We start from the raw sequence: 144,179 nt of genomic DNA, 5'->3' as shown, positions 1-144,179 counted from the left end.
GGCTTCGGTGAGTTGGCTACCCCTCTCACTAATCTCCTAAAGGGAGGGAGGACTCGGAAATTCGCCTGGACCGCTGAAGAGGAACGAGCGTTCTCACTCCTTAAGAAAGCATTCACGTCGGCCCCCGTACTACACCTTCCTGACCCCCAACTCCAGTTCATCGTAGAGGTCGACGCTTCGGAGGTGGGAGTGGGCGCTGTTCTTTCTCAGAGGCAGGGAAACCCGCCGAAACTGTATCCCTGCGCCTACTTCTCCAAAAAACTGACAACCGCTGAAATGAACTATGACGTCGGAGATCGGGAACTCCTGGCCATCAAACTCGCGCTCGAGCAGTGGCGTCATTGGTTGGAGGGAGCGGAGCACCCATTCATTGTATATACCGATCACAAGAACCTCGAATACCTGAAGTCAGCCAGACGCCTGAACCCGCGACAAGCCAGATGGGCACTGTTTTTCTCCCGGTTTCGTTTCACTGTCTCTTACAGACCCGGGTCAAAGAACATCAAAGCCGATGCCCTATCACGGATCCACGAAAAGGACGAAGCAACCCACGAACCTGGACATATTCTGCCGGAGTCCTGCTTCCTCGCGGCTATCCGATGGGACGTACAAAAGGAATTGGACGAGGCTTTGCTCAACGATCCCAGTCCAGTAGAATGCCCGGAGGGGAAACAATACGTACCCGTATCCCTTCGGGGGCGTATCCTACAGCTTGCACACGACACAGCGGGTACAGGTCACCCCGGTATTACACGCACACGACATCTCGTTTCGCAACGTTACTGGTGGCCATCCTGGGAGGACGATATTCGTGATTATGTTCTAGCATGTTCCGTTTGTGCCCAGTCACGTACTCCCCGGACGCTACCAGCAGGAGAGCTCCTTCCCTTACCTGTTCCTCTTCGGCCATGGACGCACCTCGCGATCGACTTCGTCACGGATTTGCCCACATCTGGAGGGAATACTGTTGTTACAGTAATAGTGGATCGGTTCTCGAAAATGTGCCGTCTCATTCCTCGCCCCAAGCTACCCACTGCCATGGAGACAGCTCTTGACCTCTTCCAGTACGTATTCCGGATTTATGGCTTGCCCGAAGAAATCGTCTCCGATAGGGGGACGCAGTTTACATCTCGGGTTTGGAAACAATTCTGCAAACTTCTTGGTATTACTGTCAGCCTGACGTCAGGCTACCACCCCCAGTCTAACGGAGAGGTTGAGCGTTACAATCAGGAGTTAGGGAGGTTTCTCCGACAATATTGCGTTTCTCAGCACGACTGGCACAAATACCTCCCGTGGGCAGAGTATGCTCGGAATTCTATTGTACACACCGCTACCAAACTCACGCCCTTTCAATGTGTATATGGTTACCAACCTGCGTTTTTCCCGTGGGACAAAACACCAGCTGATGTCCCAGCCCTAGACGAGTGGTTTAAACACAGTGCCCGCACCTGGGAACTAGCACATGTACATTTGCGACGCGCTCTACATACACGCAGGCTCAACGCGAACCGTCGTCGTCTCCCAGCGTTGATTTACCACCCAGGACAAAGAGTATGGCTGTCGACACAGAATCTCAACCTAAAGCAACGGAGCAAAAAACTTAGTCCACGATATATTGGTCCATTTAAAGTCCTCAGCAGAGTTAATGCAGTTACCTATAAACTCCTTTTACCATCACATTACCGTATTAACCCTGTCTTCCACGTCTCTCTCCTGAAGCCGGTTCACTACAGCCCGTTCACCGTACCCCCTGTGTCTGCTAAACCTCCTGACCCTCTGGAGATCGACGGTCGTCCGGCGTACATCGTCCGAGAGCTCTTGGAGTCCCGACGCCGGCGAGGTGGTCTCCAATATCTGGTGGATTGGGAAGGATATGGGCCCGAGGAACGGGCCTGGATTCCAGCGAGGGATGTTCTCTGCCCCACTATGATCGCTGATTTCCATGCAACGCACCCCAACTTTCCTGCCCCCCGGCGTCGCGGTCGCCCCCCGGCACGTCGTAGAGCGTCGGGTGCCGCTCCTTTGAGGGGGGGTACTGTAAGGAATGCCACCTGATCTTCCCTAACCAGCCTCACCTGCCCCTCATTACCACGCCCCCTTTTCAGTCACACATATACACCTTCCCCAGCACGTCTCAGTCGCGAAGTATTGCCGACTCATGCCGCATACCAAGCCGTTCTACTACCTGTCTGCTTTCCTGTGTTCTGACCCTCGCTTACGTCCCCGACCTTGTCTCCTGCCTAGTCCCTCTGTACCTCCTGACTTCTGCTCCCCCGGTATGACCCTGGACCGTCCTGACCACGCCAAGAACACGCTGTTACTTATCCTAGTACTCGTGATTCCCCTGCCTGTTTCTGTACCAGCTTCTCATTTCAATAAAAGCGGTGTTCTTCCGCATTTGGATCCCTCTCTGCCTGGACAATTCGTAACAGTTGCATGTTCTTCAAGAGGCTGTGCCTCTTGCCAGGCTGCCATTGCAAATAAGAAAGCTGTTCTTAATGATTTGCCTGGTTAAATAAAGGTTAAATAAAAAAATATAATATATAAAATAAAAAATAAATAAATGTGGAATTATGGGAATATATATATATATATATATATATATATATATATATATATATATATATATATATATATATATATATATATATGTTACGGAACAGCTCCGGACCCTTCCCTGTGGGCGTGCCGCTATGTTGTCTGCGTGTCGTTATGTCCATGTTTGTACTTCCGTGGGTGTGGGTTGTTTGTGAGCGTGTTCGTGGTTACACCTGTGCCTTGTCTCGAGGTCACGTGGGTCTGTGTAATTCACCTATTTAATGTGCGTTAACGCGGTGTCTTGTGCTCGTCTTTGTCTAAAGTTTCGTGTCTGCGTGAGTGTGTCTGTCGTGCTGCTCGCGCTCCACCCGGAGCTTCACATTGTGCAAATAAAACGTTGTATGTTCACCGTCAACGGCGTGGTGCCTGCCTCCTTCATCTCGCCGTCACAATATATATATATATATATATATATATTTTATTGAAGTAAAAAAATAATCAATTACAATAAAAATGGCATCAAGATAAAGTACTTTTACCAGTTTGAACGTAGACCACAACAGGTTATTACAATATATTAAAATATAGAATATAAACAAATATTTTTAATATAAATAAACAAAAAAAACCCACAAGAGATATAACTTGTGGACGAGGGATCATCTGAAAGTTTTAGTTCATTAATAGTATGATACAGTTCTATTGCCTGTTTATTATCCATCAACTTCACAGATGCTAAAAAGTGAGCTCTTTTTGAAATGTGAGAAAGGATTGGCAAATCTTTTTAAAATGACATTTGTCACAGTCCTCAGTTTGACTGTGGGGACAGTTAGCGTGTGGGAGCTAGCGGAGAACAATACTGATAGCAGCATCGGAAGACCACTTCAAAAACACCGACGTACAACTCGACCGAAGTATTTCATCATGTTTGAGTCCATGGGCGGTTTGTTAATTAATCACCCTAATTAACAAACCGCCACTTTCTACAACTACCATGGTGGGCGCAGAGGAGCGGACAGGAGAGAGAGAGATGGATAAATCTCTGGTTAATATCACCTACGGTAATGATTTAACAGTCTTATCTCTTCTGTGAACGAGTGAATACAGCACGTACTCGTTTCAGCTGCAGCTCGGTCACTTAGGCTCATATATTCGGCGGATATTTGCGTTTCGCCGCGAAAGAAGGAAATAAAAAAACATTAAACAGGGCTCTCAAGTCTCACGCATTGAGCGTGTGACACACGCATTTGACCGTCTTCACACGCTCACACGCCACACTTCCGATTTCACACGGCGAGAAAAAAAAATCTAGTTTATTTACCTCCGATCCATATCTATCTACCTACATAAGTCATGTGACTGCCACACCATTTTAAGGTGAAATATTAGCAAGCTTCATGCTTTAGTTGTGGGAATATAAGCAAAGACGGGTGCGAGTTTCAAGTCATTTGTTGATGTGTTTAATTTGTGTTGTGCTTTAACCTTTTCTTACCTTAGCGCAGCGTGTTCGTTGATTGCAAAAGAAAACATTACCAGTCTTGTCTTTAGCCTTTTATTAAAAAATACACATATGCCTATTAATTAATTTAATACAGAGATCTCTGGAGAGCTCACATACCCTAATCATGTCACCCCATGTGCAGCTCTGAAGCTGTCTGCTCTCTTCACCATTATATATGCTTTCCTCTAAACATAGGAGCTGCACATTCCATAGTTCAACCTACAGCTGTCTCTATTCTGGAAGCGAGGTCTTACTACCTGGCCTCACCACATAAGGCCACAGTGAGCCTTCTCTTAGGGCGTACTCACACTAGGCTCTGTGATCCGGGCCCGGGCACGGTTGCCTGCCGAAGCACGGTTCGTTTGGCTAGTGTGAGCGCTCCAACCGTGCCCGGGCCCGGATCAGTTAACCGTGCTCGGGCCCGCTTTGAAGAGGTGGGCCAGGGCACGATTCATGTGGACTCGGGCACGGTTCGCTTCTAGTGTGAGCGCTATCCGTGCCCGGGCCCGCTTGGTGCCTCGTCTGATTGGTTCATTTCGCTGGAACTCAAACATGACGTCAGTGATGCGACGCTCACGTTAAACAGTCATAGCGGCAAAGCGATTAGCAGACAATCGTTGTGTTAAATTATCGATAAATCTGTGCTTGCACCGTGTTTCTGCACTCCCAAAACGACTCCAAAAATACAATAAAAAGAGAATCGTGAACTCTATAGTGTTGTGCGAGCGCGCTTTTTTCCAAATAAAGCGGCGTTGTGATGACGTAAGCGTGCTCGGGCCGGGTTGCTGAAGCCAGTGTGAGTGCAGGCCAGAGGGGGAGTGGGGAGGGGGGATAACCGGGCCCCAGCACGGAACGAGCAAACCGTGCCTAGTGTGAGTACGCCCTTACACACATCCCATTTTAGCCTACTGCAAACGCATGGAGTATTGGAAGTGGCACACAAGCGCTTACACCGTCATTCTAGCAACTTGATCCTTAATATAATGTAAGCAAAACATATAGTGATTAATAATAGAGATTTGATTAATACTTTATGACTATTCAAAATATATAAATTATGATAAGCTGTTGATTCATTACTGTAATGTAAACAAACTATGAAGGGATTAAGATGACAATCACAACATTTGCCACCATTATTGTCATGCTAGTGTAGTTTGTCTTTTGCATGGATGCAGTTTACAACTTTACGCCCAAAATTGTTTGCTGGTTATTGGTCAGATTTATCTAGCGTTCATGGCTAGATCTACCAATAGCATTAGAATAACCTTTTTTCTGTGCTTTTCTGGCCATTTGGCTGAAGTTGAGATTTAGTTCATTACCCCTTGCACCTGTAAAAGTTAGGTTTTCTCTGTTATATTGTACTTATCAGAGTGTACAACACTCTTATATTGTACTTATCGTACAATACATAGACATATCCTCAATAATATTTGATAACCGTGACATTGTATATTGTGTTTATTTGTATGTTTGTTCACATAGTATATAACTGAACAGTATTTTTGACACTGGAGCAAAGACCAGTGCTTCAATAACTGACTACATACACAGTGTGGACTGAAGTAGGTGAATAAAAATATATATATTTCCCAAACTATGATGAATTAAAATGTAGTTTGTTATGCTATTGTATTATCATTGTCACTGGCATTTAATTCCCTAAGTCACATTATCACATTAATAATGGCACTGCCAACATTAGTAACCAGAAGCCAGGGAGCTACTTGCTAGGGGTGTGGCGAGCCATGGTATTGGGTTAACGAGATGAAATTTTTCTTTAATATATTAATTTCAAAATTGAAATACATGATTGAAAATATTTTATTTGACTAAAACTCACAAAATGCAAAACAGCAGGTGAATTTTGTAAGTAACAACAGACATCTTGCAACAGATGTCAATAAATGTTTACTCTGGTTATGAATTATGTATGGTTCCAATTAACCATATGCAGTAAATACAGAACATTATGCAGGTACTGCAGTCGGTTTTACCATAAACTGAACAACTTCTCTCTTAAGACCTTTCCCTAATCTGAATTCTCTTTTTTTCCATTGGAACTTTGGCTTTATATTTAAAAATGCATAGGATGTGCCATTTTGCGACTGGAGCTTTTAGTGTTCAAGGTGCATGGATTTGACTGTATACTAATGTTTAGTTTTGAACCTGGTACAGGCTTGTCATCCTGTGTCTTGTTGCTCTTCCTATAGTCAAAAACAAGTTTGGGATTCCCAGTGCATCTGAACTGTACATTTTTGATGAAAGTGACACGGCAGTGGAGGAAGACATCCTTCTTGAACTGATGGAGGCCAATCCTGACTTATGCCTGACAGTACGTGACAGTGAGTCTGATGAAGGTAGGTTTTGTTAGAATTTGCATTGTAGTCAGTATAATCATGCTACCAGCATTAGTTTGCAAATGTACGTTTGATTATAAGCATCCCATTCTTGCTATACAAAGCCACAGCTTGCTATGTCAAAGTTGTATATATTTTTCTGAAAAAAATTAACTTTGCAGTTTAGATTATTTTTCTTTCACTCCATGACCCAAAAGTGCATATTTGGTGTACTGTATTTTAACTGTAAATTACTGTTCATAAAATAATGACCAGTATTGTCACGTATGTGTCAGAGTACAAGAGGACATGTTTATTTATTTTTTTAAATTGCTTTTTCTTTAAAGGAGGATTCCGTCCCGTAAACAGAAGGAGAAGTATGCCCTGGGGATCATTACACTTTTTCCTTCACTGAAGGATCCTTTTTCTCCAAAGGGCTATGTACGTTTAAAGTACTTATTTTCAGAAATTATACCAGTTTTACATAGAGACAGAACTCTTAAGTGTCATTAGGGGAAAACATTGTGCTCAGTTTGAATAGAAGTGAATAGGGAAATTGACTTGTAATGTAACAATAGCTCATTGAGACACCAGGCAGGCTAAGCTAGTTAACATAGCAAGCTCTGTAAAGTTTATCAGATTTTAATCTGTGATAAAAGATCAATGAATGATGGAACTATGTCATTTTTTTTTATTAACAGGAGCATTTCTATGATTGCGAAAAGAGCACAGGATATTTAGCATGGCGCCTGAAGACGATGTCCAGGAATAAATCTCAACAATCAGTTAAGGCAACCACAGTGTCACAAGCACAAGGAACAAATCACAGAAGATCAGTAGCATCAGTGCCTGAGCACCTTGATGGAGATGCCTGCCAGGAAGCTCTATCATTTCTTGTTCATTGTCATGATGAACCAAAAGTGTTGAAGATGAAGATGTCCTTTGAACATCACCAGAACCTAGTGCATGACTCACAGAGAACGACAGATGTCCTAAAAACATTCCCACGTTTTTTAGATGTCAAAGGACTAGTGAGTTGTGCATTGGTTTTTAAAATCCAGGCTTTCATTTGGTTTGGCTGTTTACAGTGCATTGACCACTGATACATTTGTATGTGTATTTGATCAACAGCTGAATCAAGATTTTGTGCTGCTGTTTGGTGAGGAAACGTCCTCCAGGTTGCTTGAGAAGTGGGACACAACCTTCAAGCCGAAGGTTATCGAAGAGTCCAAACACCTGACTAAGTCAACCGAGCTGCACCGACTTCTAAATGCTGCTGAGAAACATGACACCAGTAAGTAAGATAGTCTTGGTATCTAGTCAGTTGGCTAGTGTTATGTATTTTTTATGTCTAACTGATGGCGAGTTATTGTTTGTGTCTCCCGCCTCATGCAGGCTTTAGAAGAGCTGGACTATCTAACGGCTCTGGATAATGATGGGAACCTGTCTGAGATTGCAGTGATTATGTCTGAGTTGCCTCTGGAACCGCAGATGGCTAAGAGTCTGCTGGCCTCCTGCGAGTTTGACTGTGCGAGTGAGGTGCTAACCATTGCTGCCATGTTAACAGGTAATGTCATTCATTCTAACAGGCAAGAATAATGTGTAAGCCATGTATTTTCACCCCACTGTCTATCCATCCATACATGAACCATTTTGACAAACCACCTTATTATTGTTTTGTTTTTCTATACATCTGCATATCAGTGACTACATCTTTCATTATAGTGAAACTAATTCATCTGTTTAGTTAGGAGAAAAGATTCTGGTACTGTTTAGTTTTCGTGTTTGGTTGTGTCAGCATCTTTTTAAACTAGACTCACACCTCAACAGGTAGTACAGGTAGGGCAAGCTAGGACAACACCTAGCAATGTCAGGGGTTTGATTCCTAGAGATATACAGCGTATGTTTGTACTGATATATGTAATTCATGTAAGTTGCTCTGAAAAAAGCATCTGCCAAATACGGAAAACTTAAATCACATTTTGCTATAACATACATTCTATTCTGTGGAGCGGTAGTAGGGCTGCCAGATATGAACATTGAGGTTACCTTCATTAGGACCGGCATTTTGACACCTTATTGAACATGTTGGTTCATGATAAAAAGACACATTTTTCACCCTGCTGTATAAACTGTTTCATCCAGATACTTCTCACTCTATGTAGCTCATGTCAGTGTTGCAGACATGATAAATTAAACTGACTGAATTGACTGAATCCATGGTTTATGAAGTGTCCTATCCTCTTGCAGCTCCATCTTGCTTCCTGGCCCCTCCTCCTTATCAATGTGTACAACGCCTACAAACACAGCCAGCACAGCTCACGTGAGTCACGTGAGAATTAAAACACACCAGACTCATTAACATATCAAACCCAGAATGTGAACTAAATGTGTATTGTTAGTAAACATATTCACTTCCATTTACTAAGACCTATTTTATATTTGACTCTTTCAGTGTGTTTATTGAACGTTCTAAGCACCCCAAACATTTATTATATCAAATGTAGTGGTGGGACTTTAACGCGTTAATTTCGATTAATTAATTACAGGAAAACTAACAAACTAAAAAAATTAATGCATTTTAACACATTTAACGCATGAGACACTTTTGCACCATGGAATGTTTCTCAGTGCACGAGTTCCAGACATACAGATTATATGGACGCACAATAAGATGAGCATGATGGAGATGACTAAAGAGGCTACGCTGGTGGATGGGAAATTTAAATATAAGAAACTTCCAGATGGAAGTACAAACACAAATAGTGTTATTTGCACTTTATGTAGGAAGGAGTTCGCTTATCACAGGAGCACTTCCACCCTTCATTACCACCTCAACGCAAAACATGTTGGGGCTAACACGCAGGTCAGTAATGATAACTTGGCTGATAAATGTATTCCTAGTACGAGCAAACAGTGTCGCCAGTCAACACTCGACCACATGTCGGGGTTCAAATTAAGAAACAAAATTGACCAATTCACTGGCGAGATGGATTGCTGTGGACTGTAGAGCGCTCTCTGTGGTCGAAGGCTTAAGTAAGACGCGGCAAGTATGAATGTTTCCGCCGTTCGCGGAGGTTGGACCTCTATTAGCAACAAGAATTATCTTGGTGTGACAGCTTATATTATAGATGATGAATGTGAAGTCGGTTCACATAAGGGTCACTTTGAATGTTATGTCACCATACCATATCAGTTCTGGCCAAATTTGATGATGTGACGGGCAGGGTGAGCGAAAATAAATGGAAGCGATCACGCCAAGTCTCAGGGAAATAGGATGGTTTAATATGTAAAGTGCGCAAACCAAAACCCGTGAACTGATCCGAATTAAGGATATAATAACCAGCAGTCAACTGGTACAAAGACAAGACATATATAGACGAACAAACGACCCTCAGGTGAGACGGATCGCGGGCTCCGCCCACCTGAGGGACGAACACAACGCCACACCCACATGACAAGCTGCTGCTGTAGACGGGGGCGACCAGTAGGGGGCCGCCGTACCGTGACAGATCCCCCCTCCAAGCCGCACTCCCCTCCACCGGCTGTGCGGCCTACAGCAGCAGCACACAAAACAAAGGGGCAGGCAGGCAGGGACAAGGGACACACCCCCTGTAGTCCCGGAGCTGAAACACAAAACACAAACAGGTTAGCTCGCCTACCTGGGTGGGACCCTGGACCGACTGGGCCGTCAACAAGACAAAACCACGCCCCGGTCGGTCACAGGGCCCTCACGCCCTAACCGGCCTTAAGCCGCATAGCCCCACAGGTGCGAGGACGGCGGGCCACGGCTCCGTGTCCGTCCGGGGTGTATGTGTGCAGGTTACCTCCCTGGGGCGTGGCTAAGTCACCTCCTGGACCTACCTCCTCCCGGAGCTGGCCCCTGCCTTCTGCTAGGGGCCACCCCAGCCTCCTGGGGAGTCAGCCCCAGCCGGAGCCTGACTTTACGAGGTGGACTCCTCCACCAAACCCAGGAGCGCCAGAGACCGAGGCCCAGAGCACCCTTATCGCGGGCTGGGGAACAGCCCCCAAGGGCCTCCTGGTCACCCCGAGCAGGAGGGAGGATCTCCATCCTCAGCAGGAGCTCTTCGGACCAGAGCCCTATCGTCCCCAAACATCCGGGGGCCCCAGCCCTCTAGGGAGGGGCTCTTTCCGACCGGGCTCCGGTCACCCTACAACATAAGGGGGCTCCTGCCAGCTGGAGACCCCCACAAGGTCCAGGACTGCCACGATCCACCGCCAGGGAGAAGCACCTGCACATAAAACACAAAAAGCACACACACACCCACACACACCAACACAAAACACATACGCGCACTTACCCTGACCATCTCGGCACCCCGCATCCGGGGGGAGGGGTCTCCATCTCAGCAGGAGGGGACACCAAACAACTCACCTGATGCATCAGGAGAGGGGCCCCTACCGGCTCCGGAGAACACCCTCGACTCCCTGGTCAGGGCCTCCCTTAGGAGCGACGCCCTCCGTGCCACTCCCCGTGGCACGGGACCATCACTGGTCCACCCCCACACACACACTCAAGGGGGAGGAGCATGTGTGGAATTACACACAACAGTTCACAAGCACGCTAGGACAAAAACACACAAAGACTAGACAAAAGCACGGTGGAAAACGGCAAACGGACAGGACACACACATGCGCGCTCTACACAGACAGTGGTGACGCGCCGCTCAAGTTCGCAGTCGCTCCCCACATAAAACACTAGACACACGGGGGAGCGAGGCGACCGTGACGAGCGGCGACCGCGTCACACACAACACATTCAACAATTAACACACGCGAGCGCCGCACAACGTTCCATGCATCCGTTCACTGACACACACACACAAGCACACACAAGTGACCACACAACACGAAGAGCCCGACCGGGGACGGTTGCCCTGGTCACCGCCGTGCTGCACACACACACAACGTTTCAGCACGGCGGGGCTCTTCAACAACAAACAAAACACCACGCAGACAAACACTTACCACGAGACACGACCACGAACGAAGGAAAAAGCAAAGGAGACTGGCGGCTTCCGAAGGTGGCTGGTTATTCTGTGACGGGCAGGGTGAGCGAAAATAAATGGAAGCGATCACGCCAAGTCTCAGGGAAATAGGATGGTTTAATATGTAAAGTGCGCAAACCAAAACCAGCAGTCAACTGGTACAAAGACAAGACATATATAGACGAACAAACGACCCTCAGGTGAGACGGATCGCGGGCTCCGCCCACCTGAGGGACGAACACAACGCCACACCCACATGACAAGCTGCTGCTGTAGACGGGGGCGACCAGTAGGGGGCCGCCGTACCGTGACAGATGATGTGTTTCTTGTATCTATAATTTTTACAAAGTTTAGTTTCTTAATAGAAATTTTAGATTTTTCTTAGTTTCTTCCATAACCAATACTGATGCATCTTATGTTGCTGTTTGTTGACCAAGCTGACTAGCACTAATAACTAAAACATACCGCAAGCAAGTGTGTTGTGCTACTACAATTCTCTATTTTTAAACCATTCAAAAACTGGAGCAGTTTGTCCTGACAAAGCAACCTGAAACTTCAAACTACAAAGAAAACAGACCAAATCATAATGAACATACATTGACCATTGTAACAAAAAATATGTCTTTTGATATTAATTGTCTTATTTTCTTAAAATAAAGGGAACACATCCAAATAACACATCCTAGATCTGAATGAATGAAATATTCTCATTGAATACTTTGTTCTGTACAAAGTTGAATGTGCTGACAACAAAATCACACAAAAATCATCAATGGAAATCAAATTTATTAACCAATGGAGGCCTGGATTTGGAGCCACACACAAAATTAAAGTGGAAAAACACACTACAGGCTGATCCAACTTTGATGTAATGTCCTTAAAACAAGTCAAAATGAGGCTCAGTATTGTGTGTGGCCTCCACGTGCCTGTATGACCTCCCTACAACGCCTGGGCATGCTCCTGATGAGGTGGCGGATGGTCTCCTGAGGGATCTCCTCCCAGACCTGGACTAAAGCATCCGCCAACTCCTGGACAGTCTGTGGTGCAATGTGACGTTGGTGGATGGAGCATGATATCCCAGATGTGCTCAATCGGATTCAGGTCTGGGGAACGGGCGGGCCAGTCCATAGCTTCAATGCCTTCATCTTGCAGGAACTGCTGACACACTCCAGCCACATGAGGTCTAGCATTGTCCTGCATTAGGAGGAACCCAGGGCCAACCGCACCAGCATATGGTCTGACAAGGGGTCTGAGGATCTCATCTTGGTACCTAATGGCAGTCAGGCTACCTCTGGTGAGCACATGGAGGGCTGTGCGGGCCTCCAAAGAAATGCCACCCCACACCATTACTGACCCACTGCCAAACCGGTCATGCTGAAGGATGTTGCAGGCAGCAGATCGCTCTCCACGGCGTCTCCAGACTCTGTCACGTCTGCCACGTGCTCAGTGTGAACCTGCTTTCATCTGTGAAGAGCACAAGGCGCCAGTGGCGAATTTGCCAATCCTGGTGTTCTCTGGCAAATGCCAAGCGTCCTGCACGGTGTTGCGCTGTGAGCACAACCCCCATCTGTGGACGTCGGGCCCACATACCGTCCTCATGGAGTCGGTTTCTAACCGTTTGTGCAGACACATGCACATTTGTGGCGTGCTGGAGGTCATTTTGCAGGGCTCTGGCAGTGCTCCTCCTGTTCCTTCTTGCACAAAGGCGGAGTTAGCGGTCCTGCTGCTGGGTTGTTGCCCTCCTACGGCCTCCTCCACTTCTCCTGGTGTACTGGCCTGTCTCCTGGTAGCGTCTCCAGCCTCTGGACACTACGCTGACAGACACATCAAACCTTCTTGCCACAGCTCGTATTGATGTGCCATCCTGGATGAGCGGCACTACCTGAGCCACTTGTGTGGGTTGTAGAGTCCGTCTCATGCTACCACGAGTGTGAAAGGACCACCAACATTCAAAAGTGACCAAAACATCAGCCAGAAAGCATAGGTACTGGGAAGTGGTCTGTGGTCCCCACCTGCAGAACCACTCCTTTATAGGGGGGGTCTTGCTAATTGCCTCTCATTTCTACCTGTTGTCTATTCCATTTGCACAACAGCAGGTGAAATTGATTCACAATCCGTGTTGCTTCCTAACTGAACAGGTTGGTTTCAAAGAAGTGTGGTTGACTTGGAGTTATATTGTGTTGTTTAAGAGTTCCCTTTATTTTTTTGAGCAGTGTATATGTTCTGAGAAAATCAACAAATCAATGAATTGCAGAGTGTTAAATACATTTAAAAAGCACACATATTCACTTAACTATTTTGCTATATTCCAGAGCAGTGGAAGCGACAGCATAATTTACAGAATAATTTAATTACAGAATAATTCAATTATTGTGGAACTGTTGATTTACTGCAGGTTCCAGTTTAGCACAATGGTGTGCTGATCATTACCTGAGTCTGGCTGCTCTGCAAACAGCCGATGCTGTTCGTGCAGAGCTCGCTGAGATCCTGAGGCGGATAGAGCTCCAGGTGTCTTCACCTGCGTTCGGCTCCAAGACCAACTGAACACCAAGCAGGTCCTACTGGCAGGCTTCTTCATGCAGGTAAAGCCATTAGACTCAGTATTCAGGCCATTAGACTCAGTATTCAGGCCATTAGACTCAGTATTCGGGCCATTAGACTCAGTATTCGGGCCATTAGATTCAGCATTCAGGCCATTAGACTCAGTATGAACGGCAGTTTCCAGTCTGGATGAGAAACTTCTTTGGTCAAGTTTTCTCATAATAAATCTTCAATGTAATACAACGAAATTTGTGCACAGTTCTTCTCACACAAGCCAGTATTTGTTAATATCCCATCAAATGCTCTTTGTAGTGTATATTTATAATGCAAACCAATGCTTGCTGTATGGGTTTCTAACTTAAAAGACCTCACAGGAATCATTAAATTTAGCTTTGACCCTAAGTGCCTGTTCCAATATCCCAGGTGGCCAGGGACATTGATGGATCAGGGAATTACTTCATTCTTACCCACAAGCACGTGGCTCAGATCCACCCTCTCTCGTGTTATGGGACTGAGCCACACAAACAGAACCTTCCAGTGGGTTGTATACCATGAGCACACGCTGTCAGAGAATAACTGCATCAGAACCGTCACCCAGATTTCAGCACGAGTAAGTCTTTTTTATGAGTTTTAAACGTGGTGTTTAATGCAACAACTATTATTAATGTAATGATCCTTTAGTTTGCATTTGATGAATGCTAATATGCCAGTGAGGTTTTTACTGCTAGAGAGTTTTTACACAGAACAGTCAAACCCATCAAATCCAGTTTTGCCCTGACATTGTTTGTCATGTAGCTAATTTTCTATTCTGGTTCGTTTGTTCCATTCCTCTGTACCTTTAGAGGCTAGAGCTGGAGGTTGAACTTGAATTAATGTCTTTACTTTCAAATGGCATGTGATTCTAAAATTACTTTTCATGTTATTTTATTCTTCCAACACCCTTTAGAGTTCAGGAATGTATGAAAACTGGAGATAATGACAAATGAAATGTAGTCAAATATGTAGACACATTCCTTTGTGTTTATATTGAAGTGTCTAATATTCACATTTCTGTTTATTATTCGTATGAACAGGTTCATCTGCATGGCTCCTCAATACTTCTTCTACAACTTGCCCCCTAGTGAGAGTAAAGAGGTACTGCAGCACATCACAGAGCACAGCTCAGCTGCACCCCCCAAGGGCAAGAGGGAACCCCAGATCCAGAACAACACCACCCATGAAGAACAGCCTTATGAACGCTGTCATACAGTGACGATGGAAAAATACATAAAGACATTAACAAGTAAATGGACTTCTAGAGGCATTAGTGAGACTCAAATTAAGGAACAGGAAACGGGTATTTAAATGCTGTACTGCAGTAGCCGCGCTAGTTTGAATGCACGTGAAGCTCTAGAGACTCGCATGTTGTTTCACATGTTGTTCCAAAACTGCAGCTACAAGTTTTGGAGTGTTGTATTTGAAGGAAGAAAAACTAGGATATTTTAGTTACATGGGGAAAATGATAGTAGTACTGGCTGCATTCTCTGGTTTTCAGGGTTTTTTGTGGTTGCCATTTTTTGTTTGGGTAAAGCAAAATACTTTAAATAGATTAAACTAGATTTCTGTCAATCTGTCAGCCTACATATTTCTACATATTTATTGTAAGCTGGTATTCTGCTAATATATGATTAGAACTTTTATAACAAATCGGCAGTTACACTTTTGGCAGTTACACTTTTGAAATTATAAAAATGTTTACAGAGTGCATCTCTGCATAACTAGAAAGAATTTGTAAGCACTAGAGATTCAACACGTAGTAACCGAGGGATCAGGGCTGTGTTATTACTAATTATTATTAAATGCAATTTGTGGTTTTATGTGGAATCAGCTTTCATGGTGTTCTGTGTGTTTGCCGCAGTTTTCAAAATGCTTTGCAATCCTTTGATAGTTTTAATAGACTGTGTGTAACTATCAATCACGTGTTGAGCATAACAATAAGAAATGTACACGTTTGTATGTAGACATTTACTTGATATCTGTGCCTTTGTCGCGTTGTTTTTGAGATTCCTTTGGGCATATTTTGGAGTGCCCAAAGAAGTGGACAACCCGGCACCCGGTTGGAGTAAAGTGCCTTGATCAAGGGCACTTCAGTCATGGCCTGGCAATTGAACCCACAACCCTCCAGTCACAAGACCAGTTCCCTAATCCCCAGACCATGACTGCATGTATATGTACACCAAGGACTAGTCAAAAACACGTGTACACTGAGGTCTAGTCAAAAACACAGATGTGTACACTGTTCTCCACAAACTGCACTCAGAAAAAAGATAAAACGTTTCTTTCTGAGACTCCAGTATCTTGAAGTACGCCATGAAATTTCTTGTTTGTTGGCTTGTTTGGTGTCTTTACAGGTCTGAGTTAAATTCAGGACATGTATCCTCTCACTAATGATGACAAATCTGACCTTCCTTCGGGTCTCCAGGCCATTCTGCCAGGGTACCTGAGAAGCCCGTTTGTACATGCGGCACTCAGCTATATTAGCTGTGGCTCTGAGGACGATTTTAAGTGTAATGACAATGACTGCTGGTGTCAGTGACATTTCAGAGAAGATGAACATCTGTTTGCTAATTAGTGACTGATTCTTTGAGTCTTCTAGCTGCCTGATGAACTAGGGTGAGTTTCCTGACCACATGGTGAGTTTCATGCACTTAGTTTTAGAGGACTGTTTGTTGTAATATGAGCATTCTGTGAAACCCTTCATGCATTACATACCTCTTTATTTATATTATTATTTAACAATTCAGTTGCCCCAGGAGTTAATTAATGCAAATTATTTTCCTTTTATAATCATCAAAGTTGGCCCACTATACATTTGATGATAGACAGGTGCATTGTTTGTCATCACTGAGCACTCTGGAAATGTTCAATGATCAATTCAAAATATTCTAACATATACATAATTGAAAAGTCTCTGTTTAAATTAGTAGGCATAAGAGGTAGCCCATTCAGGCATGATACAAAAATGCATTGATGCCTACATTTGTTTTCCTTAATTCAGTTAATACACTGTAGCTTTGTTTATGGCCTATACTTCTAGGGATATAGCTAAACACATATGTTACAACCATTTCTGAACTCGATATGCCCAATTGTTGTCCACATTTAAATGAAAACATTTTGGATAAATATTTTGGATGAATGTTTTAATTACATTAAATTCTGTTCATATTCTCTTATCTCTGTCCAGTCACAGAGTTCAAATTAAATATTTAACAATGAGTCAAATGATGCAACAAATATGTAAGCTGTTGCAAAAAATAATAAATAAATACAGTACAATAAGTGCAGAACATGTACAAGTGCAAAACTCAAATGGAATTTAAATCAGACTTTTCTGCAAATAAAGAATGTTCATTAAATATTATTTTAATTAATCAATCAATCATCAGTTATTTATATAGCACCTTACACAACCAAAGTTGATCAAAGCGCTGTACACAATGGAATCAAAAATAAACTAGTATGGTCTTTTTTATAAACGTTTTTATAAACTAGTATGGTGATTTAGTCCGTGTGCAGTAGGCAATGATACCATTTGCACATAATTAGATGTTGAAAGCCATCCTAAATAAGTGTGTTTTAAGTTTGGCTTTAAATATTGGTAGATCAGTGATGGAACGTGGAACAGTAGGCAAGGCATTCCACAATTTAGGACCTGCTACTGCGAAAGATCCATCACCCCACTGCTTACACCTAGACCGTGGAACCTCCAGTAGATATTGTCCACCTGAACAAAGATCTCTGCCAGGCTGATGTAACTTTATAACGTCACCTATGTAGGGAGTCCATGGACTGCACAGAAAACAAACAGGATTTTAAACTGAATTCTAAATTTTACTGGGAGCCAGTGAAGAGAGTAAAGAACAGGAGTAATGTGATCGTGCTTGCGAGTATTAGAAGAAACCAGGCAGCTGCATTCTGAACCAGTTGCAGGCGATGGAATTTATAAGATTAGTCTATTTTGATTATTTTTCACTGATACACTTTACTGTCTCTTAATATAAAATATTAGTCAAAATTATACTGCTGGATTAAAACTAAAAAAGTCTGTTTCTTAGCATTTGATTTTCAAATCAAGGCAATTTTAAAACTGTCCACTAGACGGCGCAATGGTGTAACCAGTGTCCTAAAAAAGTTCAATATTGAAGGTACAAAAATAAATTAAAATATCCTGTGGATTAGGAAACTGGAAGACACCACAGAAACATCCTGGCACAATAAATATGTCCATATCTTCATACTACATTTGGTAAAATACTACCACTTGATGTGATGTTAATAGATATTCAAATAGATGTGACATATTCTAAAACTATATACAGTCATATTTTGCAACAGCTATTTCAGTTTAATATATCTAATAACTGATGGACACAGTAATAATTCAGGATTTAAATGAGGTTTATCGTACTAACAGAAAATGTGCAATATGCATTAAAACAAAATTTGACAGGTGCAAAAGTACGGGCACCTCAACAGAAAAGTGACATTAATATTTAGTAGATCCTCCTTTTGCAAAAATAACAGCCTCTAGTCACTTCCTGTAGGTGTTATTGAGTTCCTGGATCCTGGATAAAGGTATTTTTGACCATTCCTCTTTACAAAACAATTCCAGTTCAGTCAAGTTTGATGGTCGCCGAGCATGGACAGCCCGCTTCAAATCATCCCACAGATGTTCAATGATCTTCAGGTCTGGGACTGGGATGGCCATTCCAGAACATTGTAATTGTTCCTCTGCATGAATGCCTGAGTAGATTTGGAGCGGTGTTTTGGATCATTGTCTTGCTGAAATATCCATCCCCGGCGCAACTTTGTGCCAGGATGTTACGAATATAATCTTGTATGCGGACGATACTGTTCTGTTCACCCACGGAAAAAGTAAAACAGAAGTGGCCATAAAATTAACAGAAGAACTGAAAAAGGTTATGGTCTGGTTACAAAATTGTTGTCTTACACTAAATTTGGAAAAGACAGTTACAATGTACTTTGAAAACAGATACAAATGTTCTAATTATTCAGATATTTATATAAATAGGGAAAAAATAAAAAATGTAAATAGCTTTAATTATTTAGGTGTTACTCTTGACTCATCTTTAACTTTTAAAAATCATGTAAAAAAACTGTGCAAGTCTTTGAATCTTAACTTGGTAAATTTTAGGTATATTAGAGGATCTCTCTCTACGGAGGCATCACATATGTACTTAAATTCTATGATTCTCTCACGTTTTCAATACTGTATGACAAGTTGGTCGCAGGCTAGTAAAACAGTCTTAAAGCCTTTGGAATTAATTTTTAAAAGTGCTATAAAAATTCATGATAAAAAATCTAGACAATATCACCAATGTCATATTCTTTCTAAATATAATTTTCTTAGTTTTGACAATTTAATAATCTATGCAAATATTTGTCTACTTTTTAAAATCATCTATGGAGTAGCTGCGCCTCCTCTAAGAAGGTTTATAACATTGAGCTCAGAAAAAACAGCTCGAGTCACAAGAGCAACCTCAAGAGGAGAGTGCAGCATCCCAAAATATAGGACCTCCTTTGCTAAATCTGCGTTCTCAGTTGTTGCCATGAGTCACTGGAATACTTTGCCAAATGAGATTATAACATGTAAAAGTTTCCCAACGTTCGCACATCTGACAAGGAAATGGCTCTTATCCAAACAAGTTTGCACCCATTAGTTACGACGTGTGAGTGAGAGGTTTGTCTGGGAAAGTTTCATGATGTACAGGTGTGTGTATGTGAACAAATTAGTGTTTTGTGATAACTGGAGGATTTTTTGTAAGTTTTATGAATGGTGTAATTGACAGATGAATTTTATATGTTGTATGCCCGTATTTATGTTTAACGGTTTCTGTCATCCACTAAACAGTATTTTTCTGTATTCTGTCTAAACATCAACCTGTCCAGAGACTACAGGTGGAAATTAGCATATTGCTACAACCTGGCACACTACATTTCTCCGGATTTTTAGGTTAATGTATTTGTTGTGCATTGTCTCTGATGAATAAAAAAAAACAAAACAAAACAAAAACTTCAACTTGGTCACTGATTCTTGAACATTATTCTCAATGCATATGGAGTGGAATCCATGCGACCCTCAACTTTAACAAGATTCCCGGTGCTGGCATTGGCCACACAGCCCCAAAGCATGATGGAACCTCCACCACATTTTACAGTGGGTAGCAAGTGTTTTTCTTGGAATGCTGTTTTTTTGCCACCATGCATAACACCTTTTTGTATGACCAAACAACTCAATCTTTGTTTCATCAGTCCACAGGACCTTCTTCCAAAATGAAACTGGCTTGTACAAATGTGCTTTTGCATACCTCAGGCGACTCTGTTTGTGGCGTGCTTCCAGAAACGGCTTCTTTCGCATCACTCTCCCATACAGCTTCTCCTTGTGCAAAGTGCGCTGTATTGTTGACCGACGCACAGTGACTCCATCTGCAGGAAGATGATGCTGCAGGTCTTTGGAGGTGGTCTGTGAAATGGTCTTCCATTTCCTTACTATGTTCCTCACAGTGGAAACTGACAGGTTAAATCTCTGAGACAACTTTTTGTATCATTCCCCTGAACAACTATGTTGAACAATCTTTGTTTTCAGATCATTTTGAGAGTTGTTTTGAGAAGCCCATCATGATCTCCTATTCAGAGGAGATTCAAATAGGAGAACAACTTGCAAGTGGCCATCTTAAATACCTTTTCTCATGACTGGATACACCTGGCTATGAAGTTCAAAGCTCAATGAGGTGCTTCAATAAGTCATTTAAAAAGTAGTTAGCAGTGTACAAATCAAGAAAATGATAAGGGTACCCATACTTTTGCACCTGTCAAATTTTGTTTTAATGCATATTGCACATTTTCTGTTAGTACAATAAACCTCATTTCAATCCTGAAATATTACTGTGTCCATCAGTTATTAGATATATGAAACTGAAATAGCTGTTGCAAAAACCCAAATTTTGATTACAACAAACGATTAAGATGAATAGGGATGTCCAAACTTTTTCATATGACTGCACCTACAAATGTTTCCCATAAAGCAGCATATGAGCATGTATCTCTAAATATGAGAATACAACAAAAAGCAGTGTATTATATAAACCATTTGATCATATGCTCGTGTTTAATTGGCAAGTAGTAAAAATAGCTTAAATGCACCAATACTCACACAGTGCACATATATACCACACATAAAGCCAAGAGAGCCAAATATATATCTTTCCACTATACACCATACACATATACAGTATAAGACAAAAAGATTTTACACTTATTTAAATGTTAACCTGTGCAAATATGCATGGTTAATATACATGTCACATAGGGCCACGCCCCCCTCTTTAGCTGTCACTCCGGTACTGTTCAATGTGCCTGTGTTCTCCTCGTCTGTTTATCCCGCCCTGTTTCTATGCTTTCCCTCTGTCTGTCACACCCCTGTCGGTGTTCTCTCCTGCTGTCAGTCCTGTCCATGTCTTCTGTGTAACCTTGTTTAGATCCATTCCCCAGTTAGTACGGTCCGTGTCTTCTGTGTAACCTTGTTTAGATCCGTTCCCCAGTTAGTCCAGTCCATGTCTTCTGTGTAACCTTGTTTAGATCCATTCCCCAGTGAGTCCAGTCCGTGTCTTCTGTTGTTCAGCTCAGGTGTTTCTAGTTTGTCTTGATGTGTTTGGTACTTGTACTCCCTGTGTTTCAGTCCCTTTTTGGAAGTCATTGTGGTGGTAATCCTGGTTGTGTGTTTATCTGCCTTGTTCTGAGTTCTTGTATTTGTTTTATCCTCTGTCTTTTGTTGTCCGAGTTATCCGGTCTGGTTGTTAGTTCTTGATTTGTGATAGCCTCGTTACCCTCATATCCTCTATGTTAGCACTCCAGCTATAAAACCCTGCTCTCCTCAGCATTTGTGTCCGCTTCTTAGCTCTCAGTCGTTACAATACATTTTAAAATGCATTGTATTTATTTCCTTTCTAAGCTTTTTGCCTTGTGGCATTCATTGACACAATCAATGAGGGATTATCTAATGTTTTTGAATTACAATAATGAATGGTTACTGGAACAAAAAATCTACATGGATTTGGCAAGGGTGTATCAAATATTGCCTAAAATGGAATACATAACCTGGAGGAGCAGTTATGGCCAGTTGACACCTCTGTGAATCACCCCTGATATTGGGTGTAGTCTAAAATCCATGCCCAAAATACAGGTTTTATTTTGAGAAGGGAGAGTCAGTGACACATAAAAATACTGGCTGTAAAATTTAATCATTCATTTATACAACAATCAGCAGGTTGTCCATCACTGCAGGAGATGCTCCATGCGCTGGTTGATAAATGAGAAGCCAGCAAAGGCACCCTGGTCGGTTAAGCCAAACACACCTTTCTCACACATGGACAGGCGGTCATTTAAAAATTCCTGCTCGCAGTCGCTAGAGTCACTGGATGATTTCTGTGGTTGGAGGAGAATGGAAGCAAATCACATGATGAACAGAGGCTGCATTTCAGTATCTGTATTTTTGCAATTTGCTCTATGAGCATACAGTATGAAAAGTAAAAAATAAAAAAAAAACAGGAATGAGAGATGACTGTAAGAAATGGAAAGAAAGCTCATACCACTTTTGGCACGTAAGGGGGTTTGATTTCTCTCCTCTCCAGATCAGCCCAGTTAATGATCTCAAAGAATGAGTGACCTCTGATATTCCCCACAACACCCAGTCTATGAGAAGGGTCTCGCTCAAACAGCTTTGTTCATGGAAGAAAACCAAAAGCAAGAATATTATTCATAATAGAAATATCTCAGTGTGTCTCCTTTCTAAGTGCATAATAGCAGAACTCTATTCATGTCTTGGTTGTGAAGTATTATTAGTATTATTACTATTATTAATGTGTCATCAGGTGTGGTTTTGTGCATGCTTACTCGCTCTAGCAGGTCTCTGGTATCCAGTGTTATACCGTCAGGGAATTCAGGTGTGTCCGCAAGGATGGACTCATAAAGATCATCTACCTCATCACCATTGAATGGAGGCTGACCAATCACCATCCCATACAGGAGCACACCAAATGACCACCAGTCCACAGAAAAAGTATACTGCTGACCCAGAATGATCTACATAGACACACACACATTCAGGGCATACTGAGTTACATTGACATTGCTACAGGTGAGAACATTCAATGTCAAATTAATTTGATGCCATCTCATACCTCAGGGGCCATGTAGTATGGTGTCCCACAGATGGATGTGGCACGATTGTCACCAAAAATATTCTCCTTACACAGTCCAAAATCCGCTATCTTTATGTGACCATCTCTGTCTAGCATGACATTTTCCAACTTGAGATCTCTAATGCAGGAGAGAATTACAAAAATGTGGCAAAAATGTGGTTTAGTAGACAAGAACAGTAAAGGTGAAAGTACAGAATGTCAATTTAGCTTTGTTTGTGTGTGTAACCTGTGGATGACGCCTTTTCCATGGAGGAACTGCAGTCCACACACAATTTCAGCTGCATAGAATCTGGAAGGAAGAAACAAACCAGGAGCCATCAGACCGCACTATAATTACACATACCTACGTTTATATTTATATAAGGCATACAAAAAACATCATTGTGTGTGTGTGTGTTCCCTCACGTGGCTCTGTAGAGGTCAAAGGATCCTTCCTCCTGTATGTGGAAGTTCAGGTCACCTCCAGTCAGGTACTCCATTACGAAGTACAAGTATTCCTAACATGCAGACAATGCCATAAACACTTTGGTATGAGTACAAGCAGAATTACTGACTCAACAATCATTTAAATACCACAGTGATTCCATGAAGTATAAGTTACAGTAAACAGTTGTGACAATGCCTGGTGTGGTTAATTACTGCCTACACAAAAGTGTCCTGCTGGACATCCCATTACTATTGACTGAGAGGTGGAGGAACTGTATAATATAACCTTTCATTTGTTCTTTACTACCTTGGTCTGAAAAGAGGAGTAAAGGTGCGTTAGGAAGGGACAGTCCCAGGCCAGCGCCAGCACCCGCTTCTCCACCATGGTGGACTCTACATCCTCATCCATCAGCACCACATCTTTCCTCAAGGCTTTCAAGGCAAACCACTCCTCACTGCCCTTAAGTTCTGCCAGAAAAACCTGAGCAGGGACCAAGGGAGAGAAATAGACAAACAGACCAGAGTGAAAGAAAACACACACACACACACATCCATGAAATATGAAGATTTGATGGAATAGTGTTTGTTTGGTCTATTCTTGTGGAGATAGTATTTAATAATAGAAGGGCAAAAGGACAGACATGTAAAAATGATAAGACACAGAGTCAGTGCGTGTGTGGAGGACGCGGGAGCAGTGTGACGGGGAAGACTCTACCTTGCCAAAGGCTCCCTTGCCCAGTACACTGTGGAAGGTGAAGTGCTCCGCAGTGATGAGTGTCTGGTGGCTGATCCGGGACAGGGGGCGAGGACTCGAACCCTCACACAGACCACCATATGGAGACACGTCTACAGAGATATACAGTACATTTTTACACATCCAGACTCACCTGGCTGACTTGGGTGAGTGCCTCAGCCAGTAGTTTCTGGCTGATGCTACACAGATTAGCCACTTTAGATTGGCACTTGTGATGAACATTCATGCCACAGTCCGAGGACATTTTGACAATCAGAAACACAAAGAGATACACATATTCTAACCCAACCCATGCACGTAATCTCTCGCTCACCCTCACACTTTCATCTCCAAGAAGAAACATTTGAAGTGAAGCTTAAATCAAAATATATTAATAGTTGTAAGTTCAAGTGCATATAGTTATTTTTTTGTAATAATTTTTTTCCATCATTGGGTGAATTACAAAGGCAGCCCTGCTCTTCCCTACAGAGATACATGTGACACCATATGCCCTGTGGCAGGAGACGCCAGAAGTAATGCAAAGCGTAAGCTCAGAGGGGATAGAGCTTTTTCCATTGCTGCTCCTAGATCAGCATTTCTCAAAGTGAGAAGCCCCACTAGTGGGGCGCATGGGTATTGCAGGTGGGGCGCAAGCAATTGGAAGAAATGAACCTTTTTAAGTTCTGAACCGTTTTAATGCCTGTTCGTCTTGCATAAGCCCCGGATGTTTAAAATGTCTGCGGAACAGTGTGAACCAGGGCTAGATTCGGCCCTTTAATGAATTTGTACCGGTCCAATTACATTCGCCACCCCCCCATTTGTATTTTATTACCATTTTGTTTGGGTTATATGGGACAGGTGGGGCATGGAATAAACAACCTACCAACCTACCACTGCATGTTAGACAAGCCCCTTCACTGCCCATTTTTAAAACAAGTCTTAAAACTCACTTTAATTCATTGGCTTTAAACACAGCATGAGACTGTATATTTTTAGTTTTTACTGCTTTAGTTTAATTCTTTGATTTGATTCCTTTTACCGCTTTAGTTAATATTTTTTATCCATTTTTTGTTATTATTTGTTTTATTTCTAATGTTCTATTCTTATGTACAGCACTTTGTTTCGGCTGCCGTTCTTAAAGTGCTCTATAAATAAAGTTGAGTTGAGTTATATGAAAATAACTATTGAACATGTTGATATCAGCAAATTACAATATGTTAACTTGAGATTCACCTAGAGATGGGTTGTAGGAGACCTCAATCTGATCAAGGACAACGGGGAGGTCCTCCTCCCAGTCCTCATCCAGAACGCTGTTATTCAAAGGTACTACTGCAAAAATGATTTTTTCAAGAAGCCATAATTAAATATTACATGAAAGTAACAGGTGAATGTTTTTCATCTGAATTGTGTTAATGTGCGCTTGTCTGATATGAATAGCTATTGAACACGTTAATGTCAGCAAATTATGAAATATGTTATCAAATTGATATTCTGTATGTGTCTTGGTCACCTAGAGATGGGTTATAGGAGTCCTCAGTCTCGTCCAGGAGAACGAGAAGCAGCTCCTTACAGGCCTCATCCAGAATACTGTCATTCAAAGGTGCTACTGCAAAAATGATTTTTTCAACAAGTCCTAATTACATATTACAATGTTTTTTAGCTGAACTGTGTTAATATAAGCATTAGATAAGCAGTAGATATATGCGACATATAGCCTGGTGCGGCTTATACAACATTTTCCATTAAAAAAAAACTTGGTAGGTGCGGCTTATATTGAGGTGCGCTCTATAGTCCAGAAAATACACAACCCATAAAAAATCCCTTTAAAGACTTTTTCTAATCAATAAATATACAAAGCCAAGCAGAAAGACACAAATGTAATTGAATCGTTATTATTTTATTTATATTGAGACTATCACTATTTGTGGACCTAGGTTTGTTGGTATGTTGCCATAGCAACACCACTGACTTCATAAAAATGAACCTGTCAAATTATCAGATTCTTTTTCTATTTTTCACTTATTGGTTTTACCAATAAACACCAAATTCAGCTGTGTTAAAAGAACAAAATAAGCCCCAAAATATGCCCCAAAATAAGGTGTCACCATTGTACTCATTTACTCACTCAAGCCATGGGTGTTGTCGGTCTCCTGTTTTAATTCTGTTCCTCCGTATATCTCCTCTGTGTCTGTGTCCAAATCTTCTTGGGTGCCACAGCACCAGCACCAGAGAAAACTCCTTTTAATATCTTCCCACATCATTGTTTTTACACAGACTGATATGGAATTATACTGTACATGCAATTATATATATACCCTCATTTGTTGTGCCGTCGTTATGACGACAGAGCAGGTATTATGACGTCATGTGTATGTTGTATGTGTATGTTGTATGTTCTTCAAGAGGCTGTGCCTCTTGCCAGGCTGCCATTGCAAATAAGAAAGCTGTTCTTAATGATTTGCCTGGTTAAATAAAGGTTAAATAAAAAAATATAAAATAAAAAATAAATAAATGTGGAATTATGGGAATATATATATATATATATATATTTTTTTTTATTGAAGTAAAAAAATAATCAATTACAATAAAAATGGCATCAAGATAAAGTACTTTTACCAGTTTGAACGTAGACCACAACAGGTTATTACAATATATTAAAATATAGAATATAAACAAATATTTTTAATATAAATAAACAAAAAAAACCCACAAGAGATATAACTTGTGGACGAGGGATCATCTGAAAGTTTTAGTTCATTAATAGTATGATACAGTTCTATTGCCTGTTTATTATCCATCAACTTCACAGATGCTAAAAAGTGAGCTCTTTTTGAAATGTGAGAAAGGATTGGCAAATCTTTTAAAAATGACATTTGTCACAGTCCTCAGTTTGACTGTGGGGACAGTTAGCGTGTGGGAGCTAGCGGAGAACAATACTGATAGCAGCATCGGAAGACCACTTCAAAAACACCGACGTACAACTCGACCGAAGTATTTCATCATGTTTGAGTCCATGGGCGGTTTGTTAATCGCCCTAATTAACAAACCGCCACTTTCTACAACTCCCATGGTGGGCGCAGAGGAGTGGACAGGAGAGAGAGAGATGGATAAATCTCTGGTTAATATCACCTACGGTAATGATTTAACAGTCTTATCTCTTCTGTGAACGAGTGAATACAGCACGTACTCGTTTCAGCTGCAGCTCGGTCACTTAGGCTCATATATTCGGCGGATATTTGCGTTTCGCCGTGAAAGAAGGAAATAAAAAAACATTAAACAGGGCTCTCAAGTCTCACGCATTGAGCGTGTGACACACGCATTTGACCGTCTTCACACGCTCACACGCCACACTTCCGATTTCACACGGCGAGAAAAAAAAATCTAGTTTATTTACCTCCGATCCATATCTATCTACCTACATAAGTCATGTGACTGCCACACCATTTTAAGGTGAAATATTAGCAAGCTTCATGCTTTAGTTGTGGGAATATAAGCAAAGACGGGTGCGAGTTTCAAGTCATTTGTTGATGTGTTTAATTTGTGTTGCGCTTTAACCTTTTCTTAATTTAATTTTAAGAAAATTTAAGGATTTAATTTAGAATCATCCAAGTACTGTCAGTTCACCACAATTTAGTTGCAATTCAAATTTTGCAGATTTGTTTTAACAAGTTCGGCTTTACCACTATTGTTGTGCCGGCACGGTCAAACTGTCAGTCATTAGATGAAAAGAAAAAAAAAAGTTCCAAATTATTTTGCAATCACGTCGGGGCTCACCAAAAATGTTGCGCTTTAACCTTTTCTTACCTTAGCGCAGCGTGTTCGTTGATTGCAAAAGAAAACATTACCAGTCTTGTCTTTAGCCTTTTATTAAAAAATACACATATGCCTATTAATTAATTTAATACAGAGATCTCTGGAGAGCTCACATACCCTAATCATGTCACCCCATGTGCAGCTCTGAAGCTGTCTGCTCTCTTCACCATTATATATGCTTTCCTCTAAACATAGGAGCTGCACATTCCATAGTTCAACCTACAGCTGTCTCTATTCTGGAAGTGAGGTCTTACTACCTGGCCTCACCACATAAGGCCACAGTGAGCCTTCTCTTACACATCCCATTTTAGCCTACTGCAAACGCATGGAGTATTGGAAGTGGCACACAAGTGCTTACACCGTCATTCTAGCAACTTGATCCTTAATATAATGTAAGCAAAACATATAGTGATTAATAATAGAGATTTGATTAATACTTTATGACTATTCAAAATATATAAATTATGATAAGCTGTTGATTCAATACTGTAATGTAAACAAACTATGAAGGGATTAAGATGACAATCACAACATTTGCCACCATTATTGTCATGCTAGTGTAGTTTGTCTTTTGCATGGATGCAGTTTACAACTTTACGCCCAAAATTGTTTGCTGGTTATTGGTCAGATTTATCTAGCGTTCATGGCTAGATCTACCAATAGCATTGGAATAACCTTTTTTCTGTGCTTTTCTGGCCATTTGGCTGAAGTTGAGATTTAGTTCATTACCCCTTGCACCTGTAAAAGTTAGGTTTTCTCTGTTATATTGTACTTATCAGAGTGTACAGCACTCTTATATTGTACTTATCGTACAATACATAGACATATCCTCAATAATATTTGATAACCGTGACATTGTATATTGTGTTTATTTGTATGTTTGTTCACATAGTATATAACTGAACAGTATTTTTGACACTGGAGCAAAGACCAGTGCTTCAATAACTGACTACATACACAGTGTGGACTGAAGTAGGTGAATAAATATATATATATTTCCCAAACTATGATGAATTAAAATGTAGTTTGTTATGCTATTGTATTATCATTGTCACTGGCATTTAATTCCCTAAGTCACATTATCACATTAATAATGGCACTGCCAACATTAGTAACCAGAAGCCAGGGAGCTACTTGCTAGGGGTGTGGCGAGCCATGGTATTGGGTTAACGAGATGAAATTTTTACTTTAATATATTAATTTCAAAATTGAAATACATGATTGAAAATATTTTATTTGACTAAAACTCACAAAATGCAAAACAGCAGGTGAATTTTGTAAGTAATCATCTTGCAACAGATGTCAATAAATGTTTACTCTAGTTATGAATTATGTATGGTTCCAATTAACCATATGCAGTAAATACAGAACATTATGCAGGTACTGCAGTCGGTTTTACCATAAACTGAACAAATTCTCTCCTAAGACCTTTCCCTAATCTGAATTCTCTTTTTTTCCATTGGAACTTTGGCTTTATATTTAAAAATGCATAGGATGTGCCATTTTGCGACTGGAGCTTTTAGTGTTCAAGGTGCATGGATTTGACTGTATACTAATGTTTAGTTTTGAACCTGGTACAGGCTTGTCATCCTGTGTCTTGTTGCTCTTCCTATAGTCAAAAACAAGTTTGGGATTCCCAGTGCATCTGAACTGTACATTTTTGATGAAAGTGACACGGCAGTGGAGGAAGACATCCTTCTTGAACTGATGGAGGCCAATCCTGACTTATGCCTGACAGTACGTGACAGTGAGTCTGATGAAGGTAGGTTTTGTTAGAATTTGCATTGTAGTCAGTGTAATCATGCTACCAGCATAAGTTCGCAAATGTACGTTTGGTTATAAGCTTTCACTTTTACTCCATGACCCAAAAGTGCATATTTGGTGTACTGTATTTTAACTGTAAATTACTGTTCATAAAATAATGACAAGTATTATTTTGTCATTTTTTTAAAATCACTTAGGTGTAGAGTAGCCACTAACAAATACTTTAATCCCCGTATTGGTATTTCCATACCCATGTAGTCAATCTGAACTTCATCTCCTATTTTCATTGTATTTTGTACAGAACCTTACATATGTGTATTTCCTTACACAATTCTCTGCTGCTTTAACAATGCAAATTTCCCCACTGAGTGATTAACAAAGAATTATCATTTCCTATCTTAGCTCCTTTGTTCCAGGGAGCCTGCTTAGACCTTTCCTTAAAGCATGACAGCTGTTATGCATATTTCAAATATCACATTACTCTGTCCAGTCTGCTATTACGTCAGTATAGGTGCCATCAGTTAACCAAAATTTAGCTTCATTTATTTCTACCCACATGCTACCCTGTGTGCCTCAGTTAACACTGGTTTGATCAATAGATTCTATAAAATTGTTTTCCCATTTGGTCCTTTCCAGACTTCCTTATTTCTTACCATATTTACTCAGCAATGCTATTTTATTTTAATAATAAAAATTTATTTAAGTACTCTATTTCTTTAATTTTTTCTCTGGGGTCAATTTTTCCTGTATTTTACATAGCTCTAGGTCCTGTGGTCTGCCCTGCAAACCATCTAATGTGCTCCTATTTGCCTCTGTCTCTCAGCTTACCCCCTTTTGTTATCGTGTCACTCTGTACGTACAACCTCTGATTTATGCTGTGTGCATGGTGTTTTCTAACAGGTGTATCTCCCCCTTTATTGAAATATCATTCAGGAATGTATTTCAGACACTTCTAAAAGAGTAATACGTTTTAATCAGTAATTGCTAAGTCCACAGCCTATGCCAATATTTGTTTTAGTTTAATAAATCAAATCAAACTTTAATAAATTAAATTTAAAATAAGTCTTTCTTTGTGATGGAAAATACTAGTCAAATGAAGTTATTTTAATACACTAGTTATTACAAGATTTAAATTAGCTCACACTCAGAAAGTTAGTTGTTACCCGATGCCTTGTTGTACTGGTTTCCTATCATGTTTACCTACTCCTTACCATGTGACCAGGGTGTGAAGGTAATAAGATGTGTGGAGTGGCTGAATCTCCCATTATCTACCAGCACTGTTGCGCATGTCTCAGCTTTGCAGGGTTGCCGCCCCTCAGGCCCCAGTAATCTAGTTTACCTGATCCTGTAGCTGTTCTTCAAATTCTTCCCATGAATTGGATCCCCTCCTATGTCATAAGACAAAATAACATGAAATGGGTCGGGTGGCAGGACAAAGGTTCAATCAAAGTGATCTGGCCTCCAGGAAATGAACTGGGAGTGGACGCCCCTCGCGGCTCATGAGTGAGACTTCAGGAAACCCCTGTAGATAGCAACCGTGGAGGCCAGTCTGTGGACATCAGGTGCATCAGGTGTCTGCTGTCTGTAAACAGTGCATTTGTAATGTCTCTTCCACAGGTTAACAGGTGCAGTCTTTGATCTCAGGAACCTGTGTTTAGTGGCCTGCTGGCCACAGCACGCCTTACTTACTATGCAAATGAATACTCAACGTAATCGCCAAAGACACAAGGTACAGCTGATACTAAATATATGCAGGACCAAACCAAAGGGGAAACCTGAATAAATTAAATACGAATGAGGGAGGAGTCACATATTACATACGAGACTCCAATGTTTTATAATTAATTACATCTGAGGACACACGATTCTGTGTTGGTCACCCATACTGTCACATAATAGCCAGCCCTTCAAATATCACACTGCTTATGATATTCTTCAATAGTATAAATCACTTTACTAGTCACATTCATCTGTTCCACTAAGGTATTCCATACCCTTAAAACCAACATTATATTCTACTTAAAACCATTTATAAAACTTGCATTTTCCTCACCAGTTACATACGTTGATAAAAACAGATACTCACCCGGAAGTTCTAAATATAGAACGAGAGTTCCGTTCTGACACCGTGAGGTTTTACCATCCTCAATCAATTCAGGTGCATTATCCGGCTTTTTGCTTTATCGAAATAATATTAATTTATGGACTCCTCAAGATCCAAAGGTTAATATCAATACCTAGCTAGCAAGACTCGAACTTGCGTAGGTCTCGTTCCTCTCGTCAAAAGAACGGATCGGCCGCCACACCACGGAATAAACCTTAAATAAAAACTTGTTAGTTTTCATTATTACACAAAAAGCTTTTATTTTGCCGGTAGGGACTTGAACCCTAAAATCACCTTTATGGGACTCAAACCCATTTTCCATAGTATACTTATACTTTTACCTTTTTAGACAAGACTGGATTTAATTTAGAATCATCCAAGTACTGTCAGTTCACCACAATTTAGTTACAATTCAAATTTTGCAGATTTGTTTTAACAGGTTCTGCTTTACCACTATTGTTGTGCCGGCACGGTCAAACTGTCAGTCATTAGATGAAAAGAAAAAAGTTCCAAATTATTTTGCAATCACGTCGGGGCTCACCAAAATGTTGCGCTTTAACCTTTTCTTACCTCAGCGCAGCGTGTTCGTTGATTGCAAAAGAAAAACATTACCAGTCTTGTCTTTATCCTTTTATTAAAAAATACACATATGCCTATTAATTAATTTAATACAGAGATCTCTGGAGAGCTCACATACCCTAATCATGTCACCCCATGTGCAGCTCTGAAGCTGTCTGCTCTCTTCACCATTATATATGCTTTCCTCTAAACATAGGAGCTGCACATTCCATAGTTCAACCTACAGCTGTCTCTATTCTGGAAGCGAGGTCTTACTACCTGGCCTTACCACATAAGGCCACAGTGAGCCTTCTCTTACACATCCCATTTTAGCCTACTGCAAACGCATGGAGTATTGGAAGTGGCACACAAGCGCTTACACCGTCATTCTAGCAACTTGATCCTTAATATAATGTAAGCAAAACATATAGTGATTAATAATAGAGATTTGATTAATACTTTATGACTTCTCAAAATATATATGAATTATGATAAGCTGTTGATTCAATACTGTAATGTAAACAAACTATGAAGGGATTAAGATGAAAATCACAACAGTAGAAAATGCCTTGGTTATGAAACCTGGAAGTCAGCATGTCCTTGAAGTGTACAAGTCAGAAATCACTGAATCATCGGACCCGGAGGCAGCTTGTCAACATATTGGCTAGCCATATGACTGAAATGCATGGGTAAGTTCGTCTTAAACTGTTTTAACCGTTAAACTGTTTTTTGTAAACTGAATGAATGGCACTGAATTATTGCCCTGTAGTAGGACATGTTTATTTTTTTTTATATTGCTTTTGCTTTAAAGGAGGATTCCGTCCCGTAAACAGAAGGAGAAGTATGCCCTGGGGATCATTACTCTTTTTCCTTCACTGAAGGATCCTTCTTCTCCAAAGGGCTATGTAAGTTTAAAGTACTTATTTTCAGAAATTATACCAGTTTTACATAGAGACAGAACTCTTAAGTGTCATTAGGGGAAACATTGTGCTCAGTTTGAATAGAAGTGAATGGGGAAATTGACTTGTAATGTAACAATAGCTCATTGAGACACCAGGCAGGCTAAGCTAGTTAACATAGGAAGCTCTGTAAAGTTTATCAGATTTTAATCTGTGATAAAAGATCAATGAATGATGGATCTATGTCATTTTTTTTTTATTAACAGGAGCATTTCTATGATTGCGAAAAGAGCACAGGATATTTAGCATGGCGCCTGAAGACGATGTCCAGGAATAAATCTCAACAACCAGTTAAGGCAACCACAGTGTCACAAACACAAGGAACAAATCACAGAAGATCAGTAGCATCAGTGCCTAAGCAGCTTGATGGAGATGCCTGCCAGGAAGCTCTATAATTTCTTGTTCATTGTCATGATGGACCAAAAGTGTTGAAGATGAAGATGACCTTTGAACATCGCCAGAACCTAGTGCATAACTCACAGAGAACGACAGATGTCCTAAAAACATTTCCACGTTTTTTAGATGTCAAAGGACTAGTGTGTTGTCAAAGGAGTTGTGCATTGGTTTTTAAAATCCAGTCTTTCATTTGGTTTGGCTGTTTACAGTGCATTGACCACTGATACATTTGTATGTGTATTTGATCAACAGCTGAATCAAGATTTTGTGCTGCTGTTTGGTGAGGAAACGTCCTCCAGGTTGCTTGAGAAGTGGGACACAACCTTCAAGCCGAAGGTTATCGAAGAGTCCAAACACCTGACTAAGTCAACCGAGCTGCACCGACTTCTAAATGCTGCTGAGAAACATGACACCAGTAAGTAAGATAGTCTTGGTATCTAGTCAGTTGGCTAGTGTTATGTCTTTTTTATGTCTAACTGATGGCGAGTTATTGTTTGTGTCTCCCGCCTCATGCAGGCTTTAGAAGAGCTGGACTATCTAACGGCTCTGGATAATGATGGGAACCTGTCTGAGATTGCAGTGATTATGTCTGAGTTGCCTCTGGAACCGCAGATGGCTAAGAGTCTGCTGGCAGAGTTTGACTGTGTGAGTGAGGTGCTAACCATTGCTGCCATGTTAACAGGTAATGTCATTCATTCTAACAGGCAAGAATAATGTGTAAGCCATGTATTTTCACCCCACTGTCTATCCATCCATACATGAACCATTTTGACAAACCACCTTATTATTGTTTTGTTTTTCTATACATCTGCATATCAGTGACTACATCTTTCATTATAGTGAAACTAATTTGTAACGATCTGCGCTGGGCAGAACAGGGAGGCGGACACAAACGCTGAGAAGAGCGAGATTTATTACAGGGCATTCCATAATCGTAGTCGAAGTCACAGGCAGGGGTCACAACGGGAGAGCCATCCAGATGAGACAGGTACAGGGGCATGATAAAGACAGACACGAAACAAAACCAGGCTGAAATAACACTGAACACAGAACTAACCAACAGAGAGCAAAACACCGGGAACAGGGCACACGAATGCAACAGCGCGAGGGAGAGAACAACCAAACATCCAAAACAACCGACAAGGGACAAGGGACACTCAGGGACTATATATACACAGAACACCAACATGGATCAGGTGCAAACAATGATGACAGGGGCGTGGTAACAAACGAGGAATCAGAGACAACGAGCTGGGCGGGATAAACAGGCAGAGAATAACAAAACCACGAGGAACAGAGACGTTGGAGTGACAGCGGGGAGAGGGGGCGTAGCCATACGTGACAGTACCCCCCCTCAAAGCGTGCCACTCCGGGGCACGCAAGGGCAGACAGGACAGGAACCAGACTCGGACAGGACGGGGAACCACGGTACACGGCGAGGGACAGGGGACACGGGACAGGACGCCACGGGACAGACAAGACTGGGCAAGGCAGGACAAGGAGCCTGAGGCAGGACAGAGACAGGGGAAACAGAGACTGGCCAGGAGCTGGGCCGGGGCATGGCAACACAGGCAGGGACTGGGCGAGGCACGGGATCAGGGCTGGACGGGACAGGACTGGGAACAGACACAGGAGTGGGGCCAGGGGACAGGGCGGAGGCAAACACAGAGGCAAAGACACCATGAACAACAGAGACAGGCACTGGCACAAGGTGGGTGACAACTTGGGGAACAGACATGGGGACAGGGACAGGGATGACACCACAGGAAACAGACACAGGAACAGGAACATGGACACGAACAGACACAACCACGGGGACAGGGACCAAAACAAAACCAGGGATGGGACCAGGGAGCAAGGGGAACACGGGCAACGGAACATAGGAGGCACATGGCGGAGCAGGGGGAACACAAAGTCCATGCCCAACAGGGGGCAGCACAGTCCCAAGGGCAACAGGCGGGGTCCGCTGGCGGGCAGCGGGGACAGGCGGGGTCCGCTGGCGGGCAGCGGGAACCGGCGGGGTCCGCTGGCGGGCAGCGGGAACCGGCGGGGTCCGCTGGCGGGCAGCGGGAACCGGCGGGGTCCGCAGGCGGGCAGCGGGAACCGGCGGGGTCCGCAGGCGGGCAGCGGGAACAGGAGCCGGCAGGCGGGCAGCGGGAACAGGAGCCGGCAGGCGGGTAGCGGGAACAGGAGCCGGCAGGCGGGCAGCGGGAACAGGAGCCGGCAGGCGGGCAGCGGGAACAGGAGCCGGCAGGCGGGCAGCGGGAACAGGAGCCGGCAGGCAGGCAGCGGGAACAGGAGCCGGCAGGCGGGCAGCGGGAACAGGAGCCGGCAGGCGGGCAGCGGGAACAGGAGCCGGCAGGCGGGCAGCGGGAACAGGAGCCGGCAGGCAGGCAGCGGGAACAGGAGCCGGCAGGCAGGCAGTGGGAACAGCGGCCGGTGTGGACCACTTCCTCCGGGTCGCGGGTACAGGAACCGGCGCGGACAACCTCCTCCGGGTCGTGGGTACAGGAACCGGCGTGGACGAGACGTCCTCGGGGGGCGGAACCGCCGGGCTGACGTCCTCGGGGGGCGGAGTCGCCGCACTGACGTCACCGGGGGGCGGAGTCGCCGCACTGACGTCACCGGGGGGCGGAGTCGCCGCACTGACGTCACCGGGGGGCGGAGTCGCCGCACTGACGTCCTCGGGGGGCGGAGTCGCCGCACTGACGTCCTCGGGGGGCGGAGTCGCCGCACTGACGTCCTCGGGGGGCGGAGTCGCCGCACTGACGTCCTCGGGGGGCGGAGTCGCCGCACTGACGTCCTCGGGGGGCGGAGCCGCCGCACTGACATCACCGGGGGGCGGAGTCGCCGCACTGACGTCACCGGGGGGCGGAGTCGGCCACTCTTGCCGTGAGTGTCCACTACTCCCCCCCAAAAAATTCTTTGCCGTCTTAAGGTGAGAAGCTGGCAGGATCAGAGGAGGGAGGTGCTCCTCATGGAAGGCGACTTCTGCATGCGCTGTGGCGACGGGGCTCTGAGTCGGAGGCGTGGTCTTCCTCCTTCCCCGGTCTGGTCTGCGCCTGGAAGAACATACAGACACAACTGCTTCTCGGTGGCTTTCATTGTGACTCCGCCTCGTCGGAGGTATCGGGAGCTCACAATGGCTTTTGAAAGCCAACCGAGAGCCAAGCCAACGCTCGTCTGCACATCCATTCCGTCTGCCCGAGTCTCGCGCTACAGGCTGCTCCTCCCTGTAGCGTGTGTCGAGTCGGGCAGACACGTAGCGCTTATCAGGGAGTTCGTCGCTAAAGCTAGAAACCGAAAGTGATTTCGCTTTGTTTTTACAGCGACGAGACTCCCCTGTACCCACAGCGCAAGGGGAATTCCTGTCTCTGGTTTGTTCACGCTGTAATACCGGAGAGTCAAACCGAATTAAACCAGCCAACATCTCATTACAGCGATTGAACTTACCAGAGTCTCGCTCTCTCGCTGTGTCCTGGTATGGTCGGTTGTTATGTAACGATCTGCGCTGGGCAGAACAGGGAGGCGGACACAAACGCTGAGAAGAGCGAGATTTATTACAGGGCATTCCATAATCGTAGTCGAAGTCACAGGCAGGGGTCACAACGGGAGAGCCATCCAGATGAGACAGGTACAGGGGCATGATAAAGACAGACACGAAACAAAACCAGGCTGAAATAACACTGAACACAGAACTAACCAACAGAGAGCAAAACACCGGGAACAGGGCACACGAATGCAACAGCGCGAGGGAGAGAACAACCAAACATCCAAAACAACCGACAAGGGACAAGGGACACTCAGGGACTATATATACACAGAACACCAACATGGATCAGGTGCAAACAATGATGACAGGGGCGTGGTAACAAACGAGGAATCAGAGACAACGAGCTGGGCGGGATAAACAGGCAGAGAATAACAAAACCACGAGGAACAGAGACGTTGGAGTGACAGCGGGGAGAGGGGGCGTAGCCATACGTGACATAATTCATCTGTTTAGTTAGGAGAAAAGATCCTGGTACTGTTTAGTTTTCGTGTTTGGTTGTGTCAGCATCTGTTTAAACTAGACTCACACCTCAACAGGTAGTACAGGTAGGGCAAGCTAGGACAACACCTAGCAATGTCAGGGGTTTTATTCCTAGAGATATACAGCGTATGTTTGTACTGATATATGTAATTCATGTCAGTTGCTCTGAAAAAAGCATCTGCCAAATACGGAAAACTTAAATCACATTTTGCTATAACATACATTCTATTCTGTGGAGCGGTAGTAGGGCTGCCAGATATGAACATTGAGGTTACCTTCATTAGGACCGGCATTTTGACACCTTATTGAACATGTTGGTTCATGATAAAAAGACACATTTTTCACCCTGCTGTATAAACTGTTTCATCCAGATACTTCTCACTCTATGTAGCTCATGTCAGTGTTGCAGACATGATAAATTAAACTGACTGAATTGACTGAATCCATGGTTTATGAAGTGTCCTATCCTCTTGCAGCTCCATCTTGCTTCCTGGCCCCTCCTGTGGAGTTTAAGCAGAAGGCTTTAGCATGTCATCACAGCTTCCACCATGCTGACGGAGACCACTTCACCCTTATCAATGTGTACAACGCCTACAAACACAGCCAGCACAGCTCACGTGAGTCACGTGAGAATTAAACACACCAGACTCATTAACATATCAAACCCAGAATGTGAACTAAATGTGTATTGTTACTAAACATATTCACTTCCATTTACTAAGACCTATTTTATATTTGACTCTTTCAGTGTGTTTATTGAACGTTCTAAGCACCCCAAACATTTATTATATCAATTGTAGTGGTGGGACTTTAACGCGTTATTTTCGATAAATTAATTACAGGAAAACTAACAAACTAAAAAAATTTATGCATTTTAACACATTTAACGCATGAGACACTTTTGCACCATGGAATGTTTCTCAGTGCACGAGTTCCTGACATACAGATTATATGAACGCACAATAAGATGAGCATGATGGAGATGACTGAAGAGGCTACGCTGGTGGATGGGAAATTTAAATATAAGAAACATCCAGATGGAAGTACAAACACAAATAGTGTTATTTACACTTTATGTAGGAAGGAGTTCGCTTATCACAGGAGCACTTCCACCCTTCGTTACCACCTCAACGCAAAACATGTTGGGGCTAACGCGCAGGTCAGTAATGATAACTTAGCTGCTAAATGTATTCCTTGTATGAGCAAACAGTGTCGCCAGTCAACACTCGACCACATGTCGGGGTTCAAATTAAGAAACAAAATTGACCAATTCACTGGCGAGATGGATTGCTGTGGACTGTAGACCGCTCTCTGTGGTCGAAGGCTTAAGTAAGACGCGGCAAGTATGAATGTTTCCGCCGTTCGCGGAGGTTGGACCTCTATTAGCAACAAGAATTATCTTGGTGTGACAGCTCATATTATAGATGATAAATGTGAAGTCGGTTCACATAAGGGTCACTTTGAATGTTGTGTCATCATACCATATCAGTTCTGGCCAAATTTGATGATGTGTTTCTTGTATCTATAATTTGCACAAAGTTTAGTTTCTTAATAGTAATTTTAGATTTTTCTTAGTTTCTTCCATAACCAATACTGATGCATCTTATGTTGCTGATTGTTGACCAAGCTGACTAGCACTAATAACTAAAACATACCGCAAGCAAGTGTGTTGTGCTACTACAATTCTCTATTTTTAAACCATTCAAAAACTGGAGCAGTTTGTCCTGACAAAGCAACCTGAAACTTCAAACTACAAAGAAAACAGACCAAATCATAATGAACATACATTGACCATTGCAACAAAAAATATGTCTTATGATATTAATTGTCTTATTTTCTTAAAATAAAGGGAACACATCCAAATAACACATCCTAGATCTGAATGAATGAAATATTCTCATTGAATACTTTGTTCTGTACAAAGTTGAATGTGCTGACAACAAAATCACACAAAAATCATCAATGGAAATCAAGTTTATTAACCAATGGAGGCCTGGATTTGGAGCCACACACAAAATTAAAGTGGAAAAAACACACTACAGGCTGATCCAACTTTGATGTAATGTCCTTAAAACAAGTCAAAATGAGGCTCAGTATTGTGTGTGGCCTCCACGTGCCTGTATGACCTCCCTACAACGCCTGGGCATGCTCCTGATGAGGTGGCGGATGGTCTCCTGAGGGATCTGCTCCCAGACCTGGACTAAAGCATCCGCCAACTCCTGGACAGTCTGTGGTGCAACGTTACGTTGGTGGATGGAGCATGATATCCCAGATGTGCTTAATCGGATTCAGGTCCAAACCGGTCATGCTGAAGGATGTTTCAGGCAGCAGATCGCTTTCCACGGCGTCTCCAGACTCTGTCACGTCTGTCACGTGCTCAGTGTGAACCCGCTTTCATCTGTGAAGAGCACAAGGCACCAGTGGCGAATTTGCCAATCCTGGTGTTCTCTGGCAAATGCCAAGCGTCCTGCACGGTGTTGGGCTGTGAGCACAACCCCCATCTGTGGACGTCGGGCCCTCATACCATCCTCATGGAGTTTGTGCAGACACATGCACATTTGTGGCCTGCTGGAGGTCATTTTGCAGGGCTCTGGCAGTGCTCCTCCTGTTCCTTCTTGCACAAAGGCGGAGGTAGCGGTCCTGCTGCTGGGTTGTTGCCCTCCTACGGCCTCCTCCACGTCTCCTGGTGTACTGGCCTGTCTCCTGGTGTACTGGCCTGTCTCCTGGTAGTGCCTCCAGCCTCTGGACACTACGCTGTGTCGTGCTTTGATCCTCTTTCACCTAGCACAGCATGCTCGTTGATTGCAAGAGAAAACATTACCAGTCTTGTCTTTATCCTTTTATTAAATGTATACAAAAATACAGAGCGCTCTGGAGAGAACACACACAAGCCTATCTACTCTACCCTATGGCTCTGTGCGCAGGTCTCTGCCTGACACATTTTCGTCCTGTTCTATATAGTGTGGCCTGGGTATAAGCCCCCCCGTTTCTTTTGGACTTTCCCTAACCTAGCCTGTTAGACAAAGGCTGATTGTCTAAGACATTCACAATCCGCTGAGCTCATCTTGTTTTTTGCCTAAATCTTACAATGACTTTTGCCAATTATGATTTTCACAGACTTAATAGTGGTTCCATAGATAGGAGTTGCACGTAGATCACATACGTTAAACATACAGATGTTTCCTTACTAAGAGTGGGAGAGAGGCCTTCGCTTCCTGGTCCTGTCAAACTGATATACGTTCTTATTCTTCTTCTTAAGCATCCTGTTCTTTTAGAAAACGACAGGCATTTGGAATATGGGACAGAGCATACAGGCCTTTTCTCAGACACACTTGATAATTAGCTATTTGATTAATACTATACTGTAAGCAAAACATAAAGTGATTAATATTAGAAGTTTAATTAATACTTTAAGACTGGTCAAATTATATATGGATTATGATAAGCTGCTTGATCAATACTGTAATGTAAACAATATATGAAGGGATTAAAATGTAAATCTCAACAATTCCCCCTTTTTGATCTCTAAATAGATCAAACTTTAGGTTAATCCAAAACTACCTTCTCATCTTCTGACTCCAACAATGACATCATACCCAATCATCTTTGTGGATCCTCCTTCTCAATCTTACTGCTGATTAAGCTTCCCACTAAGCTTCTTCTACATTGGAATATACCAACATCCACATGTAATCATAATAGCCTAAAATATACCCACAGAAGTTAACACAGACATAATAAGACCTTTATATTTTCCAAATTGTCCTTCCAACCAGTCAGTAACCAAATATTGTCTCCTGCATACCCTGTAGTTAATTCAATTATCTGCTGTCGGTTCCATTTAGTATAATGTGATCGGATGCCTTATATAATTTCTGATGTATTAGCTGCGAGTGTTGGTCCCGGTGTTGGGACAGGTCTTAATAAGGCCTGAGGTGTCTGAGCCCGATTGGCCCACTCCTATGAACTAGTGTCTTTATATAATACTGGTCTCCAAGCCAGTCTTGACACTCTTGCCCCGTTAAAATCCCATATGGTCCACTTCTCACGTACTGCCCCCTGGTACACATCTGAGCTTCGGCTCTTAAAGGCCAAAGGGCGACAACTCGAGCGATTGTGTCGCAAAACTGGTTTGTCCATTCACAGGGACATGTACAAGGACCACATGATTCATTATAAGGATTCTTTATCTTGAGCTAAATCTGACTACTATAATGGTTTAATTGTTTCTATGAAAGGTGACACTAGATCACTGTATGCACTTTATAACAAAACTGTTCAAGGCCCGGACTCCATTCCACCGCATCTCTGTACTACCACCTTGTGTAATTCTCTAATGTCATTTTTCAATGAGAAAATAGAGACTATCTATAAATCTTTTAGAGCTCAGCCGGTAACTGTAACTGTTCTTGAACCACCCAACTCTCCCCAACCGTCTCCTACATTTCCTAGATTAGTGTCCGACTCCTCTCTTTCTCCAACTCATTTGTCATCTTTCTCTCTTCCTTCTATTTCGGAACTCTCTAATCTCATCTCTAAAGCTAAGCAATCCACCTGCACACTGGACCCTCTTCCCACAACACTGGTTAAACCCTGTCTTCCTTCATTACTTCCTCTTATTACTGCTATCATTCCCTCCTCTCTCACGACTGGGATTGTACCAACAGCTTTTAAAACTGCAGCTATTACCCCGATTTTGAAAAAACCTGGTGCTGATCCGACTGATTTTAATAACTTACGCCCTATCTCCAATCTGCCATTTCTGTCAAAAATACTGGAGAAAGTAGTTTCAAGAACACCATCCTTCCATCACATCACTCCTGTTCTGCACCAGCTACACTGGCTCCCAGTTACACAACGCATACAATACAAAATCCTTCTCCTCACTTTCAAAGCAATTCATAATTCTCGCACCTCCATATATATTAGACCTTATTAACATCACCTCTCACTCTCGATCACTAAGATCGTCTGCTTCTACACACCTGTCTGTCCCCATTACACACCTCAGCACCATGGGCGGTCGGGCGTTCAGTAGCTCCGCCCCTAGATTGTGGAATGCTCTTCCCCCAGACTTGAGAAACTCTCAATCAATCATACATTTTAAGTCAGGTCTCAAAACTCATCTTTTTAAATCTGCTTATAACTGCTGATCTCTATGGTCTGTTCATTCATTTATTCATTTTTATTGTTATATCTTATTTTATTTTATTATCTGCCGCTTTTACTCTATTATTTCTGTTTTTTTTTGCTTCATGTAAGGTGACCTTGAGTGCCAGAAAGGCGCCGTTAAATAAAATGTATTATTATTATTATTACTCCTATTACTAGATATACGGCACGCGACCTGTGCTGGGGATGTGCTAGTACTACAGATGAAACATCCCAATTAGAAACTAGTTTTTTGGTAGGATGTGCGTCTCTCTGAGAAAATAATGCTAACCCTTGAACTTTATACTTGCTAAATGACCGTTCCAGCCGGCCAGTAGTAGGATTGTCAACGCCTGAAGCTTTATGTGAAACTCTCCAAGCAAACTCAAATTATGCAGTTTCCATTAACCCTTATATGGTCCAAGGGTCTGTGGGACCCATTTTGAAAAAATCAGCTTAAAAAAATTCTACAATTTTTTTTTTTTCAAACTGAGATTCATTGGTCCTTGGCTCATTTTCCGTGAGCAACATAAGTCAGAAAATATTTTCAATGACCACCCCCCCGTACCCCCCCCTTCACATTTGTATTACATACAGGGTCCAGGGTCCACTGGGCCCTGGGCTAGTCAAAGTGGGCAATCAACATTGGGTTGGGTAGTTGATAGTCGTCTGTATGACTTTAAAGGATATACAAACAAAGGACAGAGGTGTTTGGCATGCAAGGGTGGGCAACCATCAACACTTTTGATGGTTGTCACATCAGGGGTTGATTGCATATTGTCAGACAGTGGACGAAGAATCTCTATAGAGACAAAGGGGTGAGATCTGAAAGAAGCATCTTTTCTCTCAGCCCTCATTATCCCTCCCTCCTCTCTGGACCTGTATGTGTGTGTATGTATGTGTGTGTATGTGTGTGTGTGTGTGTGTGTATGTGTGTGTTTGTGTGTGTTTCACCCAATCATGGGGACATGATGCTAAAAATGCTAAAAATGCTATAAAAGATGGCAAAGCGATTCTCAGTTCAGACTGCCTTCCAGCTGATATTGGAAGAGACAGAGGATTTTGATGATGATTCAGAAGAGGAAATTTCAGGATCACATTTCTGAAATATCAGAGTCTGATACTGATAATGAAAAGGAGGATGAGCAGCAGCCAGCTCCGTTAGCACCAGCCCGTGAGCAGCTAGCCATAGGACCAGCCTGTCAGCCAGCATGATTTATGATTGATTTCCTTATTGTGTTACATTTTAATAAAAAAGTAACTAATAAATAAATAAGAGAGCAAACTAATTTAACATATGTATTGTTTATTTTACTTGCAATTGGGCTGAATCTGCTGATTATTTTAACAAAAATTGCAATGGGTCCCCCACACCCAGCTGGACCCCAAGAATGTAGACCACGCCTGGATCTCATCAGGGTTAAAACAATATTGGCTTTGACCCACCATAGACCCACATAGACAGGGGGCAGTCCCCTGTAAGATCCTGGTGACCCATCATGCTGTTAAATACTAACAATCACACTGCTACTACTTTCAATAAAAATACAAAAACATATAGTCAAATAAACAATGTTACACAAGGCCTGTAAAACAACATTAGAAAATATTACTAAAAATCCAAATACATCACAAAACTTTTACTCCATCTCTGCCAGCGTCATCTATTCTTCTGCCCGCGTTGGAGGTGAGGATAGACTGTCCTCCTGATGTACCTCTGCTCTCGGGTAAATTATTCTGACCCGTTGCTTGAGAGCTCCGTATCTCGGCGCGCTGGTTCTGATGCTCAGCACCGGCTGAGGTTGTACCACGTTTCTCCTTTGCCCTTCAGTAGGACGAAGTGTGATGTTCCCTTCAGTGACCTCGACTGGACAGGTCCACCTGGGCTCTGACCACTTCCTTTGATGACCTTGAGCAGGACCCATTTGGTGACGGGCAGGTCTGCTCATGATGTTGGTTCTGACTCCTCTCCTTGTATCTGGACAGAATAAGCTTCACAAATTGCTTTTTAGTACATTGTAACCTTCTTTGTACGACCCCGAGTGTACCTGTCCGGTTTCGCAAGCGCATTGGGGGACCCCCGAAAACTTCTCACTGTCATGAGCTCAAACGGAGTGAATCCTGCAACAAAATTCACTGAAGATCTTCTGGCCAACCATACAAATACATTTGTGCACATACCTTTACCTTTATACTTACCATTTATAATTTTCACTTTAACCTGAGATTGAGAATGATAAACCAACCCATATTTGTGTCTCAAACCCAAATTTTGTTCCACAAATTTTAGCTCCTAGCTAGTGAAGTGCATCCCATTATCTGAGCACACTTAATTTAGTAAACAATGGTGCAGTATCCAGTAATTTTATCAACATTTTGCAGACTGACTTAGAGTCCTCTGCCCTGGTGGAAATGCTTCTACCCAACCTGAGAATTTATCCACAACCTCTAACAAATACCTTAGTCCTGTATTTGTATTAACATATCCATGTAGTCAATCAGAATTTCTTCTCCTACATCCATTGCATATGTATATAATCTTACATATGTGTATTTCCTTACACTATTCCCTGCTGCTGTAACAATGCAAATTTCCTCACTGAGTGATTAACAAAGAATTATCATATCCTATCTTATCTTAGCTCCTGTGGTCCAGGGAACTTGCTTAGACCTGGTCTTAAAGCATGACAGCTGTTATGCACATTGCAAATATCACATTTCTCTGTCCAGTCTGCTATTACGTCAGTATAGGTGCCATCAGTAACTAAAATGTTCCTTCATTTATTTTTACCCACGTGCTACCCTGTGTGCCTCAGTTCACACTGGTTTGATCAATTGACTCTGTACCCCGTTTGGTCCTTCCCAGACTTCCTTATCTCTTACCATATTTGTTCAACAATGCCATTTTATTTTATTTCATTAATTAATTAATTTATTTAATTTTTTCTCTGGGGTAGATTTTTCCTGTAGTTTAAGTAGCTCTGGGCCCTGTGGTAGAAGAGATCACTCCTCGTCTGCCCTGCAAACCATCTGATGGGCTCCTGTGACACAACCTGCTTGCCTGTGTCTCTCAGCTCGCCCCCCTTTTGATATCCTGTAACTGTGTGTGTGCGACTTCTGCTTCATGCTGTGTGCAGTCTAACAGGAAGTTGACTTCCTCACCCCCTTTTCCTGAAATCACATTCAGGACTGTGTTTCAGAAACTTCTAAGAATGGTACGTTTTAATCAGCAACTGCCAAGTCCACGGCCTGTGCCAATGCCTGTTTTAGTTTAATGTATTGTCTTTCTCTGTAGTGGCGAAATACTATAAATTTAATAAACTAGGTATTAAAAGATTTAAATTAGCTCACTCTTCAGAAAGTTAGTTGTTACCCAATGCCTTGCTGTACTCTGTAAAAAATTATTTTTGACTTTGTAAATATAATTAAGTTCATTTAAGTACTATTTAAAGAATAATATATTACCGACTGGTGACTTAAGAATCTCACATGAAATTATATACAATACTTGGTGTTTCTTTATAATAGTTTGTCTTCAAATACATTTGTATATTTTAGTCTAATTAGCAAAGTAAACAATAAACATTTTGTAGTTAAATACACTGAAATTATGAGTAAATATTACTTAAATATATACTTTGTTAAATTTACTTGCTGTTTCTATGTGGAAAAACTTTCCTAAGTTTTTTTTTTTTTTTTTTTTTTTTAGTAAACCATACTCCAAATTTTTCAGTGTACTGGCTCTCCTTATCATGCTTACCTACTCCTTTCCCATGTGACCCGTGTGTGAAGCTAATGAGATGTGTGGAGTGGCTGAATCTCCCATCATATACCAGCACTGCTGGGCATGTCTCAGCTTTGCAGGGGTTGCAGCACCCCCAGGCCCCAGTAGCTGTTCCTCAAATTCCTCCCCATGAATTGGATCCCCTCCTGTGTCATAAAACAATATAACATGAAGTGGGTCGGGTGGCAGGACATTCAATCAAAGTGATCCGGCTTCCAGGAAATGAACTGGGAGTGGACGCCCCTCGCGGCTCATGAGTGAGGCTTCAGGAAACCCCTGTAGATAGCAACCGTGGAGGCCAGTCCGTGGACATCAGGTGTCTGCTGTCTGTGAACAGTGCATTTGCAATGTCTCTTCCACAGGTTAACAGGTGAAGTCTTTGATCTCAGGAACCTGTGTTTAGTGGCCTGCTTGCCGCATTGTACAGTCATTAGAACAGTTCTGTGCAGACTTTGATATTCTCCAGCCAGAAATGATAGTCTTTGAGTACCGCCAGTGAGGGACAACATAGGGTTTGCCGTAGCTTTGCTGTCCGAGTTCTCATCAGGGCCCCGCCATTGCCCTGGTGCTGCTGAAGGGTTTGGTGCTGGACCTCTGACCTCTGGCCCTCCTTCATCCTACGGTTCTGTGGGGACTCTCTTTCGCCCAATGACTCTCCTGAACACAAAGAGAACATCCACCCCACCTGCCACAACGAAGTTGCCAGGATCACTGTGACCTTCCTTGCCCCTTCCCAAAACCCCTTCCTCTAACATTTAGGTTAGACCCAAACTGTTGATACTACTGCATAAAATAATACACTTAGGGGACATATTGAGGTCTCTGGGGCGGACCCCCGCTCTGAGGGCTGTTGTAGTGCAACAACATGCTCAGAGACATTTCATCTCTGCCCAGCTTCAAGAAGAGTCTCAAAACCTTCCTGTTTAAATCTGCTTTTAATTAAGAAACTCCAACTCTGTTCTAATTGCCATCTTATTTACTTTATTGCAATATTTTCTATTATTTTATAATTTGTCACTTTATTACATTATTTTATTAGGTTTGATTCCTTTTTATCTTTAATTTCTTTTAACATTTTCTTTTTGTCTTTTCTCTTTACTCCCTTTTAATATTTCTTTTTTTATTATTATTTATTTATTCTATAAAACACTTAAGAGTTGCATGTATGCATGAAAGGTGCTATACAAATACAGATTATTATTATTAATTGTTCCCTAGTCACTTTAACTGGCATCAGGTTCCTCATATTGAACTGACAACACACAGACCCATTCCAAAAATTAGAAAAACATGGAAACATTGATTAATATCCAAAAAACTACTTTCATGGATTATATATTCAGGGCCCGCAGTGTAAACGATTTCAAGTATTTATTTTTATTATGTTTATTTATTATTATTATTACCCCTCCTCTAAGTCTCCCAGAGCCAAGCTCTTTCCTGCTGACAGCTTGTCCAGTTTAACTAGCCAACTGCCTCCTCCCTCACTGAGAGTCGGTCAGACAGGGCAGTGACGTCAGTCAATGGCAGAGGCTGATATTCTCCAAGGCCAGTGGGCCTGTGCACAAATGGCATGTTTAAAACTTCCTATAATTTTGATTCACTTTTCCTAGATCTAGTGCCCTGGTACGGGCCTACAGACTCATCAACTCAGAACACTCTAGTGCAAAATGCTGGAGTGAGAGAAGCTGTTCTGTGACATTACGTCATTCTTCTCTGGCTTCTATAAGTTCCTCTGCTAGGGAAACACTTCCTGACTTCAAACCATTGCCCCCATTGTTTCTCTCTCTGACATATTATCTTCAGTCTCTTCACTTACCCCCGTGTGTGTGCTATATATAACTAACTCCATCCAAGTCCCTTCTAAAACGCAGTTAACACTTTTTACCCCACGGCACGAGTTCCCTTTTTCTAGTCTTAAGTATTAATATCTAGTATCAAGGGGCGGCTCGCGCTTTTTAAACTCAACTACGTCGGTTTTATCTATTAGTACAGTTTCTACTATTACATTAATTCCTGAACAAATTCCTTTTGCTGCACGTTTATGTGTCTCAGATCTAAATCTTTTTAGATCTTCCGCGTTTGATAATTTTGCGAGTTAAACGTGCGCACTTTTAACCAGTCGGTCTATTTTCCGAAGATGTAACGATTCTCGGTTAGGAGGCGGATGCAAATACACGAATGAAATGTAACTTTTAGAGCGGCGGGAATGCTTGTCTAAGCACACTGTCCTCACGCGACAAGTGCACGCGCGGCGAGGCACTTTTTCTCAAGACGTCCAACTAAGATTGATTACTTTTACTAAATACAGAGGAAGGACAAAACCAAGGCATAACGTACACACAAACCAATCTACAAAAAACAATCCTCATTTCAACACCCACTTACAATTCTAGAACTAGAAAACTAGAACACCTCAGACAAAGAACAGACTATACTATTTGTTTAACAACGAAGGGAAGAAATTGAACAGATGACTCAGCCAATATATAGATGGGATACAGAGAAACCACTAACATTTAACAGGACAAACCCAACAACCAATTAAAATATAAAAGACCGTCAGCATATCAAACCCAACTAATCAACACAATAAACGACCCACGCACTAATTGACAACCAGACTTGATTTATGATCCCTAAGGTGTAGTCTGAGACCAAAACAAACTACAACGTAGACGAAAAGAACTCATACGAACGCCAGACCAACGAATGAAAACACTTAACCAAACACAATATGTGAACCTCAAAGGTATAGTCAGACTAGGGGAAGGCCTGAAACGTAGACGACACTCAAACAATGACAATATATGAATAAAATAGACTTAATTTATACACGAAACATGAGGGAATGGCAATAACATGACAACACTACACAAACATGGCATGAAATAATTCACACAGTACAACTACATAAACTGATGAAGGGAAACTTAAACCAACGCACATAATCAAGTACACAAATCAATCAACTTAGATGCATAGACATCACATTAACAGAGAACGATACCGGAGTCGCAAGGACTCATGGGAAGCAGCGCTGTCCCCCATTGGACCGACGCCTCAATATAAAAATATACAACACTAATAGTTGAAATTAGCCATAATCTCCGAACCGTCAGAACACATATTTCAACGCTACGGTTATACTTAAACTATGATCATGAATGCCAGACACCTGCTCTAGTGCTATATGAACCGATAAGAATATATTTGTGTTAACTAAATAAGTTACATACACTGAAAGCTGACAACATTGCAAACACTCATTTTAAGAAACACTCATTTCAAAACTCATACATTTGGGCTGCAGCGGGGTGATAACGAAAGGTTCTTCAATCAATATGCACAACCAGAACAACTCTTCATGCGCACTGTGCAGTGGTCCGATTCAAACAGGCCCCACCCCTACCAATCATAAACTTAACATATTCAGTTATCTTTTACTTACTACATGATCATTGCAATGCCTATTTCAGCTCAATATTGATAACAACTAGTTATATTTAGTAATGGCAATATAAATATATTTTTTTTATATAAAACATGAAATAATAATTAATGAATACTAAAAGAATTAATTAAAACCAAACCTGGGTGTACAGTGCACGGTCCTATCTTGGTCACCCAAACTTTTTAATGTCGCATACCAGCCAGCCACTTCTTATGATTTTCTTCAATAGTATAAATCACTTTACTGGTCATATTCATCTGTTCCTCTAAAGTATTTAATTCTACGTCAAACTGTTTTGTATGACTTCTGCATTTCCTCACATGTTGATAAAAAAACACAGATACTCACCTGAAGTTTTAAATATAGAATAAGAGTTCTGTTCTGACACCACGAGGTTTTACCACCCTCAATCAATTCAGGTTATTTGTCCGGCTTTTTGCTTTGTCCAAATTAAGTCTATTTATGGATTCCTCCGGTCCAAAGGTCAACTCAAAACCTAGCTCGCGGGGACTCGAACCCCTGCGTATCCCAATCGTCTCGTCAGACGAAAGGTTCGGTTCGCCAAACCACGGAAATAAAGCAACTTAAGCCGGTAGGGACTCAAACCCTTTTTACCTTAGGGACTGAAACCCTATTCCTTGGTTACAACTTTTTAACCATATACTTTTACCTTTTTAGACAAAAGACTGGATTTAATTTAGAATCATCCAAGTACTGTCAGTTCACCACAATTTGGTTACAATTCAATTTTGCAGATTTAGTGTTTAACTGGCTCTGCCTTACCAATGTTCTTGTGCCGGCACGGATGAACTGACAGTCATTAGATGAGAAAAAAGTTCCAAAATATCCTGCAATCACGTCGGGCGTCACCAATTGTCGTGCTTTGATCCTCTTTCACCTAGCACAGCATGCTCGTTGATTGCAAGAGAAAACATTACCAGTCTTGTCTTTATCCTTTTATTAAATGTATACAAAAATACAGAGCGCTCTGGAGAGAACACACACAAGCCTATCTACTCTACCCTATGGCTCTGTGCGCAGGTCTCTGCCTGACACATTTTCGTCCTGTTCTATATAGTGGTTCCATAGATAGGAGTTGCACGTAGATCACATACGTTAAACATACAGATGTTTCCTTACTAAGAGTGGGAGAGAGGCCTTCGCTTCCTGGTCCTGTCAAACTGATATACGTTCTTATTCTTCTTCTTAAGCATCCTATTCTTTTAGAAAACGACAGGCATTTGGAATATGGGACAGAGCATACAGGCCTTTTCTCAGACACACTTGATAATTAGCTATTTGATTAATACTATACTGTAAGCAAAACATAAAGTGATTAATATTAGAAGTTTAATTAATACTTTAAGACTGGTCAAATTATATATGGATTATGATAAGCTGCTTGATCAATACTGTAATGTAAACAATATATGAAGGGATTAAAATGTAAATCTCAACAGCTGACAGACACAGCAAACCTTCTTGCCACAGCTCGTATTGATGTGCCATCCTGGATGAGCTGCACTACCTGAGCCACTTGTGTGAGTTGTAGAGTCCGTCTCATGCTACCACGAGTGTGAAAGGACCACCAACATTCAAAAGTGACCAAAACATCAGCCAGAAAGCATAGGTACTGAGAAGTGGTCTGTGGTCCCCACCTGCAGAACCACTCCTTTATAGGGGGGGTCTTGCTAATTGCCTCTCATTTCTACCTATTCCATTTGCACAACAGCAGGTGAAATTGATTCACAATCCGTGTTTCTTCCTAACTGAACAGGTTGGTTTCACAGAAGTGTGGTTGACTTGGAGTTATATTTTGTTGTTTAGTTGTTCCCTTTATTTTTTTGAGCAGTGTATATGTTCTGAGAAAATCAACAAATCAATGAATTGCAGAGTGTTAAATACATTTAAAAAGCACACATATTCACTTAACTATTTTGCTATATTCCAGAGCAGTGGAAGCGACAGCATAATTTACAGAATAATTTAATTACAGAATAATTCAATTATTGTGGAACTGTTGATTTACCGCAGGTTCCAGCTTAGCACAATGGTGTGCTGATCATTACCTGAGTCTGGCTGCTCTGCAAACAGCCGATGCTGTTCGTGCAGAGCTCACTGAGATCCTGAGGCGGATAGAGCTCCAGGTGTCCTCACCTGCGTTCGGCTCCAAGACCAACAGACTGAACACCAAGCAGGTCCTACTGGCAGGCTTCTTCATGCAGGTAAAGCCATTAGACTCAGTATTCAGGCCATTAGACTCAGTATTCAGGCCATTGGACTCAGCATTCAGGCCATTAGACTCAGTATGAACGGCAGTTTCCAGTCTGGATGAGAAACTTCTTTGGTCAAGTTTTCTCATAATAAATCTTCAATGTAATACAACGAAATTTGTGCACAGTTCTTCTCACACAAGCCAGTATTTGTTAATATCCCATCAAAATGCTCTTTGTAGTGTATATTTATAATGCAAACCAATGCTTGCTGTATGGGTTTCTAACTTAAAAGACCTCACAGGAATCATTAAATTTAGCTTTGACCCTAAGTGCCTGTTCCAATATCCCAGGTGGCCAGGGACATTGATGGATCAGGGAATTACTTCATTCTTACCCACAAGCACGTGGCTCAGATCCACCCTCTCTCGTGTTATGGGACTGAGCCACAAAAATGGAACCTTCCGGAGTGGGTTGTATACCATGAGCACACGCTGTCAGAGAATAACTGCATCAGAACCGTCACCCAGATTTCAGCACGAGTAAGTCTATTTTATGAGTTTTAAACGTGGTGTTTAATGCAACAACTATTATTAATGTAATGATCCTTTAGTTTGCATTTGATGAATGCTAATATGCCAGTGAGGTTTTTACTGCTAGAGAGTTTTTACACAGAACAGTCAAACCCATCAAATCCAGTTTTGCCCTGACATTGTTTGTCATGTAGCTAATTTTCTATTCTGGTTCGTTTGTTCCATTCCTCTGTACCTTTAGAGGCTAGAGCTAGAGGTTGAACTTGAATTAATGTCTTTACTTTCAAATGGCATGTACTTTCGAATGGCATGTGATTCTAAAATTACTTTTCATGTTATTTTATTCTTCCAACACCCTTTAGAGTTCAGGAATGTATGAAGACTGGAGATAATGACAAATGAAATGTAGTCAAATATGTAGACACATTCCTTTGTGTTTATATTGAAGTGTCTAATATTCACATTTCTGTTTATTATTCATATGAACAGGTTCATCTGCATGGCTCCTCAATACTTCTTCTACAACTTGCCCCCTAGTGAGAGTAAAGAGGTACTGCAGCACATCACAGAGCACAGCTTAGCTGCACCCCCCAAGGGCAAGAGGGAACCCCAGATCCAGAACAACACCACCCATGAAGAACAGCCTTATGAACGCTGTGTCATACAGTGACGATGGAAAAATACATAAAGACATTAACAAGTAAATGGACTTCTAGAGGCATTAGTGAGACTCAAATTAAGGAACAGGAAACGGGTATTTAAATGCTGTACTGCAGTAGCCGTGCTAGTTTGAATGCACATGAAGTTCTAGAGACTCACATGTTGTTTCACATGTTGTTCCAAAACTGCAGCTACAAGTTTTGGAGTGTTGTATTTGAAGGAAGAAAAACTAGGATATTTTAGCTACATGGGGAAAATCAGGGTTTCCGCCACGTTCATTTCAGTGCGGCGGTCCGCCACGCCTTCGTTCTTCTCCGCCACCCTTCGTGAAAATTCGGAGCCCGGCTTTTTATAGTGTAATTGGCCACATCAAAGCATTCATCTGCCTTTCCCGCGCTTGATCAGCGTTACCCCGCCCTCTCTCGTTTCTGACACTGGAATTTGATCAGTAGCGAAAAGGAGCTCATCTCGACAGGACACCGGCTATCAAACTGGACAACTGAATCCGAGGTATGTGGCGTTGAAATTATGTTTTTTTATATTTGTGAACAAGTTGTTGAACATTGTTCAAGGGCTATATCAGTTTAGCTGTATTTCCTTTCAGAAAAGAAACATATTCGGCGAAAATTATGTTTTATTAAAAATATGATTCATATATTTTATATTTGTGGTTTTTATAAATACATATTTTATACAATGTGGACATATTATATACCATTCAAACCGGCTGACTCTCCAGTTTATAATATTTGAGTAAAAAGCATTAATATTTGGGTATGTCATTTCAGATGGAAATTGGCAAAAATAGGCTTGGGGCTTAAGAGGTTAACTCATGTCGGGGTTTTCGATTCCTAACGTCAACGCATCCTCTTTCAGATGAGTTTGCTGAAATACTTCGCCAAAAAAAGAAAAAAGCCAGATGAAGAAACTGAACAGGTAAGCCTACCCCACCCATCACCAGACGTCCTATGGACGTTGTTTTTTGACAAAGTTGTTGTTTTCAGACAAAGAGGGACAGTTGTTCAGTCAGTTCCTAGACATTGTGTGTGGCCTCCACGTGCCTGTATGACCTCCCTACAACGCCTGGGCATGCTCCTGATGAGGTGGCGGATGGTCTCCTGAGGGATCTCCTCCCAGACCTGGACTAAAGCATCCGCCAACTCCTGGACAGTCTGTGGTGCAACGTTACGTTGGTGGATGGAGCATGATATCCCAGATGTGCTTAATCGGATTCAGGTCCAAACCGGTCATGCTGAAGGATGTTTCAGGCAGCAGATCGCTTTCCACGGCGTCTCCAGACTCTGTCACGTCTGTCACGTGCTCAGTGTGAACCCGCTTTCATCTGTGAAGAGCACAAGGCTCCAGTGGCGAATTTGCCAATCCTGGTGTTCTCTGGCAAATGCCAAGCGTCCTGCACGGTGTTGGGCTGTGAGCACAACCCCCATCTGTGGACGTCGGGCCCTCATACCATCCTCATGGAGTTTGTGCAGACACATGCACATTTGTGGCCTGCTGGAGGTCATTTTGCAGGGCTCTGGCAGTGCTCCTCCTGTTCCTTCTTGCACAAAGGCGGAGGTAGCGGTCCTGCTGCTGGGTTGTTGCCCTCCTACGGCCTCCTCCACGTCTCCTGGTGTACAGGCCTGTCTCCTGGTGTACTGGCCTGTCTCCTGGTAGCGCCTCCAGCCTCTGGACACTACGCTGACAGACACAGCAAACCTTCTTGCCACAGCTCGTATTGATGTGCCATCCTGGATGAGCTGCACTACCTGAGCCACTTGTGTGGGTTGTAGAGTCCGTCTCATGCTACCACGAGTGTGAAAGGACCACCAACATTCAAAAGTGACCAAAACATCAGCCAGAAAGCATAGGTACTGAGAAGTGGTCTGTGGTCCCCACCTGCAGAACCACTCCTTTATAGGGGGGGTCTTGCTAATTGCCTCTCATTTCTACCTATTCCATTTGCACAACAGCAGGTGAAATTGATTCACAATCCGTGTTTCTTCCTAACTGAACAGGTTGGTTTCACAGAAGTGTGGTTGACTTGGAGTTATATTTTGTTGTTTAGTTGTTCCCTTTATTTTTTTGAGCAGTGTATATGTTCTGAGAAAATCAACAAATCAATGAATTGCAGAGTGTTAAATACATTTAAAAAGCACACATATTCACTTAACTATTTTGCTATATTCCAGAGCAGTGGAAGCGACAGCATAATTTACAGAATAATTTAATTACAGAATAATTCAATTATTGTGGAACTGTTGATTTACCGCAGGTTCCAGCTTAGCACAATGGTGTGCTGATCATTACCTGAGTCTGGCTGCTCTGCAAACAGCCGATGCTGTTCGTGCAGAGCTCACTGAGATCCTGAGGCGGATAGAGCTCCAGGTGTCCTCACCTGCGTTCGGCTCCAAGACCAACAGACTGAACACCAAGCAGGTCCTACTGGCAGGCTTCTTCATGCAGGTAAAGCCATTAGACTCAGTATTCAGGCCATTAGACTCAGTATTCAGGCCATTAGACTCAGCATTCAGGCCATTAGACTCAGTATGAACGGCAGTTTCCAGTCTGGATGAGAAACTTCTTTGGTCAAGTTTTCTCATAATAAATCTTCAATGTAATACAACGAAATTTGTGCACAGTTCTTCTCACACAAGCCAGTATTTGTTAATATCCCATCAAAATGCTCTTTGTAGTGTATATTTATAATGCAAACCAATGCTTGCTGTATGGGTTTCTAACTTAAAAGACCTCACAGGAATCATTAAATTTAGCTTTGACCCTAAGTGCCTGTTCCAATATCCCAGGTGGCCAGGGACATTGATGGATCAGGGAATTACTTCATTCTTACCCACAAGCACGTGGCTCAGATCCACCCTCTCTCGTGTTATGGGACTGAGCCACACAAACGGAACCTTCCGGAGTGGGTTGTATACCATGAGCACACGCTGTCAGAGAATAACTGCATCAGAACCGTCACCCAGATTTCAGCACGAGTAAGTCTTTTTTATGAGTTTTAAACGTGGTGTTTAATGCAACAACTATTATTAATGTAATGATCCTTTAGTTTGCATTTGATGAATGCTAATATGCCAGTGAGGTTTTTACTGCTAGAGAGTTTTTACACAGAACAGTCAAACCCATCAAATCCAGTTTTGCCCTGACATTGTTTGTCATGTAGCTAATTTTCTATTCTGGTTCGTTTGTTCCATTCCTCTGTACCTTTAGAGGCTAGAGCTAGAGGTTGAACTTGAATTAATGTCTTTACTTTCAAATGGCATGTACTTTCGAATGGCATGTGATTCTAAAATTACTTTTCATGTTATTTTATTCTTCCAACACCCTTTAGAGTTCAGGAATGTATGAAGACTGGAGATAATGACAAATGAAATGTAGTCAAATATGTAGACACATTCCTTTGTGTTTATATTGAAGTGTCTAATATTCACATTTCTGTTTATTATTCATATGAACAGGTTCATCTGCATGGCTCCTCAATACTTCTTCTACAACTTGCCCCCTAGTGAGAGTAAAGAGGTACTGCAGCACATCACAGAGCACAGCTTAGCTGCACCCCCCAAGGGCAAGAGGGAACCCCAGATCCAGAACAACGCCACCCATGAAGAACAGCCTTATGAACGCTGTGTCATACAGTGACAATGGAAAAATACATAAAGACATTAACAAGTAAATGGACTTCTAGAGGCATTAGTGAGACTCAAATTAAGGAACAGGAAACGGGTATTTAAATGCTGTACTGCAGTAGCCGCGCTAGTTTGAATGCACATGAAGCTCTAGAGACTCGCATGTTGTTTCACATGTTGTTCCAAAACTGCAGCTACAAGTTTTGGAGTGTTGTATTTGAAGGAAGAAAAACTAGGATATTTTAGTTACATGGGGAAAATAATAGTAGTACTGGCTGCATTCTCTGGTTTTCAGGGTTTTTTGTGGTTGCCATTTTTTGTTTGGGTAAAGCAAAATACTTTAAATAGATTAAACTAGATTTCTGTCAATCTGTCAGCCTACATATTTCTACATATTTATTGTAAGCTGGTATTCTGCTAATATATCAGGGCTGTGTGGAGGACATATCCCCTCCAGGAGAGGTCTTAATGAAGCTCCAACCTCCACAGTGATTAACTGCTGCCTGCATACACACAATATTCTATCACTCTCCAGGCCTTTGGCAAACACACCGCCACAGGTGGCACCATTGGTGGTTACCAGGCAGGGTAACTGAGTGATTGGGAGTTTCACCCTCGGCTGGGAGTCAAGCACCAGGTGGGCTTGACGCATAACTGTGGGCTGACGAGCACACACTTATTTACTTTACTTTTTTATTATCTTATTTACTTTACTTTTTTACATTTTATATTATTTTAATATTTTCATCTTTAATTTCTTTTAACATTTTCTTTTTGTCTTATCTTTGCTTCCTTTAATGCTTCTTTTTAGTTATACAGTAAAGCACTTTGAGTTGCATGCAGGCCCATTGACAGTCTTGCTAGGGCCTGGGACAAGAAAGTTTAATGTGCCCCCCCCCCCCCCCCCCCACCCCGGCGCACGTCATTTGAATATTTGAATTTCGTCATTTGACAATCCTTCTGTTAGGTCATATAGTATATAATATAGCCACACATCAAAGCTGTTTCTGACAGCTGACTGGTTTATACTTGACGCGTCGCGAGCGTTCGCGCGAAAATGACGTAATCGCAGTGGCACCGCCCGTGTGCGAGGGCCTCGCGCGCTGTCGATTCGCGAGGTCGTGCACCTCTTGACTTTTGTAACTTCGCGCGCGCCGCGCTTCAGCACAATGAACAAAGTCATGTTTGCAGGGTTCATACACCTTTATAATGTGGAATTAAAGCACTTGTACGTCACTTTAAAGGTCCATTTCAATATTTTCCAGCATGTTAAACTTAATTAAGTTAAATATTTATACATATACTCGAAATAATTCGCTTTTTATCACATTATTTAATGGTTGTTTATTTTCAAAACGCCCAATCTTAACGTCTTCACGAGAACTGTTCAGTCAGACAGCTATTTGTTGTGAAACGAAGTAGTTACAATTTCAAGCATTTTCAAGTACTTTAGCCTAAATTCCAGCACTTTTCAAACCTGGAACACAATGCAACATTAAAATTCGTCAGGTAAATGTTTTCCTTTCTTTTCTGCGCTCCAGATTTCTGTATTTACTTTAACTATCCACCACTGTATTTCCCGCTGTTGTGCGGCTACCAGTCGGTTACGGTCGGTGCTGGATCAAACCATTTTCCAGTGGGATGCGGGGGTGTATGCACTTAATGGAAAATATGCAGATAGGTAAAAAATATATATATTTTAGCCATTGAGTTTATTTTGAGTACAGAATTTAATATTAATGAAAGATTTCAAGATTATTAAAAAATTATAGACTTTAAATAAAAAATAAATTGCTGGGCTCTTTGATGGGCCCCCCTGGCCCTGGGGCCCGGGACAACAGACCCGGTTGTCCCCCCTTGTCGACGGGGCTGGTTGCATGTATGTATGAAAGGTGCTATACAAATAAAGATTATTATTATTAAATGCAATTCGTGGTTTTATGTGGACTCAGCATTTATGGTGTTCTGTGTGTTTGACGCAGTTTTCGAAATGCTTTGCAATCCTTTGATAGTTTTAATAGACTGTGTGTAACTATCAATCACGTGTTGAGCATAACAATAAGAAATGTACACGTTTGTATGTAGACATTTACTTGATATCTGTGCCTTTGTCGCGTTGTTTTTGAGATTCCTTTGGGCATATTTTGGAGTGCCCAAAGAAGTGGACAACCCGGCACCCGGTTGGAGTAAAGTGCCTTGATCAAGGGCACTTCAGTCATGGCCTGGGAATTGAACCCACAACCCTCCAGTCACAAGACCAGTTCCCTAACCCCCAGACCATGACTGCATGTATATGTACACCGAGTACTAGTCAAAAACACGTGTACACTGAAGTCTAGTCAAAAACACAGATGTGTACACTTCTCCACAAACTGCACTCAGGAAAAGATAAAAGTACGCCATGAAATTTCTTGTTTGTTGGCTTGTTTGGTGTCTTTACAGGTCTGAGTTAAATTCAGGACATGTATCCTCTCACTAATGATGGCAAATCTGACGTTCCTTCGGGTTTCCAGGACATTCTGCCAGGGTACCTGAGAAGCCCGTTTGAACATGCGGCACTCAGCTATATTAGCTGTGGCTCTGAGGACGATTTTAAGTGTAATGACAATGACTGCTGCTGTCAGTGACATTTCAGAGAAGATGAACATCTGTTTGCTAATTAGTGACTGATTCTTTGAGTCTTCTAGCTGCCTGATGAACTAGGGTGAGTTTCCTGACCACATCGTGAGTTTCATGCACTTAGTTTTAGAGGACTGTTTGTTTTAATATGAGCATTCTGTGAAACCCTTCATGCATTACATACCTCTTTATTTATATTATTATTTAACAATTCAGTTGCCCCAGGAGTTAATTATAAAAGGAAAAGTTGGCCCACTATACATTTGATGATAGACAGGTGCTTTGTTTGTCATCACTGTGCACACTCAAAATATTCTAACATATACATAATTGAAAAGTCTCTGTTTAAATTAGTAGGCATAAGAGGTAGCCCATTCAGGCATGATACAAAAATGCATTGATGCCTACATTTGTTTTCCTTAATTCAGTTAATACACTGTAGCTTTGTTTATGGCCTATACTTCTAGGGATATAGCTAAACACATATGTTACAACCATTTCTGAACTCGATATGCCCAATTGTTGTCCACATTTAAATGAAAACATTTTGGATAAATATTTTGGATAAATGTTTTAATTACATTAAATTCTGTTCATATTCTCTTATCTCTGTCCAGTCACAGAGTTCAAATTAAACATTTAACAATGAGTCAAATGATGCAACAAATATGTAAGCTGTTGCAAAAAATAATAAATAAATACAGTACAATAAGTGCAGGACATGTACAAGTGCAAAACTCAAATGGAATTTAAATCTGACTTTTCTGCAAATAAAGAATGTTCATTATATATTATTTTAATTAATCAATCAATCATCAGTTATTTATATAGCACCTTACACAACCAAAGTTGACCAAAGCGCTGTACACAATGGAATCAAAAATAAACTAGTATGGTCTTTTTTATAAACGTTTTTATAAACTAGTATGGTGATTTAGTCCGTGTGCAGTTGGCAATGATACCATTTGCACATAATTAGATGTTGAAAGCCATCCTAAATAAGTGTGTTTTAAGTTTGGCTTTAAATATTGGTAGATCAGTGATGGAACGTGGAACAGTAGGCAAGGCATTCCACAATTTAGGACCTGCTACTGCGAAAGATCCATCACCCCACTGCTTACACCTAGACCGTGGATCCTCCAGTAGATATTGTCCACCTGAACGAAGATCTCTGCCAGGCTGATGTAACTTTATAACGTCACCTATGTAGGGAGTCCATGGACTGCACAGGAAACAAACAGGATTTTAAACTGAATTCTAAATTTTACTGGGAGCCAGTGAAGAGAGTAAAGAACAGGAGTAATGTGATCGTGCTTGCGAGTATTAGAAGAAACCAGGCAGCTGCATTCTGAACCAGTTGCAGGCGATGGAATTTATAAGGTTAGTCTATTTTGATTAATTTTCACTGATACACTTTACTGTCTCTTAATATAAAATATTAGTCAAAATTATACTGCTGGATTACAACTAAAAAAGTCTGTTTCTTAGCATTTGATTTTCAAATCAAGGCAATTTTAAAACTGTCCACTAGACGGCGCAATGGTGTAACCAGTGTCCTAAAAAAGTTCAATATTGAAGGTACAAAAATAAATTAAAATATCCTGTGGATTAGGAAACTGGAAGACACCACAGAAACATCCTGGCACAATAAATATGTCCATATCTTCATACTACATTTGGTAAAATACTACCACTTGATGTGATGTTAATAGATATTCAAATAGATGTGACATATTCTAAAACTACATACAGTCATATTTTGCAACAGCTATTTCAGTTTAATATATCTAATAACTGATGGACACAGTAATATTTCAGGATTTAAATGAGGTTTATCGTACTAACAGAAAATGTGCAATATGCATTAAAACAAAATTTGACAGGTGCAAAAGTACGGGCACCTCAACAGAAAAGTGACATTAATATTTAGTAGATCCTCCTTTTGCAAAAATAACAGCCTCTAGTCGCTTCCTGTAGGTGTTAATGAGTTCCTGGATCCTGGATAAAGGTATTTTTGACCATTCCTCTTTACAAAACAATTCCAGTTCAGTCAAGTTTGATGGTCGCCGAGCATGGACAGCCCGCTTCAAATCATCCCACAGATGTTCAATGATCTTCAGGTCTGGGACTGGGATGGCCATTCCAGAACATTATAATTGTTCCTCTGCATGAATGCCTGAGTAGATTTGGAGCGGTGTTTTGGATCATTGTCTTGCTGAAATATCCATCCCCGGCGTAACTTCAACTTGGTCAATGATTCTTGAACATTATTCTCAAGAATCTGCTGATACTGAGTGGAATCCATGCGACCCTCAACTTTAACAAGATTCCCGGTGCCGGCATTCGCCACACAGCCACAAAGCATGATGGAACCTCCACCACATTTTACAGTGGGTAGCAAGTGTTTTTCTTGGAATGCTGTTTTTTTGCCACCATGCATAACACCTTTTTGTATGACCAAACAACTCAATCTTTGTTTCATCAGTCCACAGGACCTTCTTCCAAAATGAAACTGGCTTGTACAAATGTGCTTTTGCATACCTCAGGCGACTCTGTTTGTGGCGTGCTTCCAGAAACGGCTTCTTTCGCATCACTCTCCCATACAGCTTCTCCTTGTGCAAAGTGCGCTGTATTGTTGACCGATGCACAGTGACACCATCTGCAGGAAGATGATGCTGCAGCTCTTTGGAGGTGGTCTGTGAAATGGTCTTCCATTTCCTTACTATGTTCCTCACAGTGGAAACTGACAGGTTAAATCTCTGAGACAACTTTTTGTATCATTCCCCTGAACAACTATGTTGAACAATCTTTGTTTTCAGATCATTTTGAGAGTTGTTTTGAGAAGCCCATCATGATCTCCTATTCAGAGGAGATTCAAATAGGAGAACAACTTGCAAGTGGCCATCTTAAATACCTTTTCTCATGATTGGATCCACCTGGCTATGAAGTTCAAAGCTCAATGAGGTGCTTCAATAAGTCAGTAAAAAGTAGTTAGCAGTATACAAATCAAGAAAATGATAAGGGTACCCATACTTTTGCACCTGTCAAATTTTGTTTTAATGCATATTGCACATTTTCTGTTAGTACAATAAACCTCATTTCAATCCTGAAATATTACTGTGTCCATCAGTTATTAGATATATGAAACTGAAATAGCTGTTGCAAAAACTAAAATTTTGATTACAACAAACGATTAAGATGAATAGGGATGTCCAAACTTTTTCATATGACTGCACCTACAAATGTTTCCCATAAAGCAGCATATGAGCATGTATCTCTAAATATGAGAATACAACAAAAAGCAGTGTATTATATAAACCATTTGATCATATGCTCGTGTTTAATTGGCAAGTAGTAAAAATAGCTTAAATGCACCAATACTCACACAGTGCACATATATACCACACATAAAGCCAAGAGAGCCAAATATATATCTTTCCACTATACACCATACACATATACAGTATAAGACAAAAAGATTTTACACTTATTTAAATGTTAACCTGTGCAAATATGCATGGTTAATATACATGTCACATAGGGCCACGCCCCCCTCTCTAGCTGTCACTCTGGTACTGTTCAATGTGCCTGTGTTCTCCTCGTCTGTTTATCCCGCCCTGTTTCTATGCTTTCCCTCTGTCTGTCACACCCCTGTCGGTGTTCTCTCCTGCTGTCAGTCCTGTCCATGTCTTCTGTGTAACCTTGTTTAGATCCATTCCCCAGTTAGTACGGTCTGTGTCTTCTGTGTAACCTTGTTTAGATCCGTTCCCCAGTTAGTCCAGTCCATGTCTTCTGTGTAACCTTGTTTAGATCCATTCCCCAGTTAGTCCAGTCCGTGTCTTCTGTTGTTCACCTTGTCTTGTCTTTCCCTCCTTCCTTGCTTTCAGCTCAGGTGTTTCTAGTTGGTCTTGATGTGTTTGGTACTTGTACTCCCTGTGTTTCAGTCCCTCTTTGGAAGTCATTGTGGTGGTAATCCTGGTTGTGTGTTTATCTGCCTTGTTCTGGTACTTGTACTCCCTGTGTTTCAGTCCCTCTTTGGAAGTCATTGTGGTGGTAATCCTGGTTGTGTGTTTATCTGCCTTGTTCTGAGTTCTTGTATTTGTTTTATCCTCTGTCTTTTGTTGTCTGAGTTATCCGGTCTGGTTGTTAGTTCTTGATTTGTGATAGTTGTATTTTAATTAGTATGCATCGTTACCCTCGTATCCTCTATGTTAGCACTCCAGCTATAAAACCCTGCTCTCCTCAGCATTTGTGTCTGCTTCTTAGCTCTCAGTCGTTACAATACATTTTAAAATGCATTGTATTTATTTCCTTTCTAAGCTTTTTGCCTTGTGGCATTCATTAACACAATCAATGAGGGATTATCTAATGTTTTTGAATTACAATAATGAATGGTTACTGGAACAAAAAATCTACATGGATTTGGCAAGGGTGTTTCAAATATTGCCTAAAATGGAATACATAACCTGGAGGAGCAGTTATGGCCAGTTGACACCTCTGTGAATCACCCCTGATATTGGGTGTAGTCTAAAATCCATGCCCAAAATACAGGTTTTATTTTGAGAAGGGAGAGTCAGTGACACATAAAAATACTGGCTGTAAAATTTAATCATTCATTTACACAACAATCAGCAGGTTGTCCATCACTGCAGGAGATGCTCCATGCGCTGGTTGATAAATGAGAAGCCAGCAAAGGCACCCTGGTCGGTTAAGCCAAACACACCTTTCTCACACATGGACAGGCGGTCATTTAAAAATTCCTGCTCGCAGTCGCTAGAGTCACTGGATGATTTCTGTGGTTGGAGGAGAATGGAAGCAAATCACATGATGAACAGAGGCTGCATTTCGGTATCTGTATTTTTGCAATTTGCTCTATGAGCATACAGTATGAAAAGTAAAAAAAAAAAAACCGAAATGAGAGATGACTGTAAGAAATGGAAAGAAAGCTCATACCACTTTTGGCACGTAAGGGGGTTTGATTTCTCTCCTCTCCAGATCAGCCCAGTTAATGATCTCAAAGAATGAGTGACCTCTGATATTCCCCACAACACCCAGTCTATGAGAAGGGTCTCGCTCAAACAGCTTTGTTCATGGAAGAAAACCAAAAGCAAGAATATTATTCATAATAGAAATATCTCAGTGTGTCTCCTTTCTAAGTGCATAATAGCAGAACTCTATTCATGTCTTGGTTGTGAAGTATTATTAGTATTATTACTATTATTAATGTGTCATCAGGTGTGGTTTTGTGCATACTTACTCGCTCTAGCAGGTCTCTGGTATCCAGTGTTATACTGTCAGGGAATTCAGGTGTGTCCGTAAGGATGGACTCATAAAGATCATCTACCTCATCACCATTGAATGGAGGCTGACCAATCACCATCCCATACAGGAGCACACCAAATGACCACCAGTCCACAGAAAAAGTATACTGCTGACCCAGAATGATCTACACACACACACAGACACACACACATTCACATTCAGGGCATACTGAATTACATTGACATTGCTACAGGTGAGAACATTCAATGTCAAATTAATTTGATGCCATCTCATACCTCAGGGGCCATGTAGTATGGTGTCCCACAGATGGATGTGGCACGATTGTCACCAAAAATATTCTCCTTACACAGGCCAAAATCCGCTATCTTTATGTGACCATCTCTGTCTAGCATGACATTTTCCAACTTGAGATCCCTAATGCAGGAGAGAATTACAAAAATGTGGCAAAAATGTGGTTTAGTAGACAAGAACAGTAAAGGTGAAAGTACAGAATGTCAATTTAGCTTTGTTTGTGTGTGTAACCTGTGGATGACGCCTTTTCCATGGAGGAACTGCAGTCCACACACAATTTCAGCTGCATAGAATCTGGAAGGAAGAAACAAACCAGGAGCCATCAGACCACACTATAATTACACACACCTATGTTTATATTTATATAAGGCATACAAAAAACATCATTGTGTGTGTGTGTGTGTTGCCTCACGTGGCTCTGTAGAGGTCAAAGGATCCTTCCTCCTGTATGTGCAAGTTCAGGTCACCTCCAGTCAGGTACTCCATTACGAAGTACAAGTATTCCTAACATGCAGACAATGCCATAAACACTTTGGTATGAGTACAAGCAGATTTACTGACTCAACAATCATTTAAATACCACAGTGATTCCATGAAGTATAAGTTACAGTAAACAGTTGTGACAATGCCTGGTGTGGTTAATTACTGCCTACACAAAAGTGTCCTGCTGGACATCCCATTACTATTGACTGAGAGGTGGAGGAACTGTATAATATAACCTTTCATTTGTTCTTTACTACCTTGGTCTGAAAGGAGGAGTAAAGGTGCGTTAGGAAGGGACAGTCCCAGGCCAGCGCCAGCACCCGCTTCTCCACCATGGTGGACTCTACATCCTCATCCATCAGCACCACGTCTTTCCTCAAGGCTTTCAAGGCAAACCACTCCTCACTGCCCTTAAGTTCTGCCAGAAAAACCTGAGCAGGGACCAAGGGAGAGCAATAGACAAACAGACCAGAGTGAAAGAAAACACACACACACACACACACACACATCCATGAAATATGAAGATTTGATGGAATAGTGTTTGTTTGGTCTATTCTTGTGGAGATAGTATTTAACAATAGAAGGGCAAAAGGACAGACATGTAAAAATGATAAGACACAGAGTCAGTGCGTGTGTGGAGGACGCGGGAGCAGCGTGACGGGGAAGACTCTACCTTGCCAAAGGCTCCCTTGCCCAGTACACTGTGGAAGGTGAAGTGCTCCGCAGTGATGAGTGTCTGGTGGCTGATCCGGGACAGGGGGCGAGGACTCGAACCCTCACACAGACCACCATATGGAGACACGTCTACAGAGATATACAGTACATTTTTACACATCCAGACTCACCTGGCTGACTTGGGTGAGTGCCTCAGCCAGTAGTTTCTGGCTGATGCTACACAGATTAGCCACTTTAGATTGGCACTTGTGATGAACATTCATGCCACAGTCCGAGGACATTTTGACAATCAGAAACACAAAGACATACACATATTCTAACCCAACCCATGCACGTAATCTCTCGCTCACCCTCACACTTTCATCTCCAAGAAGAAACATTTAAAGTGAAGCTTAAATCAAAATATATTAATAGTTGTAAGTTCAAGTGCATATAGTTATTTTTTTGTAATAAATTTTTTCCATCATTGGGTGATTTACAAAGGCAGCCCTGCTCTTCCCTACAGAGATACATGTGACACCATATGCCCTGTGGCAGGAGACGCCAGAAGTAATGCAAAGCGTAAGCTCAGAGGGGATAGAGCTTTTTCCATTGCTGCTCCTAGATCAGCGTTTCTCAAAGTGAGAAGCCCCACTAGTGGGGCGCATGGGTATTGCAGGTGGGGCGCAAGCAATTGGAAGAAATGAACCTTTTTAAGTTCTGAACCGTTTTAATGCCTGTTCGTCTTGCATAAGCCCCGGATGTTTAAAATGTCTGCGGAACAGTGTGAACCAGGGCTAGATTCGGCCCTTTAATGAATTTGTACCGGTCCAATTACATTCGCCACCCCCCCATTTGTATTTTATTACCATTTTGTTTGGGTTATATGGGACAGGTGGGGCATGGAATAAACAACCTACCAACCTACCACTGCATGTTAGACAAGCCCCTTCACTGCCCATTTTTAAAACAAGTCTTAAAACTCACTTTAATTCATTGGCTTTAAACACAGCATGAGACTTTGTATATTTTTTAGTTTTTACTGCTTTAGTTTAATTCTTTGATTTGATTCCTTTTACCGCTTTAGTTAATATTTTTTTATCCATTTTTTGTTATTATTTGTTTTATTTCTAATGTTCTATTCTTATGTACAGCACTTTGTTTCGGCTGCCGTTCTTAAAGTGCTCTATAAATAAAGTTGAGTTGAGTTATATGAAAATAACTATTGAACATGTTGATATCAGCAAATTACAATATGTTAACTTGAGATTCACCTAGAGATGGGTTGTAGGAGACCTCAATCTGATCAAGGATAACGGGGAGGTCCTCCTCCCAGTCCTCATCCACAACGCTGTTATTCAAAGGTGCTACTGCAAAAATGATTTTTTCAAGAAGCCATAATTAAATATTACATGAAAGTAACAGGTGAATGTTTTTCATCTGAATTGTGTTAATGTGTGCTTGTCTGATATGAATAGCTATTGAACACGTTGATGTCAGCAAATTATGAAATATGTTATCAAATTGATATTCTGTATGTGTCTTGGTCACCTAGAGATGGGTTATAGGAGTCCTCAGTCTCGTCCAGGAGAACGAGAAGCAGCTCCTTACAGGCCTCATCCAGAATACTGTCATTCAAAGGTGCTACTGCAAAAATGATTTTTTCAACAAGTCCTAATTACATATTACAATGTAATAACAGGTCAATGTTTTTTAGCTGAACTGTGTTAATATAAGCATTAGATAAGCAGTAGATATATGCGACATATAGCCTGGTGCGGCTTATACAACATTTTCCATTTAAAAAAACTTGGTAGGTGCGGCTTATATTGAGGTGCGCTCTATAGTCAAGAAAATACACAACCAATAAAAAATCCCTTTATAGACTTTTTCTAATCAATAAATATACAAAGCCAAGCAGAAAGACACAAATGTAATTGAATCGTTATTATTTTATTTATATTGAGACTATCACTATTTGTGGACCTCGGTTTGTTGGTATGTTGCCATAGCAACACCACTGACTTCATAAAAATGAACCTGTCAAATTATCAGATTCTTTTTCTGTTTTTCACTTATTGGTTTTACCAATAAACACCAAATTCAGCTGTGTTAAAAGCCCCAAAATAAGGTGTCACCATTGTACTCATTTACTCACTCAAGCCATGGGTGTTGTCGGTCTCCTGTTCTGGTTCTGTTCCTCCGTATATCTCCTCTGTGTCTGTGTCCAAATCTTCTTGGGTGCCACAGCACCAGCACCAGAGAAAACTCCTTTTAATATCTTCCCACATCATTGTTTTTACACAGACTGATATGGAATTATACTGTACATGCAATTATATATATACCCTCATTTGTTGTGCCGTCGTTATGACGACAGAGCAGGTATTATGACGTCATGTGTATGTTGTATGTGTATGTTGTATGTTCTTCAAGAGGCTGTGCCTCTTGCCAGGCTGCCATTGCAAATAAGAAAGCTGTTCTTAATGATTTGCCTGGTTAAATAAAGGTTAAATAAAAAAATATAATATATAAAATAAAAAATAAATAAATGTGGAATTATGGGAATATATATATATATATATATATATATATATATATATATATATATATATATATATATATTATTTAAGTAAAAAAATAATCAATTACAATAAAAATGGCATCAAGATAAAGTACTTTTACCAGTTTGAACGTAGACCACAACAGGTTATAACAATATATTAAAATATAGAATATAAACAAATATTTTTAATATAAATAACCAAACAAAAAAAAAACCCACAAGAGATATAACTTGTGGACGAGGGATCATCTGAAAGTTTTAATTCATTAATAGTATGATATAGTTCTATTGCCTGTTTATTATCCATCAACTTCACAGATGCTAAAAAGTGAGCTCTTTTTGAAATGTGAGAAAGGATTGGCAAATCTTTTTAAAATGACATTTGTCACAGTCCTCAGTTTGACTGTGGGGACAGTTAGTGTGTGGGAGCTAGCGGAGCACAATACTGATAGCAGCATCGGAAGACCACTTCAAAAACACCGACGTACAACTCGACCGAAGTATTTCATCATGTTTGAGTCCATGGGCGGTTTGTTAATCGCCCTAATTAACAAACCGCCACTTTCTACAACTCCCATGGTGGGCGCAGAGGAGTGGACAGGAGAGAGAGAGATGGATAAATCTCTGGTTAATATCACCTACGGTAATGATTTAACAGTCTTATCTCTTCTGTGAACGAGTGAATACAGCACGTACTCGTTTCAGCTGCAGCTCGGTCACTTAGGCTCATATATTCGGCGGATATTTGCGTTTCGCCGCGAAAGAAGGAAATAAAAAAACATTAAACAGGGCTCTCAAGTCTCACGTATTGAGCGTGTGACACACGCATTTGACCGTCTTCACACGCTCACACGCCACACTTCCGATTTCACACGGCGAGAAAAAAAAATCTAGTTTATTTACCTCCGATCCATATCTATCTACCTACATAAGTCATGTGACTGCCACACCATTTTAAGGTGAAATATTAGCAAGCTTCATGCTTTAGTTGTGGGAATATAAGCAAAGACGGGTGCGAGTTTCAAGTCATTTGTTGATGTGTTTAATTTGTGTTGTGCTTTAACCTTTTCTTACCTTAGCGCAGCGTGTTCGTTGATTGCAAAAGAAAACATTACCAGTCTTGTCTTTAGCCTTTTATTAAAAAATACACATATGCCTATTAATTAATTTAATACAGAGATCTCTGGAGAGCTCACATACCCTAATCATGTCACCCCATGTGCAGCTCTGAAGCTGTCTGCTCTCTTCACCATTATATATGCTTTCCTCTAAACATAGGAGCTGCACATTCCATAGTTCAACCTACAGCTGTCTCTATTCTGGAAGCGAGGTCTTACTACCTGGCCTCACCACATAAGGCCACAGTGAGCCTTCTCTTACACATCCCATTTTAGCCTACTGCAAACGCATGGAGTATTGGAAGTGGCACACAAGCGCTTACACCGTCATTCTAGCAACTTGATCCTTAATATAATGTAAGCAAAACATATAGTGATTAATAATAGAGATTTGATTAATACTTTATGACTGTTCAAAATATATAAATTATGATAAGCTGTTGATTCAATACTGTAATGTAAACAAACTATGAAGGGATTAAGATGACAATCACAACATTTGCCACCATTATTGTCATGCTAGTGTAGTTTGTCTTTTGCATGGATGCAGTTTACAACTTTACGCCCAAAATTGTTTGCTGGTTATTGGTCAGATTTATCTAGAGTTCATGGCTAGATCTACCAATAGCATTGGAATAACCTTTTTTCTGTGCTTTTCTGGCCATTTGGCTGAAGTTGAGATTTAGTTCATTACCCCTTGCACCTGTAAAAGTTAGGTTTTCTCTGTTATATTGTACTTATCAGAGTGTACAACACTCTTATATTGTACTTATCGTACAATACATAGACATATCCTCAATAATATTTGATAACCGTGACATTGTATATTGTGTTTATTTGTATGTTTGTTCACATAGTATATAACTGAACAGTATTTTTGACACTGGAGCAAAGACCAGTGCTTCAATAACTGACTACATACACAGTGTGGACTGAAGTAGGTGAATAAAAATATATATATTTCCCAAACTATGATGAATTAAAATGTAGTTTGTTATGCTATTGTATTATCATTGTCACTGGCATTTAATTCCCTAAGTCACATTATCACATTAATAATGGCACTGCCAACATTAGTAACCAGAAGCCAGGGAGCTACTTGCTAGGGGTGTGGCGAGCCATGGTATTGGGTTAACGAGATGAAATTTTTACTTTAATATATTAATTTCAAAATTGAAATACATGATTGAAAATATTTTATTTGACTAAAACTCACAAAATGCAAAACAGCAGGTGAATTTTGTAAGTAATCATCTTGCAACAGATGTCAATAAATGTTTACTCTGGTTATGAATTATGTATGGTTCTAATTAACCATATGCAGTAAATACAGAACATTATGGATAAACTGAACAACTTCTCTCTTAAGACCTTTCCCTAATCTGAATTCTCTTTTTTTCCATTGGAACTTTGGCTTTATATTTAAAAATGCATAGGATGTGCCATTTTGCGACTGGAGCTTTTAGTGTTCAAGGTGCATGGATTTGACTGTATACTAATGTTTAGTTTTGAACCTGGTACAGGCTTGTCATCCTGTGTCTTGTTGCTCTTCCTATAGTCACAAACAAGTTTGGGATTCCCAGTGCATCTGAACTGTACATTTTTGATGAAAGTGACACGGCAGTGGAGGAAGACATCCTTCTTGAACTGATGGAGGCCAATCCTGACTTATGCCTGACAGTACGTGACAGTGAGTCTGATGAAGGTAGGTTTTGTTAGAATTTGCATTGTAGTCAGTATAATCATGCTACCAGCATAAGTTTGCAAATGTACGTTTGGTTATAAGCATCCCATTCTTGCTATACAAAGCCACAGCTTGCTATGTCAAAGTTGTATATATTTTTCTGAAAAAAATTAACTTTGCAGTTTAGATTATTTTTCTTTCACTCCATGACCCAAAAGTGCATATTTGGTGTACTGTATTTTAACTGTAAATTACTGTTCATAAAATAATGACCAGTATTGTCACGTATGGCTACGCCCCCTCTCCTAGCTGTCACTCCGTGTTCCCTCGTGTCTGTGTTCCTTGCCCGTTTGTCCCGCCCTGCTTGTTTATTTTGATAATTCCCTATTGTCTGCCACGCCCCTGTCATCATTGTTCTCACCTGTTCCCAGTTAGTTCTGTGTATATTAGTCCCTGTGTCTCCCAGGTCTAGTTATCGGTTGTTTTGTTCATTCTGTCAGTTGTGCTTTCCTGTTCGCTGTTTTCATCCCGCTCGTGAGTTTGCTCTGTGTTTCTGTCATCCGTATAGATCTCTGCCTGTTCCGTGTTTCTCCGTTTTGTTTAGTTCCCTGTCCAAGTATGCCTGTGTACCTTTCATGTTCTGGCTGCCCTCCTGGTTTGACCCACGCCTGTCCTTTCAATCACGGTTTTGGTATTCCCTTGAATAAATCTCGCTCTCCTCAGTGTTTGTGTCCACCTCCCTGTTCTGCCCAGCGCAGACCGTTACAAGTATTATTTTGTCATTTTTTAAAAATCACTTAGGTGTAGAGTGAACATATGAAATCCTCTCGTTGCAATTTAAGGTGTGTTGGTGTCACTAAAGATTAGGTGGATTATTTCCATTTTTTTCCTTTTATTATGCAATTATATAAACCATAGTGTGACACATTGATAAATATATATACCACCACACCTTTTTGGATACATTTTGTCTTCCTTTTTTATACAAGTATCTAAAACAAAAATCCTCCTTTAGATCAATCAGCATTTTCCCTCACGGATACGCTGTTACCTTCAAGTGACAATGACCTCTTTACTCGACACTCCAGAGACAGACCTGTTCATAACTTCAGAGATGGGAACCCACCTACCACAGTGTTTTCTGAGGCTGAGGCTGCAAAAGAGGTACTTGAGTCATTGATTTATACAATTTGGACTCAACACCATCAGTAAACTTTGAACTTCAAAATGTGAAATTTAGAATTGTGTGGATGTGTGTGGGACTGAACTGGAAGAAGGACAACCATTTTCTAACTGGCCAGCCATAAACAGTAAGTGGTACAGTAAATTGTATTCGATTACTTGATACTGGCAAGAGTACACAAACCAGTCACAGCACATGGAATTTGTCACAAAGTCGCTCATTACAACAAATCCCATGAAAGTAATTTTTGATTCTGAATTGTATAGTGAAAACATTTCTCACGTGTGGATTTAATAGATGGTAGAAAATGCCTTGGTTATGAAACCTGGAGGTCAGCATGTCCTTGAAGTATACAAGTCAGAGAAATCACTGAATCATCGGACCCGGAGGCAGCTTGTCAACATATTGGCTAGCCATATGACTGAAATGCATGGGTAAGTTCGTCTTAAACTGTTTTAACTGTTAAACAGTTTTTTGTAAACTGAATGAATGGCATTGAATTAGTGCCCTGTAGTAGGACATGTTTATTTATTTTTTTAAATAGCTTTTTCTTTAAAGGTATGGAGGACGAAAGGTGACAAATAAATAAATAAATAAATAAATATACAGCATAAAAGTAAAAAATCAATAAATAAATGCATAAATGTTCGACTTAAAACAGTATTTATTTATTTATGGATTTAAGAATTTATTTATTTCTGGATTTAAGGATTTATTTTTTTATGGATTTATTGATTTAAGAATTTATTTATTTCTGGATTTAAGGATTTATTTATTTATGGATTTCCTTCTCCAATATGCTAATGAAGTAGACTAAATCAATACGCTATTGGGTAATCTTGGTCAAAGCTGTGTGTTCGATTACTCCTGCCTTGTTTTTGAATCTGGTGAGTAATACTTAACTACCTCAAGAAGTAGTCATGGCAGAAATGAGGAGAAGAGTTGCTGCGGAAATAAGATTAATAGCCGAAGAGTTGGACAGTGGGCACTTTGATGATTGTTCATTTAGGATTGAAGGAATAGTTTTAGAGTTGTCGGAACTCGGGGAAGAGATTGATATTGACCTGTCAATTTTGGACAACCTGCAGCAAGTTGCTCACCAAATTCAACACGAGTCCGTGTCTGCGACAGGTAACGTGGGTGGTCCAGGTCGCCCTGCCTTTTTGCTCCCATTGCAGACAATAGAGGCATATGTCCATATGGGCCTTACAGCGGGTCAAATAGCGTCTGTGTTTGGGGTCTCTGAAAGAACCATTCGTCGCAGGATGGCACAGAATGGATTAAGGTAATTGGCTAACTAGCTTATTACATTGTCTAGATAACTAGGCTACGTGTTCTGCTTTAAACGCACCCGTAGTAGAAGCTCTTCGATTCAACTATCGTGTTTAGGGATGCATGCTAGGATAAACGTGCTTATAATTTGTACAGAGTCGGTGATCTGTACTCGTCGGTGGATGACAATGACCTTGATGCCATGGTGAGAGACATTCTTCTTCATCATCCAAATTCAGGATACAAACTCATGGTTGGACATCTTAATGCCCGAGGGATCTACATACAGAGTAAGTAACTACTACTATTTCATTTGTTTTGACAAATATATAAATATAAAATGTTTATAAAATATAAAATGTTTAAAACATCTGTCTTATTTCAGCTGAAATGAACATCAACTTTAGACCAGTCAGATCATTTTCAACCTCTCAAGTACAATTTGGCCCAGAGTATTAGAAATAGTATTTAACATCAGCTTGTATGGCCTAATCTGATGGCCTAACTCACCTGACTTCACCCTTTTTTATTATTTCAAATGATTTTGATTTTATATGGGTATGACTGCACTTGTTCAAAGTTGTTTTTTATTGTTCTTCCTTTGTAGGACAGCGAGTTCAAGATGCAATGCGGCGTGTAGATGAGCACGGAGTGGCTTTCCGCACCCTCCGCCTTAATCCACGGAGGCGCAGAAGATATAATGTGCCAGGACCTAACAGTCTATGGCATATAGATGGAAATCATAAGTTGATTCGGTAAGTCTGTGTCATAATACATTTCACAATTAACTGCTATGAAAATTCAATAGAGAAGTATTACATGAAGGTTTCTCAGTGGAGACTGACGGTACATAAACAGTGTTGTTCAGTGAAAAGCTCAATAAAAAAAGGTACAGTAAAAGTTACGGTTATATTTTGTGTACAACAATAATGGCTTGTACAACTACATTTGGATTAAGACAAAGTATTAACATTCAGTTTTTTTATTTTAGATGGCGTATTGTTGTTCATGGTGGTGTAGATGGCTACAGCAGGCTCATAGTGTACCTGAAGGCAGCTACTAACAACAGAGCCTCCACGGTCTTGACCAGCTTTTTAGAAGCTGTAAGCGTCTATGGTGTGCCATCTCGTGTGAGGTCAGACAAAAGAGGGGAGAATGTTGATGTGGCACATTTCATGATTGCCAACAGAGGACAAAACCGGAATTCATTTATTACTGGTAGAAGTGTCCACAATCAAAGGTATGTTAGTATTTGCTCATTCATGAACACTGTACTTGAGCTCTGATACATAACGGAGACCTCTATGCCATAACCATGTCTTAAAAATCACAGGAATTAATGCATTAGTATCTTCACAATCTACACTAGAGCTCAAAAACTTTCTGGAGGAATCTAATATTTCATTGTATCTTTTGCTCTTTTTTTCTTGTTTAAGAATTGAGAGGTTGTGGAGGGACGTTTATTCTGGAGTGTTGGATCTGTTTTACACGATCTTGAGAGAGAAGGTCTTCTGAATCCAGATGAGGATGTTCATCTTTTTGCACTGCACTGGTGCTTTCTCCCACTAATTCAGAGACATCTTCAGTTTTTTAAGGACTCCTGGAATCACCATAGACTGCGCACAGAGCAGAACCAATCTCCTTTGCAGCTCTGGGCACTTCATAAGCATGTGGAAGTACAAGACCCTGTACAGGTTAATTTTAAAATACGTTTGTCTTCATCATTGTCCTAAATGCACATTTATTACTAAGAATTGTTGAGTTGAATTCAATGTTGTATAATTCACAGCTGTATAAATTACATAGATTAATGCATGATATTGGCTCTACCTACATATTAATTGCTTTATTAATATTTCAGTGGAAACTAATTTGATTAGGTTGTATGGTTCTTTTAACAGCTTGTTATATAATTACCACATATATTGGTCCTTCAACTTGAACAACTTCATCAATTTTAGGTTAACAGCACGGAGTATGGAGTTGACTGGACAGGGTCTTACAGTCACCATCAACCAGGGCTTGAGATTCCAGAGGTTCAGCTCCAACGGCCACTTACCGAGCAGGAACTTCAAAGACTGCCAACTCCAGAAGGCCCATTGTCATGTGCACTTGACATTTATTTAGAAACAGTCAATTTAATAGAGGAAATACAATCCTAATTTGTTCCCAACATTTTCTGACACGACGTACCTAATGAGCTCCTGCACTCACTTTTAGTTGTTTGGATTCTCATCAGTCTAACATTGTATTTCAGCAGAATTTTTATTGAATGTTACATTTAAGAACAACTTCACTGTAAAAATAATACTGCATGTTTGAGTTTTTCCAGACACGCTGCAATAAACAAATGTACTGCACAATCTGACTTGTCCATAAAGAGTAACAAAAGAATATTATTATTATTAACGTTCTAGCTGGTAAGTGCAATTCTTGTCCAAATGCATAAATGTTAACGAACATGACACTTTATTTGGATTAATCAGATATTAATTAATGATGAATATCTCATAACTCCTATTGATTTTAATTAAAAGTCTCAGATCAAGCCAAATCCACTGTCCGTGCTCCAGACTGCTCCGAGCAAGTCCTTTTCAAAGGCCAGGTATTCTTTATAGTGGCCGGGTAGTTTTAGCAGATGAAAGCATGTGTTGGACTTGGAGAAGGTACATTCCATCACTTCCACATCAAGGTATCTTGGCAGCATGCTCCAGCCCACCCAGAATCGCAGAAGAACATGCAGGATGTTTGAGGAGCCTGCATATAAAAACTCTTCAAATGAATAACAATGAAAATCATAAAATGTGAATCTATAATTAACTTCCCTAATTCAATAATCAATACATAAAATTCACGTACTATTCTCAATGAATCTGCGAAGAAATTCAGTAAGCCTACACTGGTCCTCCAGGTTAACCTCGCTGTCTTCATTGTGTACTGGCCAATTGACTTTTTCTAGAATCATCTAATAGAACAGGTTAATGAACTTTAAAACATCCATCTATAAACAGGTTTATTCTACAGACCCACATTTACCTCAGGAGTGAACTGCATGTCAGAGGACCGTGGAAAAAGAAAAGGGATTGTATCCTTTCGCTCAGTCAGCAAGGGCCAGATCAGAGTTTCTTTTAAGCCACGCCTTAACTGCTTCACTTGCTTCCATGTCCTCCCAATGACCTGCAAAAATTGAATATTGATAACAATGAGGAGACTCATGTGTCTTACTTGCCTCTACCACCTAGACACACAATAAGAGGACAGACAACTCACTGCATGATAGAGAAGTTTGTCATGTAGCCACATTCTGTTTTGTGATGTCAACGCCGGTAAGTCCCAGGACACTGCTAGCTCAGTGATTTTTGTTTTGTCTTCTGCTGCAAGTTCCTTTGAACTCTCAAGCTAAAATATAATGTTATAATTTGTTCATACATAAATATGCAAGTGGAATTGTACAATCATCCTTGTAAAACAGTATCTAAAAGGAACATACCATACTGATTAGGTCACGGACATCAGTGTCAGCACAGTCTGCAATCTCAATTGTGGTCGTTTCTGGCGACCCACCAAACAACACATGCATAATTGCTGGGCTTAGTCCAGCAAAGGTTGGCCCTTCATGGAGGAATGAGTGACCCATCATTCGGCCAGCAACAAGAAAGAAATCGCTCTCAAAAAGAAGTTGAGATGTTGATGGAATCAGATGGTCTTTTTCACCTTCAAATAGAAGTGTTCCTCCTGGCACTTCAAAGAAGATTGCTTTGTTAATCAAAAACACATTTTAAAATATTTGACTAACATTCTCTTTCCCTGTTAAATGATCACTGCATTAAGGCAAAAAGCTGATTGATAGCCTGTTATGTATATTAATATATATTAGCATTTACTTTAGGGACATTAAAACAGCAATAACATTTCCTTTAAACAGCACAGTAATTAAAAACTAAGAAGCAAAATATGCTGGCCGAAAAGAACACAGCTTTTTGAGATGCCCTCAGATTGTCAAATCATTTAAAAAGACAGGAGAGAGGTTGCAACAAATGTGCACTGATTCTCTCTATACATTTCCCTTTAAAGTGCATACAAAGATACCATGACTTACTAAAGTTTATTTCAAAACCATGTTGAATTTTAGACATAATGGTTTCAAAGAAATGGCGCATCACCCCATCTCCAATAGCTGGATCACCTAAAAAGCATAAAAAAAACATTTCATACATAACCAGATATATAAGAAAGCATTTTTATGTCCATCAAGTACACTTATTCCGAAGTCTTTGTCAACATTACCCTTGAGTGTGCAAGACAATGGGCAAGCCCAATCAATATTAGCCATCTTATAAAAAGACAGGATTGCCCTCTCCCTGTCTGCTGGAGTATCTCTGAGATCCATTTGAAGATGTAGTGGTTTTCCAGTTTCGTGTTTTTGTAACAGGCTGTCTCTGAATTTCTTTGCAGCATATGCTGGATTTGGCTCATTTTTCCAATCTGTAAATAATAAAGATTATTTGTTACAGGCTCCAACTACCGACATAAAAATAAGTATATTATGCAGGTGTACAGACCATCCGGTTCCCTCTCCTCAATGCTGTCCAAATCAATAATGTGTGAATATAGTTCATTGCCCTGAGATGGCACCAAGTTGATACTGTTGTCAGTTTCAGGCTGTCCTGAGCTTCTCAGGGGTCTCCCCTCACTGGTGCTGGAGCTGGACTGTCTGGGTCTCCCCTCACTGGTGCTGGAGCAGGGACTTTCTGGGCCTCCCTCACACACTACCTGCTCACTATCCTGTGACTTCCTTACATGCAAATATTTAAATTAAACTGACTGTTAGGCTAAAAAGAAAACCCTCATAAATTATATTCAGCCACTATGAAGGTGCAGAAGTTTCCTCTAAAGGAATAACAAGTAGTGGAGTTCATTTCAAATAACCAGAGCACAAACCAATCACACTAACTACAACCAATATCTAAAACTCAAAAGGTTTCAGTTCTCATTTTCTAAAGATGTAAATGGTGTATCCAGCTTTTCACAATGTATTTTAAATTCCACTGTAAATTAACTTAGGCACTCATCACTGTGAAACTTGATTGTTGCAAAGGGAAATTCAGCACCACATGTCATGCATTCTTGAGGTGGTCCAGCTACCTCTTCACAAATCTCTGCCTCAGGTTCCTAAGGATCAACATACATTGTTTAAAACAATAGAAAAAAGTAAAGACAAATTTCTGTCGAACTGAGTTACTTACATTGTCCATATCAAGATTCCTCTGTAGTGGGCGAATGAATACTGTAGCGTGACCTATTTGAGTCTGTGGATCCTTTAAATAATTCAAATTCACATCATATCCTTCCCTGGGACAAGGTATGATACTCAGTTGCCTACTTTTAGTTGTACCAGCAATTCTCAAGAGCTCAAATCCACCACCCTGTCTCAGTTTGGGATACGCCTCCAAAAGGAACCTTTTGAATTCATCTGGACTTTTATGGTTGCCTTATAAAAAACAATTATTAATAATTAGAAAGTTTCTCAAAACTGCAATGTTATCAAAAATAATTATTTAAGATTCTTAACACACTAAAGAACGAACTATTTAAATTTTCTGTATCATAAACACAGGTCACTCACCTCGATAGGTAACGCGCTTCTCCCCTAAACCAAATGTGCTCAGTCGCCGTTTCAGCTGACGAGTAGGAACAGATTCTGCATTTTTGTCCGACAGACAGCAGAACGTATGAGTATACGAACAGGGCTGTCTTAATTGTCCAAACGTTTGACGCCTGGACAGCGGTCTTCCTTTATATGGCCGAAACAGTCTGGCAACTTCCGCTATAGTGGCACAACAAATGTATTTGTGAGTTTTTGTCATTCCAATCACGTAAATGTGCTTTCTAGCTAGTGATGTCGTTGCTAACTTAATCTGCAATTAGCTAGGCTAAGAACTAGCGGCTACAGCTGAATACTATTGGGACACGTTTCGCATTAACTTCGGCTCCTGGATGCTTGTGGGTTCTTTGACCCAAATAAGCCACATACCATCTACAGGGTGTATATGTTGAGCTGAACCTGTGCTTGACTGAGCCGCTGCAGACGAGGTTGCTGCAAGGAGAAGGATGAGGCCATTATTTAACTAAACAACAGTACAACTATGGCGTTCCTGGGTAAAACTGCATTTTAATAATCTATAGAAAAGAATGAAAACGCTAAACCTACACTGGTTCAGATCGACTGCGACTGAGGTTGCTGCAGATGTTGACGCTGCAAGGAGAGGGGCAGTTAGAACACGAGGACATTATTTCATTAAAGAGCATAACGGTGTCGTTCTTCGGTATAAATACATTTTGATAATCAGCAAAAATAATTAAAAACGCGAAACTTACGCTTATCCAGCTCATCTGCGATTTCTCGCAGGACCTGGGACAACTTTCCACGTGCCATTTTGTAAGGATTAAGGATCACTAGTTATGACTTGTCCGCCTTGCAGCTCATCCACACCTCCCTCGACCAATAGCTCGTTAGAACTGCAATAGTCCCCGCCCACTTCATTAACATGGACTTGAGGAATAAATCCATAAATAAATAAATCTTTAAATCCATAAATCCACAAATAAATTAATTCTTAAATCCATAAATAAATCCACAAAAAAACATTTAAATGCATAAAAAAAAAAAAAAACTATTTTATGTCGAATATTTATGTATTTGTTCATGAATTTCTACTTTTAGGCTGTACATTTATTTATTTATTTATTTATTTGTCACCTTTCGTCCTCCATATAAAGGAGGATTCCGTCCCGTAAACAGAAGGAGAAGTATGCCCTGGGGATCATTACACTTTTTCCTTCACTGAAGGATCCTTTTTCTCCAAAGGGCTATGTACGTTTAAAGTACTTATTTTCAGAAATTATACCAGTTTTACATAGAGACAGAACTCTTAAGTGTCATTAGGGGAAAACATTGTGCTCAGTTTGAATAGAAGTGAATAGGGAAATTGACTTGTAATGTAACAATAGCTCATTGAGACACCAGGCAGGCTAAGCTAGTTAACATAGCAAGCTCTGTAAAGTTTATCAGATTTTAATCTGTGATAAAAGATCAATGAATGATGGAACTATGTCATTTTTTTTTATTAACAGGAGCATTTCTATGATTGCGAAAAGAGCACAGGATATTTAGCATGGCGCCTGAAGACGATGTCCAGGAATAAATCTCAACAATCAGTTAAGGCAACCACAGTGTCACAAGCACAAGGAACAAATCACAGAAGATCAGTAGCATCAGTGCCTGAGCACCTTGATGGAGATGCCTGCCAGGAAGCTCTATCATTTCTTGTTCATTGTCATGATGAACCAAAAGTGTTGAAGATGAAGATGTCCTTTGAACATCACTAGAACCTAGTGCATGACTCACAGAGAACGACAGATGTCCTAAAAACATTCCCACGTTTTTTAGATGTCAAAGGACTAGTGAGTTGTGCATTGGTTTTTAAAATCCAGGCTTTCATTTGGTTTGGCTGTTTACAGTGCATTGACCACTGATACATTTGTATGTGTATTTGATCAACAGCTGAATCAAGATTTTGTGCTGCTGTTTGGTGAGGAAACGTCCTCCAGGTTGCTTGAGAAGTGGGACACAACCTTCAAGCCGAAGGTTATCGAAGAGTCCAAACACCTGACTAAGTCAACCGAGCTGCACCGACTTCTAAATGCTGCTGAGAAACATGACACCAGTAAGTAAGATAGTCTTGGTATCTAGTCAGTTGGCTAGTGTTATGTATTTTTTATGTCTAACTGATGGCGAGTTATTGTTTGTGTCTCCCGCCTCATGCAGACTTTAGAAGAGCTGGACTATCTAACGGCTCTGGATAATGATGGGAACCTGTCTGAGATTGCAGTGATTATGTCTGAGTTGCCTCTGGAACCGCAGATGGCTAAGAGTCTGCTGGCCTCCTGCGAGTTTGACTGTGCGAGTGAGGTGCTAACCATTGCTGCCATGTTAACAGGTAATGTCATTCATTCTAACAGGCAAGAATAATGTGTAAGCCATGTATTTTCACCCCACTGTCTATCCATCCATACATGAACCATTTTGACAAACCACCTTATTATTGTTTTGTTTTTCTATACATCTGCATATCAGTGACTACATCTTTCATTATAGTGAAACTAATTCATCTGTTTAGTTAGGAGAAAAGATCCTGGTACTGTTTAGTTTTCGTGTTTGGTTGTCAGCATCTGTTTAAACTAGACTCACACCTCAACAGGTAGTACAGGTAGGGCAAGCTAGGACAACACCTAGCAATGTCAGGGGTTTGATTCCTAGAGATATACAGCGTATGTTTGTACTGATATATGTAATTCATGTAAGTTGCTCTGAAAAAAGCATCTGCCAAATACGGAAAACTTAAATCACATTTTGCTATAACATACATTCTATTCTGTGGAGCGGTAGTAGGGCTGCCAGATATGAACATTGAGGTTACCTTCATTAGGACCGGCATTTTGACACCTTATTGAACATGTTGGTTCATGATAAAAAGACACATTTTTCACCCTGCTGTATAAACTGTTTCATCCAGATACTTCTCACTCTATGTAGCTCATGTCAGTGTTGCAGACATGATAAATTAAACTGACTGAATTGACTGAATCCATGGTTTATGATGTGTCCTATCCTCTTGCAGCTCCGTCTTGCTTCCTGGCCCCTCCTGTGGAGTTTAAGCAGAAGGCTTTAGCATGTCATCACAGCTTCCACCATGCTGACGGAGACCACTTCACCCTTATCAGTGTGTACAACGCCTACAAACACAGCCAGCACAGCTCACGTGAGTCACGTGAGAATTAAAACACACCAGACTCATTAACATATCAAACCCAGAATGTGAACTAAATGTGTATTGTTACTAAACATATTCACTTCCATTTACTAAGACCTATTTTATATTTGACTCTTTCAGTGTGTTTATTGAACGTTCTAAGCATCCCAAACATTTATTGTAACAATTGTAGTGGTGGGACTTTAACGCGTTAATTTCGATTAATTAATTACAGGAAAACTAACAAACTAAAAAAATTAACGCATTTTAACACATTTAACACATGAGACACTTTTGCACCATGGAATGTTTCTCAGTGCACGAGTTCCAGACATACATATTATATGGACGCACAATAAGATGAGTATGATGGAGATGACTGAAGAGGCTACGCTGGTGGATGAGAAATTTAAATATAAGAAACTTCCAGATGGAAGTACAAACACAAATAGTGTTATTTACACTTTATGTAGGAAGGAGTTCGCTTATCACAGGAGCACTTCCACCCTTCGTTACCACCTCAACGCAAAACATGTTGGGGCTAACGCGCAGGTCAGTAATGATAACTTAGCTGCTAAATGTATTCCTAGTACGAGCAAACAGTGTCGCCAGTCAACACTCGACCACATGTCGGGGTTCAAATTAAGAAACAAAATTGACCAATTCACTGGCGAGATGGATTGCTGTGGACTGTAGACCGCTCTCTGTGGTCGAAGGCTTAAGTAAGATGCGGCAAGTATGAATGTTTCCGCCGTTCGCGGATGTTGGACCTCTATTAGCAACAAGAATTATCTTGGTGTGACAGCTCATATTATAGATGATGAATGTGAAGTCGGTTCACATAAGGGTCACTTTGAATGTTGTGTCACCATACCATATCAGTTCTGGCCAAATTTGATGATGTGTTTCTTGTATCTATAATTTGCACAAAGTTTAGTTTCTTAATAGAAATTTTAGATTTTTCTTAGTTTCTTCCATAACCAATACTGATGCATCTTATGTTGCTGATTGTTGACCAAGCTAACTAGCACTAATAACTAAAACATACCGCAAGCAAGTGTGTTGTGCTACTACAATTCTCTATTTTTAAACCATTCAAAAACTGGAGCAGTTTGTCCTGATAAAGCAACCTGAAACTTCAAACTACAAAGAAAACAGACCAAATCATAATGAACATACATTGACCATTGCAACAAAAAATATGTCTTTTGATATTAATTGTCTTATTTTCTTAAAATAAAGGGAACACATTCAAATAACACATCCTAGATCTGAATGAATGAAATATTCTCATTGAATACTTTGTTCTGTACAAAGTTGAATGTGCTGACAACAAAATCACACAAAAATCATCAATGGAAATCAAATGTATTAACCAATGGAGGCCTGGATTTGGAGCCACACACAAAATTAAAGTGGAAAAACACACTACAGGCTGATCCAACTTTGATGTAATGTCCTTAAAACAAGTCAAAATGAGGCTCAGTATTGTGTGTGGCCTCCACGTGCCTGTATGACCTCCCTACAATGCCTGGGCATGCTCCTGATGAGGTGGCGGATGGTCTCCAGAGGAATCTCCTCCCAGACCTGGACTAAAGCATCCGCCAACTCCTGGACAGTCTGTGGTGCAACGTTACGTTGGTGGATGGAGCATGATATCCCAGATGTGCTCAATCGGATTCAGGTCTGGGGAACGGGCGGGCCAGTCCATAGCTTCATTGCCTTCATCTTGCAGGAACTGCTGACACACTCCAGCCACATGAGGTCTAGCATTGTCCTGCATTAGGAGGAACCCAGGGCCAACCGCACCAGCATATGGTCTGACAAGGGGTCTGAGGATCTCATCTTGGTACCTAATGGCAGTCAGGCTACCTCTGGTGAGCACATGGAGGACTGTGCGGCCCTCCAAAGAAATGCCACCCCACACCATTACTGACCCACTGCCAAACCGGTCATGCTGCAGGCAGCAGATCGCTTTCCACGGCGTCTCCAGACTCTGTCACGTCTGCCACGTACTCAGTGTGAACCTGCTTTCATCTGTGAAGAGCACAAGGCTCCAGTGGCGAATTTGCCAATCCTGGTGTTCTCTGGCAAATGCCAAGCGTCCTGCACGGTGTTGGGCTGTGAGCACAACCCCCATTTGTGGACGTCGGGCCCTCATACCATCCTCATGGAGTCGGTTTCTAACTGTTTGTGCAGACACATGCACATTTGTGGCCTGCTGGAGGTCATTTTGCAGGGCTCTGGCAGTGCTCCTCCTGTTCCTTCTTGCACAAAGGCGGAGGTAGCGGTCCTGCTGCTGGGTTGTTGCCCTCCTACGGCCTCCTCCACTTCTCCTGGTGTACTGGCCTGTCTCCTGGTAGCGCCTCCAGCCTCTGGACACTACGCTGACAGACACTGCTGTGTTTGGTGTTTAATCTTAATAAAACTACTCACTCCGGTTTGAACAAGTAAAACGGTTTTCTTTATTCCACTCCGTTACAGAACTGCTGAGCCCGCTGTGTGTCCCTCTGGTCACGTGATACGCTGACCACTCTAATCATCCAACAAACACTACATCACATCCCTCCTGTCAAGAACATTGTTTTACACTACAAACAATCTGTACACAAACTACAAATGTGAGTTTATAAACAATCACTTGGTTTCTATTAACCCAAAACACAAATTTTTTCTCAAACAAATGACACCACTCTATTCTAAAATAACCACAATAAATAAACCATTTATTCATTTATTTTCTCCTCTTCTTTTTTTTCTCTTTTTTTTAATGTTATATTTGCTCTATCAGTCGTTGTGGTGCTTTAATGGTTCTGCTTGTTCTCCTCACCTCCGATTGCGTCACAGTTTGCCCATCACCTTCCAATTCAGGTGTGTTGTGTGGAGAATTTTCTCCCTGGTTATTTGCACTCTGATTTGTTTCCTCTGTCCTAACCTGTTCCTTTTCCGGAACTGCCAGTAAATGTCTACGATTTCTCCTGTAGGTTACACCATTACGTGTTTGAACCACATAGGACCTTGGAGCCACGTTCTGTAGGACCTGAGCCTCTAGACTCCAATTTTTCCCATCATGTAACCTCACTCTGTCATTTGGTTTCAGTTCCTTCAGTTCTTTAGACCCTCTGTCATAGTATTTTTTCTGTGATACTTTTGCATGTCTTTTGTCCACAATTACGCTCGTCCCGTGTTCACAACCGCTTTCCAGCAGCTGAGGCAAGCGAGTCCTAAGCCTCCTATTGAATAGAAGCTCGGCTGGTGACTGACCATGAGACATGGGAGTAGCTCTGTAGTTAAGCAACGCTAAATAAGGATCAGTCTGTGAATCCTTGGCTTTTTTCATCAACAATTTCACAATTTTGACTCCGTTCTCTATCAGACCATTTGACTGTGGATATTGTGGGCTTGAAGTCACATGTGTAAACTCAAATGCCTTAGAAAAATTAGAGAATTCCACACAACTGAACTGAGGTCCATTGTCAGTCATCACAACGTCAGGGATTCCATGACGTGCGAAAATTGACTTTATGTGAGTTATAACCTGACTAGCTGTAGTATCTCTCAGGAGTGCCATCTCAGGGTAGTGAGAGTAGTAATCTACCAGGAGTACTGGCCTGTCTCCTGGTGTACTGGCCTGTCTCCTGGTAGCGCCTCCAGCCTCTGGACACTACGCTGACAGACACAGCAAACCTTCTTGCCACAGCTCGTATTGATGTGCCATCCTGGATGAGCGGCACTACCTGAGCCACTTGTGTGGGTTGTAGAGTCCGTCTCATGCTACCACGAGTGTGAAAGGACCACCAACATTCAAAAGTGACCAAAACATCAGCCAGAAAGCATAGGTACTGAGAAGTGGTCTGTGGTCCCCACCTGCAGAACCACTCCTTTATAGGGGGGGTCTTGCTAATTGCCTCTCATTTCTACCTGTTGTCTATTCCATTTGCACAACAGCAGGTGAAATTGATTCACAATCCGTGTTTCTTCCTAACTGAACAGGTTGGTTTCAAAGAAGTGTGGTTGACTTGGAGTAATATTTTGTTGTTTATTTGTTCCCTTTATTTTTTTGAGCAGTGTATATGTTCTGAGAAAATCAACAAATCAATGAATTGCAGAGTGTTAAATACATTTAAAAAGCACACATATTCACTTAATTATTTTGCTATATCCCAGAGCAGTGGAAGCGACAGCATAATTTACAGAATAATTTAATTACAGAATAATTCAATTATTGTGGAACTGTTGATTTACTGCAGGTTCCAGTTTAGCACAATGGTGTGCTGATCATTACCTGAGTCTGGCTGCTCTGCAAACAGCCGATGCTGTTCGTGCAGAGCTCGCTGAGATCCTGAGGCGGATAGAGCTCCAGGTGTCCTCACCTGCGTTCGGCTCCAAGACCAACTGAACACCAAGCAGGTCCTACTGGCAGGCTTCTTCATGCAGGTAAAGCCATTAGACTCAGTATTCAGGCCATTAGACTCAGTATTCAGGCCATTAGACTCAGCATTCAGGCCATTAGACTCAGTATGAACGGCAGTTTCCAGTCTGGATGAGAAACTTCTTTGGTCAAGTTTTCTCATAATAAATCTTCAATGTAATACAACGAAATTTGTGCACAGTTCTTCTCACACAAGCCAGTATTTGTTAATATCCCATCAAAATGCTGTTTGTAGTGTATATTTATAATGCAAACCAATGCTTGCTGTATGGGTTTCTAGCCTGCATGAGTTTCTAACTTAAAAGACCTCACAGGAATCATTAAATTTAGCTTTGACCCTAAGTGCCTGTTCCAATATCCCAGGTGGCCAGGGACATTGATGGATCAGGGAATTACTTCATTCTTACCCACAAGCACGTGGCTCAGATCCACCCTCTCTCGTGTTATGGGACTGAGCCACACAAACGGAACCTTCCGGAGTGGGTTGTATACCATGAGCACACGCTGTCAGAGAATAACTGCATCAGAACGGTCACCCAGATTTCAGCACGAGTAAGTCTTTTTTATGAGTTTTAAACGTGGTGTTTAATGCAACAACTATTATTAATGTAATGATCCTTTAGTTTGCATTTGATGAATGCTAATATGCCAGTGAGGTTTTTACTGCTAGAGAGTTTTTACACAGAACAGTCAAACCCATCAAGTCCAGTTTTGCCCTGACATTGTTTGTCATGTAGCTAATTTTCTATTCTGGTTCGTTTGTTCCATTCCTCTGTACCTTTAGAGGCTAGAGCTAGAGGTTGAACTTGAATTAATGTCTTTACTTTCAAATGGCATGTACTTTCGAATGGCATGTGATTCTAAAATTACTTTTCATGTTATTTTATTCTTCCAACACCCTTTAGAGTTCAGGAATGTATGAAGACTGGAGATAATGACAAATGAAATGTAGTCAAATATGTAGACACATTCCTTTGTGTTTATATTGAAGTGTCTAATATTCACATTTCTGTTTATTATTCGTATGAACAGGTTCATCTGCATGGCTCCTCAATACTTCTTCTACAACTTGCCCCCTAAGAGTAAGGAGGTACTGCAGCACATCACAGAGCACAGCTCAGCTGCACCCCCCAAGGGCAAGAGGGAACCCCAGATCCAGAACAACACCACCCATGAAAAACAGCCTTATGAACGCTGTGTCATACAGTGACGATGGAAAAATACATAAAGACATTAACAAGTAAATGGACTTCTAGAGGCATTAGTGAGACTCAAATTAAGGAACAGGAAACGGGTATTTAAATGCTGTACTGCAGTAGCCGCGCTAGTTTGAATGCACATGAAGCTCTAGAGACTCGCATGTTGTTTCACATGTTGTTCCAAAACTGCAGCTACAAGTTTTGGAGTGTTGTATTTGAAGGAAGAAAAACTAGGATATTTTAGTTACATGGGGAAAATGATAATAGTACTGGCTGCATTCTCTGGTTTTCAGGGTTTTTTGTGGTTGCCATTTTTTGTTTGGGTAAAGCAAAATACTTTAAACAAGTCCATGGACTGCACAGAAAACAAACAACAGGATTTTAAACTGAATTCTAAATTTTACTGGGAGCCAGTGAAGAGAGTAAAGAACAGGAGTAATGTGATCGTGCTTGCGAGTATTAGAAGAAACCAGGCAGCTGCATTCTGAACAAGTTGCAGGCGATGGAATTTATAAGATTAGTCTATTTTGATAATTTTTCACTGATACACTTTACTGTCTCTTAATATAAAATATTAGTCAAAATTATACTGCTGGATTAAAACTAAAAAAGTCTGTTTCTTAGCATTTGATTTTCAAATCAAGGCAATTTTAAAACTGTCCACTAGAGGGCGCAATGGTGTAACCAGTGTCCTAAAAAAGTTCAATATTGAAGGTACAAAAATAAATTAAAATATCCTGTGGATTAGGAAACTGGAAGACACCACAGAAACATCCTGGCACAATAAATATGTCCATATCTTCATACTACATTTGGTAAAATACTACCACTTGATGTGATGTTAATAGATATTCAAATAGATGTGACATATTCTAAAACTATATACAGTCATATTTTGCAACAGCTATTTCAGTTTAATATATCTAATAACTGATGGACACAGTAATATTTCAGGATTTAAATGAGGTTTATCGTACTAACAGAAAATGTGCAATATGCATTAAAACAAAATTTGACAGGTGCAAAAGTACAGGCACCTCAACAGAAAAGTGACGTTAATATTTAGTAGATCCTCCTTTTGCAAAAATAACAGCCTCTAGTCGCTTCCTGTAGGTGTTAATGAGTTCCTGGATCCTGGATAAAGGTATTTTTGACCATTCCTCTTTACAAAACAATTCCAGTTCAGTCAAGTTTGATGGTCGCCGAGCATGGACAGCCCGCTTCAAATCATCCCACAGATGTTCAATGATCTTCAGGTCTGGGACTGGGATGGCCATTCCAGAACATTGTAATTGTTCCTCTGCATGAATGCCTGAGTAGATTTGGAGCGGTGTTTTGGATCATTGTCTTGCTGAAATATCCATCCAGTACGAGGGGGTGAGTTCACCATCAAGTGATTCTGAGGCCGAAGACAACACACTTAGGAAGGGGAGGCATTTGATCTTACCCGAAGCTTTGGAAGGAACCAGAGTGGAAGTGGCCCTAGACGACTACCAGGCCTTTTACATACGCTCTAATCCCACAGTGAAAGACTCAGAAAACGGCCAACAAAGAAGGACGCACGCCCTAAAATTCATTCTCCACATGGCCGAAGACACAAGCAAGCACAACTTCCATAGCCTAAAATTCATCCACAACCTGGAGAGAATAAGACAGTGGCCGTCTGCTCTGATCCAAAGCAAGTACAGTGGTACCTTGAGATACGAGCTGCTCTACATACGAGCAATCCAAGATACGAGCACCGAGACGAGCAAAATTTCTGTTCGACATACGAGTGCACGCTCGAGATACGAGCATGAACCTCTAGGTGGCAGTACAGTACTGTATTTCAATACTGTTGTAGCGACTACTCCTCGCAGCGAATTCCACAACAGACAGGCACTTGGCCCTTTAAGTGACACTGGGGGAGCGGCGCCAGCGCGCCAGGGGAGGGGGAGAGGACAGTGCTTTTGTTTAATGTTGCGTGGTAAATAAAGTTTCCCTCCTCGGGATTTTCTGGATTACGCAGTTTCTGCCTTATTTCCCGAACCCGCTTCACTGTACAGTACTACAAACGTTTTTTTTAACATTATGGTGAAGTTATTGTACGTATTGTTTAATTATACATGTTGCGTGTGCCTTTATTAATAAAGAACATGTCTTTTTTCCACATTTACGCTAGTTTTGTGACTTTTTTAAGGACCGGAACCAATTACAATACTTTACATTGTTAAATTGCTTCGAGAACCGAGCAGTTCGAGATACGAGCACGGGTCTGGAACGGATTAAACTCGTATCTCGAGGTACCACTGTATAGCCACACTACGGTACATATTATGCTCATAAACGCTATGTCTTTTATAAAACACGCACGGGCCTTCCACCTGGACACATTGGGCCTTCAAACACAGCAGATCAAACAGATACTCCTTCAAATCAAGAAACTACTGAAAGATCACACTAGACATATGAGAAGCCACCGGCAGGCAGTCAAAAGACTTAAATCAAGTATGTTGACCTCCACATGCACATTCTGGAGAAATTACATCCATATGCCTATGGTATAACCTTTGACTTATCCACTTACAGAACTAAAATCCACCCAAGATTTTGAGAGATTTATGAAGATAGCAGTTGTGGAAATACCCAGGCTCATAGGTGAGTGCCATAATACAGACATATCAAGCCCGCAACAGGTGCACATTTATAGGCATACATGTTTTAAACATGGTGGTTTTATCTTCCAGACCAGATGATGGAGGAGGCCAGAGACGACACATATTGCCTCTTACAAGGGTATCTGACAGGGTATCTCGGGATGGTAACAGGCCATAGACCTGTGGTTCTTTACAATATGACTAAGGACCAAGTAGACAACGCAGACAAAGATGACGAAGGCCGTACCGTTGTCTGGGTAAGCCCACATAAGTCCACCTTACCCCCGCTACACACAGTAAGATGAGAGGCCTGGGTCTTTTTTAACATCCATAAAATCATTATTCTGTATAAAATTAGTACCTAGCACATGTTGAATGAAATTTGACTTTTATTTGTCACATTCTCTAAACGTGAGTTTTCAATGGAGAAAAAGTCACGCATCCAACTGATATAATTAATATCCAATATACAGTCATGTCCTTCAGGTAACTTCTGTTTACCCTCCACTGTCTGCAGGCCTTGTTGCATATATTTTGCAATTAGTAAATCAATATAGGCCTACAATTAAGACAGTAAAAGACCGTAAAGTAGGAGAAGGAGTTATAGGCTACTGAATGTTGTCATTACATGAATGCAGATGGGCATTTTTCACAGGTAATGGGGAACTTCCCGTTTCTTCTTTCACAAATGAATGTAATTTATGTTGCCTAACAAAACCTATACAACAGAAGACGTTCAGCTTAACACATAGATTTGCAAACTCTACCTTAATTATTTGTATGTGGTCGTCCTCACGTTATCTATCATTGATTTGGGCTAGTGCGACTAGTTTATCAGGTGACCAGTCGGCTAAAAATGCTTAGTAGTTTAGTGCTGTATGAGACATTTTACAACACAAGAAAATGATTTCACGTTGGGCTTAGAGGGCAAACGGTACGATTTGACTTGATGTGTATGTGACCTGGCTGGTGGGGACGGGAGAAGAAGTCTATCTGTGAGCGTGTGTGCTGTGCTGAAGACGCTTCCTTCCACTCGCTGAACTGAACTGCTGCAGCGCATCTGGTGTTAAAGGAAGAGAGAGGTCGGGTGTGTGTGAGGTGGTGGCTCATTTCAGGGCATTGTTTTTAATCGCTCAGGTTTTCAAAAGATCATTTCAAACCGACCTCAGTAAAATGATAATAATAAAAAAAAAAAACACGAAGTTTCAAAAGGGCACTTTCGTTGATAAAGGGCAGAGTTGGTGGTGCTTTAGCACCACCTGATGTCTATGTGTGCACGCCACTGTTATATATACATATTATCATAACATGTATGTAAATTATCGAATGAATATCAAGTTCATTTCGGCATCATGGACAGTTAAATGACTTCATGAATTCAGTTAAATGATTTCGTTCATGTATATCTTATAATTTTAGTTACATTTTAAAAATATAAACAAAAACCTTTGCGAAATATTTAATGATATTTTTATTGCTTTGCGCCCTATATCGCCGTTTGCCGCTTGTTTCCCGCTTGCAAACGCGCGGTTCAGTTTCAGCTCAAGCAGCAATGACAGACGCCTTCAAGCACTGGACATTTAAGAAGCGTTTGTTTTGTTTTCGTGTTGTCAATAAATGTGAACCATGTGCCACCATCGGCAACTATTTGTGATTATGCCAAGCCTTTGTGTAAATTTCGGAGTTTGGAGGTTTATTTCCGATCAGAAGGCAACCACTATTGAGGTTGTAAGCGAGCTAACAGCAAGGTATGCTGACCGTCACACTGGTTTCCACAGTTAGCTACCTGCTAGGCTAGCTACTACCATTCACTTGAATGTGTTTGTTCTTTAGCATGCTAGCTTGATTTACAGGCTAACCAAATTAGCTGTTTAAAGTCCTAAACAGGTATTCGCTGGAATCATACATGACTATTAGAGACAATGACAGACGGTATCAAATGAATATTTATTACTGTTTGGTGTTGGAAAAACGTTTGTCCATGTCTATGACACGACCTAGCCTACCCAATTGGTAGGCTATCATTGGACCTATCTTAGACCTACCGTTCGACAAGCAATACATTTGAATTAAATTTGTATGAAGTAATGAAATGCAGTTTGGTATCTAATCAAGTGCAACACGTGCAGATTGTATAGAATGCAGTATTTAGAGATACAATGCAGTTAGTTACAGCTAGTGTAAGTAAAGATGGTTAATAGATATGTGCAGAGTAGATAAATTACCTAGGGAAATGCATGTGTGTGTAATGCAGTTATGGCAGTACAATGCACAGGGCAAAGAAAAATAGCATGGCATAAATAAATGTGATAAATACAGATGGAATCATACAGATTATCCTATACCACTGTAGATAGGGCTATACAGATGTGAATTGAAGAGGAACACTGTACAGATTTTGTATGGATAGAGGGGAAGGAAAGAATGGTCTTTGGGAAGAGTTCAATAAGGTGACCGCTGTGGGAAAGAAGTGGTTTCTGAACCTGCTTGTGTTAGTCCGCAAACTGTGAAAATGGTAGAGCCTGGGGGAGGAGCAGAAAAGAGCATGGCCCGATGACAGTAGTCTGATCTTACATGCCTGGTGCAGGCATCTCTTCTTGTGGACCTCCTGTGATTGCCTGTCAGCAATTCTCTCTCAGCTTAGTACTCTTTTAAGGTTCACACTGTCAGTTCTCAAAAATTAAATGTTGATCATGGGTCAATACTCATTTAAACCTTAAAGTAATCAAAATGTAATCCAAAAGTAATTAGTTACATTACTTTTCAAAAGTAATCAGAAAAGTTACACTACAATTACATTTTAAACAAGGTAACTTGTAACTGTAACGAATTACTTTTTAAAAGTAACTTACCCAACACTGCTGATAGCCAACAGGGCATATTTTTAGTTGCCATCAGAGGTGGGGACTCGAGTCACATGACTTGGACTCGAGTCAGACTCGAGTCATTAATATTAAGACTTTTGACCTGACTTGAAAAAATATTCAGAGACTTAGACTTGACTTGGACTTTTACACCAATAACTTGGGACTTGAATTGGACTTGAACTTGTTTACTTGCAAAGACTTGATTTTTTTACCCCAAATCTAAATTTTAAAACGCATATTAATATTTATAAAGTGCACCCCATTAATTTCATTTCCGTCCTTCTGACGCAGACCGGTCCTCTGCTTTTCCACACTCTGTACGTTGTGTGTGTGTGTATGTGTGTGTGCATGAGCTGCAGCACAACCAATCAAATGGGGGGGTCAGCGAACGTGAATTGTTACCGGGCGGGGTGTAAAATGGACACAAATTAAGTATTATATCGCGATCGATCGATCGCCAGTGGTTGGTGCCAGAGCGAACTAGTAACTCATTGAATCATAGATAAGGATCAGAGGTAAATAAACTAGATTTTTTTTTTCGGCGTGAGAAATCTGGGGGGCCTTATAAGAAAAGGCTCTTCCCCCTACTGTTACCTTATTAATTTGTGGAACTAATAAAAGACCAGCACCTGTATTCTGTAAGATTCTGTTTGGTCATGTAGAGTTTTCTTTTCACCTACTGCTTGAGTCCACATCAGGTTCTTCCAAATGGACAGCAGAATCCTTTTCATATGTAAAAGGTAAAGACATTGAAGAGAATTCGATACAGGACACCAACATTTTTATTACTGAATCATGATTGATGCAATGACATTTTATATTTTTCACTCTTTATGAGTTTTGTCTGACTTGGTCTTTTTCATTTTTCCACCCATACCTTTTGAGCACAACTCGAACGGAACAGCAGAGGACAGAACAAGCATTAGAAGATGAAGGTAATCAAAGACACATTGAATACAACATGTGTACATAATAAATTGTCAGCATTAAACAGTAATTGGTGTGACACTACTGTGCAATATTCTGTAAGATTCTGTTTGGTCATGTAGAGTTTTCTTTTCACCTACTGCTTGAGTCCACATCAGGTTTTTCCAAATGGACAGCAGAATCCTTTCATATCTAAAAGGTATAGACATTGAAGAGAGGTTGATACAGGACACCAACATTTTTATTACTGAATCATGATTGATGCAATGACTTTTTTATATTTTTCACTCTATGAGTTTTGGCTGACTTGGTCTTTTTCATTTTTCCACCCATACCTTTTGAGCACAACTCGAACAGAACAGCAGAAGACAGAACAAGCATTAGAAGATGAAGGTAATCAAAGACACATTGAATACAACATGTGTACATAATAAATTGTCAGCATTAAACAGTAATTGGTGTGACACTAGTGTGCAATATTCTGTAAGATTCTGTTTGGTCATGTAGAGTTTTCTTTTCACCTACTGTTTAAGTCCACATCAGGTTCTTTCAAATGGACAGCAGAATCTTTTTCATATATAAAAGGTATAGACATTGAAGAGAGTGTCATGCAGGACACCAATATTTTCATTACTGACTAATGATTTATGCAATGACATTTTATATTTTTCACTCTTTATGAGTTTTGGCTGACTTGGTCTTTTTCATTTTTCTACCCATACCTTTTGAGCACAACTCGAACGGAACAGCAGAGGACAGAACAAGCATTAGAAGATGAAGGTAATCAAAGACACATTGAATACAACATGTGTACATAATAAATTGTCCGCATTAAACAGTAATTGGTGTGACACTAGTGTGCAATATTCTGTAAGATTCTGTTTGGTCATGTAGAGTTTTCTTTTCACCTACTGCTTGAGTCCACACCAGGTTCTTCCAAATGGACAGCAGAATCTTTTTCATATCTAAAAGGTATAGACATTGAAGAGAGTGTGATGCAGGACACCAACATTTTCATTACTGAATCATGATTGATGCAATGACATTTTATATTTTTCACTCTTTATGAGTTTTGGATGACTTGGTCTTTTTCATTTTTCCACCCATACCTTTTGAGCACAACTCGAACGGAACAGCAGAGGACAGAACAAGCATTAGAAGATGAAGGTAATCAAAGACACATTGAATACAACATGTGTACATAATAAATTGTCCGCATTAAACAGTAATTGGTGTGACACTAGTGTGCAATATTCTGTAAGATTCTGTTTGGTCATGTAGAGTTTTCTTTTCACCTACTGCTTGAGTCCACACCAGGTTCTTCCAAATGGACAGCAGAATCCTTTTCATATCTAAAAGGTATAGACATTGAAGAGAGGTTGATACAGGACACCAACATTTTTATTACTGAATCATGATTTATGCAATTACATTTTATATTTTTCACTCTTTATGAGTTTTGGATGACTTGGTCTTTTTCATTTTTCCACCCATACCTTTTGAGCACAACTCGAACGGAACAGCAGAGGACAGAACAAGCATTAGAAGATGAAGGTAATCAAAGACACATTGAATACAACATGTGTACATAATAAATTGTCCGCATTAAACAGTAATTGGTGTGACACTAGTGTGCAATATTCTGTAAGATTCTGTTTGGTCATGTAGAGTTTTCTTTTCACCTACTGCTTGAGTCCACATCAAGTTCTTCCAAATGCACAGCAGAATCCTTTTCATATCTAAAAGGTATAGACCAGAGGTGGGGACTCGAGTCACAACGTGAATTGTTACCGGGCGGGGTGTAAAATGGACACAAATTAAGTATTATATCGCGATCGATCGATCGCCATTGGTTGTTGCCAGAGCGAACTTGTAACTCATTGAATCATAGATAAGGATCAGAGGTAAATAAACTAGATTTTTTTTTTCGGCGTGAGAAATCTGGGGGGCCTTATAAGAAAAGGCTCTTCCCCCTACTGTTACCTCATTCATTTGTGGAACTAATAAAAGACCAGCACTCTGTGATCTTAGTGGACGTGGGGGTTCATAGTAGGAAATAAGTTCCTGGAGGTATTCAGGAGCAAGCCCGTGCAGTGCTTTATATGTTAATAATAGAATTTTAAAATCAATACGGGGGAAGAGCCTTTTCTTATAACGCCCCCCAGCTTTGGAACAACCTTCCAAATTGCATACGGGACTCTGACACAGTCAAAATCTTTAAGTCTAGGTTGAAAACCCACCTATTTGGTTTAGCGTTTGATAATTAATATCCCCCCTTAGATAAATGTACAGATCCAGGGGTTTATAGACGAAGGGTTTTATGGTAGACTGGGGCGCTGGTGCTGTCGTCCTGTCACTGCTCGTGGTCACTCAAGTTTGTTGACAGGGCAGTGGATGGATGCCATTGTCTCAGAATGCCCCCAAGCCTATGTTACCTTCTGGTTCTGCCTTTTTAGCTAGGCTGTAATAGTTTAACTTAATGCCGGAGTTGCTGCCACACTCCTGAAATGTGTTTAATTTTATCTGTCCTGTATATGTCCTCATACAGAGCTAATTTTCCCTGTTTTATTTTCTCCACATGGCTGCCCGCCTGCTCGAGGAAAAATGAGATGAGGAGAGACAAGCGATCCATCCAGTGCCAGCCACCTACTGCCTGACCGGATGAGCCTACACCATGATGGACATTACTACATCTTTTCCTTTTCTTTATTTCTTTCTGTTTAAACTGTTGTTGTTGTCATGGTGACCGGTGTCGGCCAGAGGAGGATGGGTTCCCCTCCTGAGTCTTGGTTCCTCTCAAGGTTTCTTCCTCATGCAAAAAACTAGGGAGTTTTTCCTTGCCACTGTCGCCCTTGGCTTGCTCACTGGGGGCTAGGACTCGGCACTTGTAAAGCTGCTTTGTGACAACAACTGTTGTAAAAAGCGCTATATAAATAAAATTTGATTGATTGATTGAAATCGGATGTGTGGCGTGAGAGCGTGTGAAGACAGTCAAATGCGTGTGTCTCACGCTCAATGCGTGAGAGTTGGCAACCCGGGGTTCTGTATCTGAACTCAGGGAAGAGAGCCTCTCTCTGTCACCATCATATCCAGTTCTATCTCAGCATGGATTGTGTATTTGAAGACATCTACGTCGAGAAAAAAAAATATTGACAAAAGTGGAGCGAGTTTTCAGCTATGGGGACATCATTCTACGGCCTCATCGTGCACAAATGACATACAGACTTTTGGCCAGTTTGGTCTTTTGCAAATGCAATGCAGAATAGTTTACTGAAATGTCTAAAGTTGCATTCCTGATTCCTGTTCATTGTTCAGTTCTTATATTTGTTTGTCTTGTGTCACTCACACATGGACACACATGTTCTCCAAGAAACCAGATAAGAGAAGAGAGGGAAAAATGCTGTTATGGTTCTTTGTATTGTACTGTGAAAATATCAGCACTTTTTATTTGAACATGGAGTTCTACTTATGACTTTTTCACAGAATATTTATTTCTGGAAAATTGTAGTTTAAAGTATGAATATTTTTGCAGCTAATTTTAACAAATTGAACTGTGCAATAAAGAGGTGTAATTTAAATTTTTTTTATACTTCGTGTTTTCAGTTGCACATGTTTTATCAAGATTTGAGGAGAATACAGATTTAAAAAAGAACACATGTCTATTATTTACATTTAAAATATACCTGCAACATTGGTTAAAAAAAAAAAAAAGACTCGAAAGGATTTGAAATTCCAAGTTTCAGACTTGGGACTTGACTTGACTGTTGCCTGTCTTGACTCGAGACTTGACTTGACTTGACTTGACTTGACTGTCTTTGCTAGAGACTTGACTCGGGACTTGAGGATAAAGACTTGGACTTACTTGAGACTTGCAAAACACTGACTTGGTCCCACCTCTGATAATTCATATCCAATATACAGTCATGTCCTTCAGGTAACTTCTGTTTACCCTCCACTGACTGCAGGCCTTATTGCACATATTTTGCAATTAGTAAATCAATATAGGCCTACAATTAAGACAGTAAAAGACCGTAAAGTAGGAGAAGGAGTTATAGGCTACTACTGAATGTTGTCATTACATGAATGCAGATGGGCATTTTTCACAGGTAATGGGGAACTTCCCGTTTCTTCTTTCACAAATGAATGTAATTTATGTTGCCTAACAAAACCTATACAACAGAAGACGTTCAGCTTAACACATAGATTTGCAAACTCTACCTTAATTATTTGTATGTGGTCGTCCTCACGTTATCTATCATTGATTTGGGCTAGTGCGACTAGTTTATCAGGTGACCAGTCGGCTAAAAATGCTTAGTAGTTTAGTGCTGTATGAGACATTTTACAACACAAGAAAATGATTTCACGTTGGGCTTAGAGGGCAAACGGTACGATTTGACTTGATGTGTATGTGACCTGGCTGGTGGGGACGGGAGAAGAAGTCTATCTGTGAGCGTGTGTGCTGTGCTGAAGACGCTTCCTTCCACTCGCTGAACTGAACTGCTGCAGCGCATCTGGTGTTAAAGGAAGAGAGAGGTCGGGTGTGTGTGAGGTGGTGGCTCATTTCAGGGCATTGTTTTTAATCGCTCAGGTTTTCAAAAGATCATTTCAAACCGACCTCAGTATAATGATAATAATAAAAAAAAAAAAAAAACGAAGTTTCAAAAGGGCACTTTCGTTGATAAAGGGCAGAGTTGGTGGTGCTTTAGCACCACCTGATGTCTATGTGTGCACGCCACTGTTATATATACATATTATCATAACATGTATGTAAATTATCGAATGAATATCAAGTTCATTTCGGCATCATGGACAGTTAAATGACTTCATGAATTCAGTTAAATGATTTCGTTCATGTATATCAATATCAACATTGCACTGAATCCTATCGCATTATCAACGTGCCGAATTTGGAATGTTCCAGAAATCACAACAATTTTATAATTTTATATGCTTTACAAGGCAATAAAATGAGTTCATTGCTGTTGTGGTTAACTCATTTTGCTCGTAATCTGCCAGTTAAAATCCAAACAGTTTTTGTTAGCCTCAGATTTGGCACGAAATTATCACTTTAATTCTGATGCTAAATTAACGAGCTAATCAAACACGTTGAGATGAGTTTTAGACATAAAATCAGTCAAGCAGGTTCCAGCACAAAAGTCAGACAGGTGCGCTGTAAAAGGTTCGGTCACACTTTATCGCTCGGGCTGCGCTACAGCGTCTGTTCTCAGATGCGCTCCCACTACTGATCGGTAAGGGGGCTTTGACCTGCTCTGTTTCCGACCTGGTGGCCCGAAGCTCCCTCAGGGACACCATATCGACAGCGAGCTTAGTGGGGACAACCGATCAACACAGCGCGGTGCAGCCCAGAAGCCCCGAACTCACAAGCTCCTCCAAGCTCAGCCTCCAAGTAACGTGGATTACAGGTACGCGCCACTGCGCCCGGCGACTTTTGGAGAGATCTGCTCAGCTCTTAATAAAGAGACTTAGCCGGTGCTGACATGTTTCCAGTGGCCTTATATATGAATAGTCTGTTTTAAAAACTACAAAAAGTGTGAATACAAAAGTGTGTTGGTCATGGGACTATTGTTTCAATCCAAATAAGCGCCTGGGGTTTATGGAATGAAAGTAATCATAAAATGAAGGTTAATTCAAGGTGGGTTCTTAAAACGCCTGATGAAATTAGTAATTTAATACGATAAATCGTTTCAAACTATAACTATAGGTGAAATAAAATGGAAAGAAAGCAAAAGTCCGCTTTGTGCTTGAAACATAGGCTTCTTTGAGAGGTTTATCCGTTGGTGCCGTGTCACGGCATAATCGCAATGCGCATGTTTCGAATATTTTATCTTTGTATATTATGAATTTTTGACCTTTGACCTTGCCCGTTCTTGGCGTAATGGGTAGCGCACTGGTCAGTCACGCAGAACGACGAGAGTTCAAATCCGCCACCGGGTGTGTGACCCCATAACTTCAATAATGATATTGAGCGTGGAGGCCCTGGATCAGGGAGCCGAGAGGAAACGCGCTGCGCTAGGTTTCTTAATGACAGTGATGAGAATGACGGGCTCAGTTACAGGAGGATCACAAGGGCCAATAGATCAATACCCAGTGCCCACCTCACCGGTGCCTGATAGCCAACAGGGCACATTTTTAGTTGCCACTACCGGTTTTTTTTTTTTTTTTTTGTTCAATCTGAAAAATCGAACTATGCATTATTTATAATATATACGTAAAATATCCAATGAATATCAAGTTCATTTCAGCACCTTGGACAGTTAAATGACTTCATGACTTTATTTAAATGACTTCCTTCGTGTATATCAAAATCACCTTTCCACTATACAAAAGCTGTTCAGTCCATCTCATGACATTATGTCAATGCACAGAATTTGAAATGTGCCGGATATCCTAATGTCCCAATGTCCCAGAAATCACAATTTAATTACAATTAAAAACTGAGCAGGTGATGCCTGGATGTTTTATGTACGAACTGCGCCCTCCAGAATCCAAAAGTGTGCTGTTCATGGGAATAATGTTTCAATCCAAATAAACGCCTGGGGTAATTATAAAATTAAGGTTAATTCAAAGTGGGTTGTTAAAACCATTGATCTATATTACAGATCAATGGTTAAAACGCTTGATGAAGTTAATAATTTAATCCCATAAACCGTTTCAAAATATAACTATAGATGAAATACACTGGAAAGAAAGCAAAAGTCCACTTTGTGCTTGAAATATAAGCTTCTTTGAGAAGTTTGTCCGTTGATGCGGTGACGTCGTAATTGCAAGGCGCATGCGCATATGTCGTGTATTTTAACTTTGTATATTATGAATTGTGACCCATAACCGGCCCTATTGTTGGCCTAATGGGTAGGGCACTGGTCATTGAAGCACTTGGGTCAGCAAGACCCGGGATCGAACCCCACGCTAGGTTAAGAGTAAAAAAAAAAGGTATACCAAAAAAACGAAAAAAAAACAAAAACAAAAAAAAACAAAAAAAAAAAAAAAAGCCCAGTGCTGATCTGACCGGTGCCTGATAGCCAACAGGGCCTGTTTTTAGTTGCCATGTATCAACGTTATTTTTTCTCCTCAATCTGAATATATATACATATTATCATAACATGTATGTAAATTATCGAATGAATATCAAGTTCATTTCGGCATCATGGACAGTTAAATGACTTCATGAATTCAGTTAAATGATTTCGTTCATGTATATCTTATAATTTTAGTTACATTTTAAAAATATAAACAAAAACCTTTGCGAAATATTTAATGATATTTTTATTGCTTTGCGCCCTATATCGCCGTTTGCCGCTTGTTTCCCGCTTGCAAACGCGCGGTTCAGTTTCAGCTCAAGCAGCAATGACAGACGCCTTCAAGCACTGGACATTTAAGAAGCGTTTGTTTTGTTTTCGTGTTGTCAATAAATGTGAACCATGTGCCACCATCGGCAACTATTTGTGATTATGCCAAGCCTTTGTGTAAATTTCGGAGTTTGGAGGTTTATTTCCGATCAGAAGGCAACCACTATTGAGGTTGTAAGCGAGCTAACAGCAAGGTATGCTGACCGTCACACTGTGGTTTCCACAGTTAGCTACCTGCTAGGCTAGCTACTACCATTCACTTGAATGTGTTTGTTCTTTAGCATGCTAGCTTGATTTACAGGCTAACCAAATTAGCTGTTTAAAGTCCTAAACAGGTATTCGCTGGAATCATACATGACTATTAGAGACAATGACAGACGGTATCAAATGAATATTTATTACTGTTTGGTATTGGAAAAACGTTTGTCGATGTCTATGACACGACCTAGCCTACCCAATTGGTAGGCTATCATTGGACCTATCTTAGACCTACCGTTCGACAAGCAATACATTTGAATTAAATTTGTATGAAGTAATGAAATGCAGTTTGGTATCTAATCAAGTGCAACACGTGCAGATTGTATAGAATGCAGTATTTAGAGATACAATGCAGTTAGTTACAGCTAGTGTAAGTAAAGATGGTAAATAGATATGTGCAGAGTAGATAAATTACCTAGGGAAATGCATGTGTGTGTAATGCAGTTATGGCAGTACAATGCACAGGGCAAAGAAAAATAGCATGGCATAAATAAATGTGATAAATACAGATGGAATCATACAGATTATCCTATACCACTGTAGATAGGGCTATACAGATGTGAATTGAAGAGGAACACTGTACAGATTTTGTATGGATGGTAAGGTATGGATAGAGGGGAAGGAAAGAATGGTCTTTGGGAAGAGTTCAATAAGGTGACCGCTGTGGGAAAGAAGTGGTTTCTGAACCTGCTTGTGTTAGTCCGCAAACTGTGAAAATGGTAGAGCCTGGGGGAGTAGCAGAAAAGAGCATGGCCCGATGACAGTAGTCTGATCTTACATGCCTGGTGCAGGCATCTCTTCTTGTGGACCTCCTGTGATTGCCTGTCAGCAATTCTCTCTCAGCTTAGTACTCTTTTAAGGTTCACACTGTCAGTTCTCAAAAATTAAATGTTGATCATGGGTCAATACTCATTTAAACCTTAAAGTAATCAAAATGTAATCCAAAAGTAATTAGTTACATTACTTTTCAAAAGTAATCAGAAAAGTTACACTACAATTACATTTTAAACAAGGTAACTTGTAACTGTAACGAATTACTTTTTAAAAGTAACTTACCCAACACTGCTGATAGCCAACAGGGCATATTTTTAGTTGCCATCAGAGGTGGGGACTCGAGTCACATGACTTGGACTCGAGTCAGACTCGAGTCATTAATATTAAGACTTTTGACCTGACTTGAAAAAATATTCAGAGACTTAGACTTGACTTGGACTTTTACACCAATAACTTGGGACTTGAATTGGACTTGAACTTGTTTACTTGCAAAGACTTGATTTTTTTACCCCAAATCTAAATTTTAAAACGCATATTAATATTTATAAAGTGCACCCCATTAATTTCATTTCCGTCCTTCTGACGCAGACCGGTCCTCTGCTTTTCCACACTCTGTACGTTGTGTGTGTGTGTATGTGTGTGTGCATGAGCTGCAGCACAACCAATCAAATGGGGGGGTCAGCGAACGTGAATTGTTACCGGGCGGGGTGTAAAATGGACACAAATTAAGTATTATATCGCGATCGATCGATCGCCAGTGGTTGGTGCCAGAGCGAACTAGTAACTCATTGAATCATAGATAAGGATCAGAGGTAAATAAACTAGATTTTTTTTTTCGGCGTGAGAAATCTGGGGGGCCTTATAAGAAAAGGCTCTTCCCCCTACTGTTACCTTATTAATTTGTGGAACTAATAAAAGACCAGCACCTGTATTCTGTAAGATTCTGTTTGGTCATGTAGAGTTTTCTTTTCACCTACTGCTTGAGTCCACATCAGGTTCTTCCAAATGGACAGCAGAATCCTTTTCATATGTAAAAGGTAAAGACATTGAAGAGAATTCGATACAGGACACCAACATTTTTATTACTGAATCATGATTGATGCAATGACATTTTATATTTTTCACTCTTTATGAGTTTTGTCTGACTTGGTCTTTTTCATTTTTCCACCCATACCTTTTGAGCACAACTCGAACGGAACAGCAGAGGACAGAACAAGCATTAGAAGATGAAGGTAATCAAAGACACATTGAATACAACATGTGTACATAATAAATTGTCAGCATTAAACAGTAATTGGTGTGACACTACTGTGCAATATTCTGTAAGATTCTGTTTGGTCATGTAGAGTTTTCTTTTCACCTACTGCTTGAGTCCACATCAAGTTTTTCCAAATGGACAGCAGAATCCTTTCATATCTAAAAGGTATAGACATTGAAGAGAGGTTGATACAGGACACCAACATTTTTATTACTGAATCATGATTGATGCAATGACTTTTTTATATTTTTCACTCTATGAGTTTTGGCTGACTTGGTCTTTTTCATTTTTCCACCCATACCTTTTGAGCACAACTCGAACAGAACAGCAGAAGACAGAACAAGCATTAGAAGATGAAGGTAATCAAAGACACATTGAATACAACATGTGTACATAATAAATTGTCAGCATTAAACAGTAATTGGTGTGACACTAGTGTGCAATATTCTGTAAGATTCTGTTTGGTCATGTAGAGTTTTCTTTTCACCTACTGTTTAAGTCCACATCAGGTTCTTTCAAATGGACAGCAGAATCTTTTTCATATCTAAAAGGTATAGACATTGAAGAGAGTGTCATGCAGGACACCAATATTTTCATTACTGACTAATGATTTATGCAATGACATTTTATATTTTTCACTCTTTATGAGTTTTGGCTGACTTGGTCTTTTTCATTTTTCTACCCATACCTTTTGAGCACAACTCGAACGGAACAGCAGAGGACAGAACAAGCATTAGAAGATGAAGGTAATCAAAGACACAATGAATACAACATGTGTACATAATAAATTGTCAACATTAAACAGTAATTGGTGTGACACTACTGTGCAATATTCTGTAAGATTCTGTTTGGTCATGTAGAGTTTTCTTTTCACCTACTGCTTGAGTCCACATCAGGTTCTTCCAAATGGACAGCAGAATCCTTTCATATCTAAAAGGTATAGACATTGAAGAGAGGTTGATACAGGACACCAACATTTTTATTACTGAATCATGATTGATGCAATGACATTTTATATTTTTCACTCTTTATGAGTTTTGGCTGACTTGGTCTTTTTCATTTTTCCACCCATACCTTTTGAGCACAACTCGAACGGAACAGCAGAGGACAGAACAAGCATTAGAAGATGAAGGTAATCAAAGACACATTGAATACAACATGTGTACATAATAAATTGTCCGCATTAAACAGTAATTGGTGTGACACTAGTGTGCAATATTCTGTAAGATTCTGTTTGGTCATGTAGAGTTTTCTTTTCACCTACTGCTTGAGTCCACACCAGGTTCTTCCAAATGGACAGCAGAATCTTTTTCATATCTAAAAGGTATAGACATTGAAGAGAGTGTGATGCAGGACACCAACATTTTCATTACTGAATCATGATTGATGCAATGACATTTTATATTTTTCACTCTTTATGAGTTTTGGATGACTTGGTCTTTTTCATTTTTCCACCCATACCTTTTGAGCACAACTCGAACGGAACAGCAGAGCACAGAACAAGCATTAGAAGATGAAGGTAATCAAAGACACATTGAATACAACATGTGTACATAATAAATTGTCCGCATTAAACAGTAATTGGTGTGACACTAGTGTGCAATATTCTGTAAGATTCTGTTTGGTCATGTAGAGTTTTCTTTTCACCTACTGCTTGAGTCCACACCAGGTTCTTCCAAATGGACAGCAGAATCCTTTTCATATCTAAAAGGTATAGACATTGAAGAGAGGTTGATACAGGACACCAACATTTTTATTACTGAATCATGATTTATGCAATTACATTTTATATTTTTCACTCTTTATGAGTTTTGGATGACTTGGTCTTTTTCATTTTTCCACCCATACCTTTTGAGCACAACTCGAACGGAACAGCAGAGGACAGAACAAGCATTAGAAGATGAAGGTAATCAAAGACACATTGAATACAACATGTGTACATAATAAATTGTCCGCATTAAACAGTAATTGGTGTGACACTAGTGTGCAATATTCTGTAAGATTCTGTTTGGTCATGTAGAGTTTTCTTTTCACCTACTGCTTGAGTCCACATCAAGTTCTTCCAAATGCACAGCAGAATCCTTTTCATATCTAAAAGGTATAGACCAGAGGTGGGGACTCGAGTCACAACGTGAATTGTTACCGGGCGGGGTGTAAAATGGGCACAAATTAAGTATTATATCGCGATCGATCGATCGCCAGTGGTTGTTGCCAGAGCGAACTTGTAACTCATTGAATCATAGATAAGGATCAGAGGTAAATAAACTAGATTTTTTTTTTCGGCGTGAGAAATCTGGGGGGCCTTATAAGAAAAGGCTCTTCCCCCTACTGTTACCTCATTCATTTGTGGAACTAATAAAAGACCAGCACTCTGTGATCTTAGTGGACGTGGGGGTTCATAGTAGGAAATAAGTTCCTGGAGGTATTCAGGAGCAAGCCCGTGCAGTGCTTTATATGTTAATAATAGAATTTTAAAATCAATACGGGGGAAGAGCCTTTTCTTATAACGCCCCCCAGCTTTGGAACAACCTTCCAAATTGCATACGGGACTCTGACACAGTCAAAATCTTTAAGTCTAGGTTGAAAACCCACCTATTTGGTTTAGTGTTTGATAATTAATATCCCCCCTTAGATAAATGTACAGATCCAGGGGTTTATAGACGAAGGGTTTTATGGTAGACTGGGGCGCTGGTGCTGTCGTCCTGTCACTGCTCGTGGTCACTCAAGTTTGTTGACAGGGCAGTGGATGGATGCCATTGTCTCAGAATGCCCCCAAGCCTATGTTACCTTCTGGTTCTGCCTTTTTAGCTAGGCTGTAATAGTTTAACTTAATGCCGGAGTTGCTGCCACACTCCTGAAATGTGTTTAATTTTATCTGTCCTGTATATGTCCTCATACAGAGCTAATTTTCCCTGTTTTATTTTCTCCACATGGCTGCCCGCCTGCTCGAGGAAAAATGAGATGAGGAGAGACAAGCGATCCATCCAGTGCCAGCCACCTACTGCCTGACCGGATGAGCCTACACCATGATGGACATTACTACATCTTTTCCTTTTCTTTATTTCTTTCTGTTTAAACTGTTGTTGTTGTCATGGTGACCGGTGTCGGCCAGAGGAGGATGGGTTCCCCTCCTGAGTCTTGGTTCCTCTCAAGGTTTCTTCCTCATGCAAAAAACTAGGGAGTTTTTCCTTGCCACTGTCGCCCTTGGCTTGCTCACTGGGGGCTAGGACTCGGCACTTGTAAAGCTGCTTTGTGACAACAACTGTTGTAAAAAGCGCTATATAAATAAAATTTGATTGATTGAAATCGGATGTGTGGCGTGAGAGCGTGTGAAGACAGTCAAATGCGTGTGTCTCACGCTCAATGCGTGAGAGTTGGCAACCCGGGGTTCTGTATCTGAACTCAGGGAAGAGAGCCTCTCTCTGTCACCATCATATCCAGTTCTATCTCAGCATGGATTGTGTATTTGAAGACATCTACGTCGAGAAAAAAAATATTGACAAAAGTGGAGCGAGTTTTCAGCTATGGGGACATCATTCTACGGCCTCATCGTGCACAAATGACATACAGACTTTTGGCCAGTTTGGTCTTTTGCAAATGCAATGCAGAATAGTTTACTGAAATGTCTAAAGTTGCATTCCTGATTCCTGTTCATTGTTCAGTTCTTATATTTGTTTGTCTTGTGTCACTCACACATGGACACACATGTTCTCCAAGAAACCAGATAAGAGAAGAGAGGGAAAAATGCTGTTATGGTTCTTTGTATTGTACTGTGAAAATATCAGCACTTTTTATTTGAACATGGAGTTCTACTTATGACTTTTTCACAGAATATTTATTTCTGGAAAATTGTAGTTTAAAGTATGAATATTTTTGCAGCTAATTTTAACAAATTGAACTGTGCAATAAAGAGGTGTAATTTAAATTTTTTTTATACTTCGTGTTTTCAGTTGCACATGTTTTATCAAGATTTGAGGAGAATACAGATTTAAAAAAGAACACATGTCTATTATTTACATTTAAAATATACCTGCAACATTGGTTAAAAAAAAAAAAGACTCGAAAGGACTTGAAATTCCAAGTTTCAGACTTGGGACTTGACTTGACTGTTGCCTGTCTTGACTCGAGACTTGACTTGACTTGACTGTCTTTGCTTGAGACTTGACTCGGGACTTGAGGATAAAGACTTGGACTTACTTGAGACTTGCAAAACACTGACTTGGTCCCACCTCTGATAATTCATATCCAATATACAGTCATGTCCTTCAGGTAACTTCTGTTTACCCTCCACTGACTGCAGGCCTTGTTGCACATATTTTGCAATTAGTAAATCAATATAGGCCTACAATTAAGACAGTAAAAGACCGTAAAGTAGGAGAAGGAGTTATAGGCTACTACTGAATGTTGTCATTACATGAATGCAGATGGGCATTTTTCACAGGTAATGGGGAACTTCCCGTTTCTTCTTTCACAAATGAATGTAATTTATGTTGCCTAACAAAACCTATACAACAGAAGACGTTCAGCTTAACACATAGATTTGCAAACTCTACCTTAATTATTTGTATGTGGTCGTCCTCACGTTATCTATCATTGATTTGGGCTAGTGCGACTAGTTTATCAGGTGACCAGTCGGCTAAAAATGCTTAGTAGTTTAGTGCTGTATGAGACATTTTACAACACAAGAAAATGATTTCACGTTGGGCTTAGAGGGCAAACGGTACGATTTGACTTGATGTGTATGTGACCTGGCTGGTGGGGACGGGAGAAGAAGTCTATCTGTGAGCGTGTGTGCTGTGCTGAAGACGCTTCCTTCCACTCGCTGAACTGAACTGCTGCAGCGCATCTGGTGTTAAAGGAAGAGAGAGGTCGGGTTCATTTCAGCACCTTGGACAGTTAAATGACTTCATGACTTTATTTAAATGACTTCCTTCGTGTATATCAAAATCACCTTTCCACTATACAAAAGCTGTTCAGTCCATCTCATGACATTATGTCAATGCACAGAATTTGAAATGTGCCGGATATCCTAATGTCCCAATGTCCCAGAAATCACAATTTAATTACAATTAAAAACTGAGCAGGTGATGCCTGGATGTTTTATGTACGAACTGCGCCCTCCAGAATCCAAAAGTGTGCTGTTCATGGGAATAATGTTTCAATCCAAATAAACGCCTGGGGTAATTATAAAATGAAGGTTAATTCAAAGTGGGTTGTTAAAACCATTGATCTATATTACAGATCAATGGTTAAAACGCTTGATGAAGTTAATAATTTAATCCCATAAACCGTTTCAAAATATAACTATAGATGAAATACACTAGAAAGAAAGCAAAAGTCCACTTTGTGCTTGAAATATAAGCTTCTTTGAGAAGTTTGTCCGTTGATGCGGTGACGTCGTAATTGCAAGGCGCATGCGCATATGTCGTGTATTTTAACTTTGTATATTATGAATTGTGACCTATAACCGGCCCTATTGTTGGCCTAATGGGTAGGGCACTGGTCATTGAAGCACTTGGGTCAGCAAGACCCGGGTTCGAACCCCACGCTAGGTTAAGAGTAAAAAAAAAGGTATACCGAAAAAAAAACAAAAACACAAAAAAAAAAAAAAAAAAAAAAAAGCCCAGTGCTGATCTGACCGGTGCCTGCCCAGACAGCACAAGTACGTCGCAGAGACGTCGTATTTACATCAGTATATCGTAAAAACATCGCGTTCCATTTTCGAACGTCGCATATACATCATATGCACATCTAATTTACGATTTAAAACGGGAGCGTCATATTCATCGCCGTTGCATCGCTGCGACGTCAAAACAACGTTTCCCATCCTGATGTGGCAGAGTGAGATTTTTGGGGCAACCCCACTCCCTCCCTATTGTAAATTGCGGTGGAGCCGTGTGAGTCGCGGGGTAGGTTTATCCTGGTATTATAAATAGCGGGGGTATGGGGGCAGATTTCTTTCTGTCATCCGGTTTTCCCAGCACCTCTAACGGTGGCAAGTTATCGTGGTTGGGCCTGGCTTCCTTTGGTGGACCAGCTTAATACCGTCGGGGTATGGCGCTTCTTTTGGCGTCTGATTATCGGTGCGTGCGGTGCGCTGAGAACTAACATGCCCTGCTGTTTCGTCGCAGTTCGGTGGGCGCGTCATTGGAATTACTGTGCTGATCTATCTACCACGGGTGGGCAGTTACTATTTGCCCTTGATTTTACAAAACGTTGGCATATTAAAGAGTTTGCTAAGTAATGTTTTGATTGATTGATAGCATCAACAACAGCTGCAATGGAGGCATGGATAGTTATGTCCTGTGTTCGACACATACTGTGTTGTATGTGAGTGCTGTGTTTGTTTCAGTCTGTTAGAAAAATCATGTACTGATGAGGCCTGACAGCAGTGCATCCTGTTATATTTAATACTGAGATATAATTATAACATTTTTTCTGTATATTCTAACTGACATGCACATTTTAAATTAAAGTTATGGTGTTGCATCTGTAAAGATGGTTGGTTGTGTCTATATGGCTACAATGATTTTGAGCTAGAATCAACAACATTCAAACAAAAAGTGAGAGCTACTGCACATTTATAGAAATAATAGAAATAATTGGTAATATTTTTTATTTTACAGTTAAATAAATAACAGCAGAACCTAAAGCAAGAAGTTTACAAAAGAAAAAAAAAACACCAAGAGTGCAAGGTTAGGCCAAGTATTTACAACAATAATAACAGCAACAACAGTAATTTAACAAAAACAATAATTTAACATCACAAACAATAAACATCACCAATAATAATACATAATAATAACCAGCCATTAATGCATTTTATTTGCAAGCTGGACATGTATAATCTTTATCAACTGGAGGCTTCTGGACGCAGTCATGGTGGTACCATCTCTCACAGTTGTCACAGCATATCTGAAACAAATGAAAAGCAGGTCTAACTGAAAGGTGCCCATCTAAAATGTAGAAATTACTATCATGCTTTACATTTTTAGTCCAAAGATTTGATGCAGTGCTCTATTGATAAGTTAAGTGCAAAGATGTTCCAAAATAAATGATTGAGAATTTACTGCACTCATTTGCATGTCAGAGTTAGCATATTAAACTGCCTAAAAGGTGAGTGTAACATTCTGCTTGACGCAGAGCAGGGAGGCGGACACAAACGCTGAGAAGAGCGAGATTTATTCAAGGGGATTCCATAAACAGAGTCGTAGTCACGGGCACGGGTCATAACGGGAGGGCAATCAGGAATAAGAGTGTGTATTACAAGGGCCCAGAGGTAGAAGCCTGGATGCAAAGCAGTGAAAGGATGAGCCTTTTGAAAATGAAAATGTGAGAATTAGACCTTCCTTACTTGAACAGGAAGCCAGCATGGTGTTTTCAACAAGAATCACATGTTGACAAACAATATGAGCTGCAGTATTTTGAATGCTTTCTAGAAGCCAGCAAAATGTGAGTTACAGTAGTCAAGTGTAAAGATGACTAGAGCTTACTGATGTTGCTCGTATTGATTTAGCATTTCAAGAGAAAAGATCAAACTCATGAGGAGCTCCAGCAATGACACTTGAAGGTGAGGTTGTGTGTGAGCCATCCCAGGCTACATGACCAGATAAACCCTGAAGATAGGATGAGAACCAAGCATCACAAGAAAGTGATGAAATTCACATGTAGTAGTTCACAGTATCAAAAACAGTAGACCAATCTAGTAGGATGTGAACAGAAGACAACCTTTTCCTGGCTTTGTGGGGAGGTTTTGTTATTGACAATACAGCAATATCTGGTGAATACCCTGGTCTGTACCACAGATGGTTGACTTAAAGAAATTTGTTCCTCTCAAGATACTAATAAAACTGAGAAAAGACAGCCTGTTCCAAGGTCTCTGACAGAAATTTGAGAAAATGGGTCTAATTCACAGTATAACTGAGCATAATTATAAATGAGTATAATTCGTAGTTTGTAGGATTTAAAGGATCCCTGAGAAAATGCTATATTATGACATTATGTACGACTAATAGCCTAATATCACATATTTGTAGTACTAATATCTCAACAATAGTACATGCAGATCAATGTATTTAGATGTGTTGCTGCGCTTACCCAGTTTGTTTGATCATGATCCTTCATTCCACAGTAATGACACAGGTTGCTCAGATTGTCTGAGATGAAAGTATTAATACATTTCCTCATTTTTACATGTCAAACATATGTCCATACAGGATGTGGTACTAATTAACTAGCATAAAACGTATATTATTTTAATAAAGAACATGCATTTCAGAGGACATAAATTTTATGCCATTTACAGTGACCAACCACAAAGACAACACGCCAGATTCCTGGAGGAGAGTCATGGCAATGCCCAGCCTCAGCTCATTGACTGCCTCTTGAGTGGTTTGGGTGTTGACAGCCATTTCCTTTAATATGCACTCCGCAAACTAAGGACAGTTTAGATCGATCAAAATGATAAGCCTGCATTGCTAAATAATAAGGTTGACTGTTAGACAACAAAATCTTTAATACAAGTAACTAAAAGATCTTGACAAATGCCACTTGACCTTCATCATCATAATTTGGGTTCAAGTGTAAAAACGGATAAAGTTCTTGTGAACTTTTAAATTAAAATTATAATGTTACAACAACTGCTGTAGTCTACTGTACACTCACGTTCAAAGCCAAGACACCACCACGATCCTGCTGACGTGCATGACGGAGAGTGCTGCACGTTACAGCCTGTCTTTCGCAGGAACGCCCTTTAGTGTAATTATGACAATACACACTCTTATTCTCAAAAATGCATTTGGGATGATTTCTAGTATGTGTGTGATTTATTGTGATTTATATTACCACTGTATATTTACCTTGTTGCTTCCAAGCACCTGCCGTAAAATGCACCCCCTTGTAACTCAGTCTCTGTTGATGGTAGGTCAAATTCACTTTAGAATTACACAGCTGAGACCATTTCATGTTGATTGAGTTTCATTAATATAGGACAATACAGTTAAGCAATGTATAATCATCCTTCTCTAATACATTTGTCCTGGCAAATTACTGGGGGTCAATACACTCGCCATGACGTTCTAGAATGTTGACGTATAATGGAAAGGACCAATGAGCGTCCAGCAGTCCTGTACCTGTGGGTGAGCAACAGACTGACTTCTTCAGGGAAACACAGGTAGGTTATGTAGTTATAACTCTACTGAGGTAAAATAAATAATGAAGTAATGTTTAATAACTGGTTGTTTCCAAGAATCTAACTATCTCTGAAAGTTAAATCTTAGCTATCCATTTTACTACAACGGCCTACGGTTAAAGTGTTAGCATCTAAGCTAACCATCATTTTACTACAACGGCCCTGACGGCAATCGCGCGAGACAACACCGCGAGTTCAAACCAGCTTGTCCGTTAGCTGTAGCCTAGGTTAGCTAGGTAGTTCGCCTTAGCTTAGCTTCTTTGTAACTAAAAGACAAATCAGTATGACAAAAAAGGGAAAGGGAGTGTAATCGCTAGTGTTGTTGGCTAACTTATTTCCTTACTTTTTAGATACACTACACTACTGGCGGACCGCGGTCCGTATCCGGACCCGAACGCAGTCCTGTCCGGACCCAATCTCATTCCTGATTAACTGGATACGGACCCAAAAAACCATATTTATTCATTTTGACGGGAGAATTAATTTTAAACTGGAGTATTTATTTCAGGGCTATTGAAAAAAACACTCCGTCACGAGTGTTACGTTCACCACCCCAGCTCAACAACTTGCGTTCGCCACCCCCCGGACCTTAGGTGACAGCTATCTGCCAAAATTGGACCGCGGACAAATTTAGTTGAGTACCCCTGCACTAGACAATGTCAACAGGAAATGGAAGACATCATGTGACACATCCGACCTTATTTCCGATGGAGAAAACGGACCTAAATCAAGGTACATTCATCTTCCACTGAGGTAATCTAGACATAAGTATATATTGTGATTTAGATGACTTCAACTATAACTTACTTGCAGATCAAAAAAGAGACCATGTTGGTGGTCAGATGAAGAGTCTCAACCAAAGCAAAGAGGCCCAAGAGCAAATTACCTCGGCCACCACCACAAGTACACAGTAAGCACAAAAACACCCAAATATTGTGTAGAAGCAGGATTGAGAAACCCTGATGTACAGAATGTTCTCTACAAATATATTAAACTCCAAATAATATATACATACATAATTAAAATGCACTGTCCCTTACTAAATCAAATCAAATATATTTGTATAGCACTTTTCACAACACAAGTTGTCACAAAGCGCTTTACAGGATTTACAAGGTTAACAATACTATGGGTCCAAATCCCTAATGAGCAAGCCAAAGGCGACAGTGGTGAGGAAAAACTCCCTAGATGGTGGGGAAAAGGAAGAAACCTTGGGAAGACCAAGACTCAAAAGGGAACCCATCCTCCATTGGGCGGCCCGTTAACACACAAATTACACAAAAACAAATTATACAGACGAATACACAAGTCACAAACAAATCACATAATCAGGCTAAGTATAAGGTAACTAGAATAAAAGTTCTGGGTGTTGATATTGTCAATGTAAATGTCTTGTGATGAACGCCAGGTTTTCATTCCGTGTCGGAGTGATGATAATGGTATTGTAGTCTCCGACTGCAGTGTTACTCCCCAGGTGAACCTCGGAGAAGAAAGATAAATGATGTGGTAAATATGTAACAGATTATTCAAATGCCAAACTAAACAGATAAGTCTTTAGTCGAGTTTTAAACATTGAGACTGTGTCTGAGTCCCGCATAAAGGCAGGAAGATTATTCCACATTGTGGAGCTTTAAAAGAAAAGGCTCTTCCACCTGCTGTGATCTTTTTGATCCTAGGAACAGTTAATAACCCTGCGTCCTGTGAACGAAGTGAACGTGCTGTGTTGTAATGATCAATAAGTTCACTAAGATACTCTGGAGCTAAGCCATGCAGTGTTTTATATGTTAATAAAAGTATTTTATAGTTAATACGGAATCTAACAGGCAGCTAATGTAATGACGATAGTATAGGACTAATGTCCTTACCTCTTCTTAGCTCCAATATCAAAACCACAGCTTACAGCCAAGGGGAAACCAGTAAACCCTCCAAACACTTGTAGGTACCTGATCATACCTGCATTGAAATACAAAAAAGAATGACTTAAATGTATTTATATTCATATGCCATTTATGTATTCACAGCCCTAAGTCTACCCAGAGTAAGGCAGCATTGGATGGAGGTTAACTTCAGGGATTTCACTAAACAACGCTAAAAGAAATATATCAGCAATGTTAACATTCAATAAATCTCCTAGCAGAACTACTCGCACACAGAATAGGGGCCAGGAATCCAGTCGACACTTCTGAAAATGAGGGGGAAAAATGTAAAACAAAGAAAACCTGCATACTTCCACATTATACCTACTAAATTAATACAACACCACATTTCAACCCATTTAGAAACATAAATAGATCACTTTATTAATCCCAGAGGGAGTCACGTATTGCAGCATTGTTATAATAGTATTCATGATGCTAAAAACACACTTATTGTGAACATTACACTTTGCTCTGCTGACACCACTCAGTGGTCATATTCTAATGGATACTTTTCAAAGTAAGAAAGCACTGCTGGTCTAAACTGTCATTAAAATCTGATCAATTAAGTCTGATTAAACCTATTGTGTCAATGTTTCCCCCCCAGCATCAAACCCGCCACTACACAGTGAGAATGTGGATTTTAGAACAATGTCCTCCTATCAAAGTAAGGTTATAGGGTACAGTAAAACAGATACTCCATGTAAACTTAGCTTGTTCCCTAAAATGCAGACAGTATCTGCAGTGTACCTTTATAAAGAAATTACAAACACATATGAACACACATGTACTTACCAAAGACATATTCTTTCCACAGCGCCACAGCCACAATAGGAGTCCTCCGATTGGTCTCACATCTCCACCTCATGGTAGGACACATACTGAAAGTTTAAAATGTTTACTCTAAGCAGTGCAATATTACACATACACTGGGTCTTCATATTAAATATTTGTTGTTGGGCACAGCAGTTTAAGGCAATGTCCTTATTTTATCCTTATTTTTGTCCATTGCATTGACTCTAATTACTGCATGTTTTTACTACTTTTTTAGAATCAAGAGCTCGCGCCTCAGGACGTTTAATACCCTCCCAGTGCACTCGTATGTTTTCAAAAATTTAATTCCAAACAAACTCAATTTCACTAAACATCCTTGCTCAAATTAAATATATCAATGTATATAATAATGTGAATGCAAACCTTTTTGAATATTCATTTAAATGTTATTGTTGTGTATGTTATATATGTCACAGCCACTGATTGATGCATCCTTGAGGCTATTGGTGAGGTGCAGCTGCAACTGCAGCATTTAACTGCAGTTGTTCAGGCAATGGCAGGAGAGAGGAGCAGAAATCTTCCAACACCACTGGAAGAAGATCTGGAAGAAAACATACTCCCCCTCCAGTGTGCAGAGGATTTCGTGCGTCTAGAACATGATTTGACCAACAGTGACACAAAAAAAAAGGTCAGTACTGAAATATACCATTTTAACAAACTCGCACAGAGTACACATTTTGTAAACATCTTGTAAAAGATAAACATTTATTTAGGAACAAAGTAGTTATCTTTTCTTTCGAGTACAAAATTAAGAACGATATATCCATCCATCCTGAGGGTTGATTTAAGGAACATTATTATGAACTCCTTAATGTTTGTAATCATACCTTTGTAAATTTTAAAAACCTTTTATGAATTCGGTCCCTGGTTTTTATTTATCTGTCTGTCTGTCTACAGATGTCAAAGCTGTCATTAGATGGGGGCAGTCAGGGCCTGGTGGTTAGGGAACTGGTGTGGCAGAGGAGAAAAAAAGGAATTGGGCACACTCGCATCAAGGAACTTGTAGTATGTAAGTATGAAAATAAGACCATAGTATACCAAACATGACAAATATAGTACCATAAAAAACAAATCACAAATAGCTTTGTTTTATAATTGACAATTACCGTCTTGGTTGGTGATCCTTAGTTTTGATGTGTATAGTCACAACAGGGGTGAATAATCTTATCCACAAAGGCTTCACGTTGGTATCAGTTTTTAAAAAATTATCATGTGTGCTTCTGCAGCCAAAGTGCCCCTTTCTGGATAGAACTGGACACCACTGAGTAAAATAACTGACTTTTTAAGAAATTTTAAGATGGCATATCTCAGAAATGATTTGCAATGCATATTACATGAAACAATTCAGTGTCACTCTTAAATCTTAAGACGCACATACATTTAATTAGAAATGCTTGCCTTCTAATATGAAGAGAAATTAGTGCCAAATTGAAAAGCAGTCATTGGAAAAATGTATTCAAAGTATAATATCCATAGTGACGTATTGCTCTAAACCACAGGCATACTAATTAGTACCTGCACTCATCTGTTGTGTTTTCATCCCTCTTTCCATCCCATTCATTTTTCCACACCCACAAGCCATAGAGTTTCTGTATCTGAACAGCCACTAAACTTCATGTACACAGCTTTTCATTAGCACTTCTTAGCAATAGTGCCTAAATGGCTTATTAGCAACAGGCTCATCCTTAGGCTCAAAATTATCTTAGAAACTAAAACATACAAGTAATTTTCTAATTAAACAATGTTGTACTTACAGCATCTGCGATGAGAAATCCTCAGCTGTCCCACCCATGTGAAGCTGATGCAGAAAAGTCGATGAAAGACTGGCTTCATCTGGCGCCTGACAGACTTCATCGCGGAAGACCACGCTGAATCAACGTGATCAAGTCGATTTAAGCCCTTCGTGTTCATACATGGACAGTTCCGTTTTTGTTACAGCACTGAGAAAATGATTTACAATATCATAGTTAAACAACGACAACACTTTTATTATTATATGGTGTTAAAGAAAGGAATACGGAAGGACAAGTGGTGGTAGATTTTGCTAAGAGGATAAAGATAAAGATGGCTGTAGTTAACACTTACTTTAAGAAAAAGGAAGAGCACAGGGTAACATATAAGAGTGGGGGAAGATGCACACAGGTCGACTATATCCTCTAGGAGACAAAACCTGAGAGAGGTTAGTGATTGCAAGGTGTTACCAGGGGAGAGTGTAGCTAAACAGCATAGGATGGTGATATGTAGGATGGTTTTAGAGGTGAAGAAGAGGAGAGTGAGAGCGCCACCTAAGATCAGGTGGTGGAAGTTAAAGGATGAGGACTGTTCGCAATTGTCATGGACAGACTGACACGCAATTCCCGAAAGATGATTATTTTGAATAATAATAATAATGTGATTTACATTTTATAATTTTTTAGTAATTGTTTGTTTATGCATGTGAATTGGTTCTAAAATACAACTTTTCAAAATAATATTTTATGTACACTTTAGAATTTGTTAAGTTTTTGTTTGTGCATGTGAATTAGTTAATACAACTTTTCAAAATTGTAAACTGGCTGTCTCTTTACATCTTTTAAACTGGTTGTCTCTTTAAATCTTTTAAAGGCAAAATCTGAATAACAGGAAATAGGAATTAAACTCCACAAACAACTATTTCGTTATCTAGCTAGTTGTCTACCTGGGATTATATGCAGAACAAGAATAAATAGGCTACTGCTGCTCGCGTGAAGATCTTTAAAAGAACAAAACATGCAAACTCTCTGCGAAAACGCTAGACGGAATAACGGACTCGCATGGCTTGATCTAAAAACGACGTTGGTAAGACGATGTATAGACGCTTTAACGATGAAGCTGTAAGCGTCGTATAAACATCGTAAATACAGCTTAAAAGCATCAGATGATGAACGTCGTTCGGAGATCAGATGGACGTCGTTTGAACATCAGGTAACGACGTCTATGCGACGTCGTGCCAGTGAGCAAACGACCGACCGCAGATGCTTTAACGACGTAACTGTGAACGTCGCATAAACGTCTTGCCGACGTATCTGTGCTGTCTGGGTTCATATGTGTTTGTAATTTCTTTATAAAGGTACACTGCAGATACTGTCTGCATTTTAGGGAACAAGCTAAGTTTACATGGAGTATCTGTTTTACTGTACCCTATAACCTTACTTTGATAGGAGGACATTGTTCTAAAATCCACATTCTCACTGTGTAGTGGCGGGTTTGATGCTGGGGGGGAAACATTGACACAATAGGTTTAATCAGACTTAATTGATCAGATTTTAATGACAGTTTAGACCAGCAGTGCTTTCTTACTTTGAAAAGTATCCATTAGAATATGACCACTGAGTGGTGTCAGCAGAGCAAAGTGTAATGTTCACAATAAGTGTGTTTTTAGCATCATGAATACTATTATAACAATGCTGCAATACGTGACTCCCTCTGGGATTAATAAAGTGATCTATTTATGTTTCTAAATGGGTTGAAATGTGGTGTTGTATTAATTTAGTAGGTATAATGTGGAAGTATGCAGGTTTTCTTTGTTTTACATTTTTCCCCCTCATTTTCAGAAGTGTCGACTGGATTCCTGGCCCCTATTCTGTGTGCGAGTAGTTCTGCTAGGAGATTTATTGAATGTTAACATTGCTGATATATTTCTTTTAGCGTTGTTTAGTGAAATCCCTGAAGTTAACCTCCATCCAATGCTGCCTTACTCTGGGTAGACTTGGGGCTGTGAATACATAAATGGTATATGAATATAAATACATTTAAGTCATTCTTTTTTGTATTTCAATGCAGGTATGATCAGGTACCTACAAGTGTTTGGAGGGTTTACTGGTTTCCCCTTGGCTGTAAGCTGTGGTTTTGATATTGGAGCTAAGAAGAGGTAAGGACATTAGTCCTATACTATCGTCATTACATTAGCTGCCTGTTAGATTCCGTATTAACTATAAAATACTTTTATTAACATATAAAACACTGCATGGCTTAGCTCCAGAGTATCTTAGTGAACTTATTGATCATTACAACACAGCACGTTCACTTCGTTCACAGGACTGCAGTCGGAGACTACAATACCATTATCATCACTCCGACACGGAATGAAAACCTGGCGTTCATCACAAGACATTTACATTGACAATATCAACACCCAGAACTTTTATTCTAGTTACCTTATACTTAGCCTGATTATGTGATTTGTTTGTGACTTGTGTATTCGTCTGTATAATTTGTTTTTGTGTAATTTGTGTTAACGGGCCGCCCAATGGAGGATGGGTTCCCTTTTGAGTCTTGGTCTTCCCAAGGTTTCTTCCTATTCCCCACCATCTAGGGAGTTTTTCCTTGCCACTGTCGCCTTTGGCTTGCTCATTAGGGATTTGGACCCATAGTATTGTTAACCTTGTAAATACTGTAAAGCGCTTTGTGACAACTTGTGTTGTGAAAAGTGCTATACAAATATATTTGATTTGATTTAGTAAGGGACAGTGCATTTTAATTATGTATGTATATATTATTTGGAGTTTAATATATTTGTAGAGAACATTCTGTACATCAGGGTTTCTCAATCCTGCTCCTACACAATATTTGGGTGTTTTTGTGCTTACTGTGTACTTGTGGTGGTGGTGGTGGCCGAGGTAATTTGCTCTTGGGCCTCTTTGCTTTGGTTGAGACTCTTCATCTGACCACCAACATGGTCTCTTTTTTGATCTGCAAGTAAGTTATAGTTGAAGTCATCTAAATCACAATATATACTTATGTCTAGATTACCTCAGTGGAAGATGAATGTACCTTGATTTAGGTCCGTTTTCTCCATCGGAAATAAGGTCGGATGTGTCACATGATGTCTTCCATTTCCTGTTGACATTGTCTAGTGCAGGGGTACTCAACTAAATTTGTCCGCGGTCCAATTTTGGCAGATAGCTGTCACCTGAGGTCCGGGGGGTGGCGAACGCAAGTTGTTGAGCTGGGGTTGTGAACGTAACACTCGTGACGGAGTGTTTTTTTCAATAGCCCTGAAATAAATACTCCAGTTTAAAATTAATTCTCCCGTCAAAATGAATAAATATGTTTTTTTTGGGTCCGTATCCAGTTAATCAGGAATGAGATTGGGTCCGGACAGGACTGCGTTCGGGTCCGGATACGGACCGCGGTCCGCCAGTTGCCGACCCCTGGTGTAGTGTATCTAAAAAGTAAGGAAATAAGTTAGCCAACAACACTAGCGATTACACTCCCTTTCCCTTTTTTGTCATACCGATTTGTCTTTTAGTTACAAAGAAGCTAAGCTAAGGCGAACTAGCTAGCTAACCTAGGCTACAGCTAACGGACAAGCTGGTTTGAACTCGCGGTGTTGTCTCGCGCGATTGCCGTCAGGGCCGTTGTAGTAAAATGATGGTTAGCTTAGATGCTAACACTTTAACCGTAGGCCGTTGTAGTAAAATGGATAGCTAAGATTTAACTTTCAGAGATAGTTAGATTCTTGGAAACAACCAGTTATTAAACATTACTTCATTATTTATTTTACCTCAGTAGAGTTATAACTAGGGATGCACCGAAAATTCGGCCACCGAAAATTTTCGGCCGAAATGGCTTAAATTTGCATTTTCGGTTTTCGGCCGAAATACTTTCATCACCGAAACAACACGGCCGAAACAATGTGCTGTGATGACGCAAGCAAAAATCGCCTGCACGTGTTTATTTGGATAAAGCTAGCAAAAAAGTTTTCCAGTGATGGTGCCAAGGAAATGGACATTACACCAAAAATTATGGAACTCGTTGCCTTAGATGATCAGCCGTTCTCTGTCGTAGGGATTTCGTAGGCTAATAGAGAACATTGAGCCCCGTTATGTTTTGCCGAGCAGACGACATTTCTCAAAAGCGTGTTTACCTGAGCTGTTTAATGTTGTTGCAACTCACGTCACGTTTTTATGAGAGAATTTATATTTATCTTTCAGGCCAGTCAGTTATAATTAAATTTAACTCGTATAAAATACATATATTTATCCTCTCAGATAAAAACGGTCTGGAAGCGAGTTAAATTTAATTAATGGTCGGCCATTGTCAGTGTTATCGCCGTTAACGGCCCACCACTAATTTTATTTTATAATATGCATTACTGTAATGTCAGTGCTAAATACATATTTTCAAATCAAATTTTGTAGTTGATTTATTCTTTGAATAGTGAGGTTAGCCATAAATCCAATGTTACTAATAATTGGCATAATGTATTTCGGTTTTCGGCTTTCGGCCTTGGTTTCCTCATTTTCGGTTTTCGGTTTCGGCTAAGAATTTTCATTTCGGTGCATCCCTAGTTATAACTACATAACCTACCTGGGTTTCCCTGAAGAAGTCCGTCTGTTGCTCACCCACAGGTACAGGACTGCTGGACGCTCATTGGTCCTTTCCATTATACGTCAACATTCTAGAACGTCATGGCAAGTGTATTGACCCCCAGTAATTTGCCAGGACAAATGTATTGGAGAAGGATGATTATACATTGCTTAACTGTATTGTCCTATATTAATGAAACTCAATCAACATGAAATGGTCTCAGCTGTGTAATTCTAAAGTGAATTTGACCTACCATCAACAGAGACTGAGTTACAAGGGGGTGCATTTTACGGCAGGTGCTTGGAAGCAACAAGGTAAATATACAGTGGTATTATAAATCACAATAAATCATACACATACTAGAAATCATCCCAAATGCATTTTTGAGAATAAGAGTGTGTATTGTCATAATTACACTAAAGGGCGTTCCTGCGAAAGACAGGCTGTAACGTGCAGCACTCTCCGTCATGCACGTCAGCAGGATCGTGGTGGTGTCTTGGCTTTGAACGTGAGTGTACAGTAGACTACAGCAGTTGTTGTAACATTATAATTTTAATTTAAAAGTTCACAAGAACTTTATCCATTTTTACACTTGAACCCAAATTATGATGATGAAGGTCAAGTGGCATTTGTCAAGATCTTTTAGTTACTTGTATTAAAGATTTTGTTGTCTAACAGTCAACCTTATTATTTAGCAATGCAGGCTTATCATTTTGATCGATCTAAACTGTCCTTAGTTTGCGGAGTGCATATTAAAGGAAATGGCTGTCAACACCCAAACCACTCAAGAGGCAGTCAATGAGCTGAGGCTGGGCATTGCCATGACTCTCCTCCAGGAATCTGGCGTGTTGTCTTTGTGGTTGGTCACTGTAAATGGCATAAAATTTATGTCCTCTGAAATGCATGTTCTTTATTAAAATAATATACGTTTTATGCTAGTTAATTAGTACCACATCCTGTATGGACATATGTTTGACATGTAAAAATGAGGAAATGTATTAATACTTTCATCTCAGACAATCTGAGCAACCTGTGCCATTACTGTGGAATGGAGGATCATGATCAAACAAACTGGGTAAGCGCAGCAACACATCTAAATACATTGATCTGCATGTACTATTGTTGAGATATTAGGCTATTAGTCGTACATAATGTCATAATATAGCATTTTCTCAGGGATCCTTTAAATCCTACAAACTACGAATTATACTCATTTATAATTATGCTCAGTTATACTGTGAATTAGACCCATTTTCTCAAATTTCTGTCAGAGACCTTGGAACAGGCTGTCTTTTCTCAGTTTTATTAGTATCTTGAGAGGAACAAATTTCTTTAAGTCAACCATCTGTGGTACAGACCAGGGTATTCACCAGATATTGCTGTATTGTCAATAACAAAACCTCCCCACAAAGCCAGGAAAAGGTTGTCTTCTGTTCACATCCTACTAGATTGGTCTACTGTTTTTGATACTGTGAACTACTACATGTGAATTTCATCACTTTCTTGTGATGCTTGGTTCTCATCCTATCTTCAGGGTTTATCTGGTCATGTAGCCTGGGATGGCTCACACACAACCTCACCTTCAAGTGTCATTGCTGGAGCTCCTCATGAGTTTGATCTTTTCTCTTGAAATGCTAAATCAATACGAGCAACATCAGTAAGCTCTAGTCATCTTTACACTTGACTACTGTAACTCACATTTTGCTGGCTTCTAGAAAGCATTCAAAATACTGCAGCTCATATTGTTTGTCAACATGTGATTCTTGTTGAAAACACCATGCTGGCTTCCTGTTCAAGTAAGGAAGGTCTAATTCTCACATTTTCATTTTCAAAAGGCTCATCCTTTCACTGCTTTGCATCCAGGCTTCTACCTCTGGGCCCTTGTAATACACACTCTTATTCCTGATTGCCCTCCCGTTATGACCCGTGCCCGTGACTACGACTCTGTTTATGGAATCCCCTTGAATAAATCTCGCTCTTCTCAGCGTTTGTGTCCGCCTCCCTGCTCTGCGTCAAGCAGAATGTTACACTCACCTTTTAGGCAGTTTAATATGCTAACTCTGACATGCAAATGAGTGCAGTAAATTCTCAATCATTTATTTTGTAACATCTTTGCACTTAACTTATCAATAGAGCACTGCATCAAATCTTTGGACTAAAAATGTAAAGCATGATAGTAATTTCTACATTTTAGATGGGCACCTTTCAGTTAGACCTGCTTTTCATTTGTTCCAGATATGCTGTGACAACTGTGAGAGATGGTACCACCATGACTGCGTCCAGAAGCCTCCAGTTGATAAAGATTATACATGTCCAGCTTGCAAATAAAATGCATTAATGGCTGGTTATTATTATGTATTATTATTGGTGATGTTTATTGTTTGTGATTTTAAATTATTGTTTTTGTTAAATTACTGTTGTTGCTGTTATTATTGTTGTAAATACTTGGCCTAACCTAACCTGTTTTTTTTTTTTCTTTTGTAAACTTCTTGCTTTAGGTTCTGCTGTTATTTATTTAACTGTAAAATAAATATTACCAATTATTTCTATTATTTCTATAAATGTGCAGTAGCTCTCACTTTTTGTTTGAATGTTGTTGATTCTAGCTCAAAATCATTGTAGCCATATAGACACAACCAACCATCTTTACAGATGCAACACCATAACTTTAATTAAAAATGTATATGCATGTCAGTTAGAATATACAGAAAAATAATGTTATAATTATATCTCAGTATTAAATATAACAGGATGCACTGCTGTCAGGCCTCGTCAGTACATGATTTTTCTAACAGACTGAAACAAACACAGCACTCACATACAACACAGTATGTGTCGAACACAGGACATAACTATCCATGCCTTCATTGCAGCTGTTGTTGATGCTATCAATCCATCAAAACATTACTTAGCAAACTCTTTAATATGCCAACGTTTTGTAAAATCAAGGGCAAATAGTAACTGCCCACCCGTGGTAGATAGATCAGCACAGTAATTCCAATGACGCGCCCACCGAACTGCGACGAAACAGCAGAGTATGTTAGTTCTCAGCGCACCGCACGCACCGATAATCAGACGCCAAAAGAAGCGCCATACCCCGACGGTATTAAGCTGGTCCACCAAAGGAAGCCAGGCCCAACAACGATAACTTGCCACCGTTAGAGGTGCTGGGAAAACCGGATGACAGAAGGGAATCCGCACCCGTAACCACACCCCCGCTATTTATAATGCCAGGATTAACCTACCCCGCGACTCACACGGCTCCACCGCAATTTACAATTAGGGAGGGAGTGGGGTTGCCCCAAAAATCTCACTCTGCCACATCAGGATGGGAAACGTTGTTTTGACGTCGCAGCGATGCAATGGCGATGAATATGACGCTCCCGCTTTAAATCGTAAATTAGATGTGCATATGATGTATATGCGACGTTCGAAAATGGAACGCGATGTTTCTACGATATACTGATGTAAATACGACGTCTCTGAGACGTACTTGTGCTGTCTGGGTATCTGTGCTGTCTGGGTGATAGCCAACAGGGCCTATTTTTAGTTGCCATGTATCAACGTTATTTTTTCTCCTCAATCTGAATATATATACATATTATCATAACATGTATGTAAATTATCGAATGAATATCAAGTTCATTTCGGCATCATGGACAGTTAAATGACTTCATGAATTCAGTTAAATGATTTCGTTCATGTATATCTTATAATTTTAGTTACATTTTAAAAATATAAACAAAAACCTTTGCGAAATATTTAATGATATTTTTATTGCTTTGCGCCCTATATCGCCGTTTGCCGCTTGTTTCCCGCTTGCAAACGCGCGGTTCAGTTTCAGCTCAAGCAGCAATGACAGACGCCTTCAAGCACTGGACATTTAAGAAGCGTTTGTTTTGTTTTCGTGTTGTCAATAAATGTGAACCATGTGCCACCATCGGCAACTATTTGTGATTATGCCAAGCCTTTGTGTAAATTTCGGAGTTTGGAGGTTTATTTCCGATCAGAAGGCAACCACTATTGAGGTTGAAAGCGAGCTAACAGCAAGGTATGCTGACCGTCACACTGTGGTTTCCACAGTTAGCTACCTGCTAGGCTAGCTACTACCATTCACTTGAATGTGTTTGTTCTTTAGCATGCTAGCTTGATTTACAGGCTAACCAAATTAGCTGTTTAAAGTCCTAAACAGGTATTCGCTGGAATCATACATGACTATTAGAGACAATGACAGACGGTATCAAATGAATATTTATTACTGTTTGGTGTTGGAAAAACGTTTGTCGATGTCTATGACACGACCTAGCCTACCCAATTGGTAGGCTATCATTGGACCTATCTTAGACCTACCGTTCGACAAGCAATACATTTGAATTAAATTTGTATGAAGTAATGAAATGCAGTTTGGTATCTAATCAAGTGCAACACGTGCAGATTGTATAGAATGCAGTATTTAGAGATACAATGCAGTTAGTTACAGCTAGTGTAAGTAAAGATGGTAAATAGATATGTGCAGAGTAGATAAATTACCTAGGGAAATGCATGTGTGTGTAATGCAGTTATGGCAGTACAATGCACAGGGCAAAGAAAAATAGCATGGCATAAATAAATGTGATAAATACAGATGGAATCATACAGATTATCCTATACCACTGTAGATAGGGCTATACAGATGTGAATTGAAGAGGAACACTGTACAGATTTTGTATGGATAGAGGGGAAGGAAAGAATGGTCTTTGGGAAGAGTTCAATAAGGTGACCGCTGTGGGAAAGAAGTGGTTTCTGAACCTGCTTGTGTTAGTCCGCAAACTGTGAAAATGGTAGAGCCTGGGGGAGGAGCAGAAAAGAGCATGGCCCGATGACAGTAGTCTGATCTTACATGCCTGGTGCAGGCATCTCTTCTTGTGGACCTCCTGTGATTGCCTGTCAGCAATTCTCTCTCAGCTTAGTACTCTTTTAAGGTTCACACTGTCAGTTCTCAAAAATTAAATGTTGATCATGGGTCAATACTCATTTAAACCTTAAAGTAATCAAAATGTAATCCAAAAGTAATTAGTTACATTACTTTTCAAAAGTAATCAGAAAAGTTACACTACAATTACATTTTAAACAAGGTAACTTGTAACTGTAACGAATTACTTTTTAAAAGTAACTTACCCAACACTGCTGATAGCCAACAGGGCATATTTTTAGTTGCCATCAGAGGTGGGGACTCGAGTCACATGACTTGGACTCGAGTCAGACTCGAGTCATTAATATTAAGACTTTTGACCTGACTTGAAAAAATATTCAGAGACTTAGACTTGACTTGGACTTTTACACCAATAACTTGGGACTTGAATTGGACTTGAACTTGTTTACTTGCAAAGACTTGATTTTTTTACCCCAAATCTAAATTTTAAAACGCATATTAATATTTATAAAGTGCACCCCATTAATTTCATTTCCGTCCTTCTGACGCGGTAGACCGGTCCTCTGCTTTTCCACACTCTGTACGTTGTGTGTGTGTGTATGTGTGTGTGCATGAGCTGCAGCACAACCAATCAAATGGGGGGGGTCAGCGAACGTGAATTGTTACCGGGCGGGGTGTAAAATGGACACAAATTAAGTATTATATCGCGATCGATCGATCGCCAGTGGTTGGTGCCAGAGCGAACTAGTAACTCATTGAATCATAGATAAGGATCAGAGGTAAATAAACTAGATTTTTTTTTCGGCGTGAGAAATCTGGGGGGCCTTATAAGAAAAGGCTCTTCCCCCTATTGTTACCTTATTAATTTGTGGAACTAATAAAAGACCAGCACCTGTATTCTGTAAGATTCTGTTTGGTCATGTAGAGTTTTCTTTTCACCTACTGCTTGAGTCCACATCAGGTTCTTCCAAATGGACAGCAGAATCCTTTTCATATGTAAAAGGTAAAGACATTGAAGAGAATTCGATACAGGACACCAACATTTTTATTACTGAATCATGATTGATGCAATGACATTTTTTATTTTTCACTCTTTATGAGTTTTGTCTGACTTGGTCTTTTTCATTTTTCCACCCATACCTTTTGAGCACAACTCGAACGGAACAGCAGAGGACAGAACAAGCATTAGAAGATGAAGGTAATCAAAGACACATTGAATACAACATGTGTACATAATAAATTGTCAGCATTAAACAGTAATTGGTGTGACACTACTGTGCAATATTCTGTAAGATTCTGTTTGGTCATGTAGAGTTTTCTTTTCACCTACTGCTTGAGTCCACATCAGGTTTTTCCAAATGGACAGCAGAATCCTTTCATATCTAAAAGGTATAGACATTGAAGAGAGGTTGATACAGGACACCAACATTTTTATTACTGAATCATGATTGATGCAATGACTTTTTTATATTTTTCACTCTATGAGTTTTGGCTGACTTGGTCTTTTTCATTTTTCCACCCATACCTTTTGAGCACAACTCGAACGGAACAGCAGAGGACAGAACAAGCATTAGAAGATGAAGGTAATCAAAGACACATTGAATACAACATGTGTACATAAGAAATTGTCAGCATTAAACAGTAATTGGTGTGACACTACTGTGCAATATTCTGTAAGATTCTGTTTGGTCATGTAGAGTTTTCTTTTCACCTACTGCTTGAGTCCACATCAGGTTTTTCCAAATGGACAGCAGAATCCTTTCATATCTAAAAGGTATAGACATTGAAGAGAGGTTGATACGGGACACCAACATTTTTATTACTGAATCATGATTGATGCAATGACTTTTTTATATTTTTCACTCTATGAGTTTTGGCTGACTTGGTCTTTTTCATTTTTCCACCCATACCTTTTGAGCACAACTCGAACAGAACAGCAGAAGACAGAACAAGCATTAGAAGATGAAGGTAATCAAAGACACATTGAATACAACATGTGTACATAATAAATTGTCAGCATTAAACAGTAATTGGTGTGACACTAGTGTGCAATATTCTGTAAGATTCTGTTTGGTCATGTAGAGTTTTCTTTTCACCTACTGTTTAAGTCCACATCAGGTTCTTTCAAATGGACAGCAGAATCTTTTTCATATCTAAAAGGTATAGACATTGAAGAGAGTGTCATGCAGGACACCAATATTTTCATTACTGACTAATGATTTATGCAATGACATTTTATATTTTTCACTCTTTATGAGTTTTGGCTGACTTGGTCTTTTTCATTTTTCTACCCATACCTTTTGAGCACAACTCGAACGGAAGATGAAGGTAATCAAAGACACAATGAATACAACATGTGTACATAATAAATTGTCAGCATTAAACAGTAATTGGTGTGACACTAGTGTGCAATATTCTGTAAGATTCTGTTTGGTCATGTAGAGTTTTCTTTTCACCTACTGCTTGAGTCCACATCAGGTTTTTCCAAATGGACAGCAGAATCCTTTCATATCTAAAAGGTAAAGACATTGAAGAGAGGTTGATACAGGACACCAACATTTTTATTACTGAATCATGATTGATGCAATGACTTTTTTTTATTTTTCACTCTTTATGAGTTTTGGATGACTTGGTCTTTTTCATTTTTCCACCCATACCTTTTGAGCACAACTCGAACAGAACAGCAGAAGACAGAACAAGCATTAGAAGATGAAGGTAATCAAAGACACATTGAATACAACATGTGTACATAATAAATTGTCAGCATTAAACAGTAATTGGTGTGACACTAGTGTGCAATATTCTGTAAGATTCTGTTTGGTCATGTAGAGTTTTCTTTTCACCTACTGTTTAAGTCCACATCAGGTTCTTTCAAATGGACAGCAGAATCTTTTTCATATCTAAAAGGTATAGACATTGAAGAGAGTGTCATGCAGGACACCAATATTTTCATTACTGATTAATGATTTATGCAATGACATTTTATATTTTTCACTCTTTATGAGTTTTGGCTGACTTGGTCTTTTTCATTTTTCTACCCATACCTTTTGAGCACAACTCGAACGGAACAGCAGAGGACAGAACAAGCATTAGAAGATGAAGGTAATCAAAGACACAATGAATACAACATGTGTACATAATAAATTGTCAGCATTAAACAGTAATTGGTGTGACACTAGTGTGCAATATTCTGTAAGATTCTGTTTGGTCATGTAGAGTTTTCTTTTCACCTACTGCTTGAGTCCACATCAGGTTTTTCCAAATGGACAGCAGAATCCTTTCATATCTAAAAGGTAAAGACATTGAAGAGAGGTTGATACAGGACACCAACATTTTTATTACTGAATCATGATTGATGCAATGACTTTTTTTTATTTTTCACTCTTTATGAGTTTTGGATGACTTGGTCTTTTTCATTTTTCCACCCATACCTTTTGAGCACAACTCGAACGGAACAGCAGAGGACAGAACAAGCATTAGAAGATGAAGGTAATCAAAGACACATTGAATACAACATGTGTACATAATAAATTGTCAGCATTAAACAGTAATTGGTGTGACACTACTGTGCAATATTCTGTAAGATTCTGTTTGGTCATGTAGAGTTTTCTTTTCACCTACTGCTTGAGTCCACATCAGGTTTTTCCAAATGGACAGCAGAATCCTTTCATATCTAAAAGGTATAGACATTGAAGAGAGGTTGATACAGGACACCAACATTTTTATTACTGAATCATGATTGATGCAATGACTTTTTTATATTTTTCACTCTTTATGAGTTTTGGCTGACTTGGTCTTTTTCATTTTTTTACCCATACCTTTTGAGCACAACTCGAACGGAACAGCAGAGGACAGAACAAGCATTAGAAGATGAAGGTAATCAAAGACACAATGAATACAACATGTGTACATAATAAATTGTCAGCATTAAACAGTAATTGGTGTGACACTACTGTGCAATATTCTGTAAGATTCTGTTTGGTCATGTAGAGTTTTCTTTTCACCTACTGCTTGAGTCCACATCAGGTTTTTCCAAATGGACAGCAGAATCCTTTCATATCTAAAAGGTATAGACATTGAAGAGAGGTTGATACAGGACACCAACATTTTTATTACTGAATCATGATTGATGCAATGACTTTTTTATATTTTTCACTCTTTATGAGTTTTGGCTGACTTGGTCTTTTTCATTTTTTTACCCATACCTTTTGAGCACAACTCGAACGGAACAGCAGAGGACAGAACAAGCATTAGAAGATGAAGGTAATCAAAGACACAATGAATACAACATGTGTACATAATAAATTGTCTGCATTAAACAGTAATTGGTGTGACACTAGTGTGCAATATTCTGTAAGATTCTGTTTGGTCATGTAGAGTTTTCTTTTCACCTACTGCTTGAGTCCACACCAGGTTCTTCCAAATGGACAGCAGAATCTTTTTCATATCTAAAAGGTATAGACATTGAAGAGAGTGTGATGCAGGACACCAACATTTTCATTACTGAATCATGATTGATGCAATGACATTTTATATTTTTCACTCTTTATGAGTTTTGTCTGACTTGGTCTTTTTCATTTTTCCACCCATACCTTTTGAGCACAACTCGAACGGAACAGCAGAGGACAGAACAAGCATTAGAAGATGAAGGTAATCAAAGACACATTGAATACAACATGTGTACATAAGAAATTGTCAGCATTAAACAGTAATTGATGTGACACTAATGTGCAATATTCTGTAAGATTCTGTTTGGTCATGTAGAGTTTTCTTTTCACCTACTGCTTGAGTCCACATCAGGTTTTTCCAAATGGACAGCAGAATCCTTTCATATCTAAAAGGTAAAGACATTGAAGAGAGGTTGATACAGGACACCAACATTTTTATTACTGAATCATGATTGATGCAATGACTTTTTTATATTTTTCACTCTTTATGAGTTTTGGCTGACTTGGTCTTTTTCATTTTTCCACCCATACCTTTTGAGCACAACTCGAACAGAACAGCAGAAGACAGAACAAGCATTAGAAGATGAAGGTAATCAAAGACACATTGAATACAACATGTGTACATAATAAATTGTCAGCATTAAACAGTAATTGGTGTGACACTAGTGTGCAATATTCTGTAAGATTCTGTTTGGTCATGTAGAGTTTTCTTTTCACCTACTGTTTAAGTCCACATCAGGTTCTTTCAAATGGACAGCAGAATCTTTTTCATATCTAAAAGGTATAGACATTGAAGAGAGTGTCATGCAGGACACCAATATTTTCATTACTGATTAATGATTTATGCAATGACATTTTATATTTTTCACTCTTTATGAGTTTTGGCTGACTTGGTCTTTTTCATTTTTCTACCCATACCTTTTGAGCACAACTCGAACGGAACAGCAGAGGACAGAACAAGCATTAGAAGATGAAGGTAATCAAAGACACAATGAATACAACATGTGTACATAATAAATTGTCAGCATTAAACAGTAATTGGTGTGACACTAGTGTGCAATATTCTGTAAGATTCTGTTTGGTTATGTAGAGTTTTCTTTTCACCTACTGCTTGAGTCCACATCAGGTTTTTCCAAATGGACAGCAGAATCCTTTCATATCTAAAAGGTAAAGACATTGAAGAGAGGTTGATACAGGACACCAACATTTTTATTACTGAATCATGATTGATGCAATGACTTTTTTTTATTTTTCACTCTTTATGAGTTTTGGATGACTTGGTCTTTTTCATTTTTCCACCCATACCTTTTGAGCACAACTCGAACAGAACAGCAGAAGACAGAACAAGCATTAGAAGATGAAGGTAATCAAAGACACATTGAATACAACATGTGTACATAATAAATTGTCAGCATTAAACAGTAATTGGTGTGACACTAGTGTGCAATATTCTGTAAGATTCTGTTTGGTCATGTAGAGTTTTCTTTTCACCTACTGTTTAAGTCCACATCAGGTTCTTTCAAATGGACAGCAGAATCTTTTTCATATCTAAAAGGTATAGACATTGAAGAGAGTGTCATGCAGGACACCAATATTTTCATTACTGATTAATGATTTATGCAATGACATTTTATATTTTTCACTCTTTATGAGTTTTGGCTGACTTGGTCTTTTTCATTTTTCTACCCATACCTTTTGAGCACAACTCGAACGGAACAGCAGAGGACAGAACAAGCATTAGAAGATGAAGGTAATCAAAGACACAATGAATACAACATGTGTACATAATGAATTGTCTGCATTAAACAGTAATTGGTGTGACACTAGTGTGCAATATTCTGTAAGATTCTGTTTGGTCATGTAGAGTTTTCTTTTCACCTACTGCTTGAGTCCACATCAGGTTGTTCCAAATGGACAGCAGAATCCTTTTCATATCTAAAAGGTAAAGACACTGAAGAGAGTGTCATGCAGGACACCAATATTTTCATTACTGAATCATGATTTATGCAATGACATTTTATATTTTTCACTCTTTATGAGTTTTGGATGACTTGGTCTTTTTCATTTTTCCACCCATACCTTTTGAGCACAACTCGAACGGAACAGCAGAGGACAGAACAAGCATTAGAAGATGAAGGTAATCAAAGACACATTGAATACAACATGTGTACATAATAAATTGTCAGCATTAAACAGTAATTGGTGTGACACTAGTGTGCAATATTCTGTAAGATTCTGTTTGGTCATGTAGAGTTTTCTTTTCACCTACTGCTTGAGTCCACACCAGGTTCTTCCAAATGGACAGCAGAATCCTTTTCATATCTAAAAGGTATAGACATTGAAGAGAGGTTGATACAGGACACCAACATTTTTATTACTGAATCATGATTTATGCAATGACATTTTATATTTTTCACTCTTTATGAGTTTTGGATGACTTGGTCTTTTTCATTTTTCCACCCATACCTTTTGAGCACAACTCGAACGGAACAGCAGAGGACAGAACAAGCATTAGAAGATGAAGGTAATCAAAGACACATTGAATACAACATGTGTACATAATAAATTGTCCGCATTAAACAGTAATTGGTGTGACACTAGTGTGCAATATTCTGTAAGATTCTGTTTGGTCATGTAGAGTTTTCTTTTCACCTACTGCTTGAGTCCACACCAGGTTCTTCCAAATGGACAGCAGAATCCTTTTCATATCTAAAAGGTATAGACATTGAAGAGAGGTTGATACAGGACACCAACATTTTTATTACTGAATCATGATTTATGCAATGACATTTTATATTTTTCTCTCTATGAGTTTTGGATGACTTGGTCTTTTTCATTTTTCCACCCATACCTTTTGAGCACAACTCGAACGGAACAGCAGAGGACAGAACAAGCATTAGAAGATGAAGGTAATCAAAGACACATTGAATACAACATGTGTACATAATAAATTGTCCGCATTAAACAGTAATTGGTGTGACACTAATGTGCAATATTCTGTAAGATTCTGTTTGGTCATGTAGAGTTTTCTTTTCACCTACTGCTTGAGTCCACATCAAGTTCTTCCAAATGCACAGCAGAATCCTTTTCATATCTAAAAGGTATAGACCAGAGGTGGGGACTCGAGTCACAACGTGAATTGTTACCGGGCGGGGTGTAAAATGGACACAAATTAAGTATTATATCGCGATCGATCGATCGCCATTGGTTGTTGCCAGAGCGAACTTGTAACTCATTGAATCATAGATAAGGATCAGAGGTAAATAAACTAGATTTTTTTTTTCGGCGTGAGAAATCTGGGGGGCCTTATAAGAAAAGGCTCTTCCCCCTACTGTTACCTCATTCATTTGTGGAACTAATAAAAGACCAGCACTCTGTGATCTTAGTGGACGTGGGGGTTCATAGTAGGAAATAAGTTCCTGGAGGTATTCAGGAGCAAGCCCGTGCAGTGCTTTATATGTTAATAATAGAATTTTAAAATCAATACGGGGGAAGAGCCTTTTCTTATAACGCCCCCCAGCTTTGGAACAACCTTCCAAATTGCATACGGGACTCTGACACAGTCAAAATCTTTAAGTCTAGGTTGAAAACCCACCTATTTGGTTTAGCGTTTGATAATTAATATCCCCCCTTAGATAAATGTACAGATCCAGGGGTTTATAGACGAAGGGTTTTATGGTAGACTGGGGCGCTGGTGCTGTCGTCCTGTCACTGCTCGTGGTCACTCAAGTTTGTTGACAGGGCAGTGGATGGATGCCATTGTCTCAGAATGCCCCCAAGCCTATGTTACCTTCTGGTTCTGCCTTTTTAGCTAGGCTGTAATAGTTTAACTTAATGCCGGAGTTGCTGCCACACTCCTGAAATGTGTTTAATTTTATCTGTCCTGTATATGTCCTCATACAGAGCTAATTTTCCCTGTTTTATTTTCTCCACATGGCTGCCCGCCTGCTCGAGGAAAAATGAGATGAGGAGAGACAAGCGATCCATCCAGTGCCAGCCACCTACTGCCTGACCGGATGAGCCTACACCATGATGGACATTACTACATCTTTTCCTTTTCTTTATTTCTTTCTGTTTAAACTGTTGTTGTTGTCATGGTGACCGGTGTCGGCCAGAGGAGGATGGGTTCCCCTCCTGAGTCTTGGTTCCTCTCAAGGTTTCTTCCTCATGCAAAAAACTAGGGAGTTTTTCCTTGCCACTGTCGCCCTTGGCTTGCTCACTGGGGGCTAGGACTCGGCACTTGTAAAGCTGCTTTGTGACAACAACTGTTGTAAAAAGCGCTATATAAATAAAATTTGATTGATTGATTGAAATCGGATGTGTGGCGTGAGAGCGTGTGAAGACAGTCAAATGCGTGTGTCTCACGCTCAATGCGTGAGAGTTGGCAACCCGGGGTTCTGTATCTGAACTCAGGGAAGAGAGCCTCTCTCTGTCACCATCATATCCAGTTCTATCTCAGCATGGATTGTGTATTTGAAGACATCTACGTCGAGAAAAAAAAATATTGACAAAAGTGGAGCGAGTTTTCAGCTATGGGGACATCATTCTACGGCCTCATCGTGCACAAATGACATACAGACTTTTGGCCAGTTTGGTCTTTTGCAAATGCAATGCAGAATAGTTTACTGAAATGTCTAAAGTTGCATTCCTGATTCCTGTTCATTGTTCAGTTCTTATATTTGTTTGTCTTGTGTCACTCACACATGGACACACATGTTCTCCAAGAAACCAGATAAGAGAAGAGAGGGAAAAATGCTGTTATGGTTCTTTGTATTGTACTGTGAAAATATCAGCACTTTTTATTTGAACATGGAGTTCTACTTATGACTTTTTCACAGAGACTTGACTTGACTTGACTTGACTTGACTGTCTTTGCTAGAGACTTGACTCGGGACTTGAGGATAAAGACTTGGACTTACTTGAGACTTGCAAAACACTGACTTGGTCCCACCTCTGATAATTCATATCCAATATACAGTCATGTCCTTCAGGTAACTTCTGTTTACCCTCCACTGACTGCAGGCCTTATTGCACATATTTTGCAATTAGTAAATCAATATAGGCCTACAATTAAGACAGTAAAAGACCGTAAAGTAGGAGAAGGAGTTATAGGCTACTACTGAATGTTGTCATTACATGAATGCAGATGGGCATTTTTCACAGGTAATGGGGAACTTCCCGTTTCTTCTTTCACAAATGAATGTAATTTATGTTGCCTAACAAAACCTATACAACAGAAGACGTTCAGCTTAACACATAGATTTGCAAACTCTACCTTAATTATTTGTATGTGGTCGTCCTCACGTTATCTATCATTGATTTGGGCTAGTGCGACTAGTTTATCAGGTGACCAGTCGGCTAAAAATGCTTAGTAGTTTAGTGCTGTATGAGACATTTTACAACACAAGAAAATGATTTCACGTTGGGCTTAGAGGGCAAACGGTACGATTTGACTTGATGTGTATGTGACCTGGCTGGTGGGGACGGGAGAAGAAGTCTATCTGTGAGCGTGTGTGCTGTGCTGAAGACGCTTCCTTCCACTCGCTGAACTGAACTGCTGCAGCGCATCTGGTGTTAAAGGAAGAGAGAGGTCGGGTGTGTGTGAGGTGGTGGCTCATTTCAGGGCATTGTTTTTAATCGCTCAGGTTTTCAAAAGATCATTTCAAACCGACCTCAGTATAATGATAATAATAAAAAAAAAAAAAAACGAAGTTTCAAAAGGGCACTTTCGTTGATAAAGGGCAGAGTTGGTGGTGCTTTAGCACCACCTGATGTCTATGTGTGCACGCCACTGTTATATATACATATTATCATAACATGTATGTAAATTATCGAATGAATATCAAGTTCATTTCGGCATCATGGACAGTTAAATGACTTCATGAATTCAGTTAAATGATTTCGTTCATGTATATCAATATCAACATTGCACTGAATCCTATCGCATTATCAACGTGCCGAATTTGGAATGTTCCAGAAATCACAACAATTTTATAATTTTATATGCTTTACAAGGCAATAAAATGAGTTCATTGCTGTTGTGGTTAACTCATTTTGCTCGTAATCTGCCAGTTAAAATCCAAACAGTTTTTGTTAGCCTCAGATTTGGCACGAAATTATCACTTTAATTCTGATGCTAAATTAACGAGCTAATCAAACACGTTGAGATGAGTTTTAGACATAAAATCAGTCAAGCAGGTTCCAGCACAAAAGTCAGACAGGTGCGCTGTAAAAGGTTCGGTCACACTTTATCGCTCGGGCTGCGCTACAGCGTCTGTTCTCAGATGCGCTCCCACTACTGATCGGTAAGGGGGCTTTGACCTGCTCTGTTTCCGACCTGGTGGCCCGAAGCTCCCTCAGGGACACCATATCGACAGCGAGCTTAGTGGGGACAACCGATCAACACAGCGCGGTGCAGCCCAGAAGCCCCGAACTCACAAGCTCCTCCAAGCTCAGCCTCCAAGTAACGTGGATTACAGGTACGCGCCACTGCGCCCGGAGACTTTTGGAGAGATCTGCTCAGCTCTTAATAAAGAGACTTAGCCGGTGCTGACATGTTTCCAGTGGCCTTATATATGAATAGTCTGTTTTAAAAACTACAAAAAGTGTGAATACAAAAGTGTGTTGGTCATGGGACTATTGTTTCAATCCAAATAAGCGCCTGGGGTTTATGGAATGAAAGTAATCATAAAATGAAGGTTAATTCAAGGTGGGTTCTTAAAACGCCTGATGAAATTAGTAATTTAATACGATAAATCATTTCAAACTATAACTATAGGTGAAATAAAATGGAAAGAAAGCAAAAGTCCGCTTTGTGCTTGAAACATAGGCTTCTTTGAGAGGTTTATCCGTTGGTGCCGTGTCACGGCATAATCGCAATGCGCATGCGCACGTTTCGAATATTTTATCTTTGTATATTATGAATTTTTGACCTTTGACCTTGCCCGTTCTTGGCGTAATGGGTAGCGCACTGGTCAGTCACGCAGAACGACGAGAGTTCAAATCCGCCACCGGGTGTGTGACCCCATAACTTCAATAATGATATTGAGCGTGGAGGCCCTGGATCAGGGAGCCGAGAGGAAACGCGCTGCGCTAGGTTTCTTAATGACAGTGATGAGAATGACGGGCTCAGTTACAGGAGGATCACAAGGGCCAATAGATCAATACCCAGTGCCCACCTCACCGGTGCCTGATAGCCAACAGGGCACATTTTTAGTTGCCACTACCGGTTTTTTTTTTTTTTTTTTGTTCAATCTGAAAAATCGAACTATGCATTATTTATAATATATACGTAAAATATCCAATGAATATCAAGTTCATTTCAGCACCTTGGACAGTTAAATGACTTCATGACTTTATTTAAATGACTTCCTTCGTGTATATCAAAATCACCTTTCCACTATACAAAAGCTGTTCAGTCCATCTCATGACATTATGTCAATGCACAGAATTTGAAATGTGCCGGATATCCTAATGTCCCAATGTCCCAGAAATCACAATTTAATTACAATTAAAAACTGAGCAGGTGATGCCTGGATGTTTTATGTACGAACTGCGCCCTCCAGAATCCAAAAGTGTGCTGTTCATGGGAATAATGTTTCAATCCAAATAAACGCCTGGGGTAATTATAAAATGAAGGTTAATTCAAAGTGGGTTGTTAAAACCATTGATCTATATTACAGATCAATGGTTAAAACGCTTGATGAAGTTAATAATTTAATCCCATAAACCGTTTCAAAATATAACTATAGATGAAATACACTGGAAAGAAAGCAAAAGTCCACTTTGTGCTTGAAATATAAGCTTCTTTGAGAAGTTTGTCCGTTGATGCGGTGACGTCGTAATTGCAAGGCGCATGCGCATATGTCGTGTATTTTAACTTTGTATATTATGAATTGTGACCCATAACCGGCCCTATTGTTGGCCTAATGGGTAGGGCACTGGTCATTGAAGCACTTGGGTCAGCAAGACCCGGGATCGAACCCCACGCTAGGTTAAGAGTAAAAAAAAAAGGTATACCAAAAAAACGAAAAAAAAACAAAAACAAAAAAAAACAAAAAAAAAAAAAAAAGCCCAGTGCTGATCTGACCGGTGCCTGATAGCCAACAGGGCCTGTTTTTAGTTGCCATGTATCAACGTTATTTTTTCTCCTCAATCTGAATATATATACATATTATCATAACATGTATGTAAATTATCGAATGAATATCAAGTTCATTTCGGCATCATGGACAGTTAAATGACTTCATGAATTCAGTTAAATGATTTCGTTCATGTATATCTTATAATTTTAGTTACATTTTAAAAATATAAACAAAAACCTTTGCGAAATATTTAATGATATTTTTATTGCTTTGCGCCCTATATCGCCGTTTGCCGCTTGTTTCCCGCTTGCAAACGCGCGGTTCAGTTTCAGCTCAAGCAGCAATGACAGACGCCTTCAAGCACTGGACATTTAAGAAGCGTTTGTTTTGTTTTCGTGTTGTCAATAAATGTGAACCATGTGCCACCATCGGCAACTATTTGTGATTATGCCAAGCCTTTGTGTAAATTTCGGAGTTTGGAGGTTTATTTCCGATCAGAAGGCAACCACTATTGAGGTTGTAAGCGAGCTAACAGCAAGGTATGCTGACCGTCACACTGTGGTTTCCACAGTTAGCTACCTGCTAGGCTAGCTACTACCATTCACTTGAATGTGTTTGTTCTTTAGCATGCTAGCTTGATTTACAGGCTAACCAAATTAGCTGTTTAAAGTCCTAAACAGGTATTCGCTGGAATCATACATGACTATTAGAGACAATGACAGACGGTATCAAATGAATATTTATTACTGTTTGGTATTGGAAAAACGTTTGTCGATGTCTATGACACGACCTAGCCTACCCAATTGGTAGGCTATCATTGGACCTATCTTAGACCTACCGTTCGACAAGCAATACATTTGAATTAAATTTGTATGAAGTAATGAAATGCAGTTTGGTATCTAATCAAGTGCAACACGTGCAGATTGTATAGAATGCAGTATTTAGAGATACAATGCAGTTAGTTACAGCTAGTGTAAGTAAAGATGGTAAATAGATATGTGCAGAGTAGATAAATTACCTAGGGAAATGCATGTGTGTGTAATGCAGTTATGGCAGTACAATGCACAGGGCAAAGAAAAATAGCATGGCATAAATAAATGTGATAAATACAGATGGAATCATACAGATTATCCTATACCACTGTAGATAGGGCTATACAGATGTGAATTGAAGAGGAACACTGTACAGATTTTGTATGGATAGAGGGGAAGGAAAGAATGGTCTTTGGGAAGAGTTCAATAAGGTGACCGCTGTGGGAAAGAAGTGGTTTCTGAACCTGCTTGTGTTAGTCCGCAAACTGTGAAAATGGTAGAGCCTGGGGGAGTAGCAGAAAAGAGCATGGCCCGATGACAGTAGTCTGATCTTACATGCCTGGTGCAGGCATCTCTTCTTGTGGACCTCCTGTGATTGCCTGTCAGCAATTCTCTCTCAGCTTAGTACTCTTTTAAGGTTCACACTGTCAGTTCTCAAAAATTAAATGTTGATCATGGGTCAATACTCATTTAAACCTTAAAGTAATCAAAATGTAATCCAAAAGTAATTAGTTACATTACTTTTCAAAAGTAATCAGAAAAGTTACACTACAATTACATTTTAAACAAGGTAACTTGTAACTGTAACGAATTACTTTTTAAAAGTAACTTACCCAACACTGCTGATAGCCAACAGGGCATATTTTTAGTTGCCATCAGAGGTGGGGACTCGAGTCACATGACTTGGACTCGAGTCAGACTCAAGTTATTAATATTAAGACTTTTGACCTGACTTGAAAAAATATTTAGAGACTTAGACTTGACTTGGATTTTTACACCAATAACTTGGGACTTGAATTGGACTTGAACTTGTTTACTTGCAAAGACTTGATTTTTTTACCCCAAATCTAAATTTTAAAACGCATATTAATATTTATAAAGTGCACCCCATTAATTTCATTTCCGTCCTTCTGACGCAGACCGGTCCTCTGCTTTTCCACACTCTGTACGTTGTGTGTGTGTGTATGTGTGTGTGCATGATGTGACGTTTGGACAGAAGCAGCAGGAGACAGAGGCTGAGGGTGACCTGTTTTATTCTCCATAGAAACTTAGGAACTCAGGCACCAAGGCAGTAGAAACAGATAAGCAAAAGAAAAGTATAATAGAAGCGATCAACGAGGACTAAGGCACACAGGCGAGTAACAATCTTCTCTCCCACGGAGCGAGACGGGGTAGCCAGGTAAATGCGCAGCACTGGACGGCGCGACCTGTGGAAATAAATACACCCCAGCTGATTAGATACAGGTGCTAGTACTCTGGTGATTGGGAAGGTGGGAGTGAACGAGGCTGCGAGGGTGTGCTGCGTGTGGTTGTGGGTGTGCGTGTGACCGAAGGTGTGTGTTTGGGCGCCCTCTGGCGGCCTCCGGGCCGGCCTACCGTGACAGAACCCCTCCCCAAGGATCCCTCCAGCCGGACTTTCCTCGGGCGTCCCGGACGGCGCGGAGCAGGAAGACTGGGATGCTCTCGATGGAAGGAGGCGAGCATGGAGGGGTCCAGCACCCGAGAAGCCGGAACCCACGACCGCTCCTCAGGGCCGTAGCCCTCCCAGTCCACCAGATATTGCAGCGCTCCACCCCGACGCCGAGAGCTCAGCAACCTACTAACGTGGTGCGCAGGTCCGTCTGACAGCTGTAACGGAGACGGCGGTCTCGGTCTGGCCTCCGCGCTCAGAGGACCCTCCCGGTACGGCTTCAGGGCTGAAACGTGGAAGGCCCTGGACACTCTTCTGTCCCCCGGCAGTCGAAGCTGGTATGTAACGGGGTTAACGCGTCGGGCAATGACGTAGGGCCCCGCGTAACGGTCTGTCAGCTTACCCCTCGGCCCAAGACGGCCATCGCTGGTTGACACCCAAACCTTGTCCCCTGCGTGGTACTCCGGGGCTTCGCTTCTCCGCCGGTCAGCTTTAGCCTTGAAGCGTCGCACCGCCTCCTGCAGCTTACGGTGCGTGTCAGCCCACACTCGCTCGCTTCTCCTGCACCAGTCCTCCACAATGGGTTGGTCGGATGTGGCAGCGTTCCAGGGGTATAGAGCCGGCTGTCTCCCTAAAACGCACTCAAAGGGGGTTAGTCTGGTGCTGGACTGAACCAAGGAGTTCTGAGCGTATTCAGCCCACAGGAGCAGCGAACTCCAGGTGTCGGGATATTCACTGCAATAGGCACGCAGAAACCGACCCAGCTCCTGGTTTGCGCGCTCTACTTGCCCGTTAGCCTGTGGGTGGTAGCCGGATGTCAGACTGACCGTGATGTTCAGCTTTGCGAGGAACTCCCTCCAGACCCGAGAGGTGAACTGTGGTCCACGATCGGAAACGATGTCTTCTGGGATTCCGTAAAGCCGAAA

General features: G+C 40.4%; 5 protein-coding genes, 3 long non-coding RNA genes and 3 pseudogenes across 20 annotated transcripts; 7 read left to right on the top strand and 4 right to left on the bottom strand.

The window, feature by feature from the left end:
- The first annotated feature begins 27,216 nt into the window (after positions 1-27,216).
- On the top strand, positions 27,217-34,367 carry LOC143509325 (uncharacterized; annotated as a pseudogene).
- Positions 34,368-34,454: 87 nt separating this feature from the next.
- On the top strand, positions 34,455-57,426 carry LOC143509265 (putative pre-mRNA-splicing factor ATP-dependent RNA helicase DHX32). Its single transcript, XM_076997857.1, has 9 exons — positions 34,455-34,626; positions 38,454-38,594; positions 52,401-52,591; positions 52,933-53,138; positions 53,602-53,768; positions 56,045-56,235; positions 56,577-56,765; positions 57,119-57,129; positions 57,246-57,426. The coding sequence occupies exons 1-9, from the start codon at positions 34,455-34,457 to the stop codon at positions 57,424-57,426; spliced, it is 1,449 nt and encodes a 482-aa protein (XP_076853972.1).
- A 7,234-nt stretch (positions 57,427-64,660) lies between these two features.
- Positions 64,661-67,075, bottom strand: LOC143527749 (protein kinase C delta type-like). Its single transcript, XM_077023033.1, has 9 exons — positions 66,931-67,075; positions 66,763-66,893; positions 66,347-66,520; positions 66,019-66,110; positions 65,838-65,900; positions 65,591-65,729; positions 65,290-65,478; positions 64,986-65,114; positions 64,661-64,825 (listed from the first exon to the last, which is right to left on the bottom strand). Exons 1-9 carry the CDS (start codon positions 67,043-67,045, stop codon positions 64,676-64,678), a joined length of 1,182 nt encoding a protein of 393 aa, XP_076879148.1. The 5' UTR covers positions 67,046-67,075; the 3' UTR covers positions 64,661-64,675.
- Positions 67,076-71,864: 4,789 nt separating this feature from the next.
- Positions 71,865-82,301, top strand: LOC143509205 (uncharacterized; annotated as a pseudogene).
- On the top strand, positions 74,133-76,709 carry LOC143523477 (uncharacterized). Of its 2 annotated transcripts, none has more exons than XM_077017965.1 (6): positions 74,133-74,579; positions 74,723-74,856; positions 75,174-75,321; positions 75,558-75,806; positions 76,153-76,260; positions 76,528-76,709. In XM_077017965.1, the coding sequence occupies exons 1-6, from the start codon at positions 74,215-74,217 to the stop codon at positions 76,691-76,693; spliced, it is 1,170 nt and encodes a 389-aa protein (XP_076874080.1). In that variant the 5' UTR covers positions 74,133-74,214; the 3' UTR covers positions 76,694-76,709. The 2 variants fall into 2 exon arrangements, with proteins under 2 accessions (XP_076874080.1, XP_076874069.1); XM_077017954.1 differs by having other exon boundaries at positions 76,141-76,260.
- On the bottom strand, positions 76,864-79,366 carry LOC143523486 (G2/M phase-specific E3 ubiquitin-protein ligase-like). Its single transcript, XM_077017978.1, has 8 exons — positions 79,129-79,366; positions 78,854-79,051; positions 78,666-78,752; positions 78,057-78,307; positions 77,837-77,965; positions 77,603-77,743; positions 77,426-77,531; positions 76,864-77,338 (listed from the first exon to the last, which is right to left on the bottom strand). Exons 2-8 carry the CDS (start codon positions 78,954-78,956, stop codon positions 77,106-77,108), a joined length of 1,050 nt encoding a protein of 349 aa, XP_076874093.1. The 5' UTR covers positions 78,957-79,051; positions 79,129-79,366; the 3' UTR covers positions 76,864-77,105.
- On the bottom strand, positions 79,585-81,050 carry LOC143523492 (uncharacterized). The gene is made up of 6 exons (XM_077017986.1): positions 80,945-81,050; positions 80,778-80,822; positions 80,601-80,663; positions 80,193-80,393; positions 79,813-80,057; positions 79,585-79,738 (listed from the first exon to the last, which is right to left on the bottom strand). The coding sequence occupies exons 1-6, from the start codon at positions 81,000-81,002 to the stop codon at positions 79,622-79,624; spliced, it is 729 nt and encodes a 242-aa protein (XP_076874101.1). The 5' UTR covers positions 81,003-81,050; the 3' UTR covers positions 79,585-79,621.
- Positions 82,302-82,388: 87 nt separating the features above from the next.
- Positions 82,389-89,021, top strand: LOC143509142 (putative pre-mRNA-splicing factor ATP-dependent RNA helicase DHX32; annotated as a pseudogene).
- A 24,200-nt stretch (positions 89,022-113,221) lies between these two features.
- LOC143523451 (uncharacterized) lies at positions 113,222-122,021 on the bottom strand. Of its 7 annotated transcripts, none has more exons than XR_013133355.1 (13): positions 121,829-122,021; positions 121,645-121,747; positions 120,857-120,916; positions 118,792-120,770; positions 118,144-118,160; positions 117,865-117,985; positions 117,401-117,626; positions 116,999-117,084; positions 116,153-116,240; positions 114,229-115,767; positions 113,956-114,007; positions 113,762-113,847; positions 113,222-113,532 (listed from the first exon to the last, which is right to left on the bottom strand). It is a non-coding gene; the product is annotated as an uncharacterized LOC143523451 (long non-coding RNA). The 7 variants fall into 7 exon arrangements; XR_013133348.1 differs by adding an exon at positions 114,166-114,228 and having other exon boundaries at positions 115,095-115,767; positions 120,857-121,747; positions 121,829-121,968; XR_013133349.1 differs by having other exon boundaries at positions 118,792-118,977; positions 119,123-120,770; positions 120,857-121,747; positions 121,829-121,968.
- LOC143523470 (uncharacterized) lies at positions 114,880-118,934 on the top strand. Its single transcript, XR_013133356.1, has 8 exons — positions 114,880-115,019; positions 115,101-115,197; positions 116,811-116,870; positions 117,021-117,072; positions 117,255-117,302; positions 117,454-117,665; positions 117,935-118,046; positions 118,794-118,934. It is a non-coding gene; the product is annotated as an uncharacterized LOC143523470 (long non-coding RNA).
- Positions 122,022-123,346: 1,325 nt separating the features above from the next.
- On the top strand, positions 123,347-125,835 carry LOC143523436 (uncharacterized). 6 transcript variants are annotated; one of them, XR_013133344.1, is made up of 5 exons: positions 123,497-123,681; positions 123,790-123,875; positions 124,105-124,442; positions 124,902-125,024; positions 125,603-125,835. It is a non-coding gene; the product is annotated as an uncharacterized LOC143523436 (long non-coding RNA). The 6 variants fall into 6 exon arrangements; XR_013133342.1 differs by adding an exon at positions 123,347-123,408 and having other exon boundaries at positions 123,630-123,681; positions 124,105-125,835; XR_013133345.1 differs by adding an exon at positions 123,412-123,471 and having other exon boundaries at positions 123,630-123,681; positions 124,105-125,835.
- The last annotated feature ends 18,344 nt before the right edge of the window (positions 125,836-144,179 follow it).

The sequence above is a fragment of the Brachyhypopomus gauderio genome, chromosome 1, assembly GCF_052324685.1.
Source record: "Brachyhypopomus gauderio isolate BG-103 chromosome 1, BGAUD_0.2, whole genome shotgun sequence".
NCBI classification, from domain to species: domain Eukaryota; kingdom Metazoa; phylum Chordata; class Actinopteri; order Gymnotiformes; family Hypopomidae; genus Brachyhypopomus; species Brachyhypopomus gauderio.
This window is presented reverse-complemented; position numbering and strand designations above follow the sequence as displayed.

Coding starts and splice junctions, on each gene's coding strand:
- LOC143523477 (XM_077017954.1), top strand. CDS start 74,215: ATGGCAGAAATGAGGAGAAGAGTTGCTGCGGAAATAAGATTAATAGCC. Junction 74,580..74,722: donor ATGGCACAGAATGGATTAAG/GTAATTGGCTAA, acceptor TAATTTGTACAG/AGTCGGTGATCTGTACTCGT. Junction 74,857..75,173: donor CCGAGGGATCTACATACAGA/GTAAGTAACTAC, acceptor CTTCCTTTGTAG/GACAGCGAGTTCAAGATGCA.
- LOC143523492 (XM_077017986.1), bottom strand. CDS start 81,002: ATGGCACGTGGAAAGTTGTCCCAGGTCCTGCGAGAAATCGCAGATGAG. Junction 80,058..80,192: donor GAAGCGCGTTACCTATCGAG/GTGAGTGACCTG, acceptor GTTTTTTATAAG/GCAACCATAAAAGTCCAGAT. Junction 79,739..79,812: donor GGAATCTTGATATGGACAAT/GTAAGTAACTCA, acceptor GTTGATCCTTAG/GAACCTGAGGCAGAGATTTG.
- LOC143527749 (XM_077023033.1), bottom strand. CDS start 67,045: ATGTCCTCGGACTGTGGCATGAATGTTCATCACAAGTGCCAATCTAAA. Junction 66,521..66,762: donor GCAAGGGAGCCTTTGGCAAG/GTAGAGTCTTCC, acceptor GTCCCTGCTCAG/GTTTTTCTGGCAGAACTTAA. Junction 65,115..65,289: donor CCAGAGACCTGCTAGAGCGA/GTAAGTATGCAC, acceptor CCATGAACAAAG/CTGTTTGAGCGAGACCCTTC.
- LOC143509265 (XM_076997857.1), top strand. CDS start 34,455: ATGCAGGCTTTAGAAGAGCTGGACTATCTAACGGCTCTGGATAATGAT. Junction 34,627..38,453: donor CATTGCTGCCATGTTAACAG/GTAATGTCATTC, acceptor ATCCTCTTGCAG/CTCCATCTTGCTTCCTGGCC. Junction 53,769..56,044: donor AGAACAGCCTTATGAACGCT/GTGTCATACAGT, acceptor GATTTACCGCAG/GTTCCAGCTTAGCACAATGG.
- LOC143523486 (XM_077017978.1), bottom strand. CDS start 78,956: ATGGATCTCAGAGATACTCCAGCAGACAGGGAGAGGGCAATCCTGTCT. Junction 77,532..77,602: donor ACATGCAGTTCACTCCTGAG/GTAAATGTGGGT, acceptor CTGTTCTATTAG/ATGATTCTAGAAAAAGTCAA. Junction 77,339..77,425: donor TCGCAGATTCATTGAGAATA/GTACGTGAATTT, acceptor ATTCATTTGAAG/AGTTTTTATATGCAGGCTCC.